The 140206-nt window shown below is 45.7% G+C and overlaps 7 protein-coding genes and 1 long non-coding RNA gene across 27 annotated transcripts in view; 5 read left to right on the top strand and 3 right to left on the bottom strand.

The window, feature by feature from the left end:
* LOC110091347 (uncharacterized) overlaps nucleotides 1-7665 on the top strand; it is a 20168-nt gene extending 12503 nt beyond the window's left edge. For 5 of the 9 annotated variants that reach the window (XM_078387819.1, XM_078387816.1, XM_078387815.1 and 2 more), the window contains 3 exons: nucleotides 57-142; nucleotides 1669-1789; nucleotides 5830-7665. In XM_078387819.1, coding sequence (XP_078243945.1) covers nucleotides 1756-1789; nucleotides 5830-7124 — 1329 coding nt within the window. In that variant the 5' untranslated portion in view covers nucleotides 57-142; nucleotides 1669-1755 and the 3' untranslated portion in view covers nucleotides 7125-7665. The remainder of the gene's footprint in view (nucleotides 1-56; nucleotides 143-1668; nucleotides 1790-5829) is intronic. The other 4 variants (XM_078387818.1, XM_078387817.1, XM_078387821.1 and 1 more) reach the window with 2 other exon arrangements.
* Nucleotides 7666-9522: 1857 nt separating this feature from the next.
* LOC144583038 (uncharacterized) lies at nucleotides 9523-20051 on the top strand. The gene is made up of 6 exons (XM_078387766.1): nucleotides 9523-9777; nucleotides 11895-12400; nucleotides 13050-13170; nucleotides 13775-13860; nucleotides 14098-14218; nucleotides 16781-20051. The coding sequence occupies exons 2-6, from the start codon at nucleotides 11969-11971 to the stop codon at nucleotides 17719-17721; spliced, it is 1701 nt and encodes a 566-aa protein (XP_078243892.1). The 5' UTR covers nucleotides 9523-9777; nucleotides 11895-11968; the 3' UTR covers nucleotides 17722-20051.
* Nucleotides 20052-25176: 5125 nt separating this feature from the next.
* Nucleotides 25177-46642, top strand: LOC110091352 (uncharacterized). 3 transcript variants are annotated; one of them, XM_078387413.1, is made up of 7 exons: nucleotides 25514-26403; nucleotides 26507-27012; nucleotides 28025-28136; nucleotides 29122-29207; nucleotides 29434-29554; nucleotides 30727-32683; nucleotides 45201-46642. In XM_078387413.1, the coding sequence occupies exons 2-7, from the start codon at nucleotides 26578-26580 to the stop codon at nucleotides 45691-45693; spliced, it is 3204 nt and encodes a 1067-aa protein (XP_078243539.1). In that variant the 5' UTR covers nucleotides 25514-26403; nucleotides 26507-26577; the 3' UTR covers nucleotides 45694-46642. The 3 variants fall into 3 exon arrangements, with proteins under 3 accessions (XP_078243537.1, XP_078243538.1, XP_078243539.1); XM_078387411.1 differs by lacking the exons at nucleotides 25514-26403; nucleotides 45201-46642 and adding an exon at nucleotides 25177-25319 and having other exon boundaries at nucleotides 30727-34774; XM_078387412.1 differs by lacking the exons at nucleotides 25514-26403; nucleotides 45201-46642 and adding an exon at nucleotides 25181-25403 and having other exon boundaries at nucleotides 30727-34774.
* On the top strand, nucleotides 36952-40752 carry LOC144587429 (uncharacterized). The gene is made up of 2 exons (XR_013542587.1): nucleotides 36952-37197; nucleotides 40425-40752. It is a non-coding gene; the product is annotated as an uncharacterized LOC144587429 (long non-coding RNA).
* A 6758-nt stretch (nucleotides 46643-53400) lies between the features above and the next one.
* Nucleotides 53401-75723, top strand: LOC110091355 (zinc finger protein with KRAB and SCAN domains 1). 4 transcript variants are annotated; one of them, XR_013542512.1, is made up of 9 exons: nucleotides 53401-53713; nucleotides 54953-55522; nucleotides 56139-56262; nucleotides 57948-58024; nucleotides 61500-61620; nucleotides 62963-63045; nucleotides 64588-64714; nucleotides 65116-66495; nucleotides 66588-75723. XR_013542512.1 is itself a non-coding variant. In XM_078387660.1 (8 exons), exons 2-8 carry the CDS (start codon nucleotides 55109-55111, stop codon nucleotides 66069-66071), a joined length of 1899 nt encoding a protein of 632 aa, XP_078243786.1. In that variant the 5' UTR covers nucleotides 53401-53713; nucleotides 54953-55108; the 3' UTR covers nucleotides 66072-75723. The 4 variants fall into 4 exon arrangements, 3 of the variants coding, with proteins under 3 accessions (XP_078243786.1, XP_078243784.1, XP_078243785.1); XM_078387660.1 differs by having other exon boundaries at nucleotides 56142-56262; nucleotides 65116-75723; XM_078387658.1 differs by having other exon boundaries at nucleotides 65116-75723.
* Nucleotides 75724-75919: 196 nt separating this feature from the next.
* LOC110091348 (uncharacterized) lies at nucleotides 75920-91222 on the bottom strand. Of its 2 annotated transcripts, none has more exons than XM_078387522.1 (6): nucleotides 88805-91222; nucleotides 86624-87109; nucleotides 86338-86440; nucleotides 84903-84988; nucleotides 83512-83632; nucleotides 75920-80950 (listed from the first exon to the last, which is right to left on the bottom strand). In XM_078387522.1, exons 2-6 carry the CDS (start codon nucleotides 86948-86950, stop codon nucleotides 79419-79421), a joined length of 2169 nt encoding a protein of 722 aa, XP_078243648.1. In that variant the 5' UTR covers nucleotides 86951-87109; nucleotides 88805-91222; the 3' UTR covers nucleotides 75920-79418. The 2 variants fall into 2 exon arrangements, with proteins under 2 accessions (XP_078243648.1, XP_072844106.2); XM_072988005.2 differs by lacking the exon at nucleotides 88805-91222 and adding an exon at nucleotides 88478-88539.
* A 126-nt stretch (nucleotides 91223-91348) lies between these two features.
* Nucleotides 91349-104069, bottom strand: LOC140703944 (uncharacterized). Of its 6 annotated transcripts, none has more exons than XM_078387652.1 (7): nucleotides 103854-104064; nucleotides 102562-102676; nucleotides 100222-100588; nucleotides 99390-99486; nucleotides 98060-98145; nucleotides 96890-97010; nucleotides 91349-94510 (listed from the first exon to the last, which is right to left on the bottom strand). In XM_078387652.1, the coding sequence occupies exons 3-7, from the start codon at nucleotides 100312-100314 to the stop codon at nucleotides 93006-93008; spliced, it is 1902 nt and encodes a 633-aa protein (XP_078243778.1). In that variant the 5' UTR covers nucleotides 100315-100588; nucleotides 102562-102676; nucleotides 103854-104064; the 3' UTR covers nucleotides 91349-93005. The 6 variants fall into 6 exon arrangements, with proteins under 6 accessions (XP_078243778.1, XP_078243774.1, XP_078243775.1 ...); XM_078387648.1 differs by having other exon boundaries at nucleotides 99366-99486; nucleotides 103854-104063; XM_078387649.1 differs by lacking the exon at nucleotides 102562-102676 and having other exon boundaries at nucleotides 99366-99486; nucleotides 103854-104069.
* A 3260-nt stretch (nucleotides 104070-107329) lies between these two features.
* Nucleotides 107330-139753, bottom strand: LOC110070269 (uncharacterized). The gene is made up of 14 exons (XM_078386792.1): nucleotides 139583-139753; nucleotides 137813-138397; nucleotides 137515-137635; nucleotides 136972-137054; nucleotides 136564-136714; nucleotides 132093-133102; nucleotides 127063-127180; nucleotides 121559-122583; nucleotides 116625-116833; nucleotides 113454-113967; nucleotides 113132-113252; nucleotides 111322-111410; nucleotides 110340-110460; nucleotides 107330-109490 (listed from the first exon to the last, which is right to left on the bottom strand). The coding sequence occupies exons 2-14, from the start codon at nucleotides 138263-138265 to the stop codon at nucleotides 108265-108267; spliced, it is 5241 nt and encodes a 1746-aa protein (XP_078242918.1). The 5' UTR covers nucleotides 138266-138397; nucleotides 139583-139753; the 3' UTR covers nucleotides 107330-108264.
* Between the last annotated feature and the right edge of the window lie 453 nt (nucleotides 139754-140206).

Here is a 140206-nt window from a genome sequence, read left to right as displayed (position 1 = left end):
AATAGGTAGGCAGTTCTAGGACTGAACGGCAATATCACTTTTTGTTTCCCTTCCAGGAGATGGAACACAGGTACAGCCGGCACTTCCTAGCCCATCTCTTCATGGTGACACCCCGGGACCTGCCTCTGAAAGACTGAAGCAGGTGGGGGGGAATCATCTGTAGAGGGGAAAGAAGGGATCAGGCTGGGTCTTTCTGTTTCCTGCATGCAGCCCCGAGCCTGAAAGACTGGCCCTGTCTTCATGCTTTTGTCAAGGTTGTTGACCTCGTTGCCTGTGAATTCCGTGTGTTAAAAGTTTCAATCTTGTTGGGCAGCCATGAGCTACCTAGATGCTTATTGCTCATGGCTCATCTCTAGCCCCCTTGGCGGCTGAAGCCTGTCAGGGGAGGGCTGACGGTGTGGACCGAAGGAATGGCAAATCCGTCATCCCCGCGGGCGCTGGGTCAGTGGATTTGAAGAAAGGAAATCATGTCTCCTGTTTTGAAGGCACCTGCAGAACACCCTGGAGGGGCCGGAGCATGATGACCTATTTGTTAGCGCCATTACTGTTGGTTGTAGGTGTTTCAGGATGAAGCTACCTATCTTGACCCATTCCAGCCTGGCTATAAACATGGACAGCCTTCAACACTCTAGGAAAGGGTCCCCCAACCCCTGGTCCGTAGCCCGGGACCAGGTTGTGGCCTTGGCAGGACCGCGCCATGGGGACAGATCTCCTGCCCCCACCACATGCCCACACAGACACCCATATGCCCACTCCCTCACGGACAACCCCCCCACATGCACACACAGATGCATGCCCCCCACATGCACGCATGCCCCCCACATGCACGCATGCCCCCCATGGATACCCCTGCATGCACGCATGGCTCCCCCCATGCCCCCATGCACAGATGTACTCCCACACACATACACGAATGCACAGATGCACCCCCCCACACACACACTAAACTGGTCCACGGTGCCAAAAACGTTGGGGACCACTGCTCTAGGAGACTGTTTTCTTTGGGAGAGAGTTGTGGGAAACGGTATTATTTATTTATTTATTTATTCAATTTTTAGCCCGCCCCTCTAGACAACGTCTACTCAGGGCGGCTTACAAAAATTAAAACACATTAAAACAATGTAGAAAATAACTAGCATAATGCAATGGTACCCTTGGAATGCATCAAGACCTCTCTCTCAGTGGCTTCTTCTTTTCCTGGAGATGCTGAGTAGGTTGGAGGGGAAAGGACCCTGCCTTAGAATAGACTGAATCCCATCTCCGACGGTATCGCTGGGAGAACTGCTGAGCTCTGTGATGCTTACCCTTGACAGCAAAAGGTCCTGCAAGGTGCTGTCTTTTCTCCTCAGCTATTTAACACCCATATGAAACCACTGGAGGAGGGCGGAGAGTATGAAGTAGCTCAACTTTTCAATCTCATGTTCTGAGAACAATCTCTGTGAGACTATATGTCAAGGGAGGACCATTGAAGGTTGAAGAGGAAGGCTGGTTGAGTGTCCCTGTCTCTTTGATGTTTTTCTGGGGCTGCATCTCCTTGCTTCCATTCATAGATGCCTTAAGACATCTATGAATACCTTGCCTGAAGATTTTAGTGCTGCTTGGCAACCCCAAGCAACATCCTTATCCCCATGTTTCCGGTTCACAGGTTACACTTTTTTTTTGTTTCAGGTGGCCTTTGAGGACGTGGCTGTGTATTTCACTGAGGAGGAATGGGCCTTGCTTGATCGGAACCAAAAGGCCTTATATTGGGAAGTCATGGAGGAGAATTTGGTGACTGTCTTTTCATTGGGTAAGGTTCTCTCCGTCCCAGTTGATCAGTTCAGATGATGCTGATTACAGTAGAAAGGAAACTTAGCAATGTGGTCCACAAGTCAAATAAAATACACAAATTGGATCCTAGTTTTATTGGCCTATTGAAGTGCCATCCAAAGGGCAAGTTTTCTAGACTCTTCATCTGAGTTTGATGATGAAGGTAGGGGTGAAGGGTAAAAGCAACTATACAAAGCCCTCTTCACCAGATGCTATCGCCATGGAATCTGATGTCCCAAGATGGCAGCTGCAAGCAGGAAGAGTCAGACTGAGGTAGAATATTACCTCTGTTGTCTCTTTCTCCAATCCTGGAGGGGCTATGTCATTCTCTTCTTCCAGAATGCCTGGCTCTTGGTCCATTGGAAGTTCTAAGCTGGCAGATCTTTCTCAAAGCTACCGTGTCACGTCAGGAGGTACTACCGTATTTGCCGGCGTACAAGATGACTTTTTGGCCCTGAAAAACATGCCTCCAAGTGGGGTAGTCGTCTTGTACGCCGGGTGCATGTCTAGCAAACCCTCCCTCTCTCCCAGCGAAGTCACTGACCTGGTAGTAAGACCCAGTAGAGCCCCGCTCCTAGCCTGGGAACAGTCTGACTCTAGCACCAAACAGCTGACTGTCGGAACAGCAGAGAGGCGGCAGCCATTTTGAGATGCGACCACATGGCTGCTGCCTCTGAAAATGGCTCCCGCCTCTCCAAAATGGCTGCCGCCTCTCTGCTGTTCCTTCTTCCAGCAAACCCTGGCTCTCTCCGAAAAGGAACCAAAAGGGGCAAAAGGAACACTCCACATGATGCAGCCAAAGCAGAATCACGCAATTGGAAGGGGGTAGTCTTATACAGCAAGTATATAACAAACTCTACATTCTGAGTGGGAATGTTGGGGGGCCGTCTTATACACCCAGTCGCCTTATACACCGGCAAATACGGTACTAAGGATGGGCTTCAAAGTGATGAACCACATCTTCAGTGGGCAACAGCCCCCCAAAGGTCTATCTGGTAAGGCCGCACCTGCAGTATTGTGTACAGTTCTGGTCGCCGCACCTCAAAAAAATACAGAGTGGACCTGGAAAAGGTGCAGAAGAGAGTGACTCAAAGGGTGACTGGGCTGGGGCCCCTCCCTTCTAAGGAAAGGCTGCAGCGTTTGGGGCTCTTGAGTCTAGAGAAAAAGCACCTGAGGGGGAGACATGATTGAGAGGTATCAAATTCTGCAAGGGATGGATCAAGTGGACAGAGGGGAGCTCTTTTTTTCTTCTCGGGCCATACCAGAGCTAGGGGACGCCCACTCCAATGGAATGTGGGGAGAGTGAGAACAGACCAAAGAAAAGATTTCTTGACCCAGCGTGTTGTTAGTCTGTGGAATTCCTTGCCACAGCATGTGGTGAGGGCATCTGGCTTAGATGCCTTGAAAAGGGGATTGGGCAGACTCCTGGAGGAAAAGTCCATTGCAAGTGACAAGCCACGATGATGGGGGTGTACAATCTCCAGGCTTCGAAGGAAGGTCCCTCCAAAGGCCAGATGCAGGGGAGGTGGGTCAGGAGACAGTTACATCTTATGTGCTCCCAGAGGCATCTGGTGGGGGCCCCTGTGAGATCCAGGGAGATGGACTAGATGGGCCCTTGGCCTGATCCAGCGGGGCTCTTCTTAGCACACTCCCCCCTTCATGTCCTGCTTCTCTTCACAGCACTGTCATTCTCTAATCACCCTTAAAAACAACTGATTGAATAATCTGGGAACACGGGGGGGGGGGGAGAGAGGTAATTTCCACCTGAATTTTAAGGTCATGGCCTGAGGCCCTCCTCCACCAGCCAGATAAGGGGATAAGAGGCCGGTGACTGGAAGCGATTCCTGGTAATGACTCCCCATGGGTGAATTTTCTTTCCTAAGGAGATGTCGGTCTTCATCTGGGTCTTTTGCAGCCCTACTCTATTGCAGCTTGTACTGTTCACTGACCCCAATGACGGACGTATCTCTCTTATTCTCTTCGTCTTATATCCTGCTTCTTTGTTCGTTTCTTCATTGCGCAGCTGTTTAATTTTTACATTTGTAATAACCCAGCCAACTTCGGTGAAGGAGTGCCTTAAAGGTATGGTGGATAAATTCTTACACAATTGAGCAGCATCCTTTCTTTTGATCGCTCTTAATTTCTGCCACCAAATGACACAAACATATACAAGGGAGTATTTTTTTAAAAAAGGTGGCAAGTGAGTGTTTTTTTGGAGGGGGGTGTCATTGTATGCCCCGGTCCTTCCCACAAAGAGAAGGGAAAGCTGGGCCATTGCGTGCCGCCTCAGAAGACGGTCAGCATGAAGGAGGAAGCAACCCTGCATTCCACACAAGACGGGGGTGATAAATAAGGGACGGGGAGAGGTCTCCCACCCACCGTCTTAGGCTGCTCAGCATTTTAATCTGCATCCCAGCTTTCCGCGGCAGTCAAAAGCTGGAACTGGAGCCCAGAATCCAAAATCCAAACCCAACTCTCTGCACCATCACCGCCGCTAGCTGTGCGAGCCAGGAACGGTGAGAGTTGTGTAGGAGGGCTGTGGTCTCTGTGGGGGATTGGCTCCCCACCCCCACGAATATCCCAGAATGCGGAAAGGATCCACAAATCAGTTTGTTTAGCAGATAATTTTAATCTTTTCCATGTTTTAATCTTCTAATTTTGTTTAATATTATATATTGTTTAATTTATCTTTTAATATTTAACTTATTATGTTTTAATTGTGTGAATTTTAATGCTGTGAGCCACCTTTGGTCCTTTTGTTGGGAGAAATGCGGCATAATAATAATAATAACAACAACAACAATAATGCTATACATTGCACGATCTCTGACTTCCTCTAGTGGCCAGTTCTGGTAAATACACCTCGGAAATACATGTAAATACGTATTTCTGAGGGGTTTTTATTTAGTATTTTCAGGCAGCGGGTAAATGAATCAGCAGATATTGATCATCATCCCATTACATGTGGATTAATGACAAACCACATCCTCTGCTGACTGGGTTGTGATCTGTGAAAGAAGACATACACATACCCAAAACATACCAAACAAACTTATTACCAGTTCTTACAGTTACAAAAATCTTTATTCGGTGGCATTTTTCCCCCAGGAAAGATTTCAGAGAAGGGTTAAGTGGAGTTGGTATCACAGCAGAACTACCGTCAACCCTCGACTTACGAACGTCCCTAGATATGAACTCTTCGGTTTATGAACGGCTCCGTTGGCAAAAATTGGCATCGACTTGTGAATGGAGCTCGACCTACAAACAAGGTCGAGGCTCTGTTCGCAAATGGCTCGCTGCAAAAAGGCAGGGAGAAAGGGCTGGAAATTCAGATTTCCCGCCCTTTCTCCCTGTTTGGCTTTGGAGGTCTCAAAGGGCTTCCTCCGATGTTGGGGGGGAGAAGCCCTTTGAGAGCTCTGAAGTCAAAAAGGCAGGAAGAAAGGGCGGGAAATTCAAATTTCCAGCCCTTTCTCCCTGCCTTTTTGCCTTCAGATCTCTCAAAGGGCTTCCTCCGATGTTGGGGGGAGGAAAGCCCTTTGAGAGCTCCGAAGGTGCCGATCGCGGTGGCAGGGACCCCCAGGGAGGTCTCCCATGGTGGCAGGCATGCCCTGGGAAACCTCCCTGGGGGTCCCTGCCACCACTGCTGGGAGCCTTCGGAGGTCTCAAAGGGATTTCCCCCCAACATCGGAGGAAGCCGTTTGAGACCTCCGAAGCCAAAAAGGCAGGGAGAAAGGCAGGAAATTGGAATTTCCAGCCCTTTCCCCCTGCTTTTTTGCCTTTTGAAATGCTGGAACAGATTAATTCCATTCCCATGCATTTCAATGGGAAATGGTGCTTCAACTTACGAACTTTTCAACATACGAATGCCATTCCAAAACTGATTAAGTTCGTAAGTCAAAGTACCACTGTATCCCCCATGTCTTCTGGGATAGTGCTGCTAGGTGTCAACCAAAGAATGGTAGAAATTATTTGGCTTCTTTTCTCTCTTGGGTATTTTAACCAAATTTCTGTCTCTTCCAGAAGGAGGGGAGCAGGAGAGTGAAAAGGGAGGAGAAGCAAGCAAGGCTGCCTTATTGGAAAGAGTCACGTGGGAAGAGAAGGAAGAGCAGCAAACGACCTCTGAGACAAAAGAGAAGAACGAAGGCTCTACCTCACAGGCTGGTAAAGTCTTTGGATTCCAAGTCTCAGAATCAATAGATGAAGAAAAGAAAAAAGGTTCCTGCCTAGATTGTGGTGAAAGTGTCCGTTGTCACAGAAGTCTTGGTCTCCCTGAGGGAGCCCAACAAGAAGAGAAATCTTTCAAGTGTGCTGAGTGCGGAAAGGCCTTCCGCTTTAGGAAATCTCTACTTTCCCATCAAATAAGCCATACAGGGGAGAAGCCCTTTAAATGCTCGGAGTGTGGGAAGAGCTTCAGTCGTTCCTCACACTTCATGAACCACCAAAGGATCCACACAGGGGAGAAACCCTTTCCATGCTTGGAGTGTGGTAAGAGCTTCAGTCAGAGCTCAACTCTGACCTTACACCAAAGGATCCACACAGGGGAGAAGCCGTTTACATGTTTGGAGTGTGGAAAGAGCTTCAGTATCAAGAAAAGCCTCTTGTGTCATCAGAGAAGCCACACTGGGGAGAAACCCTTCAAATGCTTAGAGTGTGGGAAAAGCTTCAGTCAGAGGCCACACCTGAAGTCACACCAAATAATTCACACTGGAGAGACACCATTTAAATGCTTGGAGTGCGGAATGAGCTTCGGTCGAAGTTCACAACTCATGTTACACCAAATCACTCATACGGAGGAGAACCCCTTTAAATGTTTGGACTGTGGAAAAAAATTTCGTCGGAAGATCCACCTCACTTGTCATCAAGCTGTTCACACAGGGGAGAAACCATTTCAATGCTCTGAGTGTGGAAAGAGATTCAGTCGTTCCTCGCACCTTACAACTCACAAGCAGATTCACACTGGAGAGAAACCATATAAATGCTTGGAGTGTGGAAAGAATTTTGGTCATCCCTCACACCTTATAAACCACCAAAGAATCCACACAGGGGAGAAACCCTTTCCATGCCTGGAGTGTGGAAAATGTTTTGCTCGGAAGGATTACCTCACTTCTCATCAAAGGACTCACACACGAGAGAAACCCTTTAAATGCCTGGAGTGTGGGAAAAGCTTCAGCCAAATGATACACCTCACGTACCATCAGAGAACCCACACAGGGGAGAAACCATTTCAATGCTTGGAGTGTGGAAATAGATTTGTTAGGAAAGATTATCTTATTGCACATCAAAAAATCCACAAGAAAATGGGAGAAATTATTTAATAGTACTCAGTCCAAAGTTTTATCACAAAAACAGCTATTTAAAGCAATTGTTGGGATTCTGATTTCTCAAAATAATAATAAAACGTATAGTTAATGAGAATCAAGGATGCTTCATAATAAATATTTTTTTTTTGAGATGAAGTGACCACTATATTAAACAGAATACAATCAGACACAAATAGGATCACTATTTTTGGCACTAGATATGAACAAGTTGTGTAATAGTCTGGATAAAACCCATCACTATTTGTCAAAGGTGATTTGTGGGATCAAGAGAGTTACAAAATGTGATGTTTAGTGTCGAGGCTTAATTGAAGAACACTGGAAAGTAAAATTTCATATTCCTCCCCCCCCAAAAAAAATAAGATATGTTTAAACCTTTTTCTTATCAATGACGGGATGATACTCAGTGGGCAGAGAAACTAAACAATGTGTAAACATGTAGAATATCTTCCGCATTCAGATTAAAATGTTTACATTCTTAGGTGTCAGAAATACATTTTCAGTTGTTTTCTCAAATAAACAAGTCGTCATCATCCCATTTATCTGTCTCTCCCGTCTCCAACTGCCTATATATAGATGGTTTGTCTCTTATTTCACCCCAAATACTTTGTTGCCCTTTCTTCCCTTTTACGCACCATGGTGTTCTTTCTTCTGCAAGGAATGAATGCAAAGGAGTGAAGAAGGAGATAAGAATAGTGTCACAACACCCTTCTATCACTCTCCATTTAGGAAGGGTGACACTTGCAAGAGAACAGCTTTCTGCGTCGGTGACCAAATAGCAATAGGATCAAGTCCAGATCCCTGCTCAATGCAGGAATCCTAATTAAAGTATGTTGGGTATTCTTCTAAAGGGGTAACTATACTGGCGTTGATGGGATTGGATGGTTTGCGCCTTTAGATAGGGATCAGATGATGTATTTTTCTGGAGTAGCAGCCAGCTGCTAGAGCATTCCGAATTGCAGCTTTCTGGCCCCACGAACGCCTTCTACCTTTTTTAGTGTGAGTTTGATTGCTCTGCTTTGGTTTGTTCCCATTGCATGTGATCCCTGGAAATGAATCAAAAGCAATCCTTCCATTTAATTTCCCTGTATTGTGATATGGCTTAATAAGAGAGCCACTTGAAGATATTGGCAAATTAGACACTTTCTCTGCTCTCTTCATAAGCCTCTTCGCAATACAGTACTGGTAAATTGACAGCCGGCTGGTGCAGAGCAATTTGGGTTACTTGAAGCCTGTAGTATATGCCATTTAGATGCAAGGAAACTCATGGCGAACCTATTTAGCCTGCTTGAACCTGACGGTGTGGACAAGCCTTGACTTTTTCTTGAAGGCCTCCAGCATTGGGAGCACTCACCACCTCCCAAAATAATTTGTTCCACTGTCATACTCCTCTTAACAGTTAGAGATTTTTTCCTCCTGATGTTGAACCAAAATCTGCCTTCTTTTAGCTTGAGCCCATTCCTAGGTGTCCTGCAGTCTGGAATGACTGAGAACAGATCCTGCCCATCCTTTGAATGAGAATTTTTCCCCTATTAGAAGAGTGTTGTCATATCTTCTCTCATAGTGTTGTCATACCTCCTTTGCATAGAAAATTAAATTATAAAAACTAAAGGACTTGGGTAAAGGTAAAGGTAAAGGTTCCCCTTGACAATTTTTTTGTCCAGTCGTGTCCGACTCTAGGGGGCGGCGCTCATCCCGCTCTTCAAGCCATAGAGCCAGCGTTTGTCCGAAGACAATCTTTCCGTGGTCACATGGCCAGTGCGACTTAGACACGGAACGCTGTTTACCTTCCCACCGAGGTGGTCCCTATTTATCTACTCGCATTTGCACGCTTTCGAACCGCTAGGTTGGCGGGAGCTGGGACAAGCAACGGGCGCTCACTCCGTCGCGTGGATTCGATCTTACGACTGCTGGTCTTCTGACCCTGCAGCACAGGCTTCTGCAGTTTAGCCCACAGCGCCACCGCGTCCCTATAAAGGACTTGGGACATGGCCTCAATTTTTCAAGATCTGAGTAAAATATTTCACTTCTTGCTGTTGTGTTTTATTATGTATTCCACTTTAGTACTTCTTCATTGATCACTGTCTTGATCAGTCTCTTGTAATTACGGAAGCAAGATAATCATTTTCCTGGGAAAAGACCAGAGTAAAAACAAAAGAATCGGGAAAGGAAAAAGGCAAGTTAGATTCCAGGAGAAACTACCAAAAAAGGACTTTTGTAATTGGATCCTATACTGACAGCCACGTCCTTACTCAATAGAAGTCCTCTTTATGGGGGCTGAATACTGAGACAGAATAGGGCCTGAAGGAGCCTTTGGCTGGCTAAAGAAAGACATTCCTTAAGGGTTAAATCGAAAGAGGTAGAATTCCTAGAGAGGAAAGGAGTTCGGAGAAACAGGTGAAGCAGGAAGTGTGCGTCGCACAAACTTTTCCCCCTTACATTCCTGCCTTTGGATTGAAAGTTCCTCCTAGAGAGTCTGGAAGTGGGTGCCTTGCAGGGAGTGAGTGGGGCAGCCGAAATGAAGAGAGACAGGAGGGCCCCAATTTAGTGCAGCCCCGTTTCTGTCCAGGGAGAGGAGCATCGTTTCCCCCCACCGACCCTCCAGCTGAAGGAAGGAGACCCCCCCCCCAGCTGTGGAGGAGCTAAAGTGGTGAGTCCCACCCATTCCCTTGTGGTACATATGGGCCCAATAGGGTGGGGGTGGAAGGGAGAGACCCCAGCCTGTAACTGGGATGGTGGGGAGGAATGGGGAGAGGCTGGCATCACTGTGGGGAGGGGGATGAGAAAGAACAAGCAAGAACCTTCTCTTCCCCTCTTCACTCCATGAGCAAATGTTCTTTACAGCTACATCTGTATAATTCCCTGCATCTCCTTGACTAGTACAGTGGTGCCTCGCTAGACAATGATAATCCGTTCCACTGAAATCACTGTTTAGCGAAATCATCATCTAGCGAAAAGCATTTCCCCATTGGAATGCATTGCAACCTGTTTAATGCGTTCCAATGGGGAAGAATTGTCGTTGTCTAGCAAAGATCAGCCATAGGAAAGCCGCTTTGCGAACCACCGATCAGCTGTTTAAATCGCTGTCTTGTGAAGCTTAGGTCCCGAAAACACCTGTTTGCGAGCGCAGAGGGAGCTGTCAAAATCGTCGTCTAGCGAAAATCGGTTTGCGAAGCAGGGACCAAACATTGTCCAGCGAAATTCCCCCATAGGAATCACTGTTTTGTGAATCGCTATAGCGGTCGCAGAAAGCCAATGTCTACTGAAAAAACTGTCAAGCGGGGTAACTGTCTAGCGAAGCGCCACTGTATAATTTTTTTTCAACCATCTAGTGAAGAATTCTGCAGAGCTCAAAACCTTGCATGCTTGGTTGTCATGACGTGCGGTCAGCTCTTTCTGGCTTGTGGTGCCCAGGAATCAGTGAGCTCTGAAAGATCCTGTCCTTAGCAGCCCTGCTCAGTCAGGTCTTGCAGACTGAAGACCACGTTTGGTCCTCTTCTTTTCTCCTGCCTTCTGCCCTTCTTAGGATCAATGCCTCTAGCAGTATGTCCTGCCTTCTTAGGAAGTGATTCAATTCAGTCATTTTTTTTGCTTCCGGAGACAGTTGGAGCCTTCATGTGATCTCTCGTGCTTTCTCGTTTGTTAGAAGCTGTCTTCCAACATGACATTTTGCATTTATTTATGTATTTATGTACTGCCCATTTAGCAAACTGCTACTCTGGGCGGTGTACATCTGTTGAATTACTGTATGCAGTTTTTCCTCTTGTCCACATCAGTCAGGAAAATTGTAGGAAAGTTGCTCTTGGTCTCCAGTCTTTGTTGCAAAATCTTGAGTATTGTTTTGCTTGCATGGGAAATTCCTGCGGTGGTCCGATACTTACTGCAGTCCTTGGTGTTGAGTGTCTTCAAGCCTGTAAGGTATGCAAATCAGTTGGCCATTGTTTTGTTTTCCATATTTGTTAGCATATTCTAAATCTATAAGGAGAAAGATTTGTATAACAGATATGCTTTGATGGTATTCCTGCATTGAGCAGCAGGGTTGGACTTGATGGCCTTGTAGGCCCCTTCCAACTTCACATTTCTATGATTCTATGATAACCGTTTATAAGGGACTCAACACACTTTAAAATAAATAATAACTCTACGCCATCGAGTCAGTTTGATTTAATGGCGACCTTTTCCAGAGTTTTCCCAGTAGAGAGTACTCTGAAGTGGTTTCCCATCCCCTTCTTCTGGGACGGCTCCGCTTGCCCAAGGCTACCCAGGCTGGCTCTTCTCCCCGGAAGCACAGTGGGGGAATTGAACTCTCAACCTCTCCTTCTGCTGCCAGATACTCGAGCTATCCAGACAACTTCAAAAGCAAAGCAGAACCATGCAATCTTGGACATCTGCAAAAAGGGGGAACCTGGGGAGTGGGTCACAGGAAAGCAAACCAGGATTTTTTCCTCCCCCAAGATGAATTAAAGGAGATGATGTTGCAACCCTGTTGAGAGAGGATGAAGAGTGTCACAGCGGAGTGCTGAAGAGAAGGCAAAGAGGTGCTCCCCCCCCCCCCGAGGAGGACAAACCAAACGAGAGGATCTTGCCTTGTACGTCTACTAACAAACAACAAAAGATCTTTCCCAACATGACTGGCTCTTTGATTCATCAAATGTGTCCTTCCTGTAGTGGAAGGAACCCGTTGCCAGATTGAATCTTATTGTAAAAGGTCATCCTACTTCGCGAATTGTAATACCTGATTCACAGAACGTTGTCTTCACTTTCTAGGTTGTGGTACTCCCCCCAGCAGTTCTCTCTGCATTGCCTACGGACAGAATCTGTCGGAAAGGGATCTTGTGGCCATGCTGGAACCTGACTTGAATTATATTCCAAATAAGGAGGGGCAAACCTTGGCAGGTCTTCAGGCAGGAAGAAGTCCCAGCACCCTCCCTCCTGTGAGAAATGGGGGATTGTTGAAGGGAACTGTGGAGCACGTTCAGGACGAGTCCTCTCACAGCTCAGGCAGACGATGCCAGTGTTTCAGGCAGTTCTGCTACGAAGAAGCCGAGGGCCCCCGAGAAGCTTGCTCCCGACTCCACGATCTTTGCCGTCAGTGGTTGAAGCCCGAACAGAACACAAAAGCTCAGATCCTAGACCTGGTGATCCTGGAGAAGCTCCTGACCATCCTTCCCTCCGAGATATCCAGCTGGGTGAGAGACTGTGGAGCAGAAACGAGTTTCCAGGCGGTGGCCCTGGCCGAAGGCTTTCTTCTGAGACAGCAGGAAGAGCGGCAGGTGAGGATATTCAATAGCGTTTGTTCCTAGTGACTGCATTTCCAGGAGTTTCAAATACAGTGGTGCCCCGCATAGTGAGGTTAATCCGTTCCAGATTAACCGTTGCTATGGGGAAACATCGCTAAACGGAACAAAAAATGCCATTGGAATGCATTAAACTTAGTTTAATGCGTTCCAATGGCTTCTGTACTCACCATTTAGCGAAGTTTCCCCCATCTGGCAGCCATTTTCGCGCCCTCAGTAAGCGAGGGCAGGGCGTGAAAACACTGCGCGCAGCCATTTTGGGTCGTGCGGCGGCCATTTTTGAGCCGCCGATCAGCTGATTTCCCGACATCACAATGCGAAGATCGGTAAGCGAAACGCTTACCGATCTTCGCAATGCGAGTTTTGACCATTGGGGCTGCCGGTGTGCCTTCGCATTAGCGATCCCAAAAAAGGGATCGCTATGCGAATTCGTTGTTGTACGGTGCGCTCGTTATGCGAGGCACCACTGTATTTTCCCACCCCTTACCTACTTATTCTCAGGAATTTGTTCAAGTTGCTAGGAAGGGATACTCCACATCAAGATCTTGTTCTGTATTATTCTTTTTTTACTGTTCTCTTCCCCTGCAATCCTCGGTGCCTTTTGAAAAAGTTTATCTCTATGCAGGACTTGTCTGCAGAGGAGACCACTGACACTTGGAAACTACGGAAGGCCGCACATGACACCACAGAGAAGCCACTGTCCAGGCGGATCGTGTTGGAAGAAGACGGAGGTGGCACTTCACTCGGTAAGGATTTGGGGTGCATTATTTCAGCTTGGTATTCATATCTCAAGAACACTTAAAATCTATGGGTGGGCTTTTTGTTCTCCTGAGCTCAGGAAGAGCGCAGGTTTTTGGCAGAAATTTAACATTTCCATAAATTCCGAAGCCCTGGAGACAAATGCATTAATTTAGCTCCATTAATTTTTCTAGGAAAATAGAGAAATTTGGAGAAACACTGAAATATATCCAATATGGTAGGTACCACCACCCCCATATCCACGGAATCAGTAGGAACAGTTTCACTTATCCACTGCCTAAAAATATTAAATAACCCCCCCCCCCAAAAAAAATACAGGTTTCCAAGATACAATACTAGAACTGGATATTAGACAAATATATCAGGGTGAATTTTGATCATTCCCAGTCCTCCTTTGTCCTCCCAAGAATCAGGATTCTACAGCTAGTGAGCATCTCCAGTTTACACTGCCCATGTTGCAAAGAACTTGGAAAAGTTACCTTTTTTGCACATCTCCAGAATCCTCCAGCCAGCATCCCCACTAATAGTTGATTTAATGACAGTGCCAAAATCAAAAATAGATGCTCTCTGCATTTTTTGTGTTTCTCACAGGAGATGGACCTCAAATGCCGGCACAACTTAGCCACACATCTCTTCTTTGCTGTTCAACAGGAGAAGTTTCTGTGCAACTGGCTCAGGTATGGGAAGACTCACTAGACATCCAAGCAGAGAATTAAGAGAGCTGAGGCTGATTATTTTCTGCTCCCAATCCACCTCCTTTACTCTGCCCACTGATAGGGCTATTCTGGATGGACCCAGTCCCTGTTTGAACCTCCGCCGAGACTGTGTCGATTTAATGTTTAGTTATTTTAATGCTGCAGAGATTTGGAGAAGCCCCAATTGATCTAAGAAAAAATGATGTTTTCTTCTTTCAGGTGACCTTTGAGGAGCTGGCTGTGCATTTCACCAAGGGGGAGTGGGCCCAGCTGGATTGGGACCAGCGATCCTTGCACAGGGAAGTCATGCTAGAGAATTATGGGATGGTGGCCTCTCTCAGTAAGGATTCTCCTTGCCCTCTAAAATCAGTTTATAACTGGCAGGAAATAATCACCTCTCCTTTTTTTGTTCTAGTTTATCTTCCAGCATTTTTTGGTTTATAGGCTTTCTTTTCAGGAACAGCTTCTTTGGCAAGTGTTAAAACAGCAGTAGACTGCCCAGAATAGTTAGAGATGGTATGAGAACTCCTAACAATGGTAAGTGAATTTTAGTCTCCTGGGCCACAGACGGACCACATTCAGAATGATATTAAAGGTCCATGAAGGTGTACAGTATAATCTCAGAGCCTTTGTTTATAAACTCAGAGATTTCTTCGAAACAAGTGAAGGATCTGGAGGCAAGGAAATGTCATCCCCATCCTATACTAAGGGTTATAATGGAGCACAAGCTTAACATAAGTCAGCAGTACCTTGTATTTATTGTGTCCAGATGAAGGGAAATCACAGTTCCACTCTGTTCTGCTTCGGTCAGAATTCACCTGGAATCCTATGTCCAGTTCTGGGTATCCGAGCTAAGGAAGGATTCAATAACCTAGCCAGAGGTGGGCAACCAGGATGGTTAAAGTGTGGAAACTAAGAGGAAAGGGTGAGGGAGCCATGTTTAGCCTAGAGAAGAGAAGATGGAGACACAGTAAGAGATCCATGGTCAAATATTTGAAAGGCTGCCCCTTGAAAGACGGAGCAAGTTTTTTTTTGTAGCTCCAGAGGAGAGGAACTGAAGTGATGAATTCAAATTATGGGAAGATTTCATCTAAACATGAGGAAGAACTTCTTGACCCGTAAGAGCAGTTTGACAGCGAGACTAGATTGATGGACAAAATGATGGACACTGTTTCATTGGTAGTTTTTAAACAGGCATTTTGATGGCTCCCCTGCTAGGCATGCTCTAAATATAGATTTTCTCTTTTAGCAAGGTGTTGGTCTTGATGACCTTTGGGGTCACTTCCAGCTTTGTGCCTCTATGATTCTATGGGATGTCTGTTCCTGAATCATTGCGTATTTTGTGACAGAACTGGTATGCTCTGGGATTGCAGTTCCGTGTACATAAATGGGAAGAAAATAGGTGCCTTGCTTTCTTGAGCCAGCTTGTTCTGTACTCCCATTCCCACATTACCCAGTCAGAAGCCTTTGGAAACTGACCGACCACCACTACTACTGCCACAGGGTGTGAATATCTTATTATTCTCTAGTAACTTGCTTCTGAGCAACTGGGGATCACAGGCATAATTCCTCTGAACATGGAGACCTCCGCTCCAGGAAATCATGATGGTGTAGGGTTGTGCTCTATAGGGCTTTTCTTACTGATTCTGGCTCTCCCCTCTTGCGGTGCTGTGTTGAGAAAGAGACTTAACTGAAAAATCAGGCTACATCACCTGCTTATCTCTCTCTTCAACATAAAACCAAAAGCACTGAACTATTTCTCCTTTGGTTGTCATAGGTTTTTCGGGCTGTTTCGCTGTGTTCTGGAGGTTTTTCTTCCTAATGTTTCGCCGGTCTCTGTGGCCAGCATCTTCAGAGGATAGGAGTCAGAACTCTGTCTGTATTTCTCCATTGCATTGCTTCTTTAATGCCATTTGCAAGGAAATCAGAGTAGCATGCACTGGGTTCTGCTTAGGTGTTCAATAACCTGCTGAGGTAGGATATGTGCAAGGATCCTTAACTGTCCTGTGGGCAGCCAAGGAAACAAGAACATTTCAAGAACTGCTTTTTTATGCTCCGAGTTGTTTTTCTTATAGTTGTTTTTTCTTCTTCCATTTTTTACTCCTTGCTCTATCTAGTTTTGATATGCTCTGTCTAGTGATTTTATGTTGTCGTTTAGTCGTGTCCGACTCTTCATGACCCCATGGACCAGAGCACGCCAGGCCCTCCTGTCTTCCACTGCCTCCCAGAGTTGGGTTAAATTCATGCTGGTTGCTTCGATGACACTGTCCAGCCATCTCGTCCTCTGTCGTCCCCTTCTCCTCCTGCCTTCACACTTTCCCAACATCAGGGTCTTTTCCAGGGAGTCTTCTCTTCTCATGAGAAGGCCAAAGTACTGGAGCCTCAGCTTCAGGATCTGTCCTTCCAGTGAGCACTCAGGCTTGATTTCCTTAAGAATGGATAGGTTTGTTCTTGCAGTCCAGGGGACTCTCAAGAGCCTCCTCCAGCACCACAATTCAAATGCATCAATTCAGACAGGTTGCTGTCCTCTGAAGATGCCGGCCACAGAGAATGGCGAAACGTCAGGAAGAACAACCTTCAGAACACGGCCAAAGAGCCCGAAAAACCCAGAACAACCATCAATTCTTCGGCGGTCAGCTTTCTTTTATACCATAATTTTATACCATAGTGTTTTTATATTTTCTGCTGATGTTCTCTGGGTTTTCTCATCAGTTGTCTCCACCTTTTCCAAATGGTTTATTTTACACTTTTCACTCTTTGTACACTGCCTAGAGAATGTGTGCTCCTGAGTGATTTAACAGTGTAATAAAGAAGTAGTTAAAAGTTCAGTGAAATGACACTTTCTCTCTAAGTTCGATTCTCTTTTCTGTCTTCTCATGTCAGTTTTTTCTTTCCTTCCAAGGCGGTGATGAATGGGAGAATAAAAATGAAGGAAAACTGTACAAAGTGCTGCTGGAAAGGCCGAGATCTAAAGAGAGGGGAGAGCGGAATGAAAAAATATGTGTTGAAGAGAAAAGGAAGAAGACATCACCTGCTTTTCCAGCTGGTGAGGCCATTGAAATTCCAGGACAAGAAAAAATAGATCAAGACAGAGGAGGCCTTGCAGGTGGAGAACAGATTGAGTGGCAATCCGGTCTTCGTGCTCACGACCACAAAGAGGAAATAACACATAAATGCCGGAAGGGAGAAAACATTCGGTGGGATACACAGCCCACAAGCCATGACAAAATCGTAGGTGAGCAACTGGTTAAATCCCTAGAAGGTGAAAAGAGCTTCGGTCAGAAAGCACATGTCAAGAGTCACCAAACTCTTCACACGTGGGGAAAACAGTATAAATGCCTTGAGTGTGGAAAGAGTTTCAGTCAGAAGAAAAAGCTCACTGCCCATCAGAAAACTCACACAGGAGGAAAACCATATAAATGTCCAGAGTGCGGGAAGATGTTCAGTCAGCAATCGTATCTCAAGAGACACCAAATGATGCACGCACGGGAGAATCCATATAAATGTCTGGAGTGTGGGAAAAGCTTCATACGGAGCTCAGTCCTCACGAAACATCAAATTATTCATACAGGTGAAAAACCATATAAATGCCAGGAGTGTGGAAGAAGCTTTACTGAGAAGGGAAACCTAAGGATACATCAGAGGAAGCACACAGGAGAACAACCATATACGTGCCCGCAGTGTGGGAAGAGGTTTAGTCAGAAACAAAATCTTAATGTTCATCGAAGGATCCACACAGGAGAGAAACCGTATAAATGCCTGGTGTGTGAAATGAGCTTCTCTTACCGAACAAGCTTCAGCAGACACCAGATTATTCACAAAGGGGAGAAGCTCGGAGTGTGAGGGAAAAAAAATCAGAAATCAGTCTTCAATATATATCAGGGTAATCATACAGGAGAGAAACTATATAAACATCTGGCTTTGTTTAAAAGCTTCAAAGATCATATGCTTCAACAGACATCAAATTGGTTGTTGCTCTCCTCTGAAGATGCCGGCCACAGAGACTGGCGAAACATTAGGAAGAACAACCTTCAGAACAAGGCCAAAGAGCCGAAAAACCCACAGCAACCATTAGATCCCGGCCGTGAAAGCCTTCGCAAATACAGACATCAAATTACTGACCCATGGGAGGAACCTTATCAGTGTCTCAGATGCAGGAAGAGCTTCAGCCAGACATCAAATTATTCAAACAGTGGCAAAATCTACAGATTAAGAGACCATGAGGATTGCCTTAAAAAAAATCTAAAACAGCCATTGGTTCAATAAAATAATTCAGATTTATTCCTACTGGACTCCTAAGTGGATTTAGGGAGGATTTGCTCAGTGACACTAACTGCTGATTCATGCGGTTTAGACATGACTTGGCTGGAAGTTATATCATGTATTTTGTTTTTGAAAAGCCCATAGGAATGCGTAGATTTCCATTTTATACCTGTGGTGAGGAGGTTAGCAGAGAAACCAGTGGCTTTGGAAGCCTTTCCATTGCAGAAAGACTCATACTCATAAATCTGAAAGAATAGATCCCCCCATCTGTCATTCATTAGACATGTCTAAATCATGGCAGGAAATTGCCACTTATGAACCAGTTGCTGATTCCATTTCTGGTCACATTTGCTAGTCACATTATTTGGCATGAAACTGGAAATGCAAGTGGCAAGCTGTCAATCATCATCATCTTAGAACAGCAGAGCTGTTAGGAACCCCATAGATCATCAAGTCCAGCCCCTGTCAAGGAGGTACAGTGGGGGGAATCGAACTCCCATCTGGGGTCAGATGTCTGAACCACTGAGCTATTTAGCAATTACAATAGGACTGTGGTATCCCCACAGCATTGGTTCCTAGCCCTCCCTCCTTGGATGCTGGAAATAGCAGATAAGTGAAGCACTTATTACTAGTTTCTTTGGCATCTGTGCATAATTGAGAGAAGGAGCCCTGGTCCAGACTTGCCACAAGACTGGGTTTCTTGCCGTCCTGTTCACAAGGGAGCCTTCCCTGAAACCAGCAACTGCTGCCATCCCCTTGATTCAGTGTTATCCATGGTTTTCAGTATCTGCGGGTGCTTGGAACCAACCCCCAACAGATATGGGGCTCTTACTGTATAGAATAGTCTCTGGCTCCATTTAGTGGCCGGTTCTGGTAATACACCTTGGAAATGTGTGTTTCCTGGAGGCAGGGAAGATTTCCAGGTAGCGGGTAAGTGAAATTGCAGGTACAGTACTGATCCTGTGGATATGGTGGCCCTACTGTACTGGCAATTTGTCACAGTGATTTACACAATTACACTTCCGGTTTGCATCTGAATACATGTATTTTGACTTTCAATTTGGTCTTATATGTGACTGACAAAGACCAATTTATAAATCTGACTGTATTAGATATTTGTTCTATCATTGTAAATTGACACTGTTTTCCATTTTTGCTTTTTTTGTTGTTGTAAAAGGTTACAAATGTATTTAATAATAAAATAATATACTACTACTACTACTACTACTACTACTAATAATAATAATAATAATAATAATATAATAAATAACAGCTACAAAACATCATATATAGTGTGTTGACATTTAACAGATACTTAGGTTTTGGGTTAACTTGTATCTGTTATATAATACAGTGGTGCCCTGCTTGACGATTACCTCCTTAGACGACGAAATTGTTGACGATGAGTATTTTGCGATTGCTATAGCGATCGCAAAACAATGTTTGTATGGGGAAAATCCACTTGATGATTAGTTCCCTGCTTCGTGAACCGATTTTTTGCAAAATGATCTAAAAACAGCTGATTGGCGGCTCTCAAAATGGCTCCTCGCTGTTTTGCTGACCTCATTTTGCAAGACAGGGAGCGGAAAGTGGCCGCCATATGGAGGATTTTCGCTGCACGAGCAGGTATTTCCCTCATTGGAACGCATCGACTGGTTTTCAGTGCATTCCAATGGTGGTTTTTTTTTTTTTGCTTGACGATGATTTCGCTGTACAGCGATTTTGCTGGAACGGATTATCGTCGTCAACGGGGCACCACTGTACCAGTCAATATTTTTAATAATAATAATAATAATAATAATAATAATAATAATAATAATAATAATAATAATAATAATAATAATAATAATTTATTGTCATTGTAAGTATATACACATACAACGAAATTCACAGACAATTTTTACAATTTTGATTGACTGTGCTTGGTGTTTTTGAGTAATAGGAGATAAATATCCATTTATTCATGTAGAGGTGCCTTAATGACGAGTGTCACCCGTTCGACTCCTTTGCTGATTTTAAGAGCCATGCTGGGTAAGGATGTGGAGAGGAGGTGGCGGCTTTGCAGGGAGCCAGAGCCCTGTCCACCTCCTCAGGCGGTACCAAGTGAAATGCATCCAGTTTAACACAGGAAAAATCCCTGCCTGTTCAATCAAAGCAGCCTCTATCAGTTGGGAATTCTTTTAATGGCCTTTATGTTCGTTCTGATCGCTTTTAAAGGCTTCCCCGACAGGAGCATCAACTAGAACACCTGCTGGGACATTTTGGAAACCAACGGGGATCCCTCAGTCTTCAGGGGACAACCCTAATAATAGGCCCTTCCTCCCTGACGAGGGGGTACCGCTGTGTAGAGTCCAAATTTCAGTAGGAGAGGATCTGACCATGGGGGCCAAGCAGGATCAGGCCAGAGGAAGCACCCCCCCCCCAAGAAATACCAAAAAGAGGATCAGGAGTGGGATGGTGGGGGTCTTTCAGTAGGAAGGAGGGGGGCAAAACAGAAATCTGGGGTGCAAGGACACCTCCCAATTGACTTTGGGCAACCACCATTGCTTGCTCCACTCTCTCCCAGTTGGGTTGCCAACGCTCACAATGTTTCACCCCACCAGCAAGTGTTTAAGGGAGAAAGCCGGAGCCTCTCCCTTCCTGCCCCACGGCGTGACCCCCAACGGGTGTTACCGGTCGAGTCTGGAGCAAGAGTGAAGTTTCTTCAATGGGGGTGGATTTTTATTTCCATGGGGATGGTGGGGCGCACGCGCACTGGAGGGACGGAGAGCAAGCAGAGCAGCCGTTGAGGAGAAGGAGGGGCCCGCGCTCGTGCGCGAAGAGGAGCCGCGGGGGGTGGGGCGTGTTGGAGGACGGCCGGTCAGTGGACCGGGAAGAAAGGAAGGGGAAGCGGTGGTTCTTGCCCAGCCAGCCTTCCAAAAGGATGGGCTTCCGCCCGGAGACAGGTGACCTGAAGGAGCGGGAGGAGGAGCGAACTCTCATTGGGTGTCTATTGTCTTCTGGGCGGAAACAGAACCTCTCCCCTGCGCGTGGCTGGGTTGCCAGGCAACCCCCTCACAGCCGCCATAAAACGGCAGGGTGGACGCCCAAGGAGACCAGTCCTGGAGCGCGTCTGCCCAGCAACGGGTGACGCACAGGAGGAGCGGGTTCTCATTGGTCTCCATTGTCCTTCCCTGGGCGGAGCCAGAGCCTTGCAGACGGACTCGGAGTCCCCCCCCCCCCCTTCAGCCTTGTCCTCTTGAGACCGCAGAAGTTCCGGGGGGGGGGGGTCTGGGTCGGTCGGCCGTTGAGGAGGAGGAGGCGGAGGAGGATGGCGGCCGGGGCGACTCCTCAGAAAAGGAAGCGAGGAGGAGCAGCGACCCCCCCCCGCCATTAAAGGGGGCGAAGGACTGGATGGAAAGGGGAGAGGGGGGGAAGAGAGCTGGCAAGCAGAGTCTCTTCCCCCCCCATGCCCTGCGTGGACTCCAAGGCAGGGAGTGGGGGTGGTAGCAAGTGAAACTCATCCAGTTTAACACGGGGAAAATCACTGCCTGTTCAATCGAAGCAGCCTCAACCAGTTGGGAAGTCTTTTAATGGCTTTTAGGTTCGTTCTGATCTCTTTCAAAGGCTTCCCCCAACAGGAGCATCAGCTAGAACAACTGCTAGGGACATTTTGGAAACCAATAGGGATCCCTCAGTCTTCAGGGGACAAGCCTAATAATAGGTCCTTCCTCTCTGCCGAGGGGGTACTGCTGTGTAGAGTCTAAATTTCAGTAGGAAAGGATCTGACCATGGGGGTCAAGCTGGATCAGGACAGAGGAATAAAGCCCCCCCAAAAAAATACCAAAAATGGGATCGAGTGGGATGGTGGGGGTCTCTCGGTAGGAAGGAGGAGGGCAAAGCAAATCTGGGACTCAAGGTCACCTCCCAGTTGACTATGGGCAACCACCATCACCTGCGACAGTGGTGGGGCTCATAAATAAGAACAATGAGTCTGCTTACAAAAAGGAAGTACAAGGGTTGATACTCTGGTGTTAAGAAAATAAGCTTACACTTAACATCAAAAAAACTGAAGAACTCATAACTGATTTTAGGAGGAAGAGAAATGTACATTTACCACTGTACATAAATGGCGAAGAAGTGGAGAGAGTTGGTAGTTTTAAGTTTCTGGGCACTTACACTTCAAAGGACTTCTCATGAACTATAAAATGCCAACATGCTAGTGAAGGCACAGAAGAGGCTATATTTCCTGAAAATGCTCGGGAAGTTAAATTTATCACAGCATTTACTTCTGTCCTACTATCGTATCACCATTGAGAGTGTCCTGACTTATGGCATTCTGGCATGGTTTGGGAGTAGCTCTGTAGCAAACAAAAAAGCTCTACAGAGAACCATTACAATTACCCAGAATATCATCAGGCTCCAGCTACCAACCCTGGATGACATCTTCACATCCCGCTGTCTGAGGAAGTCACAGAACATCCTGAGAGACTCTTCCTATCCTGCTTACAACTTTTTTGAACTGTTGCCATCTGGCAGAATATATAGAACAATTAAGACTCGGACCACACGTTTTCTGAATAGTTTTTATCCCAGAGCTATAACTGCATTTAATAATGAAGTTAAAGACCACCAATAATGAATAGTTGGACAGTGTTACTTGGCCTGTGGTGTAGATTCTTAGTGGGGGATTTTTAGTGGGTGGGGAGTGTTTGACGATTTTTTATGTGTGTTCATGTGGGTCTGGTCTCTGGGTGTCAGTGTGAATTTCGTTGTATGGGTATACTATGTATATACTTACAATGACAAAAATTTTTTACAGGCTTAGGTAGCTGGCTCAAGGTTTACTCAGCCTTCCATCCTTCCAAGGTCGGTAAATGGAGTGCGCAGCTAGTTGGGGAGGCAATGTGTAGCCTGCATAATTAAGCTGTAAAGTGTGTAAACCATCCAGAGAGTGTTTCAGACGCTGCAAGGTTAGGGTTGCCAAACATCCAGCAAAAGGAGGACATGTCCTTCTTTTTAATTTAATGTCCTTCATCCAGCAGGCGAAGATAAAAATCTTTAAAATGTCCGGCTCTTGTATATGTTATGTTATAATTTTAGTTGGGAAGGGGTGAGGTGGAAGGACCCCCCCACCCCATCCTTCCCCAGACCCACCTGCCTGTGCTGTTACCTGCTGCCGGCGCCAGAGCACAGCCCTTGCCCCCTGCCACCGTGGCGGCGGCTGCTCGCTGATCCATCATACCTGTCCAGCCCATGTGAAGCGCCACCCGCTGAGCCAGGCAGGAGCAAGCAGCGCACGAACGCACCGATGGAAAGGCGAGTATGTATTAACAAGTGGAAAGGGAAAAGCTCCAAATCAAGAATCAATGCAGTTCTGGAGAAGGGAATAATTAAAGAAGAGGAAGAATATAAATGGAGGAAAAAGATTATAGCAAGATGTCCCATCTACAGTGGTGGGGAACACAGTTATATTGTATTTTGATTTGTGTAGTTTATGTTTATGTTTTAGATAAATAATAATAAAAAAGGAAAGGGGAGCACCTGGACTGTGTGTGTGTTCAAAGTCCCTTTTGGGGACACCAACTCCCACACTCCCCAGCCTTGAATTTATGACCCTTGGGGGAGGGGAGGCTGCCTCGTTCGGCTTTCCCCGGCACCGCTTTTCCCCTGCCTGCGTGGAAGCCTTATTTGGACATCCAGAATAGCAAAGGTAAAAAGTTTATGTCAGAAATTCAGTGTCTCAGGGGAGCAACTGGCATAAAAGTTAGGGATTGCTTATGTGTATGGATGGATCAGAGTGGATGATCAGAGCAGAATGTTCTTGAAAGGGGGCCATGGATTCAAAAGAGAGGATCTGCAGCCTCACTTCAGTCTTATATTCAGGGCCTCTTGCAAAAATGCCACATTTTTTCCACAGTAGGTGGTCCTACTGTGGCAACCATTTTGTGAATGGCATACTTTTATGGCAGCCATTTTGTGACTTCCTCAACATCTCTGGCAGCCATTTTGTGAACATAATTCAGGCAGTCATTTTGTGAACACTTCCCTCTTTGTGGCAGCCATTTTGTGAACATCATATCTTTCTGGCAGCCGTTTTATGAACAGTTTCCTCTTCCCAGTAGCTGTTTTGGGAATGTCATACCTTTTTGGCAGCCATTTTATGGTCATCTCCCCCTCCCTGGCAGCCGTTTTGTGACCATACTCAGGTCACTTCTCCCAATGGCCCAAAAATCTCAGGCAACTTTCATATTTAGGCCTTTAACACGAGAGAAACCCTTTATTCTTTTTGAAGAATCCACATGGCGAGAAATACTATGGCTTGTGTGTAGAGACTGTCAGACCCAGATCAATGTTCAGAATAACTACATATAAGCCGTGGGGCAGTTTGAGCCTGGCTCATATTTTTTAAAAAAACACCTTGGCAGATGAACCAGTCTCTTCATAGTTTCCCACCCATCACATATTACGCAGCAGAAGCCTATGGTCTTAAGTAAAATACTGTATTTCCCTTTTATAGTTACTGTATTTTCTTTTAATCTTTCTTTGTTGGCCACCCTCTCTGGATTGGGGAGATTCATAGGTTCCTATGATAAACCCACAGAATAATTCTGGAAACTAGACAATGATTTTGCTGGGGGAACCCAGGTACAAAGCAACACATCTGCCCAAGCTCCCTACTAGTTTAATCTGGGCAGGAAAAAAAGGCAAATGGATTCCAGGAGAACCCCCAAAAATAGGATTTCCAGGGAACTTAAGGATTCGTTGGATCCTGGTCTGTCAAGCCTGTCATTAACCAGGAGGAAGGCCCGTTGCTGTAGCACAGCATCCACACGACTCCTGCACAGCAAAGGGGTTGCGAAGGTAGAAGACTGAAAGCGTCCTCTGTGTCCATCTAAGGGTTAAACCCAAAGAGATGGGCTTCCTAGAGAGAAAGAATGGTTGGTTAGGAGGCGGGACGAGACTCTTCCCCGCCCCTTCCTGCCTGAAGGAAAAGAACCAAAGAATGCCCGGCCAACCCAGTTTCCGGCTTCCAAGGGGGGGCGTGGTTTCCAGCTGAAGGCAGTCGTTTGTACTTCCGGGGAAGAAGAGCCACTCCTGCTCATCCTCCCCAGAGGCGGTTTCATGAATTGCTCCCCCCGCCGCCAACCCTCCAGTTGGGTGGAGCGCCTTCCCAGAGCTGCGGAGGGGCTGAACGGGTCGGTTCTCCCCCCCCAACACACACTTCCTGCCCACATTGTTTTCCTTGTCTACTTGTGGGTCGAAGGAGATTGGCGGAGCAGGTGGAATGGGGTGGGGGTGGGGCTTGTGGAGGGGCCACTGGGAAAAGTCAGGCAAGCAAGCAATGGGAGGGGGGGAAGACCCTGCCCTATAAGTGGGATCGGGGGGGGGAAGAATGGGAGAGTCTGGGATCTCTGTGCGGAGGGGCAGAGAAGAGGAAGGAGCAAAGAGAAGCCTTCTCACCCCAACAGCAAATATTATTTGTAGCAAAATGTGGGTGGGTGGGTGTCTGCCTAGTTTATATGGATGTGTATGTATACATATAAAAACAGCCAGCTGAGGGCTTTCCAACCTGGCAGTCTCATCATCCAGGTCTTTCAGTTGGGATTGTCGGGTCTTTGAAGTATCGAGTTTTCAGTACTAGTTTACCATCACCTTCATGTGCACAGTACTAACAAGAGTTAGCCTGCATGACACTCCCATGGTCTGTAAAATATCTGCCACCAACGTCACCTTCCATTAATGCCGTTGCCCTCCAGAGGTTTATCCATTCCCATCACCATTGAAATTCTCCGTTCTCTTCTGCTAGTTAGAGAGTTGTACCTGAAAAGAGGGAGTGCCTTGTAATCTGGTATCTTCCACTCTACCTTAATGACTCTGCTAGGATCTTGACCTGTAAGGAAGTCCGGCCTTGTGATGATATTGTCCTCAACTTCTCAGACATTCTCAGCCACTGACACCCCCCCGCCCCCATGTTCAGGTATCCATCGAAAAGTGGGTTGCATGTTTTAGGGGCCCTTTATTTGATCTGCCCTAATGAAGGTATTGGCTGTCTGCAGTTTTATCCATGGGCAACTTTGTTAGTGTACAAACTATTCAGGGCAAGACAATCAGAGATACAAAATTGTGGAAATTGACACTTTGACGGCTCCTGATAAAGGTGCTCTCGACTTGCAGATTTTGTCCACCTGCCTTCCCTTGTAGACCAAACCTGCTTCCGTTTTTGTTTAAGAACTTCACAAGCAAAGCAGATGCATGCAATCTAATAGTTATGCCAAAAAGGTAAAAGAAGGCAAAGAGGTGTTTTTTTTCTAAGGGGGACAAATCAAAGGAGAGAACCTTTGTGTTGTTTTTTTAATAATGTTGTGGTTTTGGTTTGTTTAAGGTTGTGACACCTTCAGTAGTTCTCCCTGTATTGCCTATAGTCTGCTGGGAAGGAAAAGTGATCTTGCCGCCATGTTTGAACCTGGCTTGAATTATATTCCAAACAAGGAAGAGGAAGATTCTGGCTTTCAAGCAGGAAGATGTCCCAACATTGTCCCTCTTGAGGGGACTGGGGAGTTGTTTAAGGGAATCGTGCAGCAATTCCAGGACGAGTCCCCTCATGGCTCAGACAGACAGCGCCAGAGTTTTAGGAAGTTCTGCTACAAAGAGGCCAAGGGGGCCCGAGAGGCTTGCTCCCGACTCCATGATCTTTGCTGTCAGTGGCTGAAACCAGAAAAGCACACAAAGGCTCAGATCCTGGACCTGGTGATCCTGGAGCAGTTCCTAACCATTCTTCCCCCGGAGATGGAAAGCTGGGTGAGGGAATGTGGAGCGGAGACCAGTTCTCAGGCTGTAGCCGTGGCGGAAGGCTTCCTCCTGAGTCAAGCAGAAGAAAGCAAGGACCAAGTGAGTGCATGATCTTGATAGCTTCAGAGTGTGAAAAATATTTTTTTTCAAGGATTTTATAAAAATCAGCATATGCCTACTTTTCTTTAAAATCATCCAGAGTAGGAATGAGCTATTTGGATTCATAGTTCCCAAGAGAGCTTTTGTGGGACCTTACGACTGCTTAGAAGATTGTCAGAGGTTCCTCAGAAAATTGTGGAAAGATTAATGAAACTTTAAAATGCCGCAAAATTCCAAATAACTCTTAACAGCAAATGCATGTTTATTTAGCCAGATTCGACAATGGAATGGTCTCCACAGGTTAATAACTGACTGTATCTTTTGCTCTAATCAATACGCTTTCAAGTTGAATGTAGTTCCTTACACCTGTGTTCGTTTGTTTTTAATTTTACACACAAGCATCTCATTAGGGGGAAACAGAAATAGGAGTATGTATTCTCGAAGGCTTTCATGGCTGGGATCTAATGGTTGTTGTGGGTTTTTTGGGCTCTTTGGCCGTGTTCTGCAGAATACTGTCCTCTGAAAATGCTGGCCACAGAGACTGGCGAAACGTTAAGAAGAACAATCTTCAGAACACGTCCAAAGAGCCCGAAAAACCCACAACAGCCAGAATAGGAATGCTGTGCCACAGCACCCATAGCAACCACTTTGAAAGCAATATCCAGTGCTGGGATTAACTGTTTCCAATTGATTGTCATGCAGACTTCCCTGTGATTCTATTATTTCTCCAACTTCTTGAGAACATTCTTGTTCTCTGTTTAAAGCATGGCCCCTGGCTGTTGATAACAGGCGTGAGTAGATATACTCACAATGACATGATTTAATCACGGAAGTCTGGATAAGGAAATCTTCAGGGTATGAAAAATTCATACTAAGGGTTCTTTTTAAGGAAAACTGTTTGAGGGACACTAATCACAACAGCGCTTTGCTTCAGATCTTCTCCTGCTCTGTTCCTTTTCCAATTCACCCTCTCTTTTTCGATCCCTGATTCTCATTCCCCTTGTTGGTACAGGACTTGTATGCCGAGCAGACTCCTGAGGCAGAGAAGATTCTTTTGGACTCTGGTCGAAAGCTGCAGCCCACGTGGATCACACAAAATGGGGAGAGAAGGCCCACTTCAATGGGTGAGGATCACGAGGGCCTTTCCCCGCTTGGGCTGCTCCTCTTGCCTGAAGGTTAAACCGCTTTTATGTCTTCTAAGATGCACTTTGAAAGGGCATGTCTCTAAGTCAGAGGTGTGGTCCTTAAATGTTTGGAGGTTTCTCATCCCTCCTGTAAGGGATAGGAAGAGGAGCGGAATGGGCCTCTTCTGTGGTTGGTATCCGGCCCCATGAACCAACCTCAGAACCCAGTGAAAACTCCTGTTCATTCCTTGTGCAAGGAAGATCCCAGAGCCCAGAAGTTACCTCCAACAACTCCTCATTCCCCCATTAATGCACAGGTTACAAGACTAACCCTCTACAAGAGGGACGTGGTGGCACTGCGGGCTAAACCGCAGAAGCCTGTGCTGCAGGGTCAGAAGACCAAGCAGTTGTAAGATCGAATCCACGTGACAGAGTGAGCTCCCGTCGCTTGTCCCAGCTCCTGCCAACCTAGCGGTTCGAAAGCATGTAAATGCGGGTAGATAAATAGGGACCACCTCGGTGGGAAGGTAACAGCATTCTGTGTCTAAGTCGCACTGGCCATGTGACCACGGAAAGATTGTCTTCGGACAAAACGCTGGCTGTATGGCTTGGAAACGGGGATGAGCACCGCCTCCTAGAGTTGGACACGACTGGACAAAAATTGTCAAGGGGAACCTTTACCTTTACAAGACTAATGAAATCTTTAGTCTATTTGGTTCTTAGTCACAAGCTGCTGACGCAGCTGATCATCCCACAGCTCTTCATCAAAGCGCTTCAAGCCACTCAGTCAGCTGTTTCTGTTTTCTTTCCTTTTGTTTTCCCCTCAGTATACATTTTAAAAAAATGACTTTGTACCACAGCCAGATTTCAAATTACTTGAGTCTGCTCATCCCTATTTTTGTTTCAGTGACTATATTTCACCCTTGAGGTTTTTTTAATTCAATAGTAGTGAATTATTTATTTTTGCCTGTTGTGTCTCTTTCAGGTGACGGAAGGTGGACATTGGAAATGTGTGCAAGCTCCTCTTTTCATTCGGAAGCCCTGGAAACAGCTTCCAGGAATCTGGAAGAGGTGAAGGGATGAATGATTAACGATAAAAGGGAGACAGGCTGGGTGTCCCGTCTCTCACCGCCCATGCCACGTTCTCATGCCTCTGGCTTTTCCTTTGGACTGCTGGTGCCCATTGGAAAAATCCCTGCAAAAAAATTGATATCCAGCCTGGTAGTTCTGAGCTACGTAGCCTTCGTTTCTGGTTGGAGCTCGCCTTGTGTTGACGCTGCAATGTCTCTTCTTTCAGGTGGCCTTCGAGGAGGTGGCTGTCTCCTTCACAGAAGAGGAATGGGCCCTGCTGGATCCGGACCAAAGGTCCCTGCACACGGAAGTCATGGAGGAGAATTTGGGGACGGTGGCCTCTCTGGGTAAGGCTCCCCTTTTCTCACCGTGAATGAAATCAGCTCACATTCTGTAGAGTAAAATGAAAGTATAGTCTCCTCCTGTCCCTTTGGTAGACTTAAGTCGGCTGCTTTATCTTTTGTCCGTCCTGGCTGGTTTTTGGGGTCCCTTCACAGGGTGACCGTCTGTGGTTGACCTTCGTCAAGGTGACAGTGGCTGGTGTCAAGTTTAGAGGCTGACCCATAGTGGGGAGGATTGGGGCCCCACCCTGTCCTCAACACAGGAGGGATCCCCAGCTGTATCCTTCCTCCCTGCCCCCCCCAAGAGGGTCTGCTTTGCTTCCACCTAAGCCCTGGTGGCTGCCTTCCAGTTGCCATCAAACATGAAAGATGGAAAGCTGCCAGGACAAGGCCAAGATGGGTCACGATTCCTCCTCTGTAAAGCAGCTCCCTTCCTTTTGCTTTCCCATTCCCACAGGATGACAAGAACTGCTGTTCCTCCTGAATCACTTGTAGATGCAGAAAGGAGAGGGAAGGTGAGCCTTTCGAAGAAATGGCTATCATCATTCTTCCCGCCTTTCCCAAAAAGAGGGAGAAAAGCAGAGTGACAAGGCAAGGGAATAGGGAACATGAATGGAGGACTGCTGCTTCTCCTCCTATCTTGATGACAGAAATACCAGGGCTCCCCTTCCAGCTTTAAAGTTTACTCTAGAGCTGACGGTCTCCAAACTATAGCCAAGGGGGCACATCTGGCCTGCCTTGCCTTGTTATCCAGCCCGGTGAATGACGCAGACTCAGGTCCGCAGGTTCAGGTCCGTTTCCTTTAGCCCATGTGTGTATGCATGTGTTCCTTGGACCCTTGAAAATTTGTAAAATATATGATCTGACCCTCCTGCTGAAAAGTTTGGAGACCCCTGCTCTAGAGCCTTAAGCCCATGAGTATTTAAATCTTAAACCACTGTTTTTCAAAGAATTTTAGAGTTGGGGGCTTATCCCCAGGCTTCAGATAATCCTTTTTAATGCCTCCCAGCCTTTTTTTTGGCCAGTGCTTGAACCCTGATGAGTTCTGAGTTTTTTCTATGTAAAGGTGCAGGTATTCCTTCATTTATTTCAGGGAGAATAAACTAGCTAAGTGGACCTCCGTCTCCACTTCTCTCTTCAACCCTGACTAAATGTTTTTCTCTCCTTCTCTTTTCTAGAAGGTGCTGGGCAAGAAAGTGTGGATGAAGAGTGTGGAGAAATCTACCCTCACAGGATGCATCTCCCTCATTATCCAGCAACACACACAGGGGAAGAACCATTTGAAAGCTTAAAATGTGAGGAAGATTTCAGTTGGAAAATTCAGTTCCCTTGTCATGAAGCAATTCACACAGGGGATAAAGGCTTGAAATGCTGGGAATGTGGAAAAACTTTCAGTCAGAAGGCACACCTCGTTTGTCATCAAGTAACTCACACAGAGGAGAAACTATTCAGATCCTTGGGATGTGGAAATATTTTCAGTCAGATGTCAAATATGAGTACATATATGTTGGAAAATGCCATGTGGGAACAGAAGGAAGAACAGCAGACAAAAACTGAGGTGGAAGAGGATACGAGGCAGCAGCCATCTGTTTCTCAAGACGGTGTGATTTTTGAGGTCCCAACTCCAGAAATGATCTACGAAGCCAAGGAGTTGAGCATGTGCTTTGTGTGTGGGGAAATCTTCAACTGTAATGCAAGTCTTGCTCTCCATGAAAGAATACACACAGAGGGGAAAAATTTTGAATGCGGCGAATGTGGAAAAACCTTCAGGTTGAAGAAATGCCTGATTTCTCATCAAAGAATTCATACTGGGGAGAAGCCGTTTCAGTGCTTTGATTGTGGGAAGAGCTTCATTCGCTCCTCACATCTTACGAGCCACCAAAGAATCCACACGGGGGAGAAACCCTTTCCGTGCCTAGAGTGCGGGAAAAGGTTTGCCCGGCATGATTATCTCACTCTCCATAAAAAAGCGCACACAAGCGAGCAACCATTCAAATCTGTGGAATGTTCGAAGGGATTCAATGAGATGATGCACTTGATTTACCGTCAAGCAGCTCAAACCAGGCAGGACTCCTTTACTTGCTTGGACTGTGGGAAGCGCTTCAATTGGAGGTCACAACTGATAGCACACCAAAGAATTCATACGGGAGAGAAGCCATTTAAGTGTTCAGAGTGTGGAAAGAGCTTCAGTCAGAGCTCATACCTGATGATGCATAAAAGAATTCATCGAGGGGAAAAGCCGTTCAAGTGCTTAGAATGCGGGAAAGGCTTCTATTACAGCTCAAAACTAATGTACCACCAAAGAACCCACACCGGTCTGAAACCGTTTCCATGCTTGGAGTGTGGAAAGAGCTTTAGTCAAAACTCAACTCTTACGTCACACCAAAGAATCCACACTGGCGAGAAGCCATATTCGTGCCTGGAGTGTGGAAAGAGCTTCACCATGAAAAAAGGTCTGATATGCCATCAAAGAAGCCACACTGAGGAGAAACCATACAGTTGCTTGGTATGTGGAAAGAGTTTCCGTCAGAAGGCACACCTGAAGTCCCACCAAATCGTTCATATGGAGGAGACACCCTATAAATGCCTGGAGTGTGGTAAAAGCTTCAGTCGGAGCTCCATCCTCACTAGACACCAAGTTGTTCACAGAGGCGAACAGATATACAAATGCCAAGAGTGCGAGAAATGTTTTACCAAGAAGAGAAGCTTAACAATGCATCGAAGGAAACACTCGGCTTGCGGAAGTAGCTTTGGTCCGAGTTCACACCCAGCAACTCGTACAGGAGAGAAATCATTTCAGTGTTTGGAATGTGGGAAAAATTTCAGTCGGAAGATCCACCTCACTAACCATCAAGCGGTGCACACGGGAGAAAGACCGTTTCAGTGCCCGGACTGTGGGAAAAGCTTCAGTCGGTCCTCACATCTTATAACTCACAGGCGAGTTCACACTGGGGAGAAGCCGTATCAGTGCTTGGAGTGCGGAAAGAGCTTTAGTCATCCCTCACACTTTAGGAGCCACCAAAGAATCCACACAGGGGAGAAACCATTTTCATGCTTGGTGTGTGGAAAAAGTTTTGCTCGGAAGGATTATCTTACTTTGCATCAAAGAATCCACACAGGGGAGAAACCATTTCGGTGCATGGAGTGCGGAAACAGATTTATTAGGAAAGAGAACCTTATTTCCCATCAAATGATGCATAAGATGGTGGGAGAGATTGTTTAAAAGTGTGAAATGAGAGCAGAGTTTCACAGAGGGCTGAGCTGATGTCCAGGAATTCACACGAGTTAGGATACCCATCTAACTAATAAGAATGAGTTTTTTGTCAGTAAGAAAATTGGAAGAGATTTTTTTAAACTGAGAATTCATTCTTGCTTTACAGAAAATGTTCAGATTGTTCACCTCTTAAAATGACACTAGCTTCTGAGAAATGGCTAGTCAGGTGGAGCTGAAAATAATTTGATAGTAGATAACATTTTCGATTTGGAAGCAGCTGAGAAGTAATGTGTATATTGAATGGAAGCAAACAAGTTCACAAATCATTTTGAGGTAATATATATCAGCTGGAATCCTACTGGTGTTCATGTAACTTTTATGTAGCTTGTTGTCGCTAATCAAGGTGCAGGACTGTGTCAGTCAAATACGTGGTCAAAAGTTCTGACACTTTGTGAATTAGCAGCAATTAGCTGTGGTAAATTAAGCATGGGAACACCGATAGGATTCTAGACAGTAACAGCTGTCAGTAATTGGTTGGCAATATGGTCTGCATAATTTCTGAGCAAAAAGCCGTCTGTAGTTATGCCTGCAGAAGACAGGCAGATGACGTGGCTTTCAGTGGTTTCTGGCAATTAATGAGTCCCCACTTGGATTTTTGAGCATGCAGCAACCCATCAGACTGGCACATGTCCAGAAGTCCAAGCGGTGATGTGTCAATTGCTGTTGAGCCGATATCATTTGCATTCTGTAGGCGTAACCACACAACAGGATGCTGGTGTCAAGATTTATCCAGAGATGTTTGGATATAGAACTTCATTCTATCACAAAGGGGAAATTTTGCTTTAAAATTGAGAGTCAATAATGAATGCGTAAAAATGTTGAATAGTGTATAAAAGTCACTTCATATTTAGCCGTCTGGAAGACTTTTCATATTTAGGTTTCAGTAACACATTTAGAGTTGTTTTCTCAGATACATGATTCGTCATTGTCTCTCGACTGCCTTTTTCCTTTCATTGACCCACCTGTAAAGGCAATATTTTTTCCCTGTTGCCCATCTAATCTGGTGCATTTCCTCTCTCCGATTGCGGTAAATTCTCATTTTCCTCCCTTGCCCATCCAGAAGAGTATGACTTCAAACTAACCTAAGCAAGGGAAAGTTGGGGGGGGGGAATCCTAATCACCCTCTCAGGGGACAAAGTACATAAATGAAAGAGACCTGAGTTCTTACGGCCAAACAAACATGGAAAAACGACAGAGAATCCATGTGAAGGACTGAGGATACAGACCCTGAGAAAAATCAATGGGAGTGGGCCAGAAAGAAGTGATCGTGATTGAATACATCATCTCATGCATCAGAATAATGTTGTGTGTCTTGAATAAACTGTACATGATCTCTCAGTAATTTGCCGTCGGTTCCCTGGGATTTCCAGCTGTCGCAAGCCGAGCAACAGTAACAAAAATGGCTGCCGCTCTCGGGTTCTAAATTAAGCTGCTGAGACAGGAAAGAAAATGACTTTAAAAATAGGCGCATAATCACCCCTCTCATACCAACCCTGCACATAAAAAAGGCCTCTCACAAATTTGATGTACCCATATATGCAGTCTGACATCCGTATAAGGTGATAACGTTTGTTCAGTTCGATAGTATTTTGAAACAGGTGTATTAGGTGATGTAACGGGGTAACAGTTTTGTAACTGCTACTTGCTCTGTTTGCCTGCCGATGCCTTTTGTCAATGTTACAAAGCTTTGGACGACCTCCCTCGCTCATGTTTCCCAGGCTTCTGACCTTTTCCTCGCTTGAAGACTTAAGAGGGCGCAACTCAGTTTTCTGGCAACACCAGGATGTTATGCTGTCAGTTTTCGGAATGCATGTGACCTGTGCCGCTCCTTCTTGGATTGTTCATTACCTGAGTAAATAAATGTGATCGCCACCCTCCTTTTCCTGTTTCACTTGGTCCCCGACCCCTGCAACTACGCTAAGTATTAATAAACCTGTGGCCTCAATCTTGTACTCTGTGCATCTGAGCAAATACATTTCTTACTCGTTAATGTGTCTTTGTTTTGTTTTTGTAATAATTAGAGGAGGATTTCAGCACAGAATCGGCATAGGGTTGGAAGGGACCTTGGAGGTCTTCTAGTCCAACCCCCTGCCCAAGGCAGGAGACCTCATCCGATCCCGGACAGATGGCTGTCCAAGCTTTTCTTGAAAACCTCCAGCAATGGGGCATCCACAATATCTGGAGGCAAGCTGTTCTATGACATGTCACATTTTTTTCTGCAGCCAGATTACTCGAACACATTTAAACTTGCTTGAGGGTCCAGGTGTCAGTTGCAGAGAAAATGTGAAATGTCATAGACATCCACCTCCTATAACCATGTGCCATCAAGTCAGTTCTGACATATGGCAACCCTTTTTAGGGTTTTCCAAGTAGAGAATATTTGGAAGTGGTTTCTTGTGCAGATGCCCTGAGACTCTGCAGCTTGCCCAAGGCCACACAGGCTGGCTCTATTGTAGGAGACCCAGTGGGGAATCAAACTCCCAATCTCTGGCTCCACAGCCAGATACCCAAGCCACTGAGCTAGCCAGCCATGACTTTAACAAAATGTCTGGGTTTATGAACTGCATTATTCATTCCATGATCTCTGTACTGCCCGAAATCTGCCATGGTGGAATCCCTATAAAACCTATTGACCAGAAATAAAGACGAAATACCCGTTCACCGGGGTTTGAATAGATAGACTTGCCACGGCCCCATGAAATCTGTCATCTCCCTCTCATCGAGGGTGAAGAGGACAGAGTTCTTATACCTTTATGTGTGTAGGCATCCTTCAGTCTCAAGAGACTATGGTGATGTGCTCTGAAAAGAGGTCTTGGAACAGTGTCTAGTGTGGCTGAGAAGGCCAATTCCAGAGTGACAATCCCTTCCACACTGAAGACAAATACAATCTGTCCCCTGTCCAGCTCTGGCTACACCTGCTAAATTTCTTCCATGCAATTATATAAGGTATAGATGGAAAATCTGACCTCTTTTCCACTAGTCAACTTGTTGCCATCTTGCAAGGCAGCCTTGGAGCAGGAGAAAGGATCGAAATAGAGAAATCTAAAACTCTTCCTGCTATCCAGAAAGTAGAGATTCAAATGGTCTTTCACAGGGATTTTAAAAATGTCTTTTTAAAAAATTAAACCTGAAAATCAGAGAGCTGAATGACCCGATAAACATCAAGCGCCATGTCTAGATTCTGGATGAAAATCAGCTGAATGGGGAACATGGTAACGCTATTTGGACTGGCTGGATAGTTCAGTGGATTAAGCAAAGGCTGTGAGTTCAATTTCCACTATCCTCTAGGAGAAAAATCAGCCTGGGTAGCCTTGGGCAAGCTGCACAGTCCCAGGGCGCTCTCTAGAGAAAGGGATTGGGGAACCACTTTCGAGGATTGCCATCGTCATCATGATCATTATTATCATAGGAGCTGGAGCACACTAATATCTGTAGGGGGACGCCCAGGCTCCGCACACTGCCTTTAAAGAGATGGGTGTTGGAGTTGATGATTCCCTGGGCCCAGAAGCATCATGCCTGCCTGGTAGGAGGCCCCACTTTAGCTCCTTTCACACCCCATTTCTTGATGGCAGATTTCCATCCTTTGCATGGATAAGGCAATGTGGTGGCTCGTTCTACAGAGCTGGGCAAACTTACTTTTGGGGGACTACAATACCCAAATTCCCCATACACTTCCAGCATGACCACAGAGCTGGCATAGAAACCTCCCTTATTTCTGCAACGATTTCGTAATCAACGACTCAGTCATCATCATCATCATGTCCACCATTCCCTTCTGGGGCTGTGCAGCTTTCCCAAGGCCACACAGGCTGGCTTTTCTTGTAGGAGACCCAAGTGGAGAATTGAACTCCCAACCTTAACCACTGAGCAATCCAGCCTGTACGTCAATCAATGGCTTAACGCTTGCACCTTGGGACAGTATGGCTTGACCAGCATTTATTGCTGAATAGGTGTTTCCATGTCCCTCCCCCCCCTTCCCCCCACGATTTTGCAGTTTTCTCTCTCCGACTTGCTACCTCAGCCCAAGACGGTCTTCTAAGGGTTAAATGGAAGGCTTGCGGGAGGGCGGATTCCTAGAGAGGCAGGAAAAAAAAGGCGAGGAGCCGGAAGTGGAGGTGCGTCCTCCAGAGGCCGCCCACCTCCCCCGCCCTGCCCTATTCGAAGGTTCCTGGGAGAGGTCGGTCGGAGCTTCGGGTCCGGTGGGGGGAAAGAAAGAGGGGTTGCAACGAGGGCGTCCCTATTTCCTCCTTCCCCCCCCCCATGGGGCGACCTGGATAAAGAAGGGGGCTTTTGACCCACCTCTGCGGCCGAGCCTTGCTTTGGTGGAGGGAGGGAAGGGAAGCGCCTTTGTTTTTCCTACCCAGGAGAAGATCAGGTGAGCCCCAGCACCACCACCACCTCCAGTATTCAGCCCTCTCTTCCTGGGAGGGGGGGGGATGATCTGTGGTTTACCCACACCCACATCCAAGGGGACCTTATGCCTCTTCCTACCCCCTCCACACTTTTGCCCCCGTGGGGGTGTAGGGAAGCCTCCTAGCTCCAGGGGAAGGGGGGTTGATGCATGGCAGGGGAGGGGGAGGCAGGAAAGAAAGAAAGTGGGGGTAGGACCCCACCCAGTGGTGCTCAGCTCTGGGTAAGCCATATACACACAGAGAGACAGACAGACAGACACACACACAAACACACACACACACCTCTCTCCCATAGTGGATGCATTTTGCAGCTAATGTCCAATGGGCTTCTGGGGGGGGGAGGTCATAATGGGGCCAGAAAAGCGGCTTGGATGGGTGAGGGGTTCCCACAGAGTTCATACACAGAGGCCTTCCCGGCTGTGCCTGCTTTTTACAGTGGTGCCTCGCTAGACGATGATAATCTGTTCCACTGAAATCGCTGTTTAGCGAAATCATTGTCTAGCAAAAAGCATTTCCCCATTGGAAGGCATTGAAACCTGTTTAATGCGTTCCAATGGGGAAGAATCGTCGTCTAGCGAAGATCGGCCAGAGGAAAGCTGCTTTGCTAACTGCCGATTAGCTGTTTAAATAGCTGTCTTGCGAAGCTTAGGTCCCAAAAACACCCATTTTGCGAGTATGGAGACAGCTTTCAAAATCATTGTCTAGCGAAAATCGGTTTGCGAAGCAGGGACCAAACATTGTCCAGCGAAATTCCCCCATAGGAATCACTGTTTTTCGAATCGCTATAGCGATCACAAAAAGCCAATGTCTAGCAAAAAAAATTGTCATGTGGGATAACTGTCTAGTGAGGCACCACTGTATTAGGATGATGGCTGGCTGATGGGTTCAGATCCCGCAGAACCCAGTGGAGAAACTCTGAAAGGTGTACCGTCCTTCCCAGGTAAGGATGATGTAGGTCAGGTCCGTGCAGGTACAAAAGAATCGAGGAATGGTAAAGTTTCAATGACCTAGAAAGAGAAACTCAGTGTGGTGTCCAGGATGGAGCAATGGACTAGGATCAGGGTTCAAATCCTTGCTGAGCCATGAAAACACTCTGGGCGAATGAGACTGGGGAAACCACTCCATAAATATCTCATTTATAGCATATAAGGCGCTATAAATCAGTTTTGACTTGACTGCACAGAACAACAACAGAAAGAAGAAAAATGAGAAAACGTTGGCTGTAGCTGTGAAATGGACTTTCCAGAGGATGATATGCAGAATGGCGTATTGCAACCTTTTAAAGGGGATCCTGCCAGTTGCTTCTGCCGGTAGTCAATGCAGCTTCCTGTTGGTTGATTTCTGAAAAAGACCTCACTTGTTATCAAGAGGCCTTCGGGGGGAGGGGACATCGCCAGCTTCTGGGACTCTTCTGAAGCTTCCCAAGTCTCAAGTCCCAGAAGCTGGTGATTTTGCCCCCTCTGACCCCCGGGGGGGCAGGGCGAGCCTCCAAAGGGTCCTAGGATGTGTTCCATAAGATGGACCTCTCCATAAGGTTCACCAATTTTTAGGAAAAGAAAACAATTTTTTTTCCTGTTTTCTTCTCCTAAAAATTTGGTGCGTCTTGTGGAAAGGTGCGTCTTATGGAGCGAAAAATACGGTAAATGATGGGCGGGATAGAAATGTAATGAAAAATAAATAAATGCAAGGAAGAAAAATGAGCTTTTTCTGACTCGGAACCACAGTGGGTCAAGAAGCATGATGAAGGAGGGCTGATTGAATCTAGCTTCTTTTTGACTCAACAGTGCTTTTTCCTAATAAATAATAATAATAATAATAATAATAATAATAATAATAATAATAATAATAATAATAATAATAATAACAACAACAACAACAATAACAACAACAATAACAACAACAATAACAATAACAATAACAATAACAATAACAATAATAACAACAATGCTAATAATGCCACCCTACGACAACAACAACAACAATAACAATAACAATAATAATAACAATGCTAATAATGCCACCCTACGTGTGCTGTTCAAAGGATTGAAACTTTTGCTATCTATAGTGGATGTGCGCCTTGTGAGTGCTCAGTAAATTCTACATTCGTTGCCTTTTGGTCTTTTTTGCTGTCAGGTTAGTTCTGACGTACAGTGACCTTTTCCAGGACTTTCTAGGTAGAGAGTGCTCAGAAGTGGTTTACCATTCCCTCCTTCTGGGGGTGCTCTGGGACTGTGCACAGCTGGCCCAAGGCCACCCAGGCTGGCTCTTCTCCCAGGAGGCACAAGTGGGGAATCGAACTCCCAACCTTTGGCTCCACAGCCAGAGACATAAACCATTGAACTATCCCGCCAGCGTCCTAAGGAAAAGCAAGTAGAAGCAGCTTGGAATGTAATTGTCTTCCTGCTGTGAGAGAGGCAATAACAGCTGATCTGTAACTCTTTCTATTTGGTTTTCAAGGGTTTGGTGTCCCACCCACCCATTACAAAGCCTTTGGTTTATGACAGAATTTGTTGGGGGGCAGGAAGGAGTTTTGTCAGTGTCTTTGGGATCTGAAGCTAGAACAAGCCTGGCAGCTCAGAAGCAGGAATAAGCTTAGACAGAATCCAGATCGGGAGTACCCGGGAATTCCGGAGAAGTACTACGCAGGGATCCTTAACGTGAAACGCTACGCTCCGATGTAAGGTGGCAGAAAGAATTCAACTTCTGCAAGGTTCAAAGGGCCCCATGAGGTTGGTAGCCAAATTGGTCCTCTCTGCTCTTGGGGGCTGACAGCCGAGTGACACAAAAAGGCTCAGATCCTGGACCCGGTGACCCCAGAGAGCAGTCTGAACACCCAGGATGGAGAGGTGGTCAAAAGAATGTGGAGGGGAGATCTATTCCCAAACAGTGGCCCTGGAAGAACGTTTCCTCCTGAATCAGGTCAAAGACCCAAACCAGGAAGAGCAGCGGGTGAGCGGATTTCATCCTGGAAGTCTCAGATGACTCTGGAACTCCTTGCCACTGGAGGCCGGGCTGGCCCCATCTTTGCTGTTCTTTGGCAAGCAGGCCAAGACCTTTCTCTTCAGACAAGCCTTGCCTCAGTGACTGGCTGCTTGAGTGTGGGTTTTTTTGTTTACTCTTTTTTACTGTGTTAATTATTTGTATATTCACTGTTTTTAGCTTTATTTTGGTTATGTATTATTCATTGTAGGCATCCTTCAGTCTCGAAAGACTATGGTAGCGTGCTCTGTATGGAGGACTTGGAACAGCGTCTAGTGTGGCTGAGAAGGCCAATTCGAGAGTGACAATCCTTCCACACTGGAGACAAATCCAATCTGTCCCCTGTCCAGCTCCCTGGTTTTGCTTCCTTTGTGACTTCCTCTTTGCCTCAGCCTGCTGGACAAGGGTCTCTTCAAATTGGGAGAGGCCGTGATGTACTGCCTGTATTATTATGGATCATTAAAAAAATATAAAGTTTGTCGATAAGGTGCCATCACTTTTTTTAATATTTAAGGAGTTGTTTTACCAGTTCTACACCCCCAGTGAGCTTCTGTGGCTGAGAAGGGATTTGAACCCAGGCCTCCTGAGTCCTAGTCTGTCACTCTATTCACTACACCACATTGGGTAACTTATTTTGGCCTCCCACTCTTCGTTCTTTAGCCTCCACTCAACCCCTGTTGCAATTCCTTTTGCCTTTTCCAATGCAGGATCTCTCCAGAGAAGGAAGTTACTGAAAGGAGCCTTCCTTGGGCGCGAGACAGAGCCTGCAGTCCAGGTGGACCATGCAGGAGGGTGACGGAGGCAACACCTCTCTAGGTAAATGATTCGTGGGACGTTGTTTAGATCTCCCAAAACTAGATTTGAAATTTGTGGGTTGCCTTTATAGCTCCAGAAAATGTTTATTTTTATTAATTTAAGAATGTATGGCTGGAATTCAATTGAATATTTGTCCCTGATGGAATTCCTAGTCTCATGCTGGTTGCACAACTTGGCACGTGCCTAAGAATTCAATTGGGAACTTGTTAGCTAGTATCTTCCACTTCAAGTTAAACCAGTGCACTTACTTGTTTATTTGTTTGTTTGTTTAATTTATATGCCACCCGCACTACCCAAAAATTTCTGGGTGGCTTACAACAATTTACCATATTTTTCCAGGTATAAGATGCCCCCATGTATAAGACGCCCCTCACTTTTGTAATCCAGGATTAAACTAAGTGGGACTTAGTAAGTGTAGGGGAAAAGGAATCAAAGTGTTGCAGGATTACTATGATTCCTGCTTTCTCCTCCACTTGTTTTTCTCTCCCCAGCTTACTTCCATGTATAAGACAACACTCAATTTTTAGTCTAAAGATTTTAGACAAAAGTATAGTCTTATAAATGGAAAAATATGGTAAATACAATAAATGTATAAAGATAAAACAATTAAAATACAATAAAAAATACAGTACTCTAAAAATTGCCATCAGGACCCACAGTTGATATTATTTCAATTAAAAATCTTCTGGAACAGGAAGGTTTTTTGACCTGGCGCCAAAACGTCATCAGCGTCAGCACCAGACAAATCCCACTCAGGATGGCGTTCCATAGTTTGGGGGCCGTTGCTGAAAAGGCAGCGTAAATTTTTGGTTCAATTCTGACCTACATAGCTAAGCTAGCACTTTAAAATCAGCTGAGACACAGAAATGAAAGGTGTCAGAAATTCACTCAGAATCCTAAAAGTCATTTTCAGCAGCTTCTACAGAGGGACTAAGAGAACGATGCCAATAACTGTTGCAAAGGAACAGAATAACAAAAGAAATCAAGAAGCCTCTTCTGTAAGATCCAAGAAATAAAAAGAAAAGTTTAAACCAAGGCTAGGAATGCTGGAAGATGAAAAGGAGCACATATTAAAGCATGATAAAATAAATATAAAATAGAAACAAATTACTAAAGAAGTATGCAAAAAATCAAGAATGAGATTCCTTCAGGGAAGAAGAATGTATAGTTTCAGAAAGTGAAGTGAAAGCTGCTCTCAAAGCATTTGTAAGAAATAAATCACCAGGAGTAGGTAGGATACAAGTAGGACCATTCCAAGCTATGGAGACTGAATCTTAACAAGAATATGCCAGCAAACATGATGGGGAAACTAAACATTCTGATGCCAACAAGTATAGCCAGCCTTAGATTTCACCTAGGAAGTGGGTTTTGTGGGTCAAAATCTCAGAGTCAGTGCAGGCAGGGCTTGAAAAAAACTCTGGCTGAACACTTATCTTCCTTCATCTTGTGGCTTTCCCACCCACGTCCTTGGGTTTTATATATAGTGGTGCCTTGCATAGCGAGCGCACCATTTAATGACGAATCCGCATAGCAATGTTCCTTTAGCTATTGCAAAAGCGATCGCATTGCGATGTTTACATAGGCAAGAACTCGCATTGCGATGATAGGTAAGCGTTTTGCTTAACAATCTTCGCATTGCGATGTTCTAAAAACAGCTGATTGGCGGTTCCAAAATGGCCGCCGAAAGAAAAAATGGCCGCCCGTTCCGTTTTCGCGCCCTGCCCTCACTTACTGAGGCGGCGAAAATGGCAGCCCTATGGAGGATTCCCACTTAGCAGTGGAGTTTATCCCCCATAGGAACGCATTAAATTCCGTTTAATGCGTTCTTATGGGTTTTTTCCCCCGCATAGCGACGTTTCCGGATAGCGACGATTTATCCGGAACTGATTATCGTTGCTATGCGGGGCACCACTGTATGTTATTGGGTGTAAATCACAAGCCAGTTTAGAAGTGGCTTTGATTTAAATGCAGAGTCTGAAAAAAAACAATCTTCACACACTCTCTCTCTCTCTTTTCTTTTCCCCATCACAGGAGGTGGACCCAGGATGCTGCCAGGACATCCCAGCTCGTCTGTTTCACACAATGGAAACAAAGCAGCTTCTGGGCAACTGGACCAGGTATGAAAGGGACTGTTAGGGGGAAAAGAAAAGGTTAGCCAAGAAATTATTTTCAGCACAACTACCCTGTTCTGAAGGGATCAGTCATCATCTATCACATGGGTTTTCTGCTAAGAAGGCAAAAAATGCCAGTTGTGAAGGTCCAAATATTCTCTTAAATCCTCCACCTCTTCCACGTAGTATTTTTCTTTAGTTGCGACAAACCTGGGAGCTGAAAATGTATTCTTTCAGGTGACCTTTGAAGAGGTGGCTGTGTCTTTCACGGAGGAAGAATGGGCTCTGCTGGATCCAGACCAAAGGGCCTTGTACAAGGAAGTCATGGAGGAGGTCTACGGGCTGGTAGCCAGTCTCGGTAAGGATCGTTATGTGGTGCCAATTTTTTTTTAAACTTACGGTGACTATAAATGGGTCATCTCCAAAAGGTCCCATCCTCAGTGACCCTTGCAAACTCAAGCCTGTGGCTTCCTTTAGGAAATCAATCCATCTCATGTTTGCTCTTTCTGTTTTCCTGCTGCCTTCAACTTTTCCCAGCGTTATTGTCTTTTCCAGCCACTCTTGCCTCCTCGTGATGTGCTCAAAGTATGATAGCCTCAGATTAATCAGTTTTCTTCTAGGAAGAGTTCAGGTGTGATTTGCTCAAGAATCCATTTATATATCTTTCTGGTGGTCCAGGGTATTTGTAATTTTTTAAAAAATTATTCTTTCATTTATTCATTCATTCTATCATTCGTTCATTCATTTGCATTTCTGCTCAGCTCCTGTGAGTTCACTCTCGTCCAACCTTGTGGGTTTTTTGGCATTCTGCACAAGAATTCTTTCTTTGGCAAACCAGAGCAGACTGTCTGGATGTCTGTGCCTGAATCATTATTTAATTCCGGAGGAGTTAGGGTTTCGTGTTATTTTTTTTTCAGGCTTCAGTGGCCCTTTGCATTTGTAAGGAAGATAGGAGGTGACTTGCTTTCAACCTAAGACAAGTAAAATAATAAAACAGGCACTAGCCATGGATGAACACCCTTGGCCAAATGTGTCTGGGTCCGATGGGGCATTGTAGCCCAGCAGTGACTAGAAAATCGCAATCCACAATGTTGAGCAGGGGTCTCAAACTCAATTTACCTGGGGGCCGCTGGAGGCAGAGTCTGGGTGAGGCTGGGCCGCATCAGATTTTCCGCCAAGAGGAGCAAGAGCCCAAGGGAGCTGCCCAGGAGTTTCCTTAGCCCAGCTGGGGCTCCAAGGAGGAGGAGGGGCACGTGAGCTCTCGTTGCTGGCCACAACCTCCTCCAGCTCCTTCTTCACTACTACCACCAGCAGCAGGACGAAGAAGCAGAGAAGGGAGGGAGTGCCAGTGACCGCCTAGCCAGGGAGAGGAGGGCACAACATAAAAAACCCCTCACAGAATTCGCCTTGCCAAAGGAGAAAAGCCCCCACCGGTACCCGCAAAATTAAACAGAATGGGGCGGGGGGCCCTACAGGTTCGTGCGCATGCACACATGCAAACACACAGAGAGAGAAAGAGGTTCGGCGACCTTCCTCTGAGGGCCCCACCTTTAAAAAAGGCGCACTCAGCAGCAGCAACTACCCCCACCATGACAGGCGGGCTGGCTGGCAGGCTGCAGTTCTGGATGGAGGGTGCAAGAGGCGCTGTCTTGGGGGAGAGCCCGCAAGAAAGGCAAGGATTTTTTTGACTCTTGACAGCAGAGGACGCGTGGATGCTTCGGGGGCCAGGCAAGGTGGGGGCCACAAATTATCATCCGGTGGGCCGCAAATGGCCCCCAGGCCGCATGTTTGAGACCCCTGATGTTGAGGCTTTTGAGTGATGATGGGTGAGTAAAGGTGAATAAAACAGCCCTGTGCAAAATGATCTCTGAGAAAGCCCAAAGCAAAAGGTTGAAAGGCTGTTTACGGGAACAGAATGGAAAGTGCAGTAATTGTGATTGTGCTATTGTTTCAGGTCAAAGGCTTTCCACAGAGGAAGCCCCGTCTCAAAACCCAGAAGGCGGGACAGATGCCAGAGAGCCCCCGATCATGCCTCGTATGGACCCTCCTAGAATCCACAGGGAAGCCAAGCCTTATAAATGTATGGTGTGCGGGAAGAGCTACTGTCAAAGGTCGAGCCTTTATACACACCAGAGGATCCACACTGGCGAGAAACTGTACAAATGTTTGGACTGTGGGAAGATCTTCACACGGAGCTCGGCCTTCAATAGGCACCAGATCATCCACGCTGCAGAGAAGCCGTACAAATGCCTGGAGTGTGGGAAGAGCTTTACCGAGAAGGGAAACCTCACCGTCCATCAGAGGAAGCACACCGGAGAGAAGCCGTACAAATGCCTGGAGTGCGGCAAGAGTTTCAGCCAGAGGCAGAACCTCACCAGCCACCAGAGGATCCACACGGGAGAGAAACCCTACAAATGCCCCACGTGCGAGAAAAGCTTCCGTCACCGATCGCACCTCAACAGACATCAGATCATTCACGCGGGAGAGAAGCCGGCGGCGGCGGCAAAACCGTCGTACCTGTTTTATGTCGTTCTCCCGTTCGCTTGCAACTGATCTGGTGGAAATTTCTTGTCATTTCCGTCTCTTGGACTCCTTGGTAGACTTTTGCACCTGGCAGATTTCACTTGGCCATGACTGTGTGATGCTATCCTTCGTATTGCTGGTTCATAGGATATGAACATACAGTAGGACCCCCTTATTCACGGGATCAGTCTCCGCTGATTCACTTTCTCCGTAGTCTGAAAATATTAAAAATACTAAAAGAAAAATCCTCCCCAAATATTTTTAATAATGAAATTACCAGAACTGGACACTAGAGGGAGCCAGAGACCATGCTATTTCTTGCTCCAGAAACAGATTTTCATGATGTCATTACCAGAACGGGCCACTAGATGGAGCCAGACATGCTGTGTATGGTGTTCACTATTAAAATGGTGTTCCACATTTTTCACCATTGGGGGGTGGTGCTTGGAACCAATCCCCCATGAATGCGGGGTTCCTGCTGTATTCTGTGGTATAACTTCAGTCTCTATTATGTCTCTCTTTTTTTTCTGAAATTTGCTGACCTCCATCTTGAACCTGTTTGACGTTAAGAGATTATCCGGGGTCTTGTGAGGCCTTGTGGTTGCAAAGAGACGGTACTGGGAATGGTTAATATATGCTGTCTGTCATTTAATAGGCCAAGAACTAAGAACCTTAAATGGGGTTGCACATCTGGTCTCTGTATACCAGTCTGTATACCTAGCTGTTGCTTTTTTATTTTATTTTTCTGCCTTTATTGTGAACTGACACAGTTTTCTGTTATTTTTGGTAGTGGCACTAAGCGTAATTCCTTCTCCATTTCCCCCACCCGCCACTTCTGTTTGCTTTGCATGGAATTGTACCATTTTTTTAAAGGTGTAAAGGGGACGAGGGGTGCAATAATATTGTCCGGTTTGTGGGCTACAGTTTGGTCCAAGGGCACACATTTAAGTACACATTAAAGAATCAGCAAAAGGAAGAAGTTGTTTTTTTATTGCTCTCGGTTTCAAAAAGAGCTTCAGTTTGGAACCCTGGGTGCATCAAAGATGTTTCACCGAGAAAACTCTCTCTCTCTCTCTCTATCTCTCTCTCTCTCTCTCTCTCTCTCTCTGTGTGTGTGTGTGTGTGTGTGTGTTTTTTTGACTGGCATCTGGTCACTTCTGACTTGCCGTGGCCCTGTCGGTCCGTGATCTCAATCGCAGTGCTGATCCACTTTTGTAAATGCAAAGTTGTGGTTTCTTTAATTGAGTTAATTCATCTCGTATACGGTCTTCCTCTTTTCATACTGCCTGCCACTTTTCCTACGGTCGCATTATGGTCTTTTCCACTGACTATTGTCTTCTCTTGATAGGCTCAAAGTACAACAGCCTCAGTTGAGTTATTTTAAGTTCAAAGCAAGTGTTCAGACTTGATTTGATCTAGAACACCTCTAATTTTTCTTTCAGGCGGTACATGGGATCCAGAAAATTTCCGCCTGCAGCACACAATTTGAGTGATGTTTCGTTTTTTGTTTGTTTGTTTTGTTACATCAGTGTGGGGAAACTGATCAGAAGAGAACTCTCCCTGCTATCTTATACAGGGTTTGGCACTCGGTCGAAATGCTGCTCCTCCAGACCGAATACCAAATTGTGATGGGTTGCAAATTTCAAGGCCATAGGTTCAGCATCAGAGCCGTGGTGGCAACTCAAAACAGTAAAGCATATGTGATTATAGGAAGCCCTCCCTGACAACCGGCCCCACTTCACTAGAACCAGAACAACAGCTAAGTAAAATCCGGGGGAGTATATACTGTTTTGAGTTGCCACCACGGCTCTGATGCTGAACCTATGGCCTTGAAATTTGCAACCCATCACAATTTGGTATTCGGTCTGGAGGAGCAGCATTTCGACCGAGTGCAAAGAGGCTATGAAAAGCTCCATGTCGTGATCACAGATCTGTTGTTTTTTGAGAAGTGCTTCGGTGACGAGTTTGCAGTGCATACCCGTACAGGCCACAGTGGCGATTAAAAATGATAAGGCATATGCTACCAAAAACCCCCAATACAACCCAGCCCAATTCATTAGCACCGGACCAATAGCCCAGTGAAATCCGGGAGGGTTTTTTTTACGCACCCTGTAGAATGGGGAAGCGTATCTACCCGGGGTGAAGATACTTTGGCAGGCGTGATTCTGGGATTTGTGGCCCAAGAAAGCCCACACTTTTCAGTAAAAGGTTTAGCTTATCGGATATTTCCTTTATCAGAAGTAAACCTGTGCCTGTCATGGTCATTGTTGAGTAGAATCCAGCAGGGTCCGTTCTTAGTCCCCATGAGAAGCACCCTCCAGGCTTGGCAACACACAAGTCTTAGCACAGAATGGAAGATTTTTTTCCCCCAGTTCTCATAGATCAGAGCATTTTCATGGGAAGAGACAATTCAAACCTTAACTCTCACCGTGATTTTTCAGTGGCTGATTAATATTGGTTGTGGAATCCTGGCAGACCGAAAATGTCTTTGAGGCTGCCGACAGCCCCATGGATCCCACACCCTCTTCCCTTCGTTTTTTAAGAGCCCGACACCTCCCCGGGCAACGGCTGAACAGCTTTGGCTGTCTGGAGAATTTAAGGGCAGGAGCACAGAGGCTGGGAGACCAAAGTGGAGTTATCTTCCGAATTTGGGAAATGACTGGGCTTTGTTGTTATGACGTGCCATCACGTTGCCTCTGATTTATGGCGACTCCATTAATGAGTGATCTCCAAAATATCCTGTCCGCCACAGTCCTGCTCGGCTCTTGAAAACTTAAGCCTGTGGCTTCCTTTAGGAAATCAATCCATCTCGTATTTGGCCTTCCTCTTTTCCTGTTGCCTTCCAGCTTTCCAAGCATTAGTGTCTTTTCCAGAGAATCCTGAGGTGCCCATCGTAGGACAAACTGAGTGTTTTTGCGTCCAGAGACACTTGATTTGCTCTTGGACCCACATATTCATCTTTTTGGTAGTCCAGGCACTAATCATCTCCCTTGTGATAGGGACCTTACTGGGACTGGTTATTGTCTTTCTAGCAGCCCTTTTGTGGCTGATTAGGACAGACTGTTGGAGGGGTGTCTCCACCCTCGTTAATGCAGGGATGGGGGAATTCGTTGGTCTCCAAGTGCTATTGGGCTAAGTCTCCCACCATCCCTCAACCTGGGTACAGCTGATGGGCACTGTAGTCCTAAAAACTCCTGGAAGGCCACAAATGGCACCCAAGTCAATTCCCCTAGTTGGAGAAAGGTTGTCAGAAGCACATCAGGGCTCATGACATACGAAATTACAAAGGGCAGCCAGGTACGAACGTGTACGAACGTTACATAAACTGAAGAATTCTGAGGGAGAAAGCAAGCTATTTTTATATATAAATACAGTATATGCCATCTTGGTGCCGCTCCTCCAGTGGTTCCCAAACTCCTGCAGCTGATACATAGAGGTACGCTGCCTCTAGACATGGAGGTTCTTTGTTCTCTTTGTGTATTTATTCATATGTAAATCTTTCATGTATTGGGTGTATCTTTATCCTGTCTTTTCTCCAGTGAGGCCCTGGTTGCTATACAGTGGTGCCTCACTAGACAGTTACCCCGCATGACAGTTTTTTCGCTAGACATTGACTTTTTGCGATCGCTATAGCGATTCGCAAAACAGTGATTCCTGCAGGGGAATTTCGCTGGACAATGTTTGGTCCCTGCTTCGCAAACCAATTTTCGCTAGACAACGATTTTGACAGCTCCCTCCGTGCTCGCAAAACGGGTGTTTTCGGGACCAAAGCTTCGCAAGACAGCTATTTAAACAGCTGATTGGCGGTTCGCAAAGCGGCTTTCCTATGGCCGATCTTCGCTAGACAACGATGATTCTTCCCCATTGGAACGCATTAAACAGATTTCAATGTATTCCAATGGGGAAATGCATTTCGCTAGACGATGATTTCGCTAAACAGCAATTTCAGTGCAACGGATTATCATCATCTAGCGAGGCACCACTGTACATGAGTTCTCGCCCTCTTGCTGAATCTTCACAACACACTTCTTGAGGAAAGGTTTTCATCCGTGTGTCTGAGGGAAGTGGGTTGTGATCTGTGGAACTTCATACTACAATAAATATCTTAAAGTGCTATGATACTCCTATGTTATTTTTGGCTTGTTTTTCTTATCCGTTTAAGGAAAAGGAAGAGAACAGGGCAAACTCCTATTGAGTTTCTATCGTATTTTTTGTTCGCTTGCTGGCTTGTTTGTTTTATAGGCTACCTTTCCCCCGATAAGGGGACTGCGAGAGGGGTACCCCGCTCGCTGGAGAGCCGTCCCTCCTCAACAGCAAAGCTAAGGAAGCAGACCCCAAACCCACACCAGAACCTACAGCGAGACCTCATCAAGAGACAGAGATAGAGGAGCTGACAGAAGACATGCAGAAAGTGATGATGGGGGGGGGAGAGGTTCAGGGAGAAAAGGCGGGAAGAGAGAGAGAAAAAGAGGGTGGAGTTTGAAGCAGGAACAGGTGAGGTTGAGAGGAAAGAGGAACAGTTACCGCCCCTTTGGGAATGGGTGTGGATGCAGGATCCCTGGACTGGATTAGGGGAGAGATTAAGAGTGCCCAAGGAGGAGGCAGATTATAAAAGAGCGGAGATCTCACCTAGATCCTCTTATTGAGGAGAAGCCGAGGCGAGATTATGGAGGAGGAGATTGAGAGAGGAGAAAGACAAGCTGAGAGAGGAGAGAAAGATTGGAATGGAGAGCAGGGGAGTAACAGGGAGGATCCTGAGAGGGCCGAGACCCCGATGGACGGATCCTGTGGGATGATGACCTGGATGAAGAGACCGTGCCCCCGCCAGAAGGCCCAATAGGGCAGACCGGGAGAGACTGGGTCCCCACAGATCTACCGGGACCATGGAACAATAGTGATGGAAACCTGTTCCTGTTTGAAGAATGGAAACCCCTTCCGGACCCGTAGGCAGAAGGAGAAAAGACTCATAATCATGTTCCAGACACTTGTTTATTGTTAAATGCACCAATAAATCTTTCACCTGTTTTGAAGCAACAAAAATCTACTGATTTCTTTGAACCGAACATGGAGCTCAAAGTCGAACCCTCACAGGGACCCAAGGCGGTTCACAATATTAAAAAGAAAAGAATTAAAAACATAAATTCAACACAAGTTTTTATGAAGTGCACCAGCAATAACAGCTAACGCTAGCTTTTTAACTTGCGGCAATTCGTTACTGAGATTTACGCCAGTTGAGCTATGCCAGTGGGTGGAACTAGGAGGATTTGGGCCACAGAGTTTCATTGCTCAAGGGGGGAATTGGCGAAAATCCCCAAACTCCCAGAGAACACTCTTCATCCAACAATTTCTTGATTCCTATTTCTTTATTTTTAATGTATTAGCGATATCAAAAAGGTGACATTTATCTATGTATGTATGTATGTATGTATGTATGTATGTATGTATGTATGTATGTATGTATGTATGTATGTATGTATGTATGTATGTATATGTGTGTGTGTGTGTGTGTATGTATCCATCCATCCATCCATCCATCCATCCATCCATCCATCCATCTATCTATCTATCTATCTATCTATCTATCTATCTATCTATCTATCTATCTATCTATCTATCTATCTATCTATCTATCTATCTATCTATCTATCTATCTATCTATCTATCTATCTATCTATCTATTCCTTCCTTCCTTCCTTCCTTCCTTCCTTCCTTCCTTCCTTCCTTCCTTCCTTCCTTCCTCCCTCTCTCCATTCATTTTAATTTATTACACATACCAAACCATCTCGCCTCGGGCCCTCACGGGATGGTGTTGCAAACTTGAAGTTAAAGGCTATGCCAAATAAGCAAAATAATAACGGTGGTGGGAGGTGATGGGAGTCAAGAAACTCTGGAGTGGTCTTTTAAACCCCACAGGGGAGAAATACTGCGGATAGTAGAAACTGTCAGACACAAGTTGAGGCCCACAACTTAACGAAGAAAATCTAGGGAAGCATGGTTTGGTGCATAAAGGAAAGCTGAAGCATTTGGTTTCATTCATGGTATTTCTAAGGTGTGCTATTATAAGATAATATGTTTTTCATAGCTTTTACAAAAAAAACAAAAACTCCTTGCCCACCTCGGTGACATCTTGCTTGTTCCTGCATTAAGGAATCCCCATATGGGGGTGAAAAAAACATTTCTGGGATAGAGAAAGTGTGTTAGGGAGAGATTCACCAGGATATTTATATACAGTACTTTAAATTCTTTGCTTGTGTCGAAAACATTGCTGTGACTTTGAAATGTCATTTTCTGAGCCTTCACAAGAGCTCCACACCCACAATGCATTGTTGTCTATAAACCTGTGGCTAAATATTTCACTGAAACAAAATTGGCTAGCCTTTGTTAAGTGCCATCAAGTTGTTTCTGACTTACGGCAACCAAATTGCCTCCAAAAAGTTTTATCCTTAACTCAGGTCTTGCAGGCTAAAGGCCATGGTTTCCTTTATGGAGTTGTTCCCGCTCACGTTGGGTCTTCCTCTTCTCTTGCAGCCTTCAACTTTTCCCATCATAACAGTCTCTTCCTGGGAGTCTCCCCCCCCCCCCAATGATCAGTACAATAGCCTCTGTTCAGCCATTTTTGCCTCTGAAAAGAATGCAGGCATGATTTGATCTAAGATTAATTTTTAATCTTTCTGGCAGTCCAGGGTATCAGGAAAGTTCTCCTCCAGTACCACATCTCAAATTAATTTATATTTTTTCCTCTCAGTTTTCACTGTCCAGTTTTCACATCTATATATATTAATTGGGAATACTATGGTGTGTAGACGATGTTCATATTGATCTCCAGTGACACATCCTTGCACTTGAGGAACTTTTCTGATTCCTTTATAGCTCCCCTTCCAAGGCTCAAGTCTGAATTTTTGGGATCCAGTCCAGTGGTTCCCAACCTTGGGTAACCCAGATGTTCTCGGACTACAATTCCGGCTGGGATTTCTGGGACCTGTGTTATCCAAGGTTAGGAACAACTGCTCTAGTTTCTATTTGAACTGATAACTTAACCAAGGGGTTTGTCATCACTTCAGTTTCTTCATTGTCCACATTAAAATCATGCAGTTCTTTTGCTCTCATTATGTCTGGCTTATCATTCAACTGTAACCCTGCTTTTGCACTTTCTTCTTTAAACTTCTTTAGTGGCTTTCAAGTGGGTGCTACTGTATCTTCTGCCGGTCATAAGGTGTCATCTCCTTACCTTACCTTATTTATCTTATACTGTATAACTAATTTTTGTTTCTTCCGCCATTTGTTGTCCTTGCCTCCTTTCCACATACAGTATATATTCTGCGTAGAAACGGAGCAAAGAAAGAGATAAAACACACCTTAAAAACTTATTTTTTAAAAAAAAACCTCTATTTTTGTTGCACACACTGAAAACCCATTTCAGGTGGCCACCCTGCTCGAGAGCAGAATACCACCACGTTGTTGTGAGCCGCCCAGAGTAGACTATGTCTAGATATAAATGCATATAAATGCAATAAATGCAATAAATAAATAAATAAATAAATAAATAAATAAATAAATAAATACTACTGTACTTTCCCCATCACTTTCTTTGGAGGACTTGCCATCGAGAGGGTTAAAAGAAATCCGTCATCGAAGGGGGTTAAAAAGAGTTCACCCAGGTTGCTAGAAAGGACTCCACTGTCTAAACGGGTCAAAAGGAGTCGTTCCCGCCCCCCTCCCAGATTCCTAGAGAGGACTCACCACCGATGAGATGAAAAGGCGCCCAACCAGCTTCCTAGAGAGGACCCGCCATCTAAGGAGTTAAAAGGAGCCTTTCCCCCCCAGGTTCCTAGAGAGTCCTCTTCCGGCCCCCTCTCTGCCAGCCCACCCCACGGGATTCGCCTTAGGTTTCCCTATTGCAGCGGGATTGGGTGGGATCTTTTTTTCCATGGGGGGTGGGTGAAGAAAGGAAGCCCCCCCCCAATCACCGAGCCGTCTATAGGGGATCTTGGTTGGAAATTGCCCGCTTCACCCTTTCTTTCTCTCTCTCTCACACACACACACACATCAGGTAAGGGGAGGAGGGGGCTGGAGGCAGGTGTGGGGGGGGAAGCCCCCCTTGGGAAGAAAGACACCCCTCCCAAGATGCCCCTTCGCCCAGGTTCATTGTGAGGGTTGGGGGGGGGACTGGAAACACAAAGACCCCCAACCCCCCCAAAAAAAACCCATACCCCTAATTGACCCCCTCCCCAAATATGTGTCCTGTGCTGCTTCTCTTCGGAGGGGGGGGTTGTAAATTTAAAAAAGGGTTAGGGGGCAAGTAGCGGGGGGAGTTTCTCCCTTGTCGCGCTTTCCTGCTGGGTGATAAATCAGAATGGTAGAAAACACTGAGGGTATTTTGTGGGGGGAGGCAAAGGGGGGGGGGTCCCACAAATATAGCAGTGCTCAAGCTGGCTGCTGCATTCTGGGAGTTGTAGTCTAACAACACACACACACACATACACACACAGAGAGAGGGTGAGACTGGAAACAGATCCTATCTGCCTAGAAAATCCTTTTTGGTCTTGGATGGATTTAAACCTGTTTCAGATTGTTTGCAGGGCTTGGGGGGAGGGTGTCCCTTTTTGGGAAGGAAGAAGCATGTGGTTAGCATATGGGGTGTTGGGGGGGGGGAGAAGAGGTGGCTGGATATATATACTGGCCGGACAACCTCAGTGGTTGAGGTCTCTGGCGGAGGTTGGGGATCTGAAACCCCCCCCCCCACGGGGCCTCCTGGGAGAAGAGCCAGCCTGTGTAGCCTTGGGCGAGCTGTAGAGTTCCAGAAATCTCCCTAAGATGAAGGGAAGGGGAAGCTGCTTCTGAGTATTCCCCTACCTAGAAAATCTAGAAAGGAGCCCCGTGAATCATAATCACCGGTAAAAAGACTGAAAGGCGCTTACTGAGTTCTCACAAGGCACGTATCCATTATAGACACCAAGTCTTCCATCTTTTGAACACAACACTTAGGGTGGCATTATGGGAGGTGTTGTCTAAGAAAAGAAACCTATGTTTGGGGAGCTCCACACCAGATCCTTTGGATGTGGGCAGATTTAACCTGGTTTCCATTGGTAATACTGCACAGGTTGAAAAAAAACACAGTTGAAAATTCCCCCCCCCCCTTGACTTCCTCTGTTGTTTCATTCCCTCATTTTGAGGTTTGGGGGATCCCAGGAGTTTACCCTAAGGTGTAACCAGTGGGGTGGTCTTTCCTGTGAGGAGACAGCTGGATTGCTATCCAAACTCTCTTTGTTTTTTTCTTTGTGTCTTCGAGCATGCAACAGGCAACCATTGTTTTAGAGGAAGATGCGTTGGTGTTGGCAAGTCTTTCACAGAACAGCCTATTAAGGCAACCCTTGCTCTAAGGAGGACAGTGGCTTAAGGGCTAGGAGATCTTCATTATCCGTTGTCCCGAAGACCAACTCAAAAGATGGAAGATGTAGATTCGGCGGGAACCGGAGCAGCTAAAGACCCTGATCCCGTAAAAATTGACAGCAGTGGCGAATTCTGGGAGACAAAAATGCAGAAACGTCTGAGTGAGAACGCGCCCACCTCTGCGGTACTGGGCCAGCGCTTCAGCGAGTTCCGTTACAAAGAGGTTGAGGGACCCCGAAGGATTTGTAGCCAACTCCACCGTCTGTGCCGTCAGTGGCTGAAGCCGGAGCAACACACCAAGACACAGATCCTGGACCTGGTGATCCTGGAGCAGTTCCTGACCATCCTTCCCCCAGAGATGGAGAGCTGGGTGAGGGAATGCGGGCCAGAGACCAGTTCCCAGGCGGTGGCCCTGGCCGAAGGCTTCCTCCTGAGCCAGGCGGAACAAAAGAAGCAGGAGGAACAGCAGGTGAGAGGTTTCATCACGGTACTTCCAAGGGGCTGAAGATGATTCTAAGATTATGTTAAAAAATCCCTCCCCACCAATAATGTGTTTGTCTTCAAGTCCATGAATTCCCATGCAGAATTCTGGGGGATCCATCCCTTAGACCTACACAGACAGACACATACCTTTCACTCACCTGGAACCTAGGCCTGTTTCTGAGGCTGAATGGCTGTCTCAGGCCTTCCTTCCTGTTGGTGATGTACAAGAAAGGAAGCTGTTAATATGCTTCCTGAGGGTTGTAGGGTTTTTTTTGGCAAACACCCTTTATAGAACCTAAAAGCCATTGAGATGATGACTCCCAGCAAGCACCGAAATCGCTTCCTTTTTTCTTTTTCTTTTTTTTTTTTGGCACGTGACCAATAAGACATACAGGCCTTGAGACAGAGATAGGCCTGGGTCCCAGGTGAGCGAAAGGTAGGCGTCCGCAGGTGTGGGTCGGTGGGCTGGAAATCTCAGAATTTTGCCGGGAGAATTCTTGGAGACTTCTGAGAAAATGGCCTTAAGACTATGGTGCTTCTTTCCTAACCACCCTCTTCTTCTTCTTCTTTTAAATATCCCGTTGATTGTTCCGGGAGGGCAGCAGGACCTCTTTTCAGAAGTGGCGGCTTATATTCCAAAGGCACGGAGGACTTCACAGGGAGCGAGAGAGCCGCTCCTGCCTAAATGGATCAAGCAGGAAGAGCAGGAAGGTGTCAATTCCCCGGGTAAGGGATCACGGGACGTTGGTCAGCCTGGTCTCCCTCTCCGTAGTGCTCCAGATGCATTTTGACCCTCCGGCTTTTTTCAACGTCAGTTTCCCGAATCCCTTGCCGATGGGACGGTTCCATGCTGAATCCGCATAGTGGGTTGCAACCAATAAAATCCCATTAAGAGAATCCAAAACATTTTTTAAAAACCTCAAATCTAGTTAAATTCAAGCAGTTTAAAAAAATCAGCATACAGAAGAATGGAAAAGTAAGCTCTCCTCTTCCCTAGGAGCCATACGGTCTGCTTGGACAAGCATCTGTGTTTCTTTTATTTCATTTGTTTGATGGGTTGATTTTTATACTGCCCAACTGAGTGAGGACTCGCTTCTCTGGCTGGTGAGCACGAAGAAAACTCAGCCCACCTCAGGACTGTCACTCCCAAGGACAATGTATGTTGAAGTGACAAAGTAATACAGTGGGGTCTCGACTTACGAACTTAATCCGTATTGGAAGGCAGTTCTCAGGTCGAAAAGTTCTTAAGTCAAATCTGCATTTCCCATAGGAATGCACTGAAAACCATTTAATCCGTATCTGCTCTTTTCGTCCATAGAAACTAATGGGAAGCTGCTATTCCGCCTTCTGCCACTAGAGGGGGATATTTTTTTCTTTTTTCCTTTTAACCTAAGATGACTTAGCTTTAAAAAAAAGGGGGAAAAAGAGTTCGTAATTCGAATCTAAGTTCATAAGTCGAGTCCATATATTCCTATGAGGGCGGTTCGTAAGTCGAAATGTTCGTATGTCAAGCCGTTCGTAAGTCGAGACCCCACTGTATTAAAAAGGATGAAAAGAGTGATAAACGGCAACAGTTTAGAACAAAGCCAAATGCTGATGGAAAGTAAACTCTGGGGGGGGAGTAATAGATTCTTGTGGAACTCCTTGCCACAGGACGTGGCGATGGCATCTGTCCTAGATGCCTTGAAAGGGGGATTAGACAGATTTCTGGAGAAAATGTATTTTATTAGATTTAAAGGATGGAATAAAATCTTATTTTATTAGATGGAAAAGTCCATCGCAGATGACAAGCCATGATGATGGGGATGTATACTCTCCAAGCTTAAAAGGAAGGGACCTCCAAAGGCCAGATGCAGGGGAGGGGGATCAGGATTATTATGTTGTTAACCACCTAGAATAATGCTGTGCACTAATGGAGCAGTGGAGGGAGGGAGGGAGGGAGGGAAGGAAGGAAGGAAGGAAGGAAGGAAGGAAGGAAGGAAGGAAGGAAGGAAGGAAGGAAGGAAGGAAGGAAGGAAGGAAGGAAGGAAGGAAGGAAGGAAGGAAGGAAGGAAAAGGATGGATGGATGGATGGATGGATGGATGGATGGATGGATGGATGGATGGATGGATGGATGGATGAATGGAGCAATTACATGCCATTTTAGATCTTAGCTGCATTAATGCTTAATTCCTTCTTTGCAAGACAAGAGTTTCTCCCCCTGAACCTGACCCAACCAGCAAATGAGATGGTTCCCTCCCTCTCAGTTTTTTTATTTACATAATATTTCCTCGAGGCCCTCTGTCCCTTTCCTCCTCTCCCTCATGTTGTCAAGTTTTGGCTTACCTCTACGCAAGTGTTGATAGCCTGGATGGGAAATGAGACAGATGAGGAAATAACTGTCCTCTCCCCCCTTTTGTGTCCTGCACAGGAGACGGACCGATGACGTGGCCAGAATGTCGCAGTTCTTGTGGTGGGCTGGGATCCGCAGCTGAGCAGCTGGGTGAGGTAGGGGGGGAACTGCCTGGGCTTCCGCTCTCCACTTCCGTAGCTCCTTTGGTCTGCTTGGATCTGTCTCTTTTCTTTTCATCCATGTTTTCCCTGAAGGAAACTGTGGATCCTGTGCAGGAGAGTTAATCCGATTTAGGTCAGTCTAGCCCCTTTTCTGTTTGGGTTTAGAAGGGGGAGAGAGCGGGGCTGTTAAAGAAAAGTTCTTGTAATTCACATGCAGAAAAGAGTGGCAAGGGAGGGGGAAGTGAACAGGACGTCAGTGGTACTGAGGAGAGAGCTGGTACAAGACAGACACAAAAGAGAGAATGACAGAACGCCCCCCCCTGCCGCTCCCTTTGGAGGTCATCCCTGTATTGTTAACAAGCGTCATTCCTATAGGAGGGCCCCCAGATCTGCAGGATAAGTATCCACTGTTTCACTTATCCACGGTCTGAAAATACAAGGATTAAAAATATTAAAAGGAAAAAACAGGAAAAAAATATATATATATACCTGTATTTTTCTGTGTATAAAACACCCCCATGTATAAGACACCCCCCACTTTTCTAATCCAAAATTAAGAAATCTAAGTGGGGCTTAGCAAGGGTGGGGGGAAAGGGATCAAAGCGCTGCAGGACAGCTTTGATCCCTGCTTTCCCTTCCACTTGTTTTTGTTCTCTCCTCAGCTAATTTCCATCTATAAGACAACCCTCTAAAGATTTTAGACCAGTGGTTCTTAACCTTGGGTTTTTCAGGTGTTTTTGGACTGCAACTCCCAGAAGCCTTCACCACCAGCTGTGCTGGCTGGGGTTTCTGGGAGTTGCGGTTCAAAAACACCTGAGTAACCCAAGGTTAAGAACCACTGCTTTAGACAAAAGTATAGTCTTATACACGGAAAAATATGGTATATTTCCACATGTATTACCAGTACTGGTCACTAGAGAGAGCCAGAGACTGTGATCCGAATCCTTGTTGCTGAAGAACACATAGCATGGTTTCTGGCTTCCTCCAGTATCCAGTTCTGGTAACATATGTGAAAATACTTTCTAGATTTTTTTTACTTTTACCATGCTATGTATAATGTTAGCTATTATCCACTGTTTTCAGTATCTGCGCCGGCAGGGGCCTTAGAACCAGTCTCCCACAGATATGGGGGCCTTACTATAGTTCCCTCTCACTGGTTTTGAATAGCCGGGTTGTGATTATTTATGAAAGCCCTCCAACTTCCCACGATGTCTCATGCCTTGCAGGCCCACAGAAGTGATGTAGAGACAGGGACGTGGCCCTGTTATAAACCCAGATGCCAGATCTTCTCCCCCAAAATTCTCTGGCGGTACCATGACAGGCCCCCACACCGTAATCTGCAAGATCAGGGGCTTGTTTACTTGTTCGTGTTCTGATTAAATCGATGCCGTTCTCTGCCCTCATAGTCCCTCTTCAGGAGGCAGACATTTTCTGTGCCAGAGAAGAGATGGATTAAAATTAGAATCTGGACAACCCAGGATTCCCTGCCCCTGATCTTAACTGATCAGATAGGCGGGATATTATTATTATTATTATTATTATTATTATTATTATTATTATTATTATTATTATTATTATTATTATTATTATTATTATTATTATTATTATAAAAAATGGGTATTCAAGGGGGGAAAAGGCAGTTCAATTGGAATTTTAAAGGAAGGCAACTGAAGAGGGATATTTATTTATTTATTTATTTATTTATTTGATTTATATCCCGCCCATCTAGTATAATTATACCACTCTGAGCGGCTAACAACAGAAAAAAAAATACAAAACAATATGAATCCATTAACATCCATTATTAACAAACATACTAAAAATAATAAATAATAGTTAAGAAAAGAAAAAAGAAAAAATTAAATTAAATAAATTTAATAAATTTAAATGCTGGCAGGAGGGAAGGCCTGGACATATGTTCACAAATTCTAGTTTGCAAGCGCTGATGTAAACAGAATCGGGGATTTTTGTTGCACTTTAGCCAGAATCATTTGGAGATTGGCTCTGGTGATTGTCATGCACCAAGGTGTGTGACTGCCGCATGACAAAGAATGCAGAATCTATTAATTAATTAACATGAATTTTACCACTTGAAACAATTGTGTGTGCAGGAAAAAAAAAAACTTTTACTTCTCAGAAGAATCTTGGGCTTCGGCATAGCTGACTTTTTATTGAGAACCAAATCTGTTGGCCCAACATTTTCAAGAACAAAAAACTGACATTGTACTCCATGCCTCTGGAAAAGTGGGTTGTGATTCACGAATATTTACACTAAATTGAATCTCTCAGTCCTAAAGGTGTGTCAGGACGTTGTGGTTAAAAAGAAAAACCAAATGTTTCTCGTCTCTGATATCAGTAATACAGGGGGACCCCATATTTGTGGTATTGGTATCCAGGGTTTAACTTATCTGCAGTTTGAAAATATTAAATGAAAAAAAGCTGAAAATATGTATTTTCATTATGTATTTAGCAGAACTGGCCACTAGAGGGAGCCAGAGACCTATTCTTGTTGTTGAACAAGCATGATCTCTGGCTCCCTCTAGTAGCCAATTCTGGTAATACATGGTGGAAATACTTTTTTTTCTTTCACCATGCTATGTATAGTGTTTGCTGCTATCCATGGTTTTCAGCATCCTTGGGGGGGGTGTTTAAAACCAATCCCTAATAGATATGAGCATCCTACTGCACTACATAAAGGGTACAGGAGAGTGGTAAGCAATGAGTTTATGTGGAAATTCATGGTTTCTGGGTAAGCAATGAGTTTATGTGGAAATTCATGGTTTCTTACCATGAGTTTATGGTAAAAAAATAAATAAGACCCAACATCATACATTACATTTCATAAAAGTCTGCCACTCGGTGGCCGTTACCAAAAGAGTTGAAGGAAACAAACCCAACGGCCCAAATCTTGCCAGTTTCCACTGGCCTAGCACAAATGGAGTACCGTATTTTTCGCTCCATAAGACGCACCTTTCCATAAGACGCACCAATTTTTTAGGAGAAGAAAACAGGAAAATATAATCTGTTTTCTTCGCTCCATAAGACGCACAGACTTTCCACCCCCCTGTTTTGTGGGGGGAAAGTGCGTCTTATGGTGCGAAAAATACGGTAATTTTGGAAGTCCAGTTGCCCTAACATAAGAAATCACACCATAGACATCACTAGTTGCACTTAGTTGGATGACTCAGCATGCCACTTATCACATCTGAGGTGATTTCTTGGGGCAGTTTGCCTCCAAATGTTACACCATTGGCGTAGCCACGCGAGAGGATTTGGGCCAATCAGTGAAGAACTTTATATACAAAGAAGAGTAGGAGTTGGACCGCTGGAAATTTGACGGGGAAGCTACTCTTGAGGAGGGGCTCTTCTAGGTGAGATTTCCACGCAGTGGCAATTGGTGGGATCCTTCGATGGAATCAGAGCAGACACTGAACTTTTTGGTTCACAAAACAGTGTTTTGTTCTTTGAGGTCACCTTTGAGGAGGTGGCTGTTTATTTCATCAACGAAGACTGGAGCCTCCAAGATCTGAACCCGAGGGCCCTGCACGGAGATGTCATGGAGGAGAAGTTTGGGATCGTGGCTCCTCTAGGTAAGGGATCCTTCTTTCCTCGCAGTTGAGCCAGCCCAGCGAGCAGATGCTCACCAGAAATGGTAGCTTCTCTTGGCCATCTTTCATCCTCTTCTTGCCCCTCCTCTTCTTGCCTGGGTGGGTTCTGAGGTCTCTTTCTGGGGGGTCTAACTTAGTTGACATAACATATTTTTCCATGTATAAGACTATATTTTTGTCTCTTTAGACTAAAAATTGAGGGTTGTCTTATACACGGAAGTAAGCTGAGGAAAGAACAAAAACAAGTGGAGGGGAAAGCAGGGATCAAAGTGATCCTCCAGTGCTTTGATCCCTTTCCTCCTACACTTGCTAAGCCCCATGTTTCTTAATTTTGGGTTAGAAAGGTGGGGACATTTTATACATGGGGGCGTCTTATACACTGAAAAATACGGTGCCTTGGGAAAAGACAGAGGAGTGGGTGTCAGGGTTGGACCACCCTGATTGTTTCTGGAAGAAGCGAAATGCTTCGAGGTGGCTGTTTTATCTGCACCCTTGGCAACCAGTGGGACGTCCATTTGGATTGGGACCAAAGTCCCTGAACCCCACATCTTCCTCCCCTTGTCTTATCCCATCCATGTGGGGCAGGACCAGGATCCCTTGTGTTCTTGCCCGCAAGGACTGTGATGGATTTATAGGCCCACCTGTACAAGAGTGCGGATGATCTTGGCCATCATTACCAGTGACCTGTCTTTACACTGGATAATCTTTTCCCATTCCTTCAGTTTCTGCCTTGAAATAACAGTGTAGCCATACCCCTTTAGGGCTCACTGCCATCTCTGTCCCTAAAACAACATGTTAATATGTTTTAACTCCTCCTGAAATGTGTTGACGTTCAGTCTGAAGTCTTCAGACTGCTGTTCATCTGTTTTGTCTTTTATGGTTTGGGTTAGGGTGGGCCCTGAAGGTGCATGCTTGTTTTAAGACTTTTTCCAAAATCCCCTTTTCAGAATTACATCTGTATTTGCTTGTAACATATTGAGTTTTGAGATGCTGTAGCTCTCTTTCAAATTGTAAGGTGCTCTATGGAGTTCTCGGGGTTTTTTTGCTTTGAGGAAAGCACGATACACATAAAATCAGTACATCAATAAAAACAAAGAATATGTGACACTAGTTATATCACCCCCGAGCATCCTGACCCCTTAAAAAAATTTTTTTTTAATATATCATTTTGTATGGTATTCTTAACGTGATTATTCTATGATTTTAATTGCTATGAGCTGCCTCGGGTCTCCTCCTATGGGGAGAAACGCAGTGTATAAATAAATAATAGAATAAGTAAATCAAGAATAAGCACTGTTCTCTCGCCTTCACTGTTCTCCTGCAGGTGATGAAATGACATCAGGGGTCCGTTCTTGGTCACCCGCCCTTCGAGACAGAACGGAAGGCTCCTCTATGGACCTGAACGAGGTAGGGGAGTAAACCTGTCAGCTGTTTGGCTTGCAGCATTTTGAAATCAGGAAGCAAACTATTAGTAGGAAGAGATAAGGGTGTCCTTGTGTATCCCCCGAAGCTGGAAATTTGTGGTCCTTTCCATTTTGTTCATACCGTTGTCTTCATTGTTTCTGCACTCCTGTAAATGGAAGCTAAGAGCATCACTGTGAAATCAACAAACACAGATATTTTATGCAGGATAATCATCATCATCATCATCATCTTAGAAATGCAGAGCTGGAAATGAGCCAGAGACCTAAACCACTGAGCTAACATAGGTTTCCACATCTATGTTGTGATGCCCCTTGGTTAATTAGCATTATAGTTAAGCACAACACAAGCCATCATTTTAAAACACACACTATGTTTCCCTCTTTTCTCTCTGTTTCATGTTACATCAGTGTTCTGTTATTTACTTTTTTGTGAAAACTGGCACAAAACTGAGTGAGCTACTTCTGTCTGATTATCTGATCAGCAGCTTTTGTACCAAAACAAGTGAGGAGTTTTGGTTTTGTAACATAACTATCTTTGCAAAGGACTTTTCATTTGTACTTTTGCTTTAAAAGGTTCTGTCTGTCTGTCTGTCTGTCTCTCTCTCTCTATCTATGTCTGTCTGTCTGTCTGTCTGTCTATCTATCTATCTATCTATCTATCTATCTATCTATCTATCTATCTATCTATCTATCTATCTATCTATCTATCTATCTATCTATCTATCTATCTATCTATCTATCTATCTATCTATCATCTATCTATTTTTGCTTTTAACACACCTTGTTGAATTTTAAAAGAACTTTCCATTTTTATGGCACCCCTGTGTACCCAATAAACTCATTTTAAAAAAAATTATTAACAGTCTCCAGACTGATTTCTGGGATAGTAAATTTGATTGAAGATTTCCAGTCTTTGTGTGGCTTCATGGGTTCCATATTAGTTTTTGTGCTTAATTCAGGATGCTCGTTAGGACCTATAAAGCAGTTTACGGCTTAGGATCTTAATACTTATTGGAACATCTCACCTAGAAATCAACTATCCATCCCACCTGTTCCTCACAATCCATGTTGTTAAATGTGTCTTTTGAGAAGTCAAAAAGTTGAATATGAGGAATAATGCCTTTTTGATGGTGGCCCCTAGTCTGGAATAAAAAGCCAACAGTGATACACCAGGCTCTCTCCCTCCTTATGTTTAGAAAGATGGCAAAACCCAAATTATTTAAAGCTGCCCTTTATATCTGAATCTCTGCGATGATGTCAATAACCCCCCCTTTTAAAAATCAATTCCAGATTTTTATAGGATTATTCCTATTTCTGTCTGTTGTGTCACTATGTTATTGTCACTATGTTATTTCTGAATTGTATTTTTTGGTTGGTGTTGGATTCTGAGGGTTTGTGAGTTTTACTCTTGTGTGAATCACCCAGTTGTACTTGTGGGGTAGTATATAAATTGAATAGATGACTAAATCTCTTCTTTTAGGGCGTAGTATATAAATTGAATAGATGACTAAATCTCTTCTTTTAGGGCGTGGTGACCTTTGAGGACGTAGCTGTATATTTCAATGAGGAGGAACTGGCGTTATTGGGTCCCGATGAAAGGTCCCTCCACAGAGCCATCATGGAGGAGAATTTTTGGAATGTGGCCTCTGTGGGTAAGTTTCTTTTCCCTTTCCTTGCTGTCCATGTCCACGTAGAAAGCGTTAGAGGAAATGTGGACACTGTTTGTGGTCCACTCCTCAGTCCATCATCTTTAGGACCGACAGGATTCCGACTCGTCTTTAGCCGCTCAGAGTGGTATAGATTTACCAGATGAGCGGGATATAAATCAAATAAATAAATAAATAAATAAATAGCTGAAGGAAGGAGAAGGTCCCTCAACTCGTGGACCTCGGAGTATGACATGGCTTCATGGTTGGGCCCATCTCTAGCACAACTTTGGAAGAAGCAGAATGTTCTTAGAAAAAGACAGTTAAGGAAAGTTATTTTGGGAGCTGTCGTTCAAAAAGTAACTTATTCCCTCTGTTTCTCTCTCTCTCTCTCTTTCTACTGGCAGTCAATGAGGTCCCACGGACCACAAGGACAAGGGAGAGCGCTCGGGGGTCACGCGGGGCACCGTCGCCACGCGGAGGCAGCAAAGAGGGCGAAGGGCCAAGACGGAAGGCGAAAGGGAGGCAGCGGGGGAGGAAGAAATCCCTGGCCTGTCAGGGCAGCGACTTCCAGGTGATCCGGATCAAGGACAAGATGGAGAAAGGCAAAGAGAGGCACAAGTGCCCAGTGTGTGAGAAGAGCTTCAGCTCGAAGTCGACCTTAAACCTTCACTGGAAAATCCACACGGGGGAGAAGCTCTTCCAGTGCTTGGAATGCGGGAAGAGTTTCAGCTGCAACTCGAGTCTGAAGACCCACCAGCGGATGCACACAGGGGAGAAGCCGTTTAAGTGCGGGCTGTGTGGGAAGACATTCACTCAGCGCATCAACCTCAGCTGCCACGTGAGGATCCACACGGGGGAGAGGCCCTACCCGTGTTTCGACTGTGGGAAGCGGTTCAAGAAGAAGGGGGACCTGAGTCGGCACCAGAGGATCCACACCGGGGAGAAGCCGTACACCTGCTTGGAGTGCGGCATGAATTTTTGTTACAAGGAGAGCCTGAAGACCCATCAGCGGGTCCACACAGGGGAGCAGCCGTTCAAATGCCTGGAGTGTGGGAAGAACTATTCGAGCAATACGAACCTGGCCAAGCACCAGCTGGTCCACACGGGAGCCGAGGAACCCTATAAATGCCTGCAGTGCGGAAAGAGCTTCTGGACCAACGCGGACCTCGTCCGGCACCAGCGGATCCACGTCGCGAGGAATCACACGTGGGGCGTGGCGCTTCAGGCGGAGCACCGGCCGAGATTCGCCTCGGGCCATCCGCACCGGGGAGAAACCAGGCAAATGCTCGGGGTGTGGAAAGATCTCCAGTCGGGACAAAGCCTCACCTTCCACCAAAGAGTCCGCACTGGAGAATTCTAGAAACGTTTGGAGGACAGGATCATTCCAGCGTGAGCCGTATCTGTGGGTGAAACCCCGTAAAATAACTCCGCTTGTTGTTTTGAGACTAGCAGGCTTATTCGCCGCTTGAAGAGTCAGAATCACGAGTTTGGGGATGTGACTGAGACATTCCAGTTCCAGGGACTGCAAACGTGATGCTAACTGAACCGAAGGAATTATCTTTTTTTTATATACGCTAAGCAGTCCTAGCATTTTATTACTTTCCCATTAGCTTTAACTAACTCTCCACTGGTTTGGATAAATGATGTATTATGACGAAACCTTTGGCTTCTCAATGTATGTCTTTCCCCCATATGTGCTTTTCAGTTTTTAACCTTCACACGCCACCATCGTGCCCTGAAGAGCTTGGTTTCACCGCTGAATCCATACAGAATAGGACTGCAAGGTGTGCATTTTACAATGGCGTTTACAACGGTTCAGGTAAGAATGTTTCCAAAGTTCAGCCGCATGACGTATATCGCTTTTTCCCATATGCAGACGCAGAGAGAGAGAGAGAGAGATCACATGCTGGCACAGAAGAGGTCACACCAAATGATTTATTATTGCCAACCAGGAGTTCTTATGTTCCGGCCGATGTTCCTTTTTTTAAAAAAAGTCCTGTGGTGTTATTTCTGGTGGAAATACGATGCAGAGGAATTTGACGTGAGGAAGAGTAACCACTTCTCCACCCCAAGCAGAGAGAAAGGCACAGAACCTGACACCCTACAGTCTACATGAATCATCTGTGGTTTGCTAAGATGGCAGCTAAATGGAAAAAGTGGGTTTGAATGAACCTGATTGTTCAAGAAACGAGAGGCCCAGAAGTTTAAGGAGGAGAGTGAATTTTTCATTCATCTGATCCTACCAAAGGAGGACCAAGTGAAGGAAGGAAGGGCCTGTTGGAGATATGTGTGGAAAATTCACAGTGGAGCTCTGAGGAGATATTTGTGAATGACCAGGAACTCACAGAAAGCTTCCTTGACCACATCATCCCTGAAACAAACAAGCAAAGAGGGTGTGTGGCATGAAAGAAAGTCTACTCATGGCAGAAATGTGGAAGCTTCTTGACCTCGCCAAGCTGAAGAAGCTCAAAAACAAGGAAGTGAACGATACCTAACGTGGTGGGTAGACCAATCAGCCTTTGGGTACCGTTTTCGTTGAACAGTTCTTGAAAGTGGTAACTCACGAGGGACAGACCTTAAATCAGTAAATGTCAGTTGCAACTGGACGTGCTAAGTAAACCAAGAAAATATGTCAGGAGAGCGCTATGGTGATTGATAAGAGAGTGTGCCCTCCCACTTGTGACATTTAGTCAGCCTGGATATGACACCGTGCAAAGCCCAGCTTGGGGACTGTGTGAGGGGATGATGCTGGTTGAACAAAATTTCCACACTGTATGAAATGTGGGAAAGCACAGAACGGGCCAGGAGGTTTACTAACCAAAGACTTCAATGCGTGTGTATAAACCCTACATCCTCTAGAAACGCAGCCATGTCAGCAGAAAGAACCTCTTATCATCAACCTTGGGTTTTTGATGGCAATGAAACACAGATGTCTTATGAGAGAGAGAGAGAGACACTCGTAACTTCTGTGACATCAGCTGACATGTTAACCCATGGATGCTCTCACAAACCTGAAGATCGTTATGCAAAATCATTACAAGGAATGATGGCGATTCTTCCCCACCTTGGTGGAAACTCTTGCTGGAAGTTGCGAAACAGGATTTCTGAAGGACTTCTGAATGGATTACCTCACAAGCTGGCAGGTTCTCCTTTGGTGTAGTGGCTTTCAAGCAGAGATTTGGGTGGTCCCTTTTCTTCAATGGTGGATGCCCTGTCTTGGCTGGTAGTTGGTCCCTAGATGACCCCTAGCATCCTCTCCAGCTCTATAGTTCTTTGATTCTGTGGAAGCCAACCCAAGGGTGTTAGTTTTCCGTCTAGTGGACATGGAAGCCATAGCTGCCCAATTTTTATGGATTCAAAGCCATCGTGAAATGAGAAACCCGACACTTTCGGTTGGAGGAGGGGCTGCTTCCTGATAGATCTTGGGAACAAACAGATCCGTTCGGAGATACATCGGATGCTCTCTACGATATCGCCAGATCGGAGTCAGGCCATCTGGATTTGGTTGATGCGCTCCACCTTTGGCCTACATGTGAGTAAGCATCTGTACCAAGAGGAGGCGGTGGCTTTCCCAGCAGAGCAAGAAGAGAAGGAAAACCAGCAAGCACCGCATCACGCCCAGGAATAATTTGGGAATTATTGCGGCATCAAAGGGATAAAATGTTCTAGGTGTTCTAGGTGACAGGGTTGGCTCTTCGCTGGAGGACATTTCTCAGACAGAGACAGTTACTGGTTATAGGAAAGGGTCCCGTGGAATCTCCACTCCGGTGTTATTCAACCTCGGGCACTAGAAACAGACTTAGAGGGAGCGGCTTCGTCTGGCTTCGACCTGCGTGGTCACAGTTTTCAGGACCACAGGGCTCCGTGAGAGATTCCTGCTCGCGTGTAGCCTCTACACACGGGCAGAAGCCATGGAAATCCCGCTTGCTCGTAGAACCTACACCACCATCGGAGCTGTTCTCTTCAAAGTCGGCTCTCTCACCATGAAGAATGTGACACTGAGAGGGCCCACAACTGGACGGACCCAGAGCACCCCTTCTAAGTGTGTTCACCATTCAGTAACACTTCCATTGGGATGAGGGCTTTCCTTAAAGAAATAATCCCTCTTTGAACTTTGTTTCCTAGTTCTTTGGGTTCAAAACAAGTCTTTCATGGTTTCAGATGAGAAACATCATTTGTTGCTGGAGTTTTAAGAGGAATCAATTGTGTTGATTACAAGGGGAATGGAAAAAAAACCAGTTGGCATAATTTTGCACCGGCAGAACATGGATCAGCACCAGATGCGTTCAATTTAAAGTAATTAAAAGCTTCCTGTCCTGCCTCTTCCTTTTCAGTTCTGAGGCTCCCTAGTGCCCCCTTTTGCTTTGGCAGCCTCAGGAGGCGGTGGGGGTGGAGGAGCCTTTAATCATGGCCAGACCTCCTGCCGGCGGTCCTGATCCTATTGGTGGGCAATCCAGTGGCAAAACAACGTTTCTGTCTCATGAATGAGTATTTTCGGGCTCCGGATGTCCGGCGTTGTGCACCGTTAACTTGGTGCTGCACATACAGAATGGAGTGGGTTATTGGCTGGATAGTTCAGTGGTTTAGTTAGCTGACTACAGAGCCAGAGGTTGGGAGTTCAATTCCCCCACGGGGCCTCCTGCGAGAAGAGCCAGCCTGGGTAGCCTTGGGCAAGTCCCAGAAATGGCCACAGAAGAAGGAAATGGGAAGCCACTTCTGAGTATTCTCTACCTGGAAAGCCCTAGAAGGGGTCACCATAAGTCAGAACTGACTTCATGGTATATGGTGATGATGATGGTGATGAGAAAAGAACGGGAGTTCTCATTGGGTGAAACAGTGGCAGAATCCGCACCATTCAAGGGCTGTTCTATCCTGGTCTAGGAAAGCGCACAAATCCTTTGTAACCCTTTTTAGCAGTGTGTATGCCACGTTAACGCAGTGGTCCCCAACCAGATGTTCTTGGACTTCAACTCCCAGAAATCCTGGCCAGCAGAGGTGGTGGTGAAGGCTTTTGGAAGTTGTAGTCCAAGAACATCTGGAGACCCAAGGTTGGGGACCACTGCATTAAGGAACTTCACAGTAGAAGCAGGATAACAAGGGAAATAAAAGAGAAGCTATATATATATATATTAAGGTAGCACCTTAATATGGAAATCTGGATGTTGGTCTTTTATACACAAAGTCGGAACAGCTCACAAGGGAACACATATATCCAGGTTCGGACTTTCTGTACAAAAGACCAACATCCAGATTTCCATATTAAGGTGCTACCTTTATGGGACCAATTTCCCCCCCCCCAAAAAAAACACTGAATTGTGTGCATCCTTCCAGTATTACAACCATTTGGGGGGTAACAGACCAGTTGTGATGTGCGGTGGGTGGATGGCGGGCTGAAAAAAAAAGCAAAAGCTCAAATCGGATTCTCCCAGGCATCTTACCGTTGGTGTTGATTTGTGCCAGAGAGGATCCATGTTTTTTTTTTGCTAGGTACCAAGAATGAATGAGATGATTTGGATCCCCTTGTTTACAAAATCAAGTCCCACTGTGGATTTTGGGTGAATGTCTGGTCTGACTCTCCTGTTCCCTTGTGAGGTGGAGATCAGGCACTCATAGGGCAGACTTTGTGGAAATGAACACACAGACAAGCAGATCCACTTCCCATTCAACAAGCATAGCCGTTGAAGGGCAGGCCCGGTGGGACCAGGCGAGCACAAGACACAGGGATAGAAAAGGGCCAGTTTTACGGGGAGTTACTCCAAATTGACTTAACCTGGATCAGGAGCGCAAAACCCTTAAAGCCTTAACAGCCCCATTTGGCATTGACCAAGGGGCTGTAGAGGTGAGCGTATGCTCTTGGTATTTTTGCTACTGCATCTTAAGGAGATGAGTACATGCCTGTGTAGTTATTTGCTGTTCCTATTAATTCCATTGATACACCTTGTTTTCTCAGAGGAGAACTCGAGGCAGCTAACGATCTATTATCTCCACCTCTGATCTTTCAGAGGATGTACCATGCTAGAAGCTCCGGATGTTTGACAGACCAGGTTCCGTATTTAAAAAGTACTTCATTAATATCACAACTGACAAAGGTGTGCTAAATTGTTAGAAAAGCGACGCAGACAAGCAGCAAGAGGAGATAAACATTCTTTTAATGTCCTAAAAAGATATATCGAGAGATGTCTTTTTAAACAAGCACCTGAATTTTTTTGGCTGTTGTAGAAGTAGTAGGAAAAAATAACGATCCCAGGCCAGCTTCTGGGTTGCTAGGAAGGGTAACAGCTTGATTCTCTCCCTATTTATCCCAATTTCAAGGACTGTTTTCTCTCTGTTGTAAGTGCTCTCATTGCAGCTACAATACAACCCACCTATCGACGGAATCAGTATCTGCTGATTCACTTATCCGCTACTTGAAAACACTAAATTAAAAACCCGATACCTAAACACAGTAGGGCCTCCTATCTGTGGGATCAGTATCCACTGACTGACTTATCCGCTGCCTGAAAATACTATATAAAAGCCCCAGAAATGTGTATTTATACATACAGTGGTGCCTCACATTACGACGTTAATTTGTTCCAGCGAAATTGCTGTAGAACGAAAACATCGTAATGCAAAAAGAAAAAACCCATTGACACGCATTAAAACCTGTTTAATGCGTTCCAAGGGGCTGTAAACTCACCGTCCAGCGAAGATCCTCCATAGGGCAGCCATTTTTGCTGCCTATGCAGTGAGGAATCCGTCCCAGAAAACAGCGGGGGGCCATTTTGTTTACCCAGTGACCATTTTGAAACCACTGATCAGCTATTGGAAAATCGTCGTTTGGCGAAGAATCGGTTCCCGAAGCAGGGAACCGATCATCGCAAAGCGAAATTCCCCCATAGGAAACATCGTTTTGCAATCACAAAAAGTTCATCGTAATGCGGTTTTGTCATTAAACGAGGCAATCGTAAAGCGAGGCACACTGTATTTGCACGGTGTATCTACCAGAAGTGGCCAATAGTAAACAGAAGTGTATAATGCTTGCTACATCCACATTTTTCTGTATCTGCAGTGGGCTTGGAACCAGTTTAGAAAAGTTCCTTTTTTTCCAACCAAAATCTGATTGGGGTGACCAGATGTAATCCAGATTATAAATGAGAGAAAAAGTCTCAGGATGTAGAAAATCGAATCAAGTTCTTTATTCTGTATTCTTTAAAACAGGTACAGTAGTTAAAAAAGCTTTGGCTCAAAAGCTCTGGCTCAACCCATTTCGGCAAAGCCTTCTTCAGGAGCTAATCATAATGCAAAACAAGAAGTTAGATATCGAATCGTTCACATATTCTTTCGGGGAAAAATATATACACAACTGGCTTGGAACTCTCCAATTTACATAAATACATTTATACTGAGCACATTGTAATAATAATTTATTGTCATTGTAAGTATATACACATACAACGAAATTCACAGACACCCAGAGACCAGACACATGCACACACATAAAATCCCCCAACATTCCCCACCCACTAAAAGTCCCCCACTAAAAATACAAACATCTACACCGCAGGCCAAGTAACACAGTCCAACTAATTATTCACTATTGGTGGTCTTTAAGCTCATTATTAATTGCAATTATAGCTCTGGGATAAAAACTATTGAGAAAACGTGTGGTCCGAGTCTTAATTGTTCTATATCTTCTGCCAGACGGCAACAGTTCAAAAAAGTTATAAGCAGGATGGGAAGAGTCTCTCAGGATGCTGTGTGACTTCCTCAGACAGCGGGATGTGAAGATGTCATCCAGGGTTGGTAGCTGGAGCCCGATGATATTCTGGGCAATTTTAATGGTTCTCTGTAGAGCTTTTTTGTCCGCTACAGAGCTACTCCCAAACCATGCCAGAATGCCATAGGTTAGGACACTCTCAATGGTGCTACGATAGTAGGACAGAAGTAAATGCTGAGATAAATTTAACTTGCCGAGCATTCTCAGGAAATACAGCCTCTTCTGTGCCTTCTGGGCTTGATAAAATATATTAGTCAAACTATAAAACACATACCAAGCTTCTTTATACTCTCTGCACATTTCTTTGGTCTACTCTATACCAACTCCAAAACTGGTTACAACTGCAGGCACTTTCAAACACTTTCAATCAGTTTTGGAGTTGGTATAGAGCAAAGAGATTATAAAGAATCTCTAGGTATGTGATTTATATTCTGTCTAATACAGTGGGGTCTTGACTTAAGAACGGCTTGAGTTAAGAACATTTTGACTTAAGAACCACTCTCATAGGAAAATATTGACTTAAGTACTTAGATTTCAGTTAAGAACTGAAAAAAAATCCACGTGGGAGGCAAGGAAAGTGCAAAATGTGAACTTTCAGTTAACTGTTGGCCAGTGAAAAGGGTGCCTGTCTGCTTCCTCACTCCTCCCAGCGTTTAGAGAGTGGATTGGGAGTCTTCAGACTGCCTGGTACTGCCTGGACTGTATTTTCCCTGCCTTCCCTGAACCTTTCTTGACCTAAGAAAAAAAGAAACTAAATATCCCCCTCTAGTGGTCAAAGGCAGAATAGCAGCTTCCCATTAGATTCTATGGACGGAAAAGAGCAGATACGGATCAAATGGTTTTCAATGTATTCCTATGGGAAATGCAGATTTGACCTGAGAACTTTTTGACTTGAGAACCGCCTTCCAATACGGATTAAGTTCTCAAGTCAAGACCCCACTTGTATTTCATCATGCTTAATGTGCTCAGTATAAATGTATTTATGTAAAGAGTCCCAAGCCAGTCTTGTATATATTTTTTCAAAAGAATATCTGAACGATTCGATATCTGATTTGTGGTTTTATATAATGCTTAGGTCCTGAAGAAGGCTTCGCCCAAACGCTTTGAGCCAGAGGTTTTTAACTACCTGTTTAAAGAATTAAGAATAAAGAACTTGATTCTAATTTCTACATCCTGAGACTTCGTCTCTCATTTATAATCTAGACTTCCATGGATGTACCAGTTCCTTTGTTTTGTTTTACACTGATACAGACCAGCTGTAATGCCAGAAAGTAAAATTTTGAAGTTCTAGAAATCTCAGCTATATCCTGGATAGTCAGTATATATATATAAATTATGTGTTTGTTCGAGAGTGTTCCGAATGGATTTTACATGGTATTTATATATTTATGCCCTTGATTTACATCTGGCCCTTGATTTACATCTGGTTTTTCCCTCCAGAAATGGGACCCGAGGCAATGAATTCATAACCAGATTAAGAGAGTTAAAAATACGGGTTTTAGACCACATTGTACATTTTGTTCCTGACACAAAAGGTAAGGTCTTGTCACCTGGATGTCTTGTGCTGTGAAGTCTTTTGCAAATAAATACATAAATACAGATTTGTACGTTTATTTTTACCCAAGCCAAGCAGAGTCTGTGAATCTGGACCCCCCTTTTTTTCTCCTCAAGTCTTTACTAAAGCAACCAGAAGTCAAAAGAAATGATTGGAGAGCTCATTGTTTTAAATGAGACTTTGTGCATTCCAGAAACTTGGAAATTATTGGCATAATTTTCATTTTTCAACGGGGTGAAGGAGGAGATGCTGAGGTGTTCAGTCGCCACAGAATGGAGTGGAGCTGGCAGCTTTATAGCTAACAAGCTATTTTATGGCCCATTTCTGGCTTAAACCAAATTTTGTAGTTACTAAGGTCCCGTGGAGCCTTTTTCTGACTGCCCACACATGGCTCAAGGTGATCTTAGATGGGCATCCGAGAGAACTCCATTTTGCCTGCTCTGTTCTCTTCAGAATATTCCTCGGTCGGCTTAACTGAGGCTTATTCTTTGGTGAAATTTTGCCAATCTGAGCCTTCATGGTTGAAAAGGGTATTTATTGCCTCACAGCTACTGCACCCATATATCCGCCTGGACAAAAGTCCCTGCTGGATTCAATGACAATTATGCCCTGGTAGAGTTGTACAGAATTGTCACCTCAGAAGTCAAGGGGATTATAGAGCTCATTTAAAAAAAAAATCACGCACTGCTTACCTATCAGAATTGATTTACTTGATTTAAACCCTAACTTAACCAATTTTTAATACTGCACATGATGTAGAGCCTAAAAGACGATGTTCCATGTGGGGGGGGGGAAGAAAACCAAATAAAACTGCTTCATTTTTTAAACGCTATGTTAATAAACTGTATCAGATATGGTTTTGATTAAAACCTGTTTCAGGTAAAAACACTAATTTTGACACATTTTTCCACATCTGATAACAGGAAAGTTTTCTGTTGAAAAACAGTGCAGATGGATTTTTTAAAAAAACCCTCTTTAAAAGCCGCCAGAGATGGGCACAGGCTCGGGAGGGGGGGGCACCATGGAAAAGGAGTGAGGTTGAAATTGTAATGTCATGGAGTTGACAATTGTAAATGTAATTGTTACTGGAGAAAGAGATTGCATAGTAAGTAACTAGTTCTTTGGAACTTCCCAGCCCCCCTCTCCCCGAAAAGTGTATAGAGGCTTTCTCTCTCTCTCTCTCTCCAAACCAATTTTTGCCACTTTGAGCCCGGCTGGAAGGGAGTAATGACAGGAACAAGGTTGCCCTGGATAGGAACCTGGTGGAGAGATGGGTCTCTTGCTGTGACTTGCAGGCGACCCCCTTCCAAAGTGCCTTGTGGTGTATCCTCTTCCTTTTTTCCTGCTTGTGCTGAAAGTCGGATAGGAGCAAGCGATTTTTTCCAGCAGATCTCTCGATAGGAACTGACCCATTGAACCAACTGTGTGACATACGTATCACGTTGATAGTGCAGACCGTTGACTGACCTCTTGATGTGCGGTTTGTTCTTGAAGGTGTCAAACCTTTTTTTACAGGAGTCGTAATGTTACGATTTTTAGTTTTATGGATGTTACGGTATGATGTCACGTAATGCTGTATTAACATGATGGTGTGTTATGACTGTACTAATAGATCCTGTATTTATTTGTTTTCGTGAACAGCTTTGAACCTGATGCAGTGTGGAAAAGGCAATATACAAATAAATTAGACAATGACTACGACTGTGTTCAAATCCTTCCTTGGTCTGGGGAGGGAGGACAATGATAAAACCATTTCTTAAATATCACAGAAACTTTTAAAAAAATATTTAAAGGTTGCCCTAAGTCTGAAACACCCCAATGGTACATAACCAATTGATTGTATATCTGTAATTCAGGAGAACAGTTTTACTCAGTGGATTCCATGAAATGAAACTTTATGCCATACTTTAAATTTATTTATTTTTTCTGCTTCCTGGCCCGCCTTTCTCCCACAAATGGGATTCAGAGGGGCTGATGGTAAAATAGTACACTAAGTACATGTACAATGAATGAATAAAGATGTAAAACAGCCTTTGAAGAAAACACATACACAAAAAACACAACAACCCCTCCAGTTAAAAGCCCCTTCCTTCCTCAGCAAGTGAGGTCAACTACTCCTGGCCCACCAAGACTGAAAAGGACTTTGACTGATGGCGGAAAGGGATGGTGGCCAACCAGCCTAACTTCCCTTGGCAAGAAGTGTCCAAGCCTGGGAGTCATTATCACGAAGGCCTTCCTTTGTCTTCCCATCTAAAGCGCCTTTTTCTGTGGTTGGTCCAAAATAAATTTCTCCCCCTCCAAAAAAAACCTTCAAAGTACAGGCAAGCTCTCAGCCTGGATCCAAGCCTTTAAGATCTCTCTGGGTCCTTGTTCCTATTTTGTATCGTCCCTGGGAGTGGGCACAAAGAACTGCCCCAAGACTTTGTCTTTTTGCTGAATGAGAGACATCCAGAGCTTTTGAATTGCGGTTTGGATGCTCCTTCACCAGCAAGTATAGCTCAGTGGTTCAGGTCTCGGACTGCACAGCCAGAGGTTGGAAGTTCGATTCCCCCACTGGGCCTCTTTGACAAGGGCTGGACTTGATGACTCATAGGATCCCTTCCAGCTTTACAGTTTTAAATGGTGATTTAAACAGACTGGCTGGCTGGCTGGCTGCAATGCTTTAGTTGTGGCATTCCCGTCATGGGTAGGGGCTGGCTTGGCTGATCCTTGGGGATCCTGTGAAGCTCTACAGGTCTATGAGGAACCTCTCACTACATCAGTTCCCTCGAATAGCCACATATGCAATCCTTCCCCATGGTACCACCGTTGGAAGGTTCCCACCTTGTAAAGATGGTATCCCCTTCCCCATTCTGAAAAAATCTAGGAGGGGACTACCTGCATCATCTTAGAACTGCAAAGCTAGAAGGGACCCCATAGATCATCAAGTCCAGCCCCTGTCAAGGAGGCACAACGGGAAATAGAACTCCTCATCTCTGGCTCAGCAGCCAGAGACTTAAACCACAGTTCTCATAATAATCTTAGATCTGCAGAGCTGAAAGGAGTCCATCAAGGAGTCCCACCCTTTTTCCTTTGGCAACTGCAATGTGGTTTCAGGGAAAGCCCTCTGAAATCTGAACAACATACAGGGGTGAGCTGCTCAGTATACCTTTACTGAGGAATGTGTCACTCGAATATTTGCCACTTGGGGGACTTGGTAATTCCCTTGCTGAAAAATGGACTGAAACCAGTTTGAAGCTGGTTTGTGTTTCTACTGTGGGCCTGAAGTAAAACAGTTTATGAGGGAGAAGGCTAAGCAGCAATATTTCGGTTCTCAGAGTCCAGTCCGACTTCAGGCACATTGCAAGAAAACAAGACTTGTTGAAAAGATGGGAATGCTGGGGAAAGTTAAAGACAGCAGCAGAAGAGGATGATTGAACGGGAGATGGCTCCTCTTATTGAAGATAGCCATAGCTTCAGCTTTGCAGGAGCAAAGATCAAGGTGAGAATCAAATGGCAGCAGTGAGAAAAGGGCCATTAAGGATGGGATTTTCAGATTTCTTGGATCACATATCCCTAAATTCTCCTTTCCAGAAGTTTTACCTGACTCATACCTTACAGACACCTCAGTGCAGCTCACCTGGGGGAAAGGTTTCAAATGAAAGACTCTGAGGTTTAGCTAGTACGGAAGCGAGAGCTGGACCATAAAGAAAGCTGACCACCGAAGAATTGATGCTTTTGAATTATGGTGCTGGAGGAGGCTCTTGAGAGTCCCCTGGACCGCAAGGAGAACACACCTATCCATTCTGAAGGAAATCAACCTTGAGTGCTCACTGGAAGGACAGATCCTGTTGGCTATCTCATGAGAAGAGAAGACTCCCTGGAAAAGACCTTGATGTTGGGAAAGTGTGAAGGCGAGAGGAGAAGGGGACGACAGAGGACGAGATGGCTGGACAGTGTCATTGAAGCGACCAACATGAATTTGACCCACCTCCGGAAGGCAGGAAGGCCTGGCGTGCTCTGGTCCATGGGATCACGAAGAGTCAGACACGACTAAACAAATAAATAACAACAACAAAGCTTTAACCAAGCTTCCTGTTCCTGTCCCAGTGGTTCCCTGGGATCTTTCTTTCTGAACAAGAAGCTAGGCCTAGCTAGGCCTCAAACCCTTTCAGTTTAGGCCTTTTCTCCCAGGTGAGCCACATTAGGTATCCGTAAGTCAGGTAGAACTCTCAGAATAGGGGAACAATGGAATCTGTCGTCCACGAAATCCAAATATCCCTTTTCTAAATGGCAGCAGGACACTGAATATAAAAGAGGTGTCTTCAGTTCCTTCTGAAAAGATGAGCCAAGACAAGGCCAAGTGAAATTTCGTCAGCTGGTTGTGCCGCTGTCTCGGCACCAACACTCAAAAGGCTCCGTCCCTTGGGCCGCACTGCCACTGCTGGACAGTCCTGTCCCCTCCATGCCTTTGGAAGTCACGAGCCACACTTTCAACTGAGCCTGAGCCCAGTGAAATGACACAAAATCAGAACCGTAAACTGCTTGCAAGACTTGACAGCACGGCAGCCTGAACCAGACAGTCTTCAAAGGCATCCGTAATAAATAGCTTGAAAACGACCGAAGTGTGGGTGCTAGAGATCCAGAATGGAGGCAGCAGGGCATTCCTATCCTGTGGGTGGGCTTTCCATCGACAACCGGTTCGCAACAATCAGATTAAAGCAGGGCTTAGGTCTCCTCCAGCCCTTCTTAATGACAATCCAGCTCCATAATAAAAGGGGTGCTGGCGATACACCTGCTGAAGCTGGAATAGTCCCTTCCAGACAACATCATAACCTGGCCTTACAAAGTTGTTTCTAGCAGGAACACCAGGTTATACACCGGGTTGCTAAGTGAAGGCGGCGCTTTACCCAGAACAGGTGGGATCACCTCTGTCCTGACTCCCATGAACGCCATCTTGTTAAGACTAACGACAAGTATGGTCATCCTGATGCACTCCAAATTGGCCCCTATGGCCTGTACTGGGCATGAAATTCCTCCTTCTTCTCTCCAGACTCTTGTGTGGTTCATTAAAGTTCACACTCATAGACACATATACACATCTCCAAACCTCCAGACGGTACCTGTTCCGAGCAAATTCTTTGCTAGGAAGGAGAGACTTCTGCTTGAAGTGAACCCCCCCTCCACAGCCCAGGTGTTTCCGTGGTTTTCTCCCCGCACAGAATCTTTACAGGTTTCTTTTCATTTGTTTATTTCACTGAGGTGATGCTATAACAACATGTTTCCTACTCCGCTATGGATTCGAACACCTTGTGAGGCTTTGCTCGGAGCAAAAGCTCTTTCTGTAGATACCTCTTGGGCTCCCCAGCATAACTTTGAGGATGAGAAGTAAAACATTTTCCTCAGGCTCTCTTCTAATATTTCAGGGGCTTCTCTGTTGTGTGACTTCTTTGATGTAAAGCAAGCGAGTTAGACCAACAGAAGCTCTTTCCACACTCCAAGCACTGGAACGGCTTTTCCCCGGTATGAATCCTTTGATGGCAAGTGAGGTACTTACTGGTGCTGAAGCTCTTCCCACATTCCAAGCATTTAAAGGCTTTATCGGCGATGTGAATTCTCTGGTGGCTGGCGAGGTATCGGCTAGTGCTGAAGTTCTTTCCACACACCAAGCATTTGTAGGGTTTCTCCCCAGTGTGGATTCTCTGATGGGCCTTCAGACTGGTGCTCCTACTGAAGCTTTTCCCACATTCTAAGCATTTATGTGGCTTCTCCCCGGTATGGACGATTTGATGTAAACTGAGGGAGTTGGCCCAACAGAAGCTCTTACCACACTCCGAACATCTAAATGGCTTCTCTCCCGTGTGGATTCTCTGATGGGCAATGATGTATTTGCTGGTTGTAAAGCTCTTCCCACATTCCAAGCATTGGTAGGGCTTCACCCCCATGTGGCTTTGCTGGTGGGAGGTCAGGCTGGTGCGCCTTCTGAAGCTCTTTCCGCATTCCAGGCATTGAAACGGCGCTCCTTCGATGTGGGTTCTCTGATGGCACACGAGGCTGTGTCTTGAGGTGAAGCTCTTACCGCACTCCACGCATTGATGTGGCTTCTCCCTCGTATGAAGACGCTGGTGGTAACTGAGGCTTGCGCTGTGCATGAACATCTTTCCACACACCAGGCATTTGTAGGGCTTTTCCCCGGTGTGGATTCTTTGATGGCATGTGAGGTACTGCCTCGTGCTGAAGCTCTTCCCGCACTCCAGGCATTTATAGGGTTTCTGCCCCGAGTGATGCTGGTGATGGTAACTGAGGCTTGTCCTGTGACTGAACCGCTTCCCGCACTCCAGGCATTTGTACGGCTTCACTCCGGAATGATGTCGTTGGTGGTAAGTGAGGCTGGTGCTATGAATAAACTGCTTTCCACATTCCAGACATTTATATGGCCTCTCCCCTGTATGAATTCTTCGATGACAAGCGAGGCTTCCCCTTCTACTGAAGCTCTTTCCACACTCCGAGCATTTAAAGGGTTTTTTCCCTGTGTGGTTCATCTGGTGTAATGTAAGGGAGTTGGGCCAGCAGAAACTCTGTCCGCACTCGGTGCATTTATACGGTTTCTCTCCTGTGTGGATTCGCTGGTGACAAATGAGATATTTGCTTGACCCGAAACTCTTCCCACACTCCAAGCATTTATGCAGTTTCTTCCTGGTGTGGCTCTCCCAGTGAGCAACGAGGTTGGATTTACCACTGACGTTTTCCCCACAAAGAATGCATTGGCTCCATTCTGTTTTTTCTCGGATTGGGATTTCGTAAAAGTCCGCGTTGTGCAAAAGAGAAAACTCCCTCATCCACTGATCTTTCACCTCAGTTTTTGTCCACCACTCTTCCCAACTGGTTTTTCCCATCCATTTGTATGGTTCGGGTTCGTTTTCTTCTGTCTTCTGCACGTCACCTCCTGGAAAGACAAAAAGATTACTTCTCAGAGCCCTGGAAGAGAAGAAGGGCCTAAAAATCAATTACAAATAACTTTGGGCCCATCATGAAAGGATTTGCTTGAAAAGGCAAGAATGCTGGGAAAATCAGAAAGCAGCAGGAAGAGAGGAAGACCGAGCATGAGAGGCATTAACTCAATAAAGGAAGCTATGGCTTTTCATTTGCAAAACCTGAACCAGGACTATTAACAACCCCGTCTTCCAGAAGTTCTCTCATTCACAGGGTCAGAGTGAGATGGAAATGGGTTGACAGCCCACAACAACCAAGGAAGGAATAGAAGGACCTTCACACTCTGCTTCACACTCAACATACGACCACAGGCTTATTCAAGTGGGCAACAAAACAGCTACTCAGAACCACCAACTGAAAAGGGGCAACAGTTTCACACCTTGCTTGGGGATATCCTGGAGGCATCTAGTTGGGTCACGGTGGAAAGCAGGATGCTGAGCTAGGCAAGGTTTTTTCCTGATCTAACAGGACGTTTCTTCATCCCACCTTCCTTTGGAAGCCAATGAAGGGGTAGACAATGACATGCAAGCCTGACAGTTACTTGCTGTAGCCTTTGCAAAGGTCTGCTGGCTATGGTCTTCCTGTGAAAAGGTGTGAAGACACCTTCCCAAGCTGGAAGACATTGACTCAGAGGTGACAAAACATCAATGGTATGCAAAAAGGGGGCTAAAGTTATTGGCCAGATCCACCTAAAAATTTACACTGCCTTTCGGTCCAACAGAGTACAGTGGTGCCTCGCATAACGAGCGCACCATTTAACGACGAATTCACATAGCGATCCGTTTTTTGGGATCGCTAATGCGATCACATACTGATGGTTCCAATGGGCAAAATTCGCTTTGTGACGATTGGTAAGCGTTTCGCTATGGAAAATGCGCTATGGAGGAACATCGCTGAACGGTGAGTTTGGGGCCCATTGGAACGCATTAAATGAAGTTTAATGCGTTCCAATGGGTTTTACTATTCCGTTTAGCGATGTTTCCGAATAGCGATGGTTAATCCGGAACAGATTAACCTCGCTATGCGGGGCACCACTGTACATTTTAGCAATGAACTGCCTGTAGTTAAATAGTTGGCGTCTGCAGTTCCTGTCATGTGCCCAGTCATGTGAGTGGTGTATGACAGGAAACACAATCTCCCTCTATAGTAGGACCCCCATATCTGCAGGATGGGTATCCATGGTTTCACTTATCCATTAAAAGAAAAAAATCCTAGAAATCAATATTTCCATTATGTATTTACCAGAACAGGCCACTAGAGGGAGCCAGAGACCATGCTACGTATTCTTTTGGTTGAAGACTACATAGCATGGTGTCTAACTCCCTCCAGTGGCCAGCTGTAGTAATACATGTGAAAATACTACCCTGTTTCCCTGAAAATAAGACCGAACCTGAAAATAAGCCCTAGTAAGATTTTTCAGGATGATTGTAATATAAACCTGTTGAGATTTTGATGTGAATATGTATTAAATATAAATGTTGTACAAAGTAAAATGGCTGATTTTACCTGAGTCATGTACAGATTGTATTCAGGCGTGGATACCAAAGTTTGAGGCTTAATGTTGTACAGCTGTGGCACATGATAAAACTTTGTGTAACCAGAAAATGAAGTAATGTATTTTCTGATTAGTCCCAGAACTGTACATAAGTCATGTGTAAAGGGAACATTTTATCTGCTGTAAGTCAGGTCACTTTTTTCCTATGCTGTGTGTTGTATCATGTCATGTTATGCTGCTCTGTATGTATGTAAATAGACTAAGTTGATATTTTACTCTCTGTGTAATAGGGTCTATGAAAGCGAATATCTCCTTACTCTGTTAATGTTATGAGAATACACGTTTAATCAAAATTCTCCACAAAGCCCTACCCCCAAAATAAGCCCTAGTTAAGTGAAACCCTGTCCTCCACCATTGTGTAGCAACCAGAAGAAGACAGGACTGCAAAAAAAATAAATATAAGACCCTGTCTTATTTTTGGGGAAACACAGTATTTTCTAGAGTTTTTTTTCATCATGCTATGTATCGTGTTCACTATTATCTGTGGATTTCAGTATCCATGGGGGCACGGGCTTGGAACCAATCCTCCGCAGATATGGGGGTCCTACTGTAGTTAATCAGCACCAATTCACCATTAAGATAGAACACCAACAGGCATAAATAATATAAGTTGGTCTTTTTTTCCCTCCTATTCATTCATTCATTCATTCATTCATTCATTCATTCATTCATTCATTCATTCATTTTATTTATACCTGACCTATCTGGTCATTACGACCACTCTAGGCGGCTTCCAAACAGATAAAAATAATATATAAATATATCAAAATAAAGAAGAAATTAAACCAAGAGAGTCCTCTGGATTTTGCTGAAGTACAGGTCTCATTGTTCTTGACAACTGCCTATGCTTGCTAGAACAAATTAAATTTAGTGCACCGTGACCTGGAGAATGTCCAGGCTCCTCAACCTGATTTCACAAGGCTGATTTCTATTCCCCCATGGACAAAAAGCTGCCTTACGCAAAGAGGCCACGATCTGAGAGTTCTCCTCCATGACTTCCCTGTGGAGGGCCCTTCGGCCTGGATCCAACAGAACCCATTCTTCTTCCGTGAAGGACACAGCCACCTCCTCAAAGGTCACCTGAAGGAAGAAACAGATGTTGCACCCCCTTCAAAGTCACCACAATGGTCTCTCCCTCTTCACAGATGATCCGGGGGGGCTGGAAACCAAGCCTTATGAGGAAAGGCTGAAAGAACTGGGCAGATTTAGCCTCCAGAAAAGAAGACTGAGGAGTGATACGATAGCATTTTTCAAATATATTCACAAAGGCTTTCACGGCCGGGATCTAATGGTTGTTGTGGGTTTTTCGGGCTTTTTTGGCCGTGTTCTGAAGGTTGTTCTTCCTGACGTTTCGCTAGTCTCTGTGGCTGGCATCTTCAGAGGACTGGAGTAGAAACTCTGTCCTCTGGAGTAGGAGAGTTCCTACTCCAGTCCTCTGAAGATGCCGGTGAAACATCAGGAAGAACAACCTTCAGAACACAGCCAAAAAAGCCTGAAAAACCCACAACAAATAACTTTTCAAATACTTCTACTGTGAACCTACAGAGGAGGGGCACAGTCTGTTCTCGATCATCCCAGTATGCAGGACATGCAACCATGGGGTCAAGTTAGAGGAGGCCAGATTTCGGTTGAATATCAGGAAAAACTTCCTAACTGTTAAAAGTTCTTGACATTTAGTGCAGTTGTGTCCGACTCTAGGGTGCGGTGCTCATCCCTGTTTCCAAGCCGTAGAGCCAGCATTTGTCTGTAGACAGTTTCCATGGTCAGATGGCCAGCGCGACTAGACACGGAATGCCATTACCTTCCCACCAAGGTGGTACCTATCTATCTACTTGCATTTGCATGCTTTTGAATTGCTAGGTTGGTAGGAGCTGGGACAAGCGACGGGAGCTCATTCCGTGGTATGGATTCAATCTTATGACTGCTTGGTCTTCTGACCCTGCAGCACAGGCTTCTGCGGTTTAGCCCACAGCGCCACCACGTCCCGTCCTAACTGTTTAGAGCAGTACAAAAATGGAACCAGTGACCTCGGGAGTTGGTGAGGGCTCCCAACACTGGAGGCATTCAAGAAAAACCTGGATCATCACCTGGCAGATATGATTTCATGGTATTCCTGCCTTGAGCAGGGGGTTGGACTGGATGGCCTTGTAGGCCCCTTCCAACTTCATTTTTCTACAATTTCTATGATTCTAAAACAAAATCCACTCCACTACACCTAAACTATAATGGAGGACTCAAGAGTTTGGAACTTGCATTCCTAGTAAGTAAGCAACTCAGATGTGGGCAGAGAAGAAAATATTACAATCCCATCATTCTCCCATCATCTCCAACACCCTCCCACTCCCGTTACCTGTTCCAGATGGGCAGAAGCTGATTTCTTTACACCACGACACGGAGATGAGTTACGACGTCTCATGGACCTCCTCGGTCTACCTCCTGTGGGGGCCACAAAGACAAAGGGAAAACTCATTCATTATTTTCCAACCTTATCCTTAAACTATCATTTGCATCTTAGAGCTGGAAAAGATCCTAGGGATCATTGGATACATTATCATTAAAAAAAGAAACCTGTTAGGGAGCAGAGTCTAACTTCCATGGGCTCAGAAGAATATAAATACAGAACAAAGTTAATAATGAAGGCTTCACATGTATGTTACGGGCGAATGTTACATTCTTGGACTCCAGCTCCCAGCAGCTTAAGCCAGCCTGAGGAATGATGGGAGCTGTAATCCAGCAACATCCAGAGGGCTTCAGACAATTGGTCTTTTCCACTGCCTCAGACCATGGAAGCAACTGGCTTATATTTAACAATAATTATGTGCTGTCAAGTTGACCAAGGATAATGGTGGCTCCTTCCAAGATTTTCTAGGTAAACGAGTATTCACAAGTGGTTTTACCATTCCCTTCCACTAGGGGCATCCTGGGGCTGTGCAGCTTGCCCAAGGCCACCCAGGCTGGCTAGTCCCTCAGGAAGCCCAAGTGGGGAATCAAACTCCCAACCTCTGCATGCAGGTGCTTAAACCGCTAGGTTATTCTGCCAGCTACCGATCCTATCCAAATATTAAAATTATGTGCTACCATATTAACATTGCTGCAAGAATACAGTGGTGCCTCGCTTAACAATTGCCCCGCATTACCACGAAACCACTTTACGACAATCTTTTTGTGATCGCAAAACAATGGTCTAAATGGGGGAATTTCGCTTTGCAATGATCGGTTCCCTGCTCCAGGAACTGATTCTTCACAAAACGATGTTTTTCTAACAGATGATTGGCGGTTTCAAAATGGCCGCCGGGTAATTAAAATGGCTCCCCGCTGTGTTTAGGGATGGATTCCTTGCTACACAGGCAGCGAAAATGGCCGCCGTATGGAGGATCTTTGCTGGACGGTGAGTTTTTACCCCATTGGAATGCACTGAACGGGTTTCAATGCGTTTCAATGGGGTTTTTTATTTCGCTTTACGATGTTTTCACTTAATGGCGATTTTCCTGGAACGGATTACCATTGTTAAGCGAGGCACCACTGTAGTTTGGAATCAGATCTTGCCAACCATTTAATAATTAGTGCAAGTTCTTAATTTTCTTGTGGGGGCGCCCTGGAACTTCGCCGCTTGCCCAAGGCTCCACAGGCTGGCTTTTCTGCCAGAAGGCAGGGATGGGGGGGATCGAACGCTCAACCTTTGGCAACCCAGTGAGGGGCCCAACTCACAAAGCAAACCAGCCAGCTTTACATTCAAAAAAAAAGGGGGAGCCACCACACTGATAAACGCCCCTCTGAAACCTTACCCCGTGAGGCAGCTCCTTCAATATTCTCCTGCTTGATCCACCCCGACTGTGAGCTTCCTTTGGCGTCCGGTGGAGTCTTCTGTCCTTCAGGAAGGCTTGGCAACTTGTTTGCAAAGGAAAAAACAGAAGAAGGATTAGAAACGGGATGGTAGAAGATAAAATCTGGGAGATTAGAACTCGGCTCCTCCTTGGAAAAGGTTCCATTTAAAAGCCGGCCACTAAGTGGTGAGTTTTGGGATGTTTCTTGAGCACCTTCTCCACCCCATTCAATTTACCAGCCCCTCACCTGTTGTTCTTCCTGTCTCTTCTCCTCTGCCTGACTCAGGAGGAAGCCTTCGGCCAGGGCCACCGCCTGGGAACTGGTCTCTGCTCCACATTCCTTCACCCAGCTGGACATCTCAGGGGGAAGGATGGCCAGGAACTGCTCCAGGATCACCAGGTCCAGGATCCGATCTTTGGTGTTTTGCTCTGGCTTCAGCCACAGGCGGCAAAGATGATGGAGGCGGTTGCAGATCTCACGAGGGCCTTTGGCTTCCTGGTAGCGGAAGTCCCTGAAGTGCTGCCGGTGGACCCTGGAGGTGGGGGTCTCCTCACTGGGGCTCTTCTGATCCATTTCCCCCGAGACGTCTCCGCGGCTTTCAGTCCGAGTGAGCCGGTGGGAGGCTGGAAGGTCCAGCCTGAATGACTTCGGCTTCTCTCTCTTTGATCTGCTCCCCTTCTTAGAGGCAGCCTCTCACAAAGATGATGGAACACCGGCTCCTTCTGTCAATTTCTGTCAGAAAAGCAAAGAGGACCAACCCAATGAGTGGCCAACAAGATGCTCAGTGAATGGACTGTTATGAAGCATATAATAATCACAAATAATTGTGCGCCATCCATTCTGACACGGTGACCCCTTGTCGGATTTTCCGGGTAGAGAACAGAAATGGTTTCCCCCTTCCCTTCTTCTGGGGGGGGTGCCCTGGGACTGTGCAGCTTGCCCAAGGCCACCCAGGCTGGCTCTTTTCCAAAGAGGCACAGTAAGGAATTGCACTTCCCAGCTTTTGGCTCTGCAGCCAGAGATCTAAACCACTGAGCAATCCAGCCAGCCTAAGCGACAGAAGGGACTGGACCTGTTCGAAGATTTTCTGTACCAAGCGTGAAGCAAAATGGTGATTGGGGATTCTAATGGCAGCCATGAAGGAACCAGAAAAAAAAAACTGAATTTAAGATGTGAGGATAGGAAAGCCACAGAGTGAGAAAAATAAACAGCAGGGGCAAAAAATCTTAAAATTGCAAAGCTGGAAGGGACCCTATAGTACAGATCAATACGCTCAGCCTCTATCGAGGAGGGGGCACCGGGGAACTGAACTCCCCACCAGATGCCTAAACCACTGAGTTTTCCAGCAGCGCTCATTCATTTGAAATGTGTTCTGCAGGAGAGCTCAAGGGAGATCTAGCCAATCTGCTTGGCCCTTGGGGCCAGTGTTACTCCACCCCATCCAGAGACATGGGGGCAAGCCCTCCATAAGAAAGGAAAAAAGGGCATACCGCCCCCCCCCCCACAAGAAATAAAAAGTTATTTAAAAAAAATAAGGGTAGTGATCAGGGACAAGACAGGTGGCCCTTTATTTTCTTCACATTCAGCCGTAGATTCAGCTGATGGCAAGCACCTTTTAAAAAAAGGAATAAATTCAAATTTATGGTCTGGCTGCCCTATTTCTTTCCAGGATTGAAGGACAGGGTTTTGTAAGTAGTAAGGGACCGGGGGGGGGGGGGACCTCTCTGGCTTCCCCATAACCTTCTGTCTCTCCTGGCTGACCTTTTGACTGAGCTGGATTTTAGGGGGAAAGGATGCCCCCCACCCCATCCCCCCCACATTGCTCACCCATCTTGCACTGCAGATCTGGGAAGGGGGTGCCCCCCCATAACCAAAGGCACCGGGGGGGGTTAAGGAAGACTCTCATCAGATCCCACCCATGCACCCCATTTCCCAACAAAGGCTCCCAAACAAGAGGGGGGGGGAGATACAGGGTGGTCAACGACCCTCTTTTACTGCAGCTCCTCTGCCTTAAGCTGGACCCAGGTCTGGCTTCATTTCCCCCTCCCTCCACTTGCACCCCCTCTTTTTTTTGCTCCCCCCCCAAAAAAAGCCACCCACCTCCAGCTGCTCCCCTCCAAGAGTGAGTGAAGACAAGGGTGGGGAGGGGGCTTTAAAAGGGAGGCCACGCCCCTAATTCCAAGCCCAGCCCCCCTCCCCACTCCTCAGACTTCCTTCCTCTCTAGGAGGAGTCCTCCTCCTCTTCTCCTTCATTTTAACCCCTCGAAGGCCAAGCCGGAGGAAGGTCTTTCCTCTTTTTGAGGCAAATTTTTTGCAAAACGCCAAAGGATGGGGAAAATGAGTCATAAAACGCAAATTCCGCCCCGTTTAGGAACAGGTGAAGATAGAAAAAATGAATTGCAAGGCGGCTTGCTTCAGGATACATACCGAGGGAGCCATGGATCGGTAGAGGGATGAGGAGTTCAGAGCTGGGCGTCTGGGACTACAACACCCAGAATCTCCAGCCAGCATTGTCGCAGTCCAAAAATGGAAAAGCTGATTTCTCCCAAAAGCGGGTGGTGGTAGTGATGGTGGTGGTGAAAGGGCTCCTTGGGGGGGTGCCGTCTTCTCCATGCTCGCTGGGGATTATGGGAGGTGTAGTCCGAAGATTACCCAACTCTGCAAAAGGTCGTTTTCTGCAGAAGGGGTGTGCCTGAAAAGGGAGTTCTTGGGGACCATTATCGCCCGTGACCGCTAGATGGCACTCTTGTATTTTAAAAAAAATCTCTCTTCTTTCCCCTCCTCCCCTTTAAGTACAGTACAGAAAAAAAATCGATTTTCAGAAATGACTACAGTATCTTTTACAATTACTTTATTTTAACCTTGTGGGTTATTGTCGATTTGGTCAGATGCACGGAGTACACTAATCCCTCCAACATGCTCAGAGGGCTGAAAAGGTTTCTTTTGGGACGATGCTGGGAGATCTAGTCCTAAAAATTTAGTTAAAATGTTTATTAAAATTACCATTTTTTAAAAAATTACCTCAATATTTAACAAATAAATATATTTAACATTGACCGAGAAGCTCCCTTGATCAATGTAAAGCTTGCCTGAAGAAAAAAGTGATTCACTTCCTTGCGGAAGGAAAGTCAAGATGGGGGCTTAGATTTTGAGCATCCTGAAAAATCATACTAGGGCTTATTTTCAGGTTAGGGCTTATTTTCAGGGTTGTACCATAGTTGTCCAGAATAACGGTGTTATCTAAATCTAGACCAGATATGGTAGCAACTTTTCTATTTTATACTGGAAATCACTATCTTTTCCCTGCGATTGTGGTTGTGTTGTAAGGTGCCATTATGAAAAAGTGACCTCTAAAAGGCTCTGTCCTCGTCATGCTCAGGTCTTGCAAACTCAAGCCTGTGGTTCTTAGGGAGTGAGTCCATCTCACATAAGGTCTTCCTCTTCTCCTAATACAGTCCACTTCCCCTAGTATTCTTGCTTTTTCCGATTATTTTCCTAGTATGTCCAAAGCTCAAGTTTCCGCCTAGTCATTTTTCCTATCCTGACCTTGATCTCCAGGGACACATATTTACATTTGATCATCTTCTCTCATCACGGAAGATCCGCTTCCACACTCAGCCATGAAACTCTCTGGGTGATTGTGGCCCTTGCAGGGTTACGGTGAAGATAAGACGGAAGTGTTGTTAGTGGGTGGTTCGTCCGACAGGCTAGAGGGATACCAGTTGTTTTGTTGTTGTTGTTTAGTCCGACTGGTGCTGACATTAAAAACCTTCCTGTTCTGGAAGTTTTTTAATTGACATTTTTAATTTTAATTAATAAGTCATGGATCTAGATTGTTTTTGTAGATTGTTTCTGTTTTTATTTTTGCTTTTGTAGAGTGGATGTGGCCGTATTGGTTTTTAGTGTGTCTGTTTTTAACTGAACTGTTTTAACGGATGTTGGAAGCCGCCCAGGGACTCTTGCAGAGGACGGGAGGCATACAAGTCGAATAAATAAATAAAAATAAAGAAATAATTAAAAGGGCAAGGGAGAGAACCAAGTTTGCGGCCTTGACCCCACCGAAGCAGGATATAAATCAAAATTTAAAAAACACAGGCATAAGGTGGCTCCACAATTACCCAAAGGGGTCATTGGGCACATTCAAAGTCATAAAGCCAACCCTAAAATGTTGTTTTGCAACATGGTGTACTGTAAGATTATTTCCCAAAATCCTGAGTCAAAGACACCAACCTGCCCCCTTTTAACCCATGGCTTCCTCACCATTTAAATCATCATCATCTTAGAACTGGAAGGGGCCCTCAGATCATGAGTCCAGCCCCTCTGGAGGAATTTCCAGTGGGGGGAATCAAACTCCCAAACTCCGGGAGTTGCCTAAACCACTGAGCTGTCCAGTTAAAACAGTTATCGGGGGGGGGGGGGGGGACACCACAAAAAAGTCATTCTATAATGCACATTTTTCTTTTTCTTTTCTTGCAAGTCACTTCTCTTTACCTCCCTGTCCCATTCTCACCCCCAGTTTTTGCCCGTCTGCCTTCCCCAGTCTTCCAACCATACTGGGCAACTTTTTCTAATTTCCCTTGTTTTTGTTATTTAGAAGGCGGACTCCCTCCTATGGAATCGTGTCTTGTCTTGCACTTCCCATAAAACTTAGCCCCAGCCAGCCACTTCCTTTGGCCTTCAGGCTCAAGAGAAGCCATTGTTTCTCAGCTAAAAGGGATGATGATCATGCCTTCAAGGTCTGCACTTTCGTTCTTTTGGCTAAAGCCCCCCCCCCAAAAAAAGTCGAGCCAGTGGGGGGAATTCCTCCAGACTTTCAGGGACTGCAGGCCATGAATTCTGAAAAACCCACGCCTAGAAGTCTGCAATTCAACAATTGCTACCATTTCTCGCCTTGAGAAGCTTTTTCGTCCGGCAAACTTTATGACTTGCCTCTGTATCCTCTGGCTGAACGTACATTGCAGGCAATAAGAGTTTCTTTTGCCCCCTTTATTTTTGTTAAAAATAATTACATAATGTTTTTAAATACAAATTTAAAAAAAAATCAAGTGGGGGAAATCAGAGAGGAAATCCAAGTACAATAGGACCACAGGATCCGCAGAGGATTGTGTCTAAGCTTCTCCTGCCTGCAGATACCGAAAAATGCAGCCTTGACCCCATTTCTAGTAAATACATGCCAGAAATACATATAAATACCGTGTTTCTCCGAAAATAAGACAGGGCCGTATATTAATTTTTGCTCAAAAAACACATTAGGGCTTATTTTCCGGTGATGTTTTATTTTTTTCATGTGCAACTATCTACATTTATTCAAATACAGTCGTGTCATCTTCTTCTGGTTGCTGCACAATGGTGAAGGGCGAGGTTTCACTTAACTGGGGCTTATTTTTGGAGTAGTGCTTAGATTACAAGCATGCTGAAAAATCATACTAGGGCTTATTTTCAGGTTAGGTGTTATATTCAGAGAAACAGGGCACATATTTCTGTTTGTTTTTTAATTGAGTATTTTCAGGCAATGGATAAGTGAATCAGCCGATACTGATCCCGTTCATAAGGGGGACCTAGTATACAGTGGTGCTCCGCTTGACGACGATAATCCGTTCTAGGAAAATTGCTGTTAAGCGAAATCGTTGTCAAGCAAAAAACTAAACCATTGGAATGCATTGAAAACCGGCCAATGCATTCCAATGGGGAAATACCTCATTGTCCAGCGAAGACTGCCCATAGAGAACCGCCGATCAGCTGTTAAAAATCGCTGTCTTCCAAAGCAGGGGTCCGGAAAGCAGCCATTTTGAGGGAAGCCATTTTGCGGAGGGAAGCCATTTTGCAGAACTGGAAAAATCATCATATAGCGAACAAACAGTTCGCTAAGCAGGCTCCTAATCAACGTAATACGGATTTCCCCCATTGGAACCGTTTTGCGATCACAAAAAAGTCATCGTTAAGCGATTTTGACATCATGCGGGGTAAGCGTCTAGTGGGGCACCACTGTACTTTAGTTATGAAAAAGTAAGGAAAACAATGCCAGTACACAATGATGGGGCAAAGATATTCACTAATTAGGTGTAGTAGACTTTATTCTGATGCCCAGCTGTAGAGCAGAAGGGCAATCACTGCCCTCTGCTCCACAATCTGGAAGGCTTTTTGCCACACACAGTTGCGTGGCAGATCCTGCAACCAGGGGGAGAACAGAGACACACTGCAGAAGCTGCCAGAGCAGACAGAAAAACGCTTCCATGACTGCCCTTCCGCTCCGTGCTGAGGCACGAACGTGCTGGCCCTAATTCGAACAAGCAGGGCTGGTGCCCTAGTGACTTAGCAGTGGCGCAATATACCTTGAAACAGGTATAGATCGTACCTGTATATCCTACCTGAACGTGAAGAGTTCAAGCTGATGGCGGAAGGAGACACGTTCAGGCATAAGCCCACTCAAAACCTTTGGATATCTGTTCAATTTTTTACACTGCCGGAGGAGAGAGAACTTCCTAGAACAAAAGCAATATACACACAACAATCGTTGCTGGGGAAAAAGAGAGAGGGAGGGATACACTACAGCATGCAGCCATTATTATAAGAAGCCGTAGGGAGTCCAGAAAACATTTAATGGACAACAACCATGTGAAATGGACTGTCATTTTAACACGGGACGGCGCCCATAAGGAATCTGGAATGGCCTCCCAGCCATGCATCGTTTCTCCCCTCGGTGAATAATCTGGTGTCTGCTCAGGCTAGACCTCTGGCCGAAACTCTTTCCACACTCTACGCACTGAAAGGGTTTCTCTCCAGTGTGGTTCATTTGATGGACCATGAGGTTCCTTTTCTCCGAGTACCTTTTCCCACACTCCAGGCATTGATAGGGTTTCTCTCCCGTGTGGATCATCTGATGCCTACCGAGGGTGGCTTTCAGACTGAAGCTCTTCCCGCATTCCAGGCACATATAAGGTTTCTCTCCGGTGTGGCTGATCTGATGAGCCACGAGGCTTTGGCGATAACTATACCCTTTCCCACACACGAGGCATTTGTAGGGTTTCTCCCCGGTGTGAATCCTTTGATGACTGTTGAGGTTTGATTTCTGACAGAAAATCTTTCCACACTCCAGGCACTTGTACGGCTTCTCCTCTCCATGGATCCCTTTCTCCCCGGCCTTCATAATCTGATGTTTATAGAGGGTCTCGAGCTGACTGAAGCTCCTCCCACACTCCAGGCATTTATAAGGTTTCCCTCCTATATGAATGAGCTGGTGCGTGCTGAATGTTGATCTGTGACTGTAGCTTTTCCCACACTCCAGGCATTTATAGGGTTTCTCTCCCGTGTGCTTCCTTTGATGGGCAGTGAAGTTTCTCTTCTCAGCATAGTTTTTTCCACACTCGAGGCACTTGTAAGGTTTCTCGGCGACGTGAACAACCTGGTGCCTTTTGAGGCTTCCGCTCCGACTGAAGCTCTTCCCGCACTCCAGGCATCGGTAGGGTTTCTCTCCCGTGTGATCTAGCTGATGGGCGATGAGGCTTATGCTGTGGCGAAAACATTTCCCACATTCCACACATTTGTACGGCTTCTCTCCCGTGTGGATCCTCTGGTGGCTGAGAAGGCTCGATCGCTCGTAGAACCGCTTCCCGCACTCCGCGCATTTCAAGGGTTTCTCCCCGGTGTGAATTCTGAGATGTTTCTTCAGATGCGATTTGGCGGGAAAGCGCTTATTACACTGCACGCACTTATAGGGTTTCTCACCCAAATGGATCCGCTCATGTGCAGTAAGGTATTTCTTACAACTGAAACACTTACCGCACTGCGCGCATCTGTATGGCTTTACCCCTCCGTGAAGCGGCTGATCATACCCGGTCCCCGTCCTCACACCAAAGCTTTTTTCACATTCTGGACATTTAAAGGTTTCCTCCCTCGTCTGATCTCTTACAGGTATACTGAGATTTGATTTACAACAGAAGTGTCTTCCACACACAAAGCACTGCCTGCTCTCCTTGCGTGGGTCTGTTTTATCTTGTCCAGCCCTTTCCCAGAGGGAAGCAGCCTGTGAAAGGTCCTTTTGCCTCTTCTGGTCTCCTCCTCTTTCGTATCTGGCATCTTCCAAGAACGTCACACAGCCTCCTTCTTCATTCGCGCTCTCCGAATCACCGTCACCTCAAAAGAACAGAACGACAACTAGTAAGAGGGAACAGAAAACCTGGAAATCAAGGACACAGAACAATGAACGTGTGTGTGTGTGTGTGTGTGTGTGTGTGTGTGTGTGTGTGTGTGTGTGTGTGTGTGTGTGTGTGTGTGGTTGTGTGTGTGTGGTTGTGTGTGTGTGTGTGGTTGTGCGTGTGTGTGTGCGTGTGCGTGCGTGCGTGTGTGTGTGCGTGTGTGTGTGCGTGCGTCTCCCCTGGTGGAAAAGGACAGGAGATGTCGGCTGTATCATTCCCCTAGATTTTGTTGAGTTGCATTTCTCATCAGCCGTAGCTGGCTTGGAGTCTGCGGAGGGACATCAACAGAGTGCAGTGGTTCCCAACCTTGAGTGATCCACATGTTCTTGGACCGTGTGACGTGTGCCATGACGTCGCCTGTCTTGGCTAAGGCTGGAGTTTCCTAGCCTATGGCAGGGCAGGAGGTGGGTCTTAAAGGGGTGGAGTTTGTGTATATAAGGGGGGAGTGCAAAGAGGGGAAGGTTAATTAGTGGGAGAGTGAGAGAGGCCTTAAAAGAAGATCTGTATACAGGGTTAGATATAGGTTAGGTAATTGAGTAATTGAGTATTAAGTAACAAAGAACTGTGCAGGGTTAAGGTCAGAGAAATATAGTGTGACAAGTGATTATTTTACTCAGTGATTTCCATTTTATTTCTGTATTCAATAAATCATCATTTTTATTTTTAAATCCATACTAAGTCTGAAGTGTCAGGTTTATGTGTGGTTGGTGGCAGCGAAGTTGTGTGTGTGTGTGTGAAGGATCGTGACCTGTCATCTCTTGTGGTGACGTAGGAGGAGGTGGCAGTCGCGACAGACCGCAACTCCCAGATGTTTTTGTGACTAACTGTGCTGTCCCAGGGTTTCTGGGAGTTGCGGTTCAAGAACAGGTGGGTTATCCAAGGTTGAGAATCACTGGCATAGAAGTCTGGTGGCAGCATCCAGGACATACGTTCCACTCAGATTATCAGCATTAATTGCCGGTGATCAGTCTGTTATGTTTTGGTCCACCCAAATCAAATTTCCATTCTTATAAAAGCAAAGCAAAGAAAGGCATGCTGCTTATATACCACCCCATAGCATTTAAAGCATCCTCAAGGTAGTTTACGATTTAATTATACTGGCTACACATTGCCCCCCCACCGTGCAGCAAGCTGGATACTCATTTTACTGACCTCGGAAGGATGGAAGGCTGAGTCAACCTTGAGCTGGCTACCTGAGCCTCTCAGGATTGAACTCAGGTTGTGAGCAGAGTCTTGACTGCAAACTGCAGTTTAATCACTGTGCCATGAGGCTTTTATTCAGTAACTTAATGTCTTTTTAAACAGCTTGACATGAAACATCCTCCAAGCAGTGTAAAAACTTGACAAGTATACAGTCGTGCCCCGCTTAATGATTACCCCATACAACGATGAATCTGCTTCACGACTATGTTTTTGCGATCACAATTGCGATCGCAAAACAGTTTTAAATGGTTTTTTTTCGCTTTGCGAAGATCGGTTCCCTGCTTCGGGAACCGATTCTTCGCATTACAACGATCAAAACAGCTGATCATTGGGTTTTCAAAATGGCCGCCAGGTGGTCAAAATGGCTCCCTGCTGTGTTTTTGGACGGATTCCTGGCTCCACAGGCACCAAAAATGGCCGCCCCATGGAGGATCTTCGCTGGACGGTGAGTTTTCAGCCCATTGGAACGCACTGAACGGTTTTCAATGCATTTCAGCGGGCTTTTTTATTTGGCTTTATGACGTTTTCGCTCTACAGCGATTTCGCTGGAATGAATTAACGTCGTTAAGCGGGGCACCACTATATAACACAAAAAGCAAACTGGCAGGTGAGTACATTTAACTACAGCAGTAATAACATCTGTTATTACAAAAGAGCAGTAATGCTAAGAAGTCTTGCGATAACAAAACTATTTAAAAACTGAAAACGTCCTCATTTGTTCAAGCACACTGATAAACCATTACAGGATATATTTATAAAAATATTAAAAAGAAGAATTGCAGAACTGTCAAGGAGACACAGTTGGGAATCAAACTCCACAGCCAGATATATAAACCACTGGGTGCATTAAGTACTTGTTTATTGCCCTTCACACACCGGGGGGACTCAAGGTGATTTTAAAATAGATCACAGTGATCAAAATCAGCTTTTAAAAAGTCAAAACAACTTCAAAACATTTAAAAAAAGATTTAAACCACGGCTCAAAACTAGCTTAAAAAACACAAACACCCCAAAAACAGTCTTAGTGACCAGAAAGGAAACCAAGGCCGGTTTGAAACACTGATTATTGTCTGTGACCTGGAAACTCGTTTTATGGAGCAAATGTGATCCTTACTGAGAGACGCCACGATTCCGTGATTCTCCTCCATGACTTCCGTGTGCAGGGCCCTTTGGTCCGGGTCCAGCAGGGCCCATTCCTCCTCGGTAAAATACACAGCCACTTCCTCAAAAGTCACCTGAAAGAAGAACATGTTTCCTCATCATTAACCCCTGGCTTTCACTGCTAAGTAAAAACCAAGAAGATACTTTAGTTGATGTAGTGAAGGTTCAGATAGAGGATTCAGGACTTCAGGATGGGCACACACATACCCCCAAACTTCTTAACTGGCAGCTGGGACAGAAACACCGGGTTCTGAAGATAACTTCTTGTCTGCCAAAAACACATTGGAGGATAACGCACGCCCTGTTGCGATGTGCCATTAAGTTGATTCTGACGTATAGCAGTTAATAATGTCCAAGATGTTATATTGCCTTTTGCAAAGTCATGGCTTCCTTTATCGGATCACTCTATCTCATGTTCTGACTCCCTCTTTCCCTCCTGCTTTCCACAAACCCCACAGAACCAATGGATTCTAACAGGGATATCTCCCTGAATCCCCACTAATTCAACGGGCCTTCTCTGATTGTGACTTTCCCCTTCTGGGTTGATAAGTGAACCATGATATCAAAAATATTAACAACTGACCACTAACCACAACAAAGCATTAACCACTTCATTGTCCACGCTAAAGGCGAGCCATTCTTCTGAAGCCACTGGCTAGAATTCTATCGCAGTTTTATTCTACAGTCAGTGCAACCGTATAAACTGCAACATTACATTGCAGCTAATTAATGAGGCGCCAGTCTCCTCCTGGTCTGTGCACCAAGTTGCATAACAGACATATGTGCAAATGCATGACTAGCACATCCTTAATTGGCTTCCATTCACCACCACAATTTATGTGACTTTACATGTTCTGGAGTAAAATTCCAGCAAAATTATGGCCACTGTTATGATCTTCTTAACATCTGCAGCTTTAGGACTTTCTGCTTATAATCTTTACCAGCAGTCAATTCAGATGACTGCTGCCTTCCGCCAGCAAAAGGTATCCTCTGCTTATCTGAAATTATTGGTGTCGTTTCTGCCAGTTTTCACTTGTTCTTCCTCTGAAATACATCGCGCCTTTCCAGGGCCCACATAATCGCCTCGCCATTACTACAGCACATCTAATGTTCTGTCCCATACCTGATCCCGCTGCACTGAGGCTCTTTCCTTCGGATCACAAAAAAGAGAATGCGGCGTCAACAGAGTGGGTGTTCTCAGCCTATCTCCTGTGAGTGGCAAAATGAAAAAGGCACAAGGAGGATTCATTTACTAATGTCTTATTTAGAACCTGTTCTTGAACGGATCCACCCCCAAAGTCATCTATGACTTATAACAAAAAGCAAGAAGGTAAAATGATGATTGCCCAAAGGAGTGTGTTCAATATGGCTCCTTTCAAGCCCTACCTAAAGATACTAAGGATGATCCACAGATCCTGGGGAATACAAAGCACATGCTCTGTCTAGCTAGCATTGCTGTTAGGCTGCAATCCAGCCTTTGCCTAACATCACCCAACAAAAAACCACCACTTCCTCAGAAAGACCCCTCAGACACCATGAGAAATGTCCTCCTGAAAAGCTCTAGTTGTAATTGCGAGGTGAGGAGGCAACCTTCACCCAACCTGAAAACACCACAGTGCTCACTTTGCTTTCAGAGTTCGCCTCTTGACTTGAAAATATAAGAGGCAAACGCTGAAAGCAAATCCCATAAAGTGATCTAGAGCAGGAGTGGGCAATCTTCAGACGTTCAGGGACCCCATGGCACCCCATCCCTTGAACGGCCACACCTGCTACAGCTCCCACCCCCTGAATTTTTTTCATATACTGTACAAATGCAGGCTATTTTTTAAAACCAAATGAGCTCTCTTCCGCTCTCTAGTGGCCAAAAATTATATTTTTAAATAGACCCAGGATGAGGGATTCACCTCCTCCACCACCTCCGCCACCAAGGGGCTCTTTTTAGCCATTTCTTTTTCTTCCCCAAAACCAGTATTTTTCTCCTCAGGTGTCAGGGGGCTGGGGACCACATGCTGCCCAGTCCTTCCCGTACTGACAGCTTAAAGGCTTATGTGTTTGGTTTGAGTTTTTTGTAGACTACGGTCCACTCTATCAGATGCAAATATCAATCTGAACATTCTTACACGACAGAAACACAATGGGCTGGCGGGATAGCTCAGCGGTTAAGTATCTCGCTGCAGAGCCAGAGATTGTGAGTTCAATTCCCCCCACTGTGACTTTCCAGGGAGACAAGCCAGCCTGTGTGGCCTTGGGCAAGCTCCACAGTCTCAGTGCCCCAGGAAGAAGGAAATGGGGAACCATTTTTGAGTCCTTCTCTACCTAGAACACCCTGGGAAGGAATTACACAAATTGGAACTGATTTGATGGCGTGTAAGATGAATGCAGACTGCTTCTTTCAGATGCCCTGAGGGGAAGAAAAGCTGAATCCTTACCCAGGGAGGGGGCTCCTCCCTCACCTTCCCGCAGGAACCAGCTGGTCCACGGCCTCCATGGGCTGTCCGAAGGACCCTTTGGTGCTTTACGAACGTAAGCATCCTTTTCTGTCAGGAGGCCCTGGATTCAAAAGAGCAGCGAGAATTACCAAGGTAGAAGAAGGGGATTAGAAATAGGAAAACCACCGAACAAGAACTAAGAAGGAAGGGCTTATTTTATCCTTAGACTCTTCCCAATTAAAAACGGGCAGGGAAATTTAATACAGAATCTAGGGGCACCTTTGAGACGAAGCGGTTTTATTCACCATAGGTTTTCATAGATTGCAGCCCCTTCCATCAGATTCCAGAGAGGACAGTGGTGCCTCGCTTAACGAGCGCACCGTAGAACGACAAATCCGCATAGCAAGGGGTTTTTTTCGATCGCAACTGCGATCGCAAAGCGATGGCCCCAATGGGCAAAACTCGCATAGCGAAGGTCGGTAAGCGTTTCGCTTACCGACCTTCGTTTTGCGACCCGCGGATCAGCTGTTTGGCGACTCCAAAATGGCCGCCGGAAGCCCCGAAATGGCCGCGCGCAGCGTTTTCGCACCCTCGGTAAGCGAGGGGAGGGCGCAAAAATGGCTGCCGGCCATAGGAAAACATTGCTGAACGGTGAGTTTTCGGCCCATTTGGAATGGGTGTTCTTGATCCGTTCAGCGATGTTTTCACATAGCGAGGGTTAATTCGGAACGGATTAACCTCGCTATGTGAGGCACCACTGTAAATATTTTTATAACAGCAGCTTGTGGGGCGATATTAAGGTTGCTTGGATCAGATTATGAGCCCCTGTGAAAGTACCCAGATGAAATTTTCTCACCTGTTGCTCTTTTTGCTCATCTTTCTCCATCTGGTTTAGAAGGAAACCCTGAGACAGAGTCACGGACGCAGGTTCTCTGACCCAACCCTCCATCTCCGGACAGGTGGGCAGGATTGTTAAAAATTTATTCAGGGATCACCAAGTCCAGGATCCGAGCCTTAGCGTGTATCACTACTGCTTTTAGCTTTCAGTAGCTGGGCCAGCCGTAAAGACTCCCTCGGGTCTTCCTTCTATAAGAAGTCTCTAAAACATTGATAGTCTGCATGCAAATCGAGCATTTTTTTTCCCTTGCCAGAACTGAAGGAAATTTTTTTTCCAAATTAGGTCATAAAGCAAAGGCTGTGTCATGAAACAGGGAGATCAGCTCCTGGGAATATAAAAAGAGGGTTTGTGAATCAGCTTTTATTAACACTTTTCAAGCTAATGGGTTAAAATGAAATTCCAAGCTTATTTTGCTATAGAGAAAGCCAAAACATCCCTTCCCTGTCCACCACTAATCATCATCATCATCATCTTAGAAATGCAGAGCTGGAAGGGACTCTGTGGATCATTAAATCCAGTGCCTGTCAAGGAGGCACATGTGGGGAATTGAACTCCCAATCTCTGGCTGCACTGATTGGTTTTGGCGACTACAGCTCCCAGAATTCTCTAAAAATATACTCCCAGGCAGAATTCTGGGAGTTCCAACTCACAGACCCACAACAACTTCCGCTCACCTGGACCAGGCCCTATCTCGGGCCTTTGCTTCCTGTTGGCAATCAACAAAACAGGAAGTGCGTCCTGGAAGGCATGGTCTCGCTGCCCTTCTAGGCTCCCCACAAGCAAGCTGGCTGCTTCCTTCTCTGTACGTTACCAACAAGGCCCATGATAATCTGTAGCCATATTTGACAGGTGTGCAAAATGCTGAATCATGCAATCAGGGATGAGGCACTGTCCAGACTGATTGGCTGTATGTAAATATGCATGTGTATAATTGTGTGGACATGTGGAGAAGATGTAGGATCTCTTCTAATGAATGGCAGGCTGTCATGCTGCCAGTTTGTACTGCTAAACCTTTGTATACAGTGGTACCTCGCTAGATAGTTACCCCACCCTGCATGACAGTTTTTTCGCTAGACATTGACTTTTTGTGACTGCTATAGCGATTCGCAAAACAATGATTCCTATGGGGGAATTTCGCTGGACAATGTTTGGTCCCTGCTTCACAAACCGATTTTCGCTAGACACGATTTTGACAGCTCCCTCCGTGCTCGCAAAACGGGTGTTTTCGGGACCTAAGCTTCGCAAGACAGCGATTTAAACAGCTGATCGGCGGTTCCCAAAGTGGCTTTCCTATGGCTGATTTTTGCTAGACAATGATGATTCTTTCCCATTGGAACGCATTAAACAGGTTTCAATGCATTCCAATGGGGAAATGCTTTTCGCTAGACGATGATATAGCTAAACAGCGATTTAAGTGGAACGGATTATCATCATCTAGCGAGGCACCACTGTATACTATAAATACACTTGGTGTTGGAAGAAGCTGTCTTCGTCCGTGTGATTCAACTGCCTGCCTGGACGGAAACAAAACTCTGCTAACTTACACCAACACCTTCCTTCTAAGCCTGGAGATTGTACATCCCCATCATCATGGCTTGTCACCTGCGATGGACTTTTGCTCCAGGAATCTGTCCAACCCCTTTTAAAGGCATCTAGGCCAGATGCCGTCACCCCATCCTGCGGCAAGGAGTTCCACAGACTAACCACCTGCTGGGTCAAGAAATATTTTCTTTGGTCTGTTCCTGCTCTCCCAAAACTCCATTGGAGTGGAGGTCCCCATGAAATGCAGATTTCTGTTGGGCAATTCTTCAGAGAATTCTGTGAGTTGGAGTCGGAAAAGGAGAAAAAACCCCATGCATGGCACTTCCCTATCTGCCACAGTCCATAACTCTTTCGCTGAACCTCTACTTAAACACCACCAGGGAAAGACAACAGACCATGAGCTTCTGAGGCTGGCTGTTCCACTAACAAACAGCTCAAACTATTGGAACTATTCATTCATTCATTTATTCATTCATTTAATATTCATTTAATATGCTTATTTACTGCCTGGTTAAGCAACAGACACTACTCAGGGCAATTCATAGGAAAATAAAAAAAAATCAAACATATACTTGAACAACGAAGCAACATTAAATAATAAATTACTACACCACCATCTAATCTAATCAAACCTAAGAAATTGAGGAATTGGCAGTTAAAATACAGTGTGACTCAACTGAGTACGTCCTGAAAAGCTTCCTCAAAATATTTCGCCTAATATTTATCCCAAATGTACTTCATAAACACATTACCCACTTGCAGGATGAGCTGGCGTCATCAAAGCAGGACTGATATTTAATTTTGATGAAAGACTGATGGAACTCCAGAGGTCATCCACTCCATCCCACCACGACCACTAAATACAGGATTGCTGCAATGAATGATAAATTATTGTACACCATTTGACTGCAAGAGGGGTGCTTGCTAGCCTGGGTCCTCTAAGGCATTGTTCCCAAATCTTGGGCTTCCAGATGTTCTTGGACTTCAACTCCCAGAAATCCTGGCCAGCAGTGGTGGTGGTGAAGGATTCTGGGAGTTGTAGATCCACAACATCTGGAGGGCCAAGGTTGGGGACCACTGCTCTAAGGGAGATAAAAGTCTGTTCCTCCCCACAACAAATGTGGGGCTGAGCAGAGAAGGCAGCAGATACGAAGCTGATACCCAAGGGGGCAAAATTTGGGATTTCCCAACTACATAACCAAACATCCCCCCATGGCTGAAATGAGAAACCATGATCTTCCTCCAGATGTTCCCATCAGCTCCAACCATTACAGGGGATGGGCAAGGATGCTGGCAGATGTAACCCAAGAACCGACTGGTTCCACAACTATAGGGGCCGCTGGGGGTCCTTCGGCTCACCCCTTCTCTGCTCCCCCTGCTTCCTTTTATATTTGAAACAGCAAATTAAAATTTTGAAAATATTTTGTAATGATCTCTGTGAGAGGTGTTCTGTTTCGCTGTTATCGTTTAGGTTCTGCTCCACCAAGTCAATTTCCGAATGATGATGGCCCTAACAGGGTTTCCGAGTTAGGGGGAGATATTCCAGGGCTGGTTTTCCATTGCCATCGCCTCCCCCACCCCCTGGCTGATCCCAGCTGTCCTGCCTCCTAGTCCCACACTCCCTTTTACCTTTGGGGCATCCATTTGGCAATTTGCTTTGAGACAGCGAGGTTAAATTATGGTCATTCTCCACTGTAATCGCATGACTTCTATTTTTCTCATCTGCATGATTGAGATTCATTGCAATTACACCAATCCCCGTTTTGCAACATTTCTCATCTGCATTGACTGCATTTCCAGAGTGCATTACGGACAGCTTATCTTTCCATTTAAATCAATTTAAAATCTGATTTAAAAAAAAAAGACATCTCCAGAGGTGATCCTCTTTTAGTCCATACCTGGGCTGTGGATCATCATCTGGCCTTGTCTGATTCAGCTGTCAAAGAGGGGGGATTCCTCGCCCTGATCCCTTCCCTGCATGCTTCCCCCTTGCAATTCTGGGGATCCCCTACACCCCCGAGGTACAAGTCGGGGACAGGAGGACTCACCAGTTTCCCCACGGAAGGGGGGAGGAGGAGAAAAAAAAAAGATCTCCCCCACTCCAAAGGAGGGAGAGCTGAGCAAAGGGAGATTCCCCCTCCCGCTCCTTATTATTCAGGCTGCTTCGGATCCAAGCCGGGCAACACCCTCGGCTCTCCCCGGGCATCGTTCCAAGGAAAACCCACACATGGCAAGAAGGGGCGGAGCCTCTGCTCTGGAGGACACGCCCACTGTTCCTCCCACTCCCCGCCCGCACTCCAATTTCCTGCCTCTCTAGGAATTCCCACAGCTCAGCTCCATTCTCTCTCTCTCTCTCTCTCTCTCTCTGGGAAGCTACAACTCAGTGATCTTGGGCCTGCTTCTTTGGGGATCGAGCCCCTTGTTAGGCTCAATGGGGATGGCTCCTTAGTGGTTTGGGGGCCACACCACCCAGAATCCCCCAGGGAGGATTAAGCCTCGTGGGGACTTCTGGGACTTGTAGTCCTATTACACACACACACACACACACACACACACACAAGTGGTGCCTCGCTAGACTATGATAATCCGTTCCACTGAAATCGCTGTTTAGCGAAATCATCGTCTAGCGAAAAGCTAGTGAAAAGCTTTTCCCCATTGGAATGCATTGAAACCTGTTTAATGCATTCCAATGGGGAAGAATCGTTGTTGTCTAGAGAAGATCGACCATAGGAAAGCCACTTTGGGAACCGCCGATCAGCTGTTTAAATCGCTGTCTTGCGAAGCTTAGGTCCTGAAAACACCCGTTTTGCGAGCACGGAGGGAGCTGTCAAAATCGTCGTCTAGCGAAAATTGGTTTGCAAAGCAGGGACCAAACATTGTCCAGCGAAATTCCCCCATAGGAATCACTGTTTTGCGAATCACTATAGCGGTACCAAAAAGTCAATGTCTAGCGAAAAAACTGTCATGTGGGGTAACTGTCTATCAAGGCACCACTCTGTGTGTGTGTGTGTGTGTGTGTGTGTGTGTGTGTGTGTGTGTGTGTGTGTGTGTGTGTGTGTGTGTGTGTGTTTACTGTATTTGAATAGCTGCTCTCCCTAACGCCCAGTTTTAAAGAAGGTGGCAAGTATGCAACCTCTGGGAGCTGTGGTTCCCCTCCAAAAAAAAAAACCCCACACTCCACAGCTCTTAATTTGCAATGCTCCTTCGAAGGGGGGGGTGCTTTTTCCCTCCTATTTCCTGAAAAACAGGGGTTATGAGTTAATTTCATTGGCATCAAGGTATTTTTCACTTCAATGAGACAAATAATTCCCCTCCACAAAACCATTTGTGCAACCATAGAGATATTTTTTTGTAATTTATTTGACAGAGTGGTGGCGGCCTTCATCTGCGCCTGCCACATTTTTTCCAAACCTGTTATTTCTCTCTTGTGAGGATTCCTCAGGAAGAGAGACATTTCCTTCACACCAAAGGCCTTCCACACCTCGTAACTTCTGGAAAAACATCCAGAGTGCTCTGGTAACGTGGTTCCCATGTTACGTGCTGTTCAGTCACTTCCAATTTATTTTTGGGGTTTTCAAGACGCCTACGGCATTCAAAGAACGATTTGCCATGGCCACCCCTCTGTGAGTTTACATAGCCGAGGCGGGATTTGAACCCAGAGCCCCCACGTGAACCTTTCTTTCCCCACCTCCCCAGTCTCCCAAGCATCCGTTTCACAGCAGGGTAGGCCGAAGGCTAAATAACAAGCAATTTCCCAGTCCCCCGAAGATAAGATGGTTGGAGAAGGACAAGGGGCAGATGCTCCCCTGCAGAAAGGGGGCTGAGCAGAGTTGGGAGACGGGTTCGAATCCTGCTATGATTCAGGCTGCTGTTTTCGAAGCTAATCCAGCTTTCTCCTAGGCTTTCCCTTCCTGACTCCATCCTCCAGCTTCTTGCCAAGGAAGAGTCATCCCAGGACCAACTGGAAGGACAATTGGCCCTGGAGGACCCACACCCAACCCCATCGCCCAATACAAGGGCATTCATTTCCTTCCTTTCTAGGAATTAGTCTGTTTTTCCACTTCATGTATTTAACCCTCCAAAAGCCAAAGTAGGATGATGTAAAAATATTTACTAGTGAAGGAGTTTGCTTGAAATTTGGGGGGGATGGGGTAGGAAAAGGTAGAGAAGTGAAATATTTGAAGATGCAAAGCAGTTGCAAGCCAAGGGAGGCAATATATACAGGTTCAGTAACTGATCCGTTGCTTCTGTGGGAATGCAGGAGTTTGTAAATCATCTAAGCATTAAATAACTGGAAATCCCATGATCCAAGACCATTGAATGTTTTTTTTAAGGCCGGTGGGAGCATTTTTTGGTGGGAATACAGGAATAAAGATTCTCCTCTTGATTGGGCTGCAAATTTATTCATTTTTTAAAAGCAGAAAACTATTCAAACTCTTTAAATTTGGCCGAGGCTATATAATTGCGGGATCAGGAAGAAATGTCTTTTATAGACTACAGCTCCCATCATCCTTGCCCCTTGGTTGTGTTATTGATAGCTGATGACCCTGAGGGCTGCAATTGTTCATCAGACTCAACAGGACAGGTTGCTGTAACTTGGATTTGAATGGATGACACCTAAGTATTATTAGAACTGTGTCAGATTTGTTTGTTTTTGAAATACTACTCCTGCACAGCTGGACTATAAACACATTTAGGCACTGCCTGGGCAACAACCCTCCCCCCCCCCCGTTGACTGATCCTTCCCCTCCAGGTGCACCATATAGAAAGAAGCAAAAGAGGGGTAGGTCTTTTGTAAACTTGATAGCTCTTGATTGCCCATTCAAAACTAAGTCACTCTTGAATACTTTACATTAGAGGAGGGAGAATTGGTGCCACAGTGACAATGGCCTTACTTTACATCCTGTTTGGATTCCTATAAGGTGATTTACATGGGGCTGCCATGGGAATGTGTCCAGAAACTTTGCTAGGTATAGGATGCTGCAGTCAGGCCCCTAAATGAAGTTGGCTGCAAGGAGAATATAAATTCTGTGTTACAACAGGTTTGATGGCTACCAATATGTTTCCAGGCACAACTGAGGGTAAAAACTTCGGCCCAGGGTCTCTCCAGGACTGTATCTTCCCTCCCCGCCCCCAGGAACCTCCCTAAGCTTGAAGATCTTTGGGCACCTCATAAGAAGGCGGGATTCGCTGGAAAAGACACTAATGCTAGGAAAAGTGGAAGGCAGCAGGACAAGAGGAAGACCAAATATGAGATGGATTGGCTCCTTAAAGGGTTGAGTCAACACGAGCTGGGTAGTGGAAGACAGGACATTTTGCAGCTCTTTCATTCATAGGGTTACCCATAAGTTGGGGGCAACCTGACAGCATATGACGAGGATGACCAAGGCTGTTGAATGACAGGCTTTGGATATTTATCTACTGCAGCCTAAAGCACATTCCCTCTCCAACCACAAGTCCTTGCGGTTTCAGTCAAAATCCTGTGAATTTTACCAATTGGGGTAGATCGATTGAATCAAATATATTTATTTTATTTATTTATTTTATTTACCACCCCATCAGTGCAAGCACTAGTCTGGGCGGTTTACAAGTTAAAGCTGAAGCCCCACAAAATACAAAATACATTCATCAATATAGTGATTTAAGCATGTAGGTCTAAAAATTCATCCTCCCAAAAAAGGGGGTAGGGGTGGGGCTAAAACCAACATTAAAATGTACGGCATTAGGGAGAAGCCGTTGTTGAAGGCAGCTTTGAATAATTCTGTTTCCATCAATTTCCTGAACATAAAAAAAGGGAAGGAGCCTGGAAAATTCTCAAAGGGCCAGATTCCTATTGCAAAATATCGCCCGTGTAAATGATGCAAGTGGTTTTCATAATCTTCCGCTCTCTGTTGTCTATTCGGGTGTACGTTGACACCAACACCCAGAAAGACTGCACCTACTATGGGTTTACATGTGATCAGATTCTAGCCAGTTGGATGGACGCCAAGTGTGGACACCAAAATAGGCCTGCTTTAGTTGCACCCAGCAGTAGGATTTAGGTCTGTATTAATGAGAAGGTTAGCAGAAAAATAAGCCTTCTTGAGCAAAACCAAATTGCAGTAGGATCCCCTTATCTGCGGGATCAGTATCCACGGATTCACTTATCCACGGTCTGAAAATACTAAAAATGTTAAGAGAAAATATATATATGTATATATTTCTAAAGATGACGTCACCAGAACTGGCCAATAGGGGGAGGCAGAGACTATGCTATGTATACTGTTCACTATGAAAATAGTGTTATAATCCATGGTTTTCAGCATCCACAGTAGGCCTTGATATCAAAAGATATCAACTCAACTCGAAAGGAGGATTTCCACAGAGTGCGGCCACAACTGTATTAACCACTTTCCTCCTTCAAACACACATACACACAACGGTGAAGCATCAGACAGACAGAACATAAGCGCTGCCATCTCAAAGAGCGGGCAGGATATACGGCAGCCATCGTGGCTTTTCATCTGTGTGTGCCTTCTCCTCGGCGTGCAAAGTCTGGTGTCGGCTGAGGCTTGACCTGTGGCTGAAGGTCTTCCCACAGTCCAGGCATTGGTACGGTTTCCCTTCCGCGTGGTTCATTTGATGCGCCGCGAGGCTCCTCTTGATGGTGAAGCCCTTCCCACACTCGGGGCAGCTGTAGGGTTTCTCCCCATTGTGGCTCATCTGATGGACCACTAGTTTGCTCCGGTCAGTGAAGCTTTTCCCGCACTCCAGGCATTTATGGGGTTTCTCCCCCGTGTGGACCATCTGGTGCCTGCTGAGACCGGATCTCATGTGGAAATCCTTCCCACACACCAAGCACTTGTAAGATTTCTCTTGGCTGTGAAAGACCTGGTGGATTTTCAAGACCGACCTCTGGCTGAAGCTCTTCCCACACTCCAGGCACTGGTAGGGTTTCTCTCCGGTGTGATCCATCTGATGGGCCACGAGGTTCCTTTTTGAGGCGTAGCACCTTCCGCACTCTAAGCACTGGAACGGCCTCTCTCCTGTGTGAACATTCTGGTGCCTATTCAAGCTGGACTTCAGATTGAAGCTCCTCCCGCACAGCAGGCATCGGTACGGTTTCTCTCCGGTGTGAATGATCTGGTGCGTTCTCAACCCGGACTTCTGGCTGAAATTCTTGCCGCATTCCAGACATTTATATGGCTTCTGCCCCGTGTGAATGATCTGGTGGGTTTTGAGGGTGCTGCTCCGGCTGAAGCCCTTCCCGCAATCCAGACAGGTATACGGTTTCTCTCCTGTCGCAGCTGGCAGATGAGGAGCGAACAGGATCTTCTGACGGAAGCCCCTTCCCCACTCCAGGACCTCACAGGTTTCCTCACCCAGGTGCGTTCTTTGATATTCAGTAAGGTCTGAGTTCCAATTAAAGTCTTCTTCGCCGTGCGGCCATTTATGCGCTTCCTCCCTTAGGTGACCGGCCAAAGGATCATCCCAGCTCGATTCAGAATAAAGATCTTCAACCCTTTCCATTTTCTCGTGGACTGGGATTTCCCAGATGTCCGAGGCCAGAAAAGGAGGTGATTCAGTCTTTTGTTCCTCCTTTCTCTCTCTCTTTTGACTTTGCTTTTCTTCCTCCGGATGTCTTGTCGTTTCCAACAACATGGCGCACAACCCGCCTTTATTTTCACTCTCCCGCCGATCAGCACCTTGAAAGAGGTGGGGGGGAAAAGACGCACTCCATCAATTCAAAAAAGAAGCAGATTTGATTGGTTGTGGGTGGCATAATGAAAACGACAACAGTGAAAGCCTCTCTCTGTAAATTGAACTACCGGCGGTGGGGAACATGTGGCCTTCTGGAGGATGATGGCATGTGCAGTGCCTGTCAGCTGCACCCAGCAGAGCCAATGATTGGGGATGATGGGCACCGTAGTCCAAAATCATCAGAGGGATTCAACTCAGAGATTGCTATAGCACACAGATTTATGTGAAACTAAATTTAAAACCTATACTGTCAAGTGTGAGCTTATGTACATGGAAAGCAGAGTTCCATTCAGATAGTAAAGTACAGTGGTGCCTCGCTTAACGAGGATAATCTGTTCCAGCGAAAACGCTGTAGAGCAAAATCCTCGTTAAGCGAAAATAAAAAAACCCATTGAAATGCATTGAAAACACGTTCAATGCATTCCAATGGGCTGAAAACTCACAGTCCAGCGAAGGTCCTCCATAGGGGTGGCCATTATCGGTGCCTGTTTAGCGAGAAATCCGTCCTAAAACACAGCGGGGAGCTATTTTGAGCAGCCGGCGGCCATTTTGAAGCCGCCCATAAAATCGTCGTAATGCGAAGAATCGACTCCCGAAGCAGGGAACCGACTGTCGCAAAGCGGACTTTGCCTATTAAAACATCATTTTGCGATCGCAAAATCAGTCATTGTATAGCGGTTTCGTCGTTTAATGAAGCAATCGTTAAGTGACGCACCACTGTATGTAACAGGAAGCGGTTACTTTCCCCCACTTGGACACTGATCTCAGCAAGCAAGAGCCAGGGAGATCCTTACCGAGAGAGGCCATCATCCCATAATTCTCCTTCATCACCTCGGTGTGCAGGGCTCTTTGGTGGAAATCCAGCAAGATCCATTCCTCTTCTGTGAAACACACAGCCACCTCCTCAAAGGTCACCTGAAATATATACATATTTTATATATACGTATTTTACCTGAAATATATACATATTTTATATATACGTATTTTACCTGAAATATATACATATACATATTTTACCTGAAATATATACATATTTTATATATACGTATTTTACCGTGTATATGACCCCCCCAATGTATAAAATGCCCTCCTAATTTTGACCCTTGATGGAGGCGGAGGAGCAATTAATGGGCAACTGCTCCTCCATCTCCTGCTGTCTCTGCTGCCTGCTCGATCACCTCCTCCAGTGCGACTGCCGACTGCCAGGGCTCACCTTCAGCTCACGTGGCTGCCTTGTCCCCTGCCCTGAGGAGATTGTGGGAGAAGGTGATCTGCCAGCGGCTGCAGAAAGAGGTGCCTAAGCGCACGCGAGTGCTTGTTTGCCTCCGCCTCCTCCTGCCTCCACCACCAGAGGGGACAAGGCGGGCAACGTGAGCTGGAGGTGAGTCCCGGCAGTCGGCAGTCGCACTTGAGGAGGTGATCGGGCGGGCGGGCAAGGCAGCAGCAAGAGGCGCCCGAGTGCGCACGCATGACTGCTTCCTTCCGTGTATAAAACAACACCCAATTTTTCCTCTAATTATTTTAGGAAAAAGTGTCATTTTATACGCGGAAAAATTCGATATATAATTCTGTTCACAAAGAAATAGTTTTTCCTCCACTGGAGCAGAATCTGAAATTACACTGAATCCGATTTAGCAAAGGTTCAGGTAGAGGATTCGAACACTCAGAAACGGCGTTCCCATCCTTCTTACAGGGCAGAGAAGAGAGAGAGAGGCTTCCAGTTGAAGTCAGGACAATAACCCCCAGCCTTATATTTACTGTCGATTCTGCCTGTACCTGATCCAGCTGCACAGAGGCCATTTCCGGTGCATCACAAAAGAAGGATGAGCGAGTATGAATGGCTGCTGGCAATCTTGGTCGATCTCCTGTGATGGAGGGGTGGGGTGGGGAGGAGAGTGAACAGAAGAGCCATTTATTAATTTGTAGGTCTCTGGCTGCGGAGCCAGAGGTTGGAAGTTCGATTCCCCGACTGGGTCTCCTGTGAGTACAGCCAGCCTGTGTGGCCTTGGGCAAGTTGCAAACTCCCAGGGCAACCCCATAAGAAAGGAAGAGGGAAAACCATTTCTGAGTTTTCTCTACCTAGAAAACCCTGATAAAGAGTTGCTGTAACTCAGATGGACTTGATGGCACATCATTATTATTCTTTTAAACCCAGCCTTTGGCTGCACTGCCTTCCAGTCAAAAGTGCAAAATCCTATGGGACAGGACAAAAGGAGTTAGGGAGCGCAGAAGGGAGCAAGGTGGGTCCCACACAGGTCTCTTTTTCCAACTCCGCTTGGAGATATGAAATACTGAACATGGGAACTTTTCCATAGCACGCATAGGATCCACTGCTGAGCCATAGTTCCTTCTAGCTGACCTCCAGATGATGGCTGAGATACTGACCCACAGAAGCTGCCCTTCAGTGGATGTTTCGTACATAGCTGAGAAGGGCTACAACACATATAAGGAGACACACACCCCAACCCACCGGAAAAAACTTTACGACCCCCAGTTTGGGAAACACTGATCTAGTTCTTTCTTCTTGTTGTTTAGTCGTTAAGTCGTGTCCGACTCTTCGTGACCCCATGGACCAGAGCACACCAGGCCCTCCTGTCTTCCACTGCCTCCCGGAGTTTTGTCAAATTCATGTTGGTTTCTTCGATGACACTGTCCAACCATCTCATCCTCTGTTGTCCCCTTCTCCTCTTGCCTTCACACTTTTCTAACATCAGGGTCTTTTCCAGGGAGTCTTCTCTTCTCATGAGATGGCCAAAGTATTGGAGCCTCAGCTTCAGGTCCTTCCAGTGAGCACTCAGGGTTGATTTCCTTCAGAATTGATAGGTTTGTTCTCCTTGCAGTCCAGGGGACTCTCAAGAGCCTCCTCCAGCACCACAATTCAAAAGCATCCATTCTTCAGCGGTTAGCCTTCTTTATGATCCAGCTCTCACTTCCTTATATCACTACTGGAAATACCATAGCTTTGACTAAGCGGACCTTTGTTGGCAAGGTGATGTCTCTGCTTTTAAAGATGCTGTCTAGGCTTGTTATTGCTTTCCTCCCATCGCTTTCCTAGTTCTTTAACCCTAGTTATTCTGCATTTTTGGAAATATTAATTAATTTATTATTTTATGTAATTTATATGCCACCCACACTACCCAAAGGTCTCTTTTTGAGCATTCTCCATTAGGAGTGGTGGGAGTTATCTAACAGGCAACTCTGAGCAGTGTGAGTCTCGGACTTGTCTTGGGTGTGTGGTGATTCGGCCCCGACGACAGACTCTGCCCCGTGACAGGATGTCCAGGAAGCCCCACCTTTTTCTAACAGGAAGTTAGAATGGGGCTAGGCCTGTCCTAGGCGAGCCAGCCAGGCCTTTTCTCCCGGCGAGCCACACCTATCGGTGTGTCCGGAGGAATTCCCAGAATGGAGAATGGTGGGTTTTTCTAGTCCCAAAAATTCAAATTGCACATTCCTAATGACTAATACAAAAAACAAGTGCTGGAATTCAGCACTCAGAGGGACAGAAAACCAGCCAAGGGACGTCAAGCATATTTGAGAATGGGGGAACCAAGTTTTTAAAAAATACAACAAAACCGTGAATCCTTACCCAGCGAGATGGCTCTTTGGTCACCTTCCAGTGCCAGCCACAAAGAGGGCAGAGTGAGTCTTGCATCCGGGGGAAGCTTTCGCATCTTCAGCCTGTCAGCATCCTCTTTCATACACAGATCCTGCACCAGAGAGGACAATAAAAATGAGAACAAGAGATGGGACGCGGGGGGGGGGGAAGAGTGGAATTAGAAAAAGGCGCAGGACGAAACAGGGAGGCCAAGCACCCGTCCCTTTGTTGAGTGACCTCTATAAAGGAGGAAAATCTAGGAAAGTCCCAAGTAGATTCTGAGTCCTAATCCACCAGGAGGAAATGCTCTTACCTCCAATTTTTCCTGCTCTTTTTCTTCTGCCTGACTCAGGAGGAACCCTTCGGCCAGGGCCACCGCCTGGGAACTGGTCTCCGCTCCACATTCCCTCACCCAGCTGGACATCTCTGAGGGGAGGATGGCCAGGAACTGCTCCAAGATCACCAGGTCCAGGATCTCAGCCTTGGTGTGCCTTTCTGGCTTCAGCCACCGACGGCAGAGTTCATGGAGCCGAGCGCAAGCCTCTCGGGGACCCCTGGCCTCTTTGTAGCAGAACCCCCTGAAGCGCTGGCAGTGGAAATCTGAGCTGCCCTTCTCTTCACGGGGGACATTTTTGAACGTCCTTCCCCCGTCTTCCCCAGTGATCCCAGCTTGGAAGGCATCAAGGCCTCCTCCTGCTTCAGGGGTAGAGGAACCTTCTTCCGCCATCTTGGTTCGGGCTCCGAGGGAGCCGTCCACGGGGAAGCCTGTCCTCTTTTCCCAGATTTCGTCCTTAATCAGCACCCGAAAGGAGCGACGGTCTCGAGTCCTGGAAATCGGAAAAGAAGATCTGTGAATCAACACTTTTTTCATATTCTCGAGGCAAAGCAAGGTTTTACAGTCAGGGTTCAAGTTGTCTGGAGCTGTAGAAAATGTGACTTAAACATTGTGACTTAAAAACAACCTAGTGGTGACAGTGCCCAGTACTGAAGAGGTGACCCTATTAAGAGCAATGCTCTCCAAGGGAGCGACTGGGCAGCTGCGCTAGCTGAAAATGGTGCGGGCGGAGGAGGCAACAGCGGTGGCACTCAAACTAACTTTTGTTAACACTGACCATGGTAAACCCTGCTGAACTTTGCCCACCACGAAAACCCCAATGATGGGACAGTCCAAAAAGGAACAAGAGATAGGGATGGAAGATGAGACTCCCAGGGTAGAAAGCAATCGAAGGGCTACTAGGGAAGACTCCCTAAAGGAAGCCACAGGCTTGAGTTTGCAAGAGCTGAGCAGCGCAGTTGAGGACGTGGTATTTTGGAGATCACCGATTCATAGGGTTGCCATAAGTTGGAGGCAATTTGATGGCACAGAGTTAAATTTTGTTATACAGTCATAGACCCAAAAATTCAAAGATAAAAACATAATATAAGATATACAGAGTAAGTACATTGCTAGAACATATCAAAGGAACTTGAGTCAGGTGCTTGTCTTAATATAACATTTTATGAATTCTTAAAACTGGGAATAAAAACTTTACCCACCGTCTGTTATTAATTGGTTCTCTCCCGACAGCAGAAACTTCAGGCAGTCTGTGGGAGATATACTAGAACATTTACACATTATTGGGCAGAGATAGTGGATACGTTCGAACCTATGTAAGCTGCCTTCTAGAATGGTATGTGTCAAGGACTCAAATGTTTCTTCCCCACAGGGGTATGTCCTTTCTCCATAAGGAATGCTATTAAAGCGCCCTTTTAACAAGGCTGAGGGAGAGCAATTAAACCTAGCCCTTGAGAAGACAAAACGATACCTTGGTACTGTAATTTGATATAGGTAATTTGCTGACTTGGGAAAGTTAAAATTTAAACTAAAGTACATTGGTGCTGGAGGAGGCTCTTGAGAGTCCCCTGGACTGCAAGGAGATCAAACCTATCCATTCTGAAGGAAATCAACCCTGAGTGCTCACTGGAAGGACAGATCCTGAAGCTGAGGCTCCAGTACTTTGGCCATCTCATGAAAAGAGAAGACTCCCTGGAAAAGACCTTGATGTTAGGAAAGTGCGAAGGCAAGAGGAGAAGGGGACGACAGAGGATGAGATGGTTGGACAGTGTCATCGAAGGTACCAGAATGAAATTGACCCAACTCCGGGAGGCACTGGAAGGCAGGAGGGCCTGGCGTGCTCTGGTCCGTGGGCTCACGAAGAGTTGGGCACGACTTAACAATTAAACAACAACAACATTGGTGAACAGGTTGTGGCTGCCCACGTTAGATGGCATAGAACAAAGACAAAGAATTCAGTCATCTTTGCTTCACCCTACTTCTTGCTTCTCTGAACCCCCCCCAATAGCCCTTCTTCTGTGTCTTCCCTACTTACTATTCCCCCATTCCCTCAGGCAAACAGGAACTGGCTTAACTGGTCCGAATGGATGGGCTCGCATTCCACATCCCCCAATCTGCCTGCTATGGAGAAGCATCATTGCCACCCTTAATTAACTTTTTTGGTTTTCCTGTTATCTTCACACTGTTCAGGCCCCCTCTGAAACTCCTCACCGTGTGCCAAATCAGGCGACTGGTGCACGGGAAAGAATACACAAGTGGGGACTCCTTCACTGGCAGCAATTTGCCCCCGTGTGGTTCACACAACTGCACTTAAGCTGGGCAAAAGACTCACACAAGTTTCCGGTGGAAGACACCAAATTAAAAATATCCTTCATCACCTGAGTCATAAAGGGTTGCAGGGAGAACATTTGAGGGGGGGGGGGAAGAGGTCTCACTGGAGCCTTACTTTTGTAATACAGTGGGACCGTGGTATCTGGGGGCGGGGGAATTGATCCCAAGCCCTCTCAGTGGATGCCCAAACTCGTGAAAATAGTGAACCCTATAACATGGCATGGTCTCTTATTGAACCACCCTAGTGGTCAGTTCTGGTTAAATACTGTGGAAGTATGTACTGTATAAATATGTATTTGGTGTGCGTCTTATTTAATATTCTCAGGCAGTGAATAGGTGAACCTGCACATACTGTTCCTACAGATAGTGGGGTCTTATCTATGAGCCAACATGGTGTAGGGCCAGTGTTGGAATAAAAAGAATCATCCTCTTAGAACTAGGATGAAGGGGCTCTAGGGATGATGGTGTCCAGCCCCTGTAAAAGGAGGCACGGGGGGGGGGATCGAACTCCCATCTAAGCCACTGAGCTTATTATACCTCCTGTTTCCTGAAATAATACTATAGGGTTCTCCCATAAGGTTTTGGGTTCGCAACGACTTTGCAAGGTAGGGCAAGAGAAATTAAGTCCCCCAGCAGTGGATTTCACGGTCCAGGAGAGGCTTGAGACCTCACTCCCTTACCCACTACACCCCACTGCCTTTTCACCCCTCTCCCTTTTGGGGTGCTTTACATTTCCCCCCCCCCCATTGCAACACATCCTTTCCCCTGCTGCAGCTCTATGGGTCCCATGGGGCTGGGATATGGGCGGAGAGGACTCACCAGACGCTCCCAGCAGGGAAGACCAAAAGGAGGAGGGCAGAGCCAAAGTTGATCCCCCTCCGGATTCTCAGCTGCTCCGCTTTGGGACCAGGAAGCAGCTCCGCTTCGCCTTCTCCCCCTCCCTCCTTCCACCTCCCAAGGAAGACCACACATGGAAAAAAGGGGGAGGAGCCTCGCTCGGGGAGGGCACGCCCCTTTCCCCCCCTCCTCTATTGAAAGTCCTCTCTAGGAGTCCCCTCCTCGTTCAGCTCCGCTCCCTCTTTCTCAGCGTTCGGACCGATTGGTCCTCTTGGACCACAACTCCCAGAATTCCCCCGGGGTCCTAAGAGTTGCAGCCCCGAAAGAGACAGATCTGCTCACCTCTCAACTCAGGCTCTCTTGAGGTTGAGCTCCTCCTGGGATTCGAGGCGCAGGATAAAATGTCAGCCGCCACGTTCATTTTGTGACCCCCTGCTAGACTAGATGTATCTGTTGTGGGTTGTTGTTTTTTTAAAAGAGGCATGGGCTTTTTTTTTTTTGGATAAATGAATGTTTAAAGACTGACGCTTTTCTCAGTCATTTTATGGATAGCCATTGTATGGATGTTTCCCCATTCATCAAGTTCTTCTCTTGACTTATTTTCTTCATTTTTCCACCTAGACTTATGTCTAGATGGGCGGGGTATAAATCTAATAAATAAATAAATAAATAAATAAATAAATAAATTTTCCTTCTTTTAAAAAATGTTTCCTGATACTTGGAAAGCAGAGTCTAAGACATATGGAGCAAGAGGCATTCTGGAAGAATATGAGTTTATTTTATTTTTAACCAAGATTGCAAACCAAAAGTCTTTGGGCTTATCCAAAACTCTGGCTCAGGAAAAAGAAAGCTTATCGGACGTCTTTAAATTATTGTAGGCCTGGTTCATCAAGCCACGTTCTAATATAACTTCCAGTTACATTAAATAATGTGACTTTAAAAAGAACATTTTAAATAGTAATTAGACAAAGCATGCAAACAGCTTTCTCTCCAAGCAGACTTTTCTCCAGTAACTGGATGTTTTTAAGTATCAAGTTTTAATATAGTAGAAGTTTACTTACTATTTTCATTAACAGTTTATTGTATTTTTTTTGCTTTTAACATTGTTTGTTCCAGTATTGTAAGCTGACTTGGGTCCTCTTGGGGAGAAAAGTAGAGTATAAATAATAAAAATTAAATGAATGAGAATTAAAGGATCAACATTCACATCAAGGCTTAACTAGTAGCTATGGCTACTTCCAGCTAATTGAAAAGATGCCTCTGTTGTTCAATGAAGGGCCTGACTAACTGCAACTTACTAGGTGAAAGTAAGCTGCAAGTAGAATAAGTCTACTTGAATCAACAGAACATATATAGATGACTTATCCAATCCCCACTGATTCAATGGGCCAACTTTAGTGCTACAGTGGTGCCTCGCTAGCCAATGATAATCCTTTCCCCTGAAATCGCTGTTTAGCGAAATCATTGTCTAGCAAAAAGCATTTCCCCATTGGAATGCATTGAAACCTGTTTAATGCATTCTAATGGGAAAGAATCGTCGTTGTCTAGCGAAGATCGGCCATAGGAAAGCCGCTTTGTGAACCACCGATCAGCTGTTTAAATCACTGTCTTGCGAAGCTTAGGTCCCGAAAACACCTGTTTTGTGAGCGCGGAGGAAGCTGTCAAAATCGTTGTCTAGCGAAAATCGGTTTGCGAAGCAGGGACCAAACATTGTCCAGCGAAATTCCCCCATAGGAATCACTGTTTTGCGAATCACTATAGTGATCGCAAAAAGTCAATGTCTAGCGAAAAACTGTCATGCGGGGTAAACTGTCTAGCGAGGCACCACTGTAGTTCCTATGGTAAGCAACAGGATTTTTTCCTCTGTTTACCAAAAGGATATTGTTCTGCATTCTTAGCTTTAAAGCTAAGCCAACATGAAAATCTGAGAGCTAGTTTGATGTAGAGGACAGAACAACATCCTCAAGAGACCTGCGTCTGAATCCTTGTTTGGCCACATCTCACGTGCTGTACTCTGAAATCCTTTTACGGTTGTTAAAAGTTTTATGCAACTTCATGGCACATAAATAAGAAATGAAAATGAAATATGTTTCTGGGGCTGATGCCATCCCATTCGTCAAGCACTGCTTCTCAACCATGGGAACCCCAGAAGTTTTTGGACTACAACTCCCAGAAATCCTGGCCAGCACAGCTAGTGAAGGCTTCTGGGAGTTGTAGTCCCAGAACACCTGGGGGACTCAAGATTGGAAACCACTGCTTATAGGGTAATTATGTTTGTTACTCCTTCAAATTAGGTCCTCACCTTGTTATTTTAAGTTGGATTTCTCTGAACTTGCATTTTCTGGATGTCTGTCAATCCAGCAATTCGATTTCTGCCTGGTGCTGGGTAAAATTTATAATTCAGACTGTGCCCTCTGCCTCTCCAGGCACTTAGAAACAAGAAGAGTGATTAAAAGTGGAAAACCCCACCACCAAAATATCCCTGAAAATGCTGCTCTTTTAAATAGAAGCAAGTGGAATTATATTCAGTGATACTTGCATGGCTCTGTGACCTGGGGAGAAGCTACGAGTAGCTTTTCAAAAATCAGAAATATACACAGGGCAACTTTTAACATTATCTCTTGCCAAAACTTTTGACTGTTAAATGCTTTTTTTTAAAAAAGCCTCAATTACTATATAAGTCAAAAATATTTGCTGAAAGAAATTTATTTCAGATAGAAGAGGAAAGAAAGATGAAAACCAAGAGAAATACTTCAGGTTATATATACAGTTAAGTGTCTAAACAAAGCAGAAAATAAGGGGGAAAGGAGGAAATTGGACCAATTAATGGGTTGTCCATGTATGCTTGGCCTTGTTGCACAGCCTTGAGGTTGAAAAGCAGACGTGGGTCTCAGCCTGTCCCTCCTGCTGCCACATAGCTACTCTGATGGGATGTAGACTGATGTTCTTCCTTCCATGGCCCTCTTTATCTTGAGCTGCTGCTTTTTACTGAGCCCCCCCTGTAATTCCCAGGTTCCTTTCCTTACTCAAAAATCTCTCTCAGAATTGCTTAAGAGCAGTGGTTCACAAACCTTGGGTTCCGCAGGTGTTCCTGGACTAAAACTCCCAGAAGCCTTCCCTGCCAGCTGTGCTGGCCAGGATTTCTGGGCGTCGTAGTCCAAGAACCACTGCTTTAGAAAACAAGTGTACAAAATGGAATATCCCTCCAAAGATTAGGATGTGGCAAATCTTTACGGACAAAAAAACCAGGTGGTTCACTAAGCCACGGCACAAGGCGATGCCTGACATGGTTATTTCGACTAGACATAAGCTCTTTGCAAATTAACATCTGTAAAACGTCAATGAAATTTGTAAAAAAAAAAAACACACACACACACAAAAGCCAGAATTCTATCACTGGTTCCAACCAAGAGCGATCCAACTATCGCTAACCTTACTGACTCAACTACTGAACTTTAGAATCATAGAATCATGAAGTTGGAAGGGGCCTATAAGGCCATCAAGTCCAACCCTCTGCTCATTGCAGGAATACAAATCAAAGGATATCTGCCAGGTGGTTGTCTAAATTTTCCTTGAATGCCTCCAGTGTTGGAGCACTCGCCACCTCTTGAGGTCATCGGTTCCATCGCTGTACTGCTCTAATAGTTAGGAAGTTTTCCCTGACATTCCACTGAAATCTGGCTTCCTGTAACTTGAGCCCATTGTTATGGATCCTGCACTCTGCAATGATCGAGGACAGATCCTGTCTCTCCTCTGAATGACAGCCTTTCAAGTCTGTATTTGAAAAGTGCTGTCATCTCTACCCTCAGCCTTCTTCTTCTGGACACAGGACACAGACGGAGGCCTAACCAGTGCCGAAGAGAGGGGAACTAGCATCTTGCGAGATTTGGAAACTACAGTGGTGCCTCGCATAACGAGTGCCCGTAGAGCAATTAAATCGCTTAACGAGGGGCTCTGGGCCATCGCTGGAGCATTCGCTCAGCGATGGCCCCTATGGAGGTTTTTCGCATTGCGATATTCGCTAAGCGATTCGCTTAGCGAATATCGCATAACGAAGCAGGGGAGAACAGCTGATCGGCGGTTCCAAAATGGCCGCCGGAAGGTCCCCGCCGCATTTTCGCGCCCTGCCCTCGCTTACCGAGGGCGCAAAAATGGCAGTGCTATGGAAGAACTTCACACAACGGTGAGTTTTCAAGCCATAGGAACGCATTGAACAAAGTTCAATGCGTTTCTATGGCTTTTTTATTTCCGCACAGCGATGTTTCCCATAGCGATGTTTCCCTATGCAAGGCACCACTGTATACTTCTTCTGTTAATGCAGCCTAAAATAGCCTTTGCCTTTTTTGTAGCCACGTCACACAGCTGGCTCATATTCAGCTTGTGATCTACAACCATTCCAAGTTCCTTCTCGCTTGCAGTATTGCTGAGCCAGGTATCCCCCACCTTGTAACTGTATGTTTGGTTTATTTTTCCCTAGGTGCAGTACCTTACATTTATTAGTCCGGTGCTCAAGCCAATCTAGGACATTTTGAAATTTATTTCCGTGAGTCTGCAAATTGCACTGAGTTAACCGGTCTACTCTTAGTTGGTCCTAGAGGAGACTGACCGAGATAACATGTAACCTCAAGGTTCTTGAGGCACAGCTGTGCCTTAAGAATCGGGGAAAGGATCAGCAGCACGCCTGGAACAGCACCAAGCTGAAGCCACTCGGTTCTTCCTAAAAATACTCTAAGGAGTCCAAGAGAGAGACAAAAAAAATCTATTTTTAAAAAACCAACTGTAATTTTACACTAGAGGCAATCCATGGAGAAGACAGAGTAGATCTCCTTGTGCGTGTCTGGCTCTGCCCCGGCATGAACCTGATGTCTCTTGAGATGCCCTCATGAAAGAAACATCCTCTCATGATACAGACATTATATCACGGATATGGTTATATGGTGGTTCATTCGATGCAACGTGAGGATTCTCTTCTCAGTAAAACACTGCCCGCACTCTGGGCACCTGTATGGTTTCATCCCTCCGTGAACAATTTGGTGCCTGTTGAGGTTTTGCCTCTGATTGAAGCTCCTTCCGCACTCCAGGCATATGAACGGCTTCTCTCCAGTATGAACCAAGAGGTGGGAGCGGAGGGTCCCTTTCTGACCAAAGGCCTTCCCACATTCCAGGCATTTATAGCGTTTCTCCTTGGTGTGATTCGTTAGATGCGTGGTGAGGCTTTTCTCCTCGAGGAAGCTTTTCCCACACTCGGCGCATTTATGGGGCTTCTCCACGACGTGCATGACGTGGTGCCGCTTGAGGTAGGACCTCTGACTGAAGGTCTTCCCACATTCCACACATTTGTACGGTTTCTCTCCTGTGTGACTCCTCCGATGAGCGATAAGGACCGAGTTGTAACGAAACTCTTTCCCACAGTCCTTGCACTTGTAAGGTTTCAAGCCCGTGTGAAGCAGTTTGTGGGCCGTAAAACTCGATTTCCGGCTGAAGCTCTTCCCACATTCGTGGCACTCAAAGGGTCGGTCTAGAGCTTGGTGCATATGATGTTCAATAAGGTCCCTCTTCTCCATAAAGCCTTTCCCACACTCTTGGCATTTATACGGTCTCTCCCCTGTGTGGATCATTTGGTGCCTCTTCAGATGTGAGCTCTGATTAAAGGTCTTTTCACACTCCAGGCATTTATACGGTTTCTTTCCCGTATGAATGGTTTGGTGGGCCACAAAGTTCCGCTTCTCGATAAAGGCTCTTCCACACTCCAGGCATTTATATGGTTTCTCCCCCGTGTGAATGCGCTTGTGTCTGTTGAGGTGCGATCGCTGATTAAAGCTCTTGCCACACTCCTGGCATTTATAGCATTTCTCCTCAGCATCATTCATTTCATCCGTATCGGAGGCTGATCTCTCACTGATGGTCTTTCCATTCCTCAGGCGTTTAAATGACTTCTCTCCTAAACAAGTAAGTAACTATTATTGTGGGTGACTTCAGCAAGAAGAAAAAGGAGACGAGGATCTTTTCATGTATTAACAAGGATTGGGCAACATGTATCCAATCCAGCACTAGGGATGGGATTCTTCAACTTTCTTGAACTACATATGCCATAATTCTCCATTCTGGGGTCTACCTCACTTACAAGCTCCTTACAAATACCTCAGTGTGGCTCACCTGGGAGAAAGGCCTAAATTGGAAGGCTTTGATGCTTAACTGCCTAGCTCCACTCAAACTTCCTCTTCCTGCCCCAGTGCTGGCTGGGAATTTTCTTTCTAAGAACAAAGATTGGACAGGGCTTGAACTAGCTAAGCCTCAAAGCCTTCTAATCTAGGTCTTTCCCCCGGTATATCACAATGAGGAGATTCTAAGATGCCTGAAAGAGTGGGTCGAACTCTCACAGTGGAGAATTATGGTATGTGTAGTCCTGAAAATCGCATCCCTAGATAGCATGGCCAATAATGAGAGATTTATGGCTTCTGCTGTTCAAAACCATCTGGAGCTCTACAATTTACCCACTAGAACCTCTGTGCATTAAGAGTTTGGATTGTTCTGCTGAAAGTGGAAATCGGTTCTCTTTATTCATTTTAAACTGCCCCATATCTAAAGTTCTTTGGGTATATACAGTGGTGCCCTGCATAGCGACGATAATCCGTGCAGCCAAAATCATCGCTATACGGATTCGTCGCTATGCGAAATAAAAAAGCCCATAGGAATGCATTAAAACCTGTTTCATGCGTTCCTATGGGCAAAAAAATTACCTTTATGCGAAAATCCTCCATACGGCCGCCATTTTTGCTGCCTGGTAAGCAAGGAATGAGCGTGAAAACACAGTGTTCGGCCATTTTTTTACCCGGCAGCCATTTTGGAACCGCCAATCAGCTGTTGGGAAAACATCGTTATGCGAAAATCGGTAAGCAAAACAGCTTACTGATCATCACAAAGCGATATTTTCCCATTAGAAACATCGTTATGCGATTGCAAAAACGACCACAAAAAAATCATCGCTATGCAGATTTGTCGTTAAGCGAGGCACCACTGTACAAAGCATGGCAGGTATTAAATACAAACCCTGGGAAAATGGGTAGGAACAGTGCCAATCATGACTACCAGGAAAAATAAAAACAAATTTGCACATAAGAAAAATGAGCTAGGAATTTATACCAGCTCGTAAGCAGAAGAGAGTGCACAAGGAAACTGGGTAAGGCCGCATCTTGGGGCTAACTGGTTGGCTGAGCTGCCTATATGTTTGTTTTGTCTGTTTTTAGCTCTTTGATGGCCACCATGTGCTAGGAGCTGTCTGCTTCGAGCACATGGTGTTGGGGAAGAGGCTGCAGCAGAGAAAGTGGGTGCTGAAAAGCAATGAGTCACTGGCCTACTTAGGAGAGAGCAGTACCTGTCAGGGCCTCAGCTGCACTCAAGAGTCGTGGCAAGCTTATGAGCAACCTGGGTGAACTGGGCAAGTCAACTAGGACATTTTACACAGACAGGGGAGGTCTGCAGTGCCATGCTCCTCCTGCATAGGGCGAGAAACATGGGCAGGAGAATGGCTGCTGCAGTGCCTTGCAATGTCTGCCCCATGCTCATTGTCTTGCCTAGAGAAGCCGAGATCTTACGCATGTGTAACTGGGTTGTTGTCCCAGAAAAGAAGACCTGAGACCTGTTGATCCAGGAGGAGGAGGAGCAAGCATTTTGGAGAATGTCACACAGAAGAGGAAGGTTGTATGGAAGGATGATATATCCTTGGAGCTATACAACTGGCATTAGATCATCTTAAGTGGATGGTGAATTTGAGCCACTGGAAAAGGTGGAGTGTTTTTAAGTCCTTCTGTTGTACAATGATTCTGAGCTATGGCTCTTTACTAGGCCACTACTTTTCAAGCCTGAAACTATGTCCCAAGAAGAAGGCTGTTTCCCTCTTGTGAAACTCTGAGATGTGGCAGAGCCACTGAGCAGTTATCTCTTCTTTCTGATACGGTGGCTTCTTTGCCCTCCCAGCAAGAGCAGCTCCTGGCAAAACATGGATTGCTTTGACCTCACAGGCCTGGGGTGACAGGAATCACCCTGGTCAGGGGAGCTTTTAAACTGAATCCTGTCAGAGAAAGAGAGATAATATTCCAAAGGACAGGCAGACACCAAATATTGTGGACAAGGACTTCAGCAATGCACCAGAAACTAAGAGAATGGAACAAGGGTCCCGTTAACAGATGGAAAGAGACAGCTGGAACAATGGTTCTAGTTGCAACCATTTTGTTGGCTTCCCAAGGAATATGGGAAGCCAATGAAATGAGCTTGAACTCTTAACACAGGAAGGCAATAGTGATTTCATAGGAAATAACAAAACGTGGTGGGATGAGACATTACTCGAATGTTCTGAAGTGCTAAAAGGAAAAAAATCACACAGGAAGGGCAGAGGAGTACCTTTGTGTGTAAAGGACACGTCACTTGTGATTAGACGGACTACTTAAGATGTTAAGGCTGGTAAGAAGAACATCTGGGTTTAAAAAAAAACAAAGGAGAGGGAAACAACATTGGCATTGCTGTGGGAGTCTACCATTGATTTTCACTCCATGCTGAACACTTAGATGATGCCCTCCCAGTTCATTTTACCACCTATTCAGAGAGGAATGATCTACAGTAGCTGTAAAAGGATAGTTATCTTAATATGGATTTGTTCAAAATTCAGCCCTGTAAAATTTAGGGCCCAACAACATTCTCACTTGCCTTATTTTGTCTTCCAGGAGAAATAAGGAAGAAATTACAAGAGAGTCAGATCTAAAAGAGCCAACCCTCTTGTAATTTCTTCCTTATCTTCTAGATCTGACCCTCACGAACAAGGAAGAACCATTCAACTGGATATAGTAACAATTCTGGGTGGAAGTTACCACATCCTCTCAAGATTTGTTGATATGAGGAAAGAAAAACCTAAGACTAATATAATACGTACTCTGGACTTCAGCAGAGCTGATTTTAGTAAGTGTAAGAAGAAGGCATGGTGAGAACTATTCAGAGAGAAGGGAAGTTTGCAGTGAATGAGAATTTCCCAAAGACAAGATCTGAAGTGAAGGCATGAATCATCACAAACCATGACAGGAAAAAAAGTGGGAAGCACCTAATAAAGATGGCTGCATAAGGAGTTTTCAGATGAACTGATATTTAAAACAAGCACACATACAGTGGTGCCTCGCATTACGACATTAATTCGTTCCAGCGAAATCGCTGTAGAACGGAAACGCCGTAAAGCGAAAATTAAAAAGCCATTGAAATGCATTAAAACCTGGTTAATGCGTTCCAGTCGGCGAAGAACTCACCGTCCAGCGAAGATCCTCCATAGGGGCAGCCATTTTCGGGTGCCTGTGCAGCGAAAAATGGCTCCTAAACACAGCAGGGAGCCATTTTGAGCACCCGGCGGCCATTTTGAAAACCCGACGATCAGCTGTTTTGATCGTCAGGAAGCGAAAATCGGTTCCCAAAACAGGGAACTGATCATTGTGCAGTGAAATTCCCCCATTCAAAATGTCATTTTGCGATTGCATTTGCGATCGCAAAAACCTCATCGTAATGCAGATTCGTCATTAAACGGAGCACCCGTCTTGCGAGGCACCACTGTATATAGGAAATGGGAAGGGAAAGTCATCAAGGAAAGGTACTAACAAATTGACGATTCTTGTTTGTGTCTTCATACATATATGTGTTAATGGTCAACAGACAGGAGGAAGAGTTCCTCAGTACCTCTCCGAGAACCTCCATGTCCAGGGGCAGGTAACCTGCAAAAACCAATTCCTCAAAAGTAGCAATAAGAAAGGACTAATCTTCTGAAAACCTGCTGGGGCATTTCCTAGAGACATTGTGGCTAAACCCTGGTACAGGTGGCCTTCTCATGTGGCACAAAAACAGCCCCTTTTGTTCTTCCTCAGTAAACATATGAGCAACATTCTCCCAAAGCAACAGTCACATAGCCATCAACATCCAGATTTGATCCTCTCTTGTGCGTTTAATAAAATTGTCGGCTGAGAGATTGGGCTTCTCTGGAAAAGACAATAACGCTGGGAAAGGTGGAAGACAACAGGAAAACCAAATACAAGATGGGCTGACTCCCTAAAGGAAGCCACAGGCTTTAATTTGCAGGGCTGTTGAGGACAGGGCATCTGGAGATCGCTCATTCATCAGGTCACCATAAGTCAAGGGCGACTTGACATGACATCACCGAATGACAACAAAAGTAGAGATTCCTGCCTCTTCTTTAAAAATAAATGTTTAAAAGGGCCCAGAAATCAACAATAAAGATTCAGGGCTCTGAACTACAGAAAGCTGGCAATCCATTTCTACCACTTATAACCTGATATTGTGATGCAAGGGAGAATCCTTTGCCGCTTTGGGTCCCTTGTTGAGAGAAATGTGGCATATAAATAAAACTAATAATAATAATAATATTCCTTACCGACGGAGGCCAATATGTCATTATTCTCCTCCATGACTTCTGCATTCAAGGTCCTTCTGTCGGGAGCCAGCAGGGCCAAGCTCTCCTCCGTAAAATTGCACAGCCACTTCCTAAAGGATTATCTGAAAGAAGAAAACATCATGTGCTCACAAATAAGTAACAGTAGTTCCATTTCTAAACAGGATCTAAAAGAAAAACGAAGAGGTGACAGTGAAGGATTTTAATTAAGAAAAACAAAACCAAACCCAGAGAGGGACCAACAAGGAAGGTAATAAGATTTCTGTTTTCAGATCAAAAGAGATTTGCAATTGACGGGAGATAATTCCAGAGCCAAAGCGATAACAAACTTGGACACCTTAAAAAGCAGAGACATCACCTTGCCAACAAAACTCCACACAGTCAATGCTATGGTTTTTCTAGTGGCGATGTATGGAAGCAAGAGCTGGACCACAAAGAAAGCTGACCGCTGAAGAATTGATGGTTTTGAATTGTGGTGCTGGAGAAGACACTTGAGAGTCCCCTGGACTGCAAGGAGAACAAACCTATCCGTTCTGAAGGAAATCAACCCTGAGTGCTCACTGGAAGGACAGATCCTGAAGCTGAGGTTCCAGTACTTTGGCCATCTCATGAGAAGAGAAGACTCCTTGGAAAAGACCCTGATGTTGGGAAAGTGTGAAGGCAAGAGGAGAAGGGGACAACAGAGGATGAGATGGTTGGATAGTGTCATCGAAGCTACCAACATGGATTTGACCAAACTCCGGGAGGCAGTGGAAGATAGGAGGGCCTGGCGTGCTCTGGTCCATGAGGTCACGAAGAGTCGGACATGACTTAACAACTAAACAACAATAATTCCACAGCCATCTCTTTCCAGCGATTCCTCATGTCTCCAGTCCAGTTACTCAGAAGGGAAAAGATAAGCAATCCATTCCATGTTTGATTTATCCTTCTGATGATGGGGGGAAATGTCAGGAAGAGTCAATGTAGGCACTCTCTCAAGGACAGACAAGCGGGGAAGGAGGAGGGAAGGAGCAATAGCATGCCAAAAAAGAAAGAAAATAAAAAAAGAAAGTGGGGGGAGAAGGAAAGTGAGTCTCCGGCAAAGATCTTTTCCAGTCCTGGAAGCTGGCTTCACCTTACTGGAAGCTAGTTATAAAACTAACTAATTAACAAAACAAATACTATATAAGTACAACTGCCGCTGGATTGACCACAGACAGATGTTGATTAGAAAAGCAAATGAATCACTCCTGTTAGATTTGCAAGCAGGGGAACCTGTTAAAATGCAGAGCAATGGACTGAGACGTGCTAGGTGGGAAGAGAGTGGACAGCAGTGTCATGTAGTGGCCAAAGAACTGGAGGCGGCCTTGGGAAATCCAAGTTCAAGTCTCCACTGAGCCACGGCACAGCCTGGACCAGAATCTCTTTGTCAGCCTCACGTCCTTCAAGGGATTATTAGGTTCATGTCCGGGAGCAAGCAAATCGTGAAGGAAGAAGGAGTGAAGGGTGTCACCTCTGAAGCCCCAGAAAGGCCTTTCTATGGGGCAACGGATTTGCTCCCTGAAGGAGGCAGATGAGGTGGGATTTCCCTCAACAACTCTGAATACTGTATCTCTGAGCTATGACTACACCAGAGCTCCTGAGGGCCTCCAAGCATTCCTGGGCTCCCATAAGCCCCACTCGGGGGGGGGGGGGGGGGCTGAAGCACAGGGATGATGGGCTATGTAGTCCTCCCAAAAGTCTAGTTCTTCAGCCCTGCTCAACGGGGGACCTTTTAGGTGGCCTTTCAACGCAGAAGGTTCAGGCCCAGGCTGGGCTTTGAGTTTTTCCACCTCTTCGTAGCTCTGGGGCGGCGGCGGGGTGTGTGTGTCCCCGGGCAGTCCAAGGCACAAGAGGGGCCTTGGGAGAGGCGAAGACTCACCAAGTTCCCCTTTCTCCCCCTCCCTTACTTTGGGTGGGAAGCCAAAGGCTGTTCTCTCTCTCTATCCCCCCCCATAAGGAGGAGGGCTGAGCGGAGGCTCCGTGTCGGCCTCCGGACCCCCCCCCTTCCCGACCACCCCCGCTTCCCTCCTCCCGGGCACCCACCTCCAGCTTCTCCCTAAAGAGCAGCCGCACATGACAGGAAGGAGAGAAACCTCCGCTCCGGAAGGCCCGCCCCCTTACAAAAAAATGTCCTCTCTAGGAAACTCACTCCGCCCGCTCCTCTCTTCCTCCCCCACCCACCCCCCCACCCGCCTCCGACGCCATGTTTTGCATTTGACCACAACTCCCAGAATGCTCCAGGCAGCAAAGCCGGTGGCCTTCAGCCCTCGGGGAAGCTGGGAACTGTAGTCCAAAGCCCTGTAGAGCTCTACTTTTAAAAGCAAATACAGTACTGTATGCTTAGAACTTAACCCACTGATATATTTTAAGAGTCCAGTGGCTTTGGACATCTTTCCCCCTCATATCTCATGTTGTTTTATTCATTGCTGCCCCTTTTTGGTTTCTTATACTAGGAAGGCAGCAAATACATTTTATTTCTTTACTTATTTCTTTAAAATACTTCTATGCTGCCTTTCTCCTAAGGCTCCAGGGTGGCTGGCTGGTTTCTTTTACAGGAATTCTTTAAATGATCGATTAAAAGTGTCACCTGCTCCTGTACTTGCATTAAAAGCTCAAGTAAAACAACCGAATAAAATAATCTCTTAAAACCAAAATCCTCTTGGTCAATTGGTCATTTAAAGATAAAGGAATTCAGGGGTAATGCTTTTCCTTTACTAAGGTAATATTCCAAAGCGGGGCTGGCTTGTTATTTCAAAATGGGAGGTTTTCTGGGGAGGGGGGAAGGTAAGAAATTTATGGAAAATGTTTTGGGAAGCAGATTCCAGATCTGCTTTACGGCTTGGCAGAAATACGGGCTCAGCCAAATAAGGTCCTACTGGATTTCTTTTTTCTTATTACTTAGCTTCACAGCCTGTTCTCCAAGATCCTTCCAGGCACAATCAGGAGTCAAAGCTGTGTGAAAAACAAAATGTTTATTTAAAAGAACAGTTCCCCACACAAATCAGATCAGGGGTGATCAGAAGCCTGGTTCAACTTTCACACCAAAACACTTGAGAGCACTTGAGAGTAACCATCCATCCCAAAAATCATGTACCAAACCAAAGACATTCTGAGATTCCTTAAGAGCTATTGTTTTAATCAATCTCCCCTACATTTAGCCAAACGATTCTAAAAACAGACAAAATATGAGCTGTCTTAGCTCACCTGTTCCTGGAAGAGGCCCCTTCCCACCTGCAGTTAGTTGCTTTTTCTGTTTACGTCGGAGGTTAGCTCAAACTTTCGGCAAGTCCTGCCTGTGACCCTAGAAAATACTCAGAAGTGGTTTCCCTTTCCCTTCTTCTGGGGATATTTCTGGATATTTCTTGCCCAAGGCCACCAAGAGGCTGTCTCTTCTTCCAGGAGGCACAATGGGGGGATTGAACTCCCAGAGCTATCCAGCCTTGTTTTTTTCCTTTTCTTTTCTGACCATTATCTGGGTTGCAGCCATTCCCATCACCACCCCATTCTTGTTTTGGGTCCCCCTTTTGTATTCTGATCTGACCCACACCATTCTCAGGGCACTATCTGTCACTGATAATTCCTATCAAGTTTGCAGTTAATATAAGTTTAGCCTTCCCCCCATAGACACAAAATAATTCACCACATGTACCTTAATCCTACCTGTATTCAAGGGTACGCCATATGCTGTCTTTGTTTTGGACTCAAGCTCCCAGAGTTCTCCAAGCAGTTTATTTTATTTTATTTATTTATTGGATTTTTACCCCGCCCCTCTAGACCATGTCTACTCAGTTCCCAGGCAGAATTTAGGAGTTCCTGCCCACACATCCACATGGCCATTTCACTCACCTGGAGCAAGGCCTGCCTTCCAGGCTGTCTTGAGCGTACTTCCTGTACAAAAATAAAACTCCTCCAGTGCTTCTGGTAGTCTTAGATCTATGTGGGAGATGCAGTCTTGTCGCCCATCATGCTCTGTATACACCTCCCACAAAGACCTAGTGCTCTCTGGAAGCACTAGGGCATCTTTCTTTTTTTGTACAAGTAGGCTTAAGACTACTTTTGTACAAGTAGGTCCTTCACTGGAAAGACAGATCCTGAAGCTGAGACTCCAATACTTTGGCCATCTCATGAGAAAAGAAGAAACCCTGGAAAAGATCCTGATGTTGGGAAAGTGTAAAGGCAGGAGGAGAAGGGAACGACAGAGGACGAGATGGCTGGACAGTGTCATCGAAGCGACCAACATAAATTTAACCAAACTCCGGGAGGCAGTGGAAGACGGGAAGACTGGTCCATGGGGTCACGAAGAATCAGACACGGCTAAACAACTAAACAACAACAAGGCCCAAGACAGCCTAGAAGATAGGCCCTGTGCCTAGGTGAGCGAAATAAAATTCTGTGTCTCTCCGACAGTCCTCTTTAGCTGATGCTTTTTATTCACAGACACAGTATCGTACTCCCTTTCTTCTTTCACACATCCCTCACAATTGCTTTAGAAAAAAAGTTAAATAGGAAAATCCTTTAAAGACTCTTCTGTGGATGAAAATGTGTTACGTGCAGTATTGCTTGACATGGTGATGCTAATGGAACAAAGCTCTTCACAGACTCAGGCAGAAGGTTGGTCATCTGTGAGTCTCTACACTGGCGCCATAACTGAACATTTATAAAAACAGCAATGAGTGTTCTATAAAATAATAAGAATAATCTGCATAATTTGCAAATCCAAAAGAAATTTCCATTGGGGACACCTTTGTTACAGGAATCCGAGAAGGCAAAGTTTCACCACCCCATGGCCAGTACCCAGCTGAAATGGCTACATTTCCCTCCAAAATACACCAAGTAGTTCCATAGAGGAAAAAAAACATGTCATTTTTGTGGAATCCACCTTAATTTTACACTAGAGACAGTCCATGAAGAAGCTGAGGTGGCTGTGTGGTCCCCCACCCTCAAAGGTACAGACAATACTTCCTATAGCACATGCCTTTATATAGTTAAACCCCATTGTGATTCCTTTGATGCAACATGAGGATTCTCTTCTCAGTAAAACTTTGCCCACATACTAGGCATTTATATGGTTTCACCCCTCCATGAATAATTTGGTGTCTGTTGAGGTTTTGCCTCTGGTTGAAGCTCCTCCCGCACTCCAGGCATATGAACGGCTTCTCTCCGGTATGAACCAAGAGGTGGGAGCGGAGGGTCCCTTTCTGACCGAAGGCCTTCCCACATTCCAGGCATTTATAGCGTTTCTCCTTGGTGTGATTCGTTAGATGAGTGTTGAGATTTTTCTCCTCAAGAAAGCTTTTCCCACACTGCGGGCATTTATGGGGTTTCTCCATGACATGCATGACGTGGTGTCGCTTGAGGTACGACCTCTGACTGAAGGTCTTCCCACATTCCACACATTTGTACGGTTTCTCTCCTGTGTGACTCCTCCGGTGAGCGATAAGGACCGAGTTGTAACGAAACTCTTTCCCACAGTCCTTGCACTTGTAAGGTTTCAAGCCTGTGTGAAGCAGTTTGTGGGCCGTAAAACTCGATTTCCGGCTGAAGCTCTTCCCACATTCGTGGCACTCAAAGGGTCGGTCTAAAGCTTGGTGCATGTGATGTTCAATAAGGTCCCTCTTCTCCATAAAGCCTTTCCCACACTCTTGGCATTTATATGGTCTCTCCCCTGTGTGAATCATTTGGTGTCTATATAGATGTGATCTCTGATTGAATCTCTTCCCACACTCTGGGCATTTATATGGTTTCTGTCCCGTGTGAATTGTTTGGTGGGCCACGAAGTTTCTTTTCTCAGCGAAGCTTTTTCCACAGTCCGGGCATTTATATGGTTTCTCCCCCGTGTGAATCCGCTTGTGTCTGTTAAGGTGTGATCGTTGACTGAAGCTCTTTCCACACTCCTGGCATTTATATAATTTCTCTCGTGCGGGGATAATTTCATGCACGTTGAAAGTTGAAGTCTCATTTACCGTCTCCGCATTCTCTAGGCCTCCGGATGTGTTCTCCCCTGTTTAAAATGGTTAAATCTTATGCTAGGTAACATAATAAAAGTATGGAAAAAGAAAGAAAAGTAATAACCTTAAAACTGCAGAGCTGGGACCCTATGGATCACTGAGTCCAGCTTGTGTCAAGGAGGCCCAGCCAGGAATCGAACTCTCAACCTCTGGCTCCACAGCCACTGAACATCTTGCTGTGGGTGGGTGGGTACGGAATGTCTGGCCCTGCAGTTGTTATTGTTAGAGCAACTCCATCAGGCTAAGCCTGCTTAGCTGCTGGTGAGGAATGATGGGTTTTGGTGTCTCATATCAGCTAAATGGCCACAAGTTACACATCTCTGCAGTATACAGTGGTGCCTCGCTTAACGGGCGCCCCGTTTAACGATGAAATCGCATACCGACAAACTTTTTGTGATCGCATTGCAATGTTTTAAATGGGGAAAAAAGTGCTTTGCGATGATCGGTAACCTGTTTCGCTTACTGATTATCGCAAAGCGATGATTTCCCCCCAGCTGATTGGCGGTTCCAAAATGGCCACCAGGTTAAAAAAATGGCCGCCCGCCGTGTTTAGGGATGGATTCCTCGCTTACCGAGCAGTGAAAATGGCCGCCATACAGAGGATCTTCGCTTTAAGGTGAGTTTTAAGCCCATAGGAACGCATTGAAGGGGTTTCAATGCATTCCTATGGGCTTTTTTTTTTTGCTGCACCGATTAACGTTGCTATGCGAGGCACCACTGTATTAGCAGTGTCCAGTTCTATTAAGAATGTAAAGTTCTTCCTTGCCTTGCTAACAGCTTTATCTTCCAGAAGGTGGAAGAAACCAGGTGGTCAGTTCTCTTTGATCTGGTCCTCGCGAACAGGGAAGAGCCAGCCAAGTATAAATTAACAGGCAACATTTGCACAATCCCGTCCAACACAGAAGTGCGAATGAGTGACAGAAAGAACAAAGAATTGCTCCACCCCTCACTGTATTAGAACCATCCTGGCCATAGTATACAGCATACCGGTGACGCTCAACTGCTTGGAAGCAATAGCAATAAAAGGTTAATGTCTTTGCAGCCTGTTAGGGGGTATCCCCAAAAGCACATGGCCAGACAGTGGATGGAGTGAGGTTTTTGTCTAATTAATGGGTGAGATGTCAGATGATTGTAGGAGAGCTAATGTTGTCCCTCTCTTCAAAAAGGGCAGAAAGGAGGAACCTGGGAGCTACAGGCCCATCAGTCTGACATCAATCCCAGGCAAAATTCTGGAGCATATCATAAAGCAGTCATTGTCCAAGCATCTTGAAAACAATGCAGTATTAACTAGAAGCCAACACGGATTTGTCAAGAACAAATCCTGCCAAACTAATTTGATCTTGTTTTTTAAAAATCAGGTAACCTCCCTGATAGACAGAGGGAATGCTGTAGATGTAGTATATCTTGGTTTCAGAAAAGCTTTTGAGAGAGTGCCCCATGATATTCTGATTAACAAGCTAACTAGGTGTGGGCTGGATAGAACAACAGTCAGGTGGATACACAGTTGGCTACAGTATCGTACTCAGAGGGTGATGATTAATGAGTCCTTCTCAAATTGGGAGGAGGTAACCCCAAGTGGGGTACCCCAAGGCTCAGTCCTGGGCCCTGTGTTCTTCAACATTTTTATTAATGACCAGGATTGGGGGGTGCAGGGAATGCTAATCAAATTTGTGGATAACACAACGTTGGGTGAAATAGCTAATCCCATGGAAGACAGAAACAAAATTCAAAATGATCTGGTTAGGCTTGAGCACTGGGCTGAAAACAACAGGATGAAACTCAGCAAGGATAAGTGCAAAGCGCTGTATCTGGGGAAAACAAATCAAATGCACAGTTACAAGATATGGGGATTCTCAGCTCTGTAATAGTACAAGCGAGAAGAACCTTGGAATTATCGTAGATCACAAGTTGAATATGAGCCAACAGTGTGATGTGGGTACAAAAAAGGCAAACATTATTTTAGTAAAGATAAAGGTCCCCCTTGACAATTTTTGTCCAGTCGTGTTCGACTCTAGGGGACGGTGCTCATCCCCGTTTCCAAGCCGTAGAGCCAGCGTTTTTGTCGAAAGACAATCTTTCCGTGGTCACATGGCCAGTGCGACTTAGACATGGAACGCTGTTACCTTCCCACCGAGGTGGTCCCTATTTATCTACTTTCATTTGCATGCTTTCGAACCGCTAGGTTGGCAGGAGCTGGGACGAGCGACGGGAGCTCACTCCGTCGCGTGGATTCGATCTTACGACTGCTGGTCTTCTGATCCTGCAGCACAGAGGCTTCTGCGGTTTAGCCCACAGCGCCACCACGTCCCTATTTTAGGCTGCATTAATAGAAGTATAGACTCCAAATCCCACGAGGTACTTATTCCCCTCTATTTGGCACCAGTTAGGCCTCATCTTGAGTTCTGTGTCCAGTTCTGGACACCACACTTCAAGTAGGATGCTAACAAATTGGAACAAGTTCAAAGGAGGCTGATAAGGATGATCAGGAGGCTGGAAACCAAACCTTATGAAGAAAGACTGAAATAATTGGGCATATTTAGCCTTGAGAAAAGAAGACTGAAGGAAAATAGGATGGCACTTTTCAAATACCTGGAAGACAATCATAGAGATGAGGGGCAGGATCTGTTCTTGGTCATCCCAGAGTGCAGGACTCATAATAATGGGCTCAAGTTACAGGAATCCAGATTTCATTTGAATATCAGGAAAAACTTCCTAACTGTTAGAGCAGTACAGCAATGGAATCAATGACCTCAAGAGGTGGGGAGTGCTCCAACACTGGAGGCATTCAAGGAAAATTTAGAAAACTACCTGGCAGATATCCTTTGATTTGTATTCCAGCATTGAGCGGGCGGTTGGACTCAATTATTCTATTATTTCAAGTGCGCACTATGAGGTTGCATATGAGATGCTGGAGAGACACATGCAAATATTGCCCATTTTGTCTGGAGCACCTCACTTTGTCCCAAAGTGAGAAGTCACACAGCCACCAACGTTCAAATCCTGACCCTTTATTATGATAATAAGTGGCTGCTAAGCTAGGTTACCCAGTATGACGTAGTAAAGCAAAGCAAAGCAAAGCGTGCTGCTTATATACCGCCCCATAGTGCTTCAAGCACTCTCTGGGTGGTTTACAAGTTAATTTTGCAGGCTACACATTAGTAATGGACAGAGAGATGAACGAGGACTCTAGAGAACAGGGATCGAATCCTCACTCAGCCATGGAGACCTCCTGGGGGAGTGGAATTTGTAAAATTGCTCCTTAAATTCCTCACTTACTCTGGAAGCCCTATTAGGGTCGCTATAAGCGGGTTTCCAAATTGATGGCACAGAATTAACTATAAATCAAGCGAGGGACCCTTGTGAAGGGGGTCTGGGGAAGCCCCTAAAATGAGCAGGATTCACGGATCTGAATGTCAGGAAGAAGAGCTGACAATTGAAGGGTGTCCCTTCTCACCTGATTTGATGGTGGAGGAGGAATCCTTACGAAGGGACGTCAACAATTCGTAATTCTCCTCCATGACCTGGGTGTGCAAAGTCCTTTGCCCTGGATCCAGCAGGGCCCACTCCTCCTCGGTGAAGTAGACGGCCAGATCAGCAAAGGCTGCCTGAAAGAAGCAAAGACCCGCCCGTTAAGGAACGCTCCAGCCATTTCTACGCAGAACATACTGTAAAAAGGACATTTTCAGAAGTTTTCGTGCCCGGGGGGTGGGGGGGGGAAGAGAGCAGAGAAGGAATTTTTAAAGGAAGATTCACATCTTCAGGCAGGATGTTCCCGAATTAAGGAAAGGAGGCAGGTATTTTTCAGATCAGCGGAGATTTCAAATCAACGAAAGGAAAACCCCGGCCATCTCTCCTCACGCACCCAATCCACTTGTGGAGCTGCGGTTTCCTCTGCGCCACAAAGAGATGAACAATCGTGTGTTGACGACATCCTCGGTCCATCTCCTGCAATGAAGAAAGAAAGGGTGGGGAAGATTCATGAGTGTTTGCTTTACCTTTTTATTCTTCTTCTTCTAAAAGGTGACTCCTGAAGGGGTTCATGACCAAAATCAACAAAACAGGAAACAGGTTGTCTGAGCAGCAGGACCTACAGCGGCATCTACCGACCCCACTCTCCGTTTTCTCTTTTCCCTCTGAGCTTATCACCCAGTCCTAAAAACAGCTGGAAGACACACACCGTTTCTCAGGAACAGTAAACATTTTTGTAATCTCTCTCTGCCACAGTATGAGAGCGGTTTGATCTTGACGGGATCATTGAGAGCCATTAGCTGTACAAAAGACCTGCTCCTTGTTGTTGATATGAATCGATCCAATTGCCTTTATTTTTGGACTCTTTCTGTGGGGGCAAGAGAACCATCGGGCTGCCACAGCGTCCCTTTGCCCTTCCAAATTCTCTGCTCCTTACCAAGCAACACGTCACCTCCATCATCATCCTCCTTGATCTTCTTTGACTGCAGCCTCTCTCTGGCCTCTGATGGCACCTTTGGTGCCTGAAGGAAGGCAGCATCTCTTTCCACTAAGAGGACCTGCCGCAGAAAAAAGCATTGGGAATTATAAAAAAAAAGAGAGTGACAGGGAACTGGGAACTGGTTTGAACTCTTTGGCTGATTGCAATTAAACATTTGAAAAATCAGAGGAGAGTTATAAGATGCCCCTGGGTGTATTCTCGGCCCCTTGGAAGTAACAAGGTGAAACCTGCTCACCTCCCATTCTTTCTGTTTCCTTTCCTCTGCTTGACTCAGGAGGAAGCCTTCGGCCAGGGCCACCGCCTGGGAACTGGTCTCTGGGTCACATTCCCTCATCCAACTGGACATCTCCGGGGGGAGGACGGCCAGGAACTGCTCCAGGATCACCAGGTCCAGGATCTGAAGCTTTGTGTGTTGCTCCGGCTTCAGCCACTGTCGGCACAGATCGTAGAGGCGGCTGCAAGCCTCGCGAGGACCTTTGGCCTCCTGGTAGGAAAAGTTCCGGAAGCGCTGGCACTCTGCATCCGAACCAGTCATCTCTTCCCCCATGGCCTCCACAGCCTTTGATCCCCCAAATCTTCCATTGCTTCCAGTCCAAATTTCCCCCTCGTCATTTCCTGATTCAGGTCTAGATGACTCTTGTTCCTCCATCTTTGTTCTGGGCTCGACGCCAGCACCTTCTTCTTCCATCTTTCTTGTGGGTTCAGAGGCCACCTCCGAGAGTGGTCAAGAAATGCCTCGTGCTTCCTTCGTATTATGCCTTAAAGCAAAGAGTGCCGAATACGGTATGGATATCAAGTCCAGGACACGTAACTAGAAGATCTGGAAAAAGGAGTTCATATTAACACAATTGTTAATGGCCTTTAAAACCTCAAATGACTTGGGACCCACGTTCGCAAAGGTGTTGCCTCCTATACAACCTAATGATTAATTCCTTATGACTGCCAGGAAGTCCCTCGGTCTCTGTCCTACCCACAGCGAAGACTAAGGAAGGGCCAACCTGAGAGACAAGCTAATCTGCGGTGGAGCTCCATTTACTGACCCACACACACAGAGAGATTATTTTTATGTTTACTCTGACAACTCAATCATTCAAAGAGAAACTGGAGATAATTATAGATTTCGTCACGTTTTGAAGACTCATTGTAAAGTGCATTTGAAAAAAACCCTGAGGGATTTGTTCATGGCAATTAACTTTTAAGTCTTGTTATTCTATGCATTTTGTGCTCATTATGTGTCAAAATTCACAGGCTGTTCAGGTCTTGTAAACTTAAGCCCACCACTTCCTTTACGGAGTGTCCTGCTTGGCCTTCATCTTTTTCTGCTGCTGTCCTCTCTCCCCAACATCATCATCTCACCCAAGTCCTCCCTTTCAACTTGGCCCAAACTTTCCTTGACTGGGAAATCTCTCGTGTCACTCCTCTTTAAGGTGGCGCCAGAGTTTTTGATCTTGCTTGCTGTCTGAAGCACCCTGTCCAGTTTCTGCAACAGATCTGTATCATCTTAGAACTGCCGAGCTGGAAGGGACCCTCTGGATCATCCAGTCCAGCCCATGTCAAGGAGGCACAAAAGGGGATTCAAACTCCCAACTTCTGGCTCCGCAGCCAGAGACCTAAACCACTGATCTAGATTTAACACGGGGACTCCTCTGCAGACCATACCCAGGAGAATCTGGGATTTATCAGCTACAAGTGACAGTTCCCTGTGAGTAAAGATAGCAAACACTGCTGGTACCTTTACCTTGCCCATTTCTCTTCGCCTCCCCATCCCATGCTTCCTACAGGTGGGATCTCTCTGCTTTGGACTACAACTCCCAGAACTCCACAGGCAACTACCTATGTTGCCAAAGGAATTCTGGGAGTTGTAGTCCAAAGCAGAAAAAACGTGCACACCTTCAGCCCTCCCCCTTTTCCTCCAGCTTCTGGATGGGCTTAAATGGAGGGCTTCCTTCCCCTTCCACCCTCACCCCCTACAACCCCCCCCAAGGCAAAGGTGGAGGGATCTCACCAAAAGCCCATTCAAAGATGGGCTGATTCCTTAACTGAAGCTGCTCCTCCTTGGAAGCAGGAGATAGGGTCGGATCTGTCTTGCAAAAACTCCCCCCCTTGCTTCCAGCACCCCTAACTTCTCTACAACAAACTTTCGGCCGTGGCAGGAAAGGGAGTTCCCCTTTTGTAATGGAGGACTGCATTTCCCATCAACCCTAGCCAATACAGCCATTTGTGAAGGATGACGGGAGTTGCAGTCCTCTGGAAGCAAAGGCTCCTCCCCTTCCTGTCACGATTGAGGGCATCTCTGATACTTTTCCCCCTCCCTCCCCCAAACTGTCTTCCTCTCTAGGAATATACTTCTATGGCTCCATTTTAACCCTTAAGAGACCAAACAGAAGGGTGTTGGGCCTGAAATCATGTTTTTCCTCAAATTTCTCTGTCGCTTACAGTTGCATGGTTGTGCCATCCCCTTTATTAAATGTATCTGATACGTTGTAATCCTTGATCTGCACCAGGTGCTTTTTCTGCAAAAGCTATGATTTGAACTCGGATCTCCTGAATCCTTGTCTTACACTCTATCTACTACACGGCTCAGGGGTGCATCCTGAGTGTATGATTTCCCAGGTTCCTTACATGCTTT

The sequence above is a fragment of the Pogona vitticeps genome, chromosome 2 (genome assembly GCF_051106095.1).
Source record: "Pogona vitticeps strain Pit_001003342236 chromosome 2, PviZW2.1, whole genome shotgun sequence".
NCBI lineage: Eukaryota > Metazoa > Chordata > Lepidosauria > Squamata > Agamidae > Pogona > Pogona vitticeps.
This window is presented reverse-complemented; position numbering and strand designations above follow the sequence as displayed.

Bases quoted from the DNA above. Each gene is read 5' to 3' on its own strand.
- LOC144583038 (XM_078387766.1), top strand. From the start codon at position 11,969: ATGCTGGAACCTGACTTGAATTATATTCCAAATAAGGAGGGGCAAACC. The intron at 13,171-13,774 runs GTAAGGATTTGG...TGTTTCTCACAG, and splicing joins CGGAGGTGGCACTTCACTCG to GAGATGGACCTCAAATGCCG. The intron at 13,861-14,097 runs GTATGGGAAGAC...TTCTTCTTTCAG, and splicing joins TTTCTGTGCAACTGGCTCAG to GTGACCTTTGAGGAGCTGGC.
- LOC110091352 (XM_078387413.1), top strand. From the start codon at position 26,578: ATGTTTGAACCTGGCTTGAATTATATTCCAAACAAGGAAGAGGAAGAT. The intron at 27,013-28,024 runs GTGAGTGCATGA...TTGTTGGTACAG, and splicing joins CAGAAGAAAGCAAGGACCAA to GACTTGTATGCCGAGCAGAC. The intron at 29,555-30,726 runs GTAAGGCTCCCC...TCTCTTTTCTAG, and splicing joins GGGGACGGTGGCCTCTCTGG to AAGGTGCTGGGCAAGAAAGT.
- LOC110091355 (XM_078387658.1), top strand. From the start codon at position 55,109: ATGGAAGATGTAGATTCGGCGGGAACCGGAGCAGCTAAAGACCCTGAT. The intron at 55,523-56,138 runs GTGAGAGGTTTC...CCGGGAGGGCAG, and splicing joins AGAAGCAGGAGGAACAGCAG to CAGGACCTCTTTTCAGAAGT. The intron at 58,025-61,499 runs GTAGGGGGGGAA...TTGTTCTTTGAG, and splicing joins CAGCTGAGCAGCTGGGTGAG to GTCACCTTTGAGGAGGTGGC.
- LOC110091348 (XM_078387522.1), bottom strand. From the start codon at position 86,950: ATGGATCAGAAGAGCCCCAGTGAGGAGACCCCCACCTCCAGGGTCCAC. The intron at 86,441-86,623 runs GTGAGGGGCTGG...TTTGCAAACAAG, and splicing joins AGAGACAGGAAGAACAACAG to TTGCCAAGCCTTCCTGAAGG. The intron at 84,989-86,337 runs GTAAGGTTTCAG...TGGCCCCCACAG, and splicing joins TGAAGGAGCTGCCTCACGGG to GAGGTAGACCGAGGAGGTCC.
- LOC140703944 (XM_078387649.1), bottom strand. From the start codon at position 100,314: ATGGAGGGTTGGGTCAGAGAACCTGCGTCCGTGACTCTGTCTCAGGGT. The intron at 99,487-100,221 runs GTGAGAAAATTT...TTTTGAATCCAG, and splicing joins ATGAGCAAAAAGAGCAACAG to GGCCTCCTGACAGAAAAGGA. The intron at 97,011-98,059 runs GTATGGGACAGA...TTCTTCTTTCAG, and splicing joins CCTCAGTGCAGCGGGATCAG to GTGACTTTTGAGGAAGTGGC.
- LOC110070269 (XM_078386792.1), bottom strand. From the start codon at position 138,265: ATGGAAGAAGAAGGTGCTGGCGTCGAGCCCAGAACAAAGATGGAGGAA. The intron at 137,055-137,514 runs GTAAGGAGCAGA...TCTTCATTGCAG, and splicing joins TGGAGGTGACGTGTTGCTTG to GAGATGGACCGAGGATGTCG. The intron at 110,461-111,321 runs GTACAGGCAGAA...TATATATTTCAG, and splicing joins CCTCTGTGCAGCTGGATCAG to GTGACCTTTGAGGAGGTGGC.